This window comes from Galleria mellonella, unplaced genomic scaffold (genome assembly GCF_026898425.1).
Source record: "Galleria mellonella isolate WM207_F2 unplaced genomic scaffold, CSIRO_AGI_GalMel_v1 utg173, whole genome shotgun sequence".
NCBI classification, from domain to species: Eukaryota; Metazoa; Arthropoda; class Insecta; order Lepidoptera; family Pyralidae; genus Galleria; species Galleria mellonella.
This window is the reverse complement of record NW_026442016.1, coordinates 3,044,511-3,157,213: the sequence shown is the minus strand read 5'-3', so window position 1 is coordinate 3,157,213 and position 112,703 is coordinate 3,044,511. Positions and strand designations below refer to the sequence as shown.

At 30.5% G+C, this 112,703-nt stretch overlaps 1 protein-coding gene across 1 annotated transcript; it reads left to right on the top strand.

Annotated features, from left to right (window-relative positions):
- The first annotated feature begins 14,655 nt into the window (after positions 1 to 14,655).
- LOC113515633 (RYamide receptor-like) lies at positions 14,656 to 105,075 on the top strand. The gene is made up of 7 exons (XM_026899892.3): positions 14,656 to 15,373; positions 80,575 to 81,276; positions 82,010 to 82,208; positions 83,202 to 83,270; positions 84,570 to 84,728; positions 98,132 to 98,219; positions 101,024 to 105,075. The coding sequence occupies exons 2-7, from the start codon at positions 80,630 to 80,632 to the stop codon at positions 101,236 to 101,238; spliced, it is 1,377 nt and encodes a 458-aa protein (XP_026755693.1). The 5' UTR covers positions 14,656 to 15,373; positions 80,575 to 80,629; the 3' UTR covers positions 101,239 to 105,075.
- The last annotated feature ends 7,628 nt before the right edge of the window (positions 105,076 to 112,703 follow it).

Below are 112,703 nucleotides of genomic sequence, written 5' to 3'. Positions count from 1 at the left end.
TTTCATTTTTTGAGTCCGACGAGATGTAATGAAATGTTTATGACTATAGAGTTTTAATAGAGTTTAATGAAAATGTAACTAAAGAAATAATTTGCTATGACCATTAATTTTATTTGTAAATTATCTGTGATAATTTCAACAACATTTACCGCTGGCAAAATGTTCATTGTCCGTTACTCTTCCTCTGCATAGAAAGATAAAATATTGTAAATAATACTATTTTAATAATACTTTAGCTAATAGTATATAAGTTAAAGCAGTAGGCTGGTCATATCTACCGAATGGGAGACGGCAGATGAGGGAGAAAATTGTTGGGATTGAGGCCGTCAGTTCAAGTGACAATATCAGAAAGAGAGCGGGTATAAAAGGTTTCAAAAAGCAAAGAATCTCATATCGGTATTGGAAAGCATTAAAGAAGTATTATATCCAGCTTTGGAGCGGAATATACTGATAATAATAAAAATAAAACAATACGTTAATAAACATATATTTATATAACTAGTTTTACCCGCATCTTTAATATAATAGAGGCATTTAGAAGATCGAGCGTAATGAGGTAAATTTTCGTCAAATTTTGAGAGTTGAGAGAAAATTGAATTCAAATTGGTGTAGTGGTTTTGACGTGATTGTGAAACAAACATACCTACAGACAGAGACAAAAATTCTGAAACTAATTGTTTCGGTGTCTAATACTAAATAAAGACCCCTTATGTATTTTTTTTATAATTGTACTAGCGACCCGTCCCGGCTTCACACGGGTGCACATTACATCACATCACATTAGAAACCTCTAAAATTATCAGTGTTTCTCTACTGTATTATACATATAAATCCTCCTCTTGAATCACTCTATCTATTAAAAAAACCGCTTCAAAATCCGTTGCGTAGTTTTAAAGATTTAAGCATACATAGGGACGGACAGACAGTTTTATACTATGTAGTGATATGTATATATTTTATTTTTACTTTATATGATAAAAATGGCCTAGATTAGGCCACTCTTTCCTTTTCCGTGGGCGTCGTAAGAGACGATTAAGGGAACCTAATGGTTGAAGGATGGGCAGTAGCATCCCTCTTAAAACATTATCAAAGCCTTACTGCGGTTGCCGCCGCCTGTCAAAAGTGGCAACTACTGGCAAACCCCTACTTATGGTTTATGTTCAGCAGTCGACAGTTAACAGCTGGTATAATAATAATGATGATGATAAAAAGACAAAAAACAAGAAATCAACCAATGATAACCAAACCTATAAATATATAAAATAGATAGACAAAATATCTTGGCGCAAAAATGTGAGGAGAAATTACTTCAGATGATGGGATAAAGGGTGGAAAAAGGAGAGGAAAATGGTGATAAAAAACTAACAATCATAAACATATTATACGTTGTAACTATGACTCACGATTGATTAATTGCTATGGTGATATCAATATCAATGTCAGACGGATTAATCTATCTTCTATTAAGTGCTTCAAATATTGGAGCAAGAGCTGTTTAATTTAACAATATCAAATCTCAATAAATCAAATTATACCTTTGATGACATCTAATCTACATTAAATTTTCGTCGTTAGGTTATAATCTTATCTTGTCGTATATTGCATGTATATTGCGGAGAAAGGGAGCTTAAACGGGTAATTAAATTCTTTATATTAATAAATGTTACGTAATTTTAGGATTATATATTTATTTAATACTAGCTTTTGCCCGCAACTTTGTATGCGCGAATTTAAAAAGTTGGTAACTGTTTTTAGACAGAATATAACATATATTAGATTTTAAGTTAGACCTTCAGAAATACAACTATAAAAACCAAATCTAATTTCGTATATTTTTGCGTAAGTGGAAACCGACGAATAAACAAAATTTCTATAAATTATTGTATTATTTTAGTTCTTACTGAGACTACAAATATCAATTTTTATTAAATATTTTTTTTATCTACAGACTTTAATAAAAAAAAAAATATTAGTGAGATATTATTAGTAAGATGATGTAGTAAACGTAAAAGAGAAATGGTCGGATTTTAATAAAATTTAGTAGGTATACAGGTGTAATATATTATTATCTATATTTTAAAATACATGATATACTACATGATACTGTTGTAGATGTCTTTGGCTGCTGAAAGCTTTTCAATTAAATTTGTTTTAAGTTAAAGTTGTAAAATAAACGAAAATGTAACAAAATGCAGCCGGGTTGTTTAATGGGAAATGGCCATCATAACCTTTAATTAAGTAATTAAGTATAATCATGAATAATTGTTGTTGATGTATTGCATAATTATATACGAGACAAAGATGAAAGGAAATTTTGTTCTTAGATAAAATTTGCAAGTTTCCTTTGAGCTATTATTGAATTTTATATTTGAATTATCCTATTAATATTATTTATGACAAAGTTTGTAAAGATGTTTCAGTGTTTGTCAATTACGATTAAATGTTTGGACTGGAATGAAATTTATTACAGAGATGGACTATGAAAAGGAAGGGATGGTCCATTAGATGCCGGGTCCGCACGCAGTATTTTAAATAGAATCGAGCAATACAAATTTTGAGGGTAAACACCAAAAATTTGATACTGCGCATTTATATTCTTAAATATATAATATATTATAATAAAGTAGAATTCAACGCAAAAATGTTTTATTAAACCTATAATTGGGCTCTATTATGTATTTTTTATATAATACTTAAAATGATATGATTTTTTTTCCAAAATGTTTATATTTAACTTTTACTCTTTGTCAAGTTAATTACATTTACTTAACAAATTAAGGTGTCTGCCGTTCGTCAAGTCGTCACATGTCGTATTATAATATATATATATATACTAGCAGTATAGCGGCTTCACTCATGAACCAGTATATAAAGTATTCTATATGCTTTTTATAGCACTTTATATGTGATTCTTTAGATTGATATAACTTTTTTTATGATTGATTGATTGATATGTTTAACATTTTATATCTCTTACTAATTTTTACCCGCAACTTCGCCCTCAAGTCTGAAATAATGTTGATTAACTATGATAAAAAGAATGAATTCCACCAAATGGCTCGCACCGCATCGGATCGGAAAGGAAATGAACGGATGCGGTGGCAGCCGATTGTGTCCGGCAAGATGGCGTGATTAGCTCCGTGGCGTCGATAGTGATTTCGTTTCTGCGACTTTTCAAACAGTTTCATTATGTATACATATTCTAATTTTTGGAAATAGTTGATGTTGGCACAGTATTTCTGGCTATTGCATTAGAAGAAGAAGAAAATAATCATAAAATATAGAAGAGCAAAAAAGAGTGGTGCCGTTCGACCACGGCTTTGAGCGCGACGACAGCCGAGAGGCCGATAAATGACTTAATATCGTTTATAGATTGAAAACTCTGATTCGATCCGATTCGATGTTTGGTGGAAACATCCTTATGCCCTTCTTTACCTTAAATATTACGTTACCAAATTTTAATGAAAATTTCTTACGCTGTTAAGGCGTCCAAAAGTAACATACAAACACACATTTATATATAATATTTAGTAGGGAAGTAAGAATCTTCATCAATCATCATACTTAATTATGAAGCATACACGAAAGAAATTATCAGTGTAATCAATGTAACATGTTTCAATGTCACTATTTTGATGCATTGATCAAATGACTTCGGTCATACGTCATTCAGCTTTTCGTTGTTTGGGCTAACGCGGTGGACCCTTTTTTAACGTCAGGATATCCGTTATGTGAACCCACTCGTCCCAGGGAGATGTATGGCTATTACGGGTTTTCTATTGGTTAAACTTTTCGCCCTAGTATCAGAGCTACAAGTTTGTTTTTGTATTTTACCGCAACCCCGATTTAGCAAATACGTTTATATGTTTTTATTTTATGCAATTTCAAAAGGTAAATGTTGATAGCTCACCTAATGAAAACTAATGACTGTTAACCTAGTCTGCACCATGGAGATCACAAAAATTCTGAATATACTGTGAGCTCATGGGAGGGTCCCATGGCTATCATAATGTATTCTTATGAGAGATCAAGCGTTGCCATTTTGGAGGACTAAAATTTTATGTTTTTCAATTGTGAAATTTTACTGCCACATCCCATAATAAGAAAGTATACCTGTTTTGCTTAATAATTTTAAAGGCATATCTTTTTAAATATTCTTTGGTAGAGTAAAGACGCTCTGCCCTGAACTGAATAATAATTGTATGTAAAAGATGAGTATAAGAAAATTTACATTTGTCAGAACCACGAGAGAAAGGTAAGTCGTAACTAGTGCAATAATCCCATATTTTACTACGTTATATGTAGTATTAAATGTATTGCATACATTGAGTATGCAAAAACAGTCTACAATAATATGTAAATTACACAACTGTACTTTTAAGAAATTCGTGAATTCATGAGGATGATAACTTCATACTCATCTAAAGATAAGATCTTGCATAGTATAGTGGGTATATGTAGTGATACTTAACTATACGTATATAAATTATATGAGATAAAAGTAGTTAATATTTGAATTTCGGAACCATTTAGACGTTAATATTTCTGGATATTACTTGTTTTGCAGAAATGTAACTCGCATCATCATCATCTCAGCCATTATCCGTCCACTGTTGAATGTCCCCCATAGACTGTTATAAAGAACGGTCTTAAGCCACCTGCATCCACTGGCTACCGGCAGTGTATTTGAGGGCGTCACTTCATCTAGTGGAGGGTCGTCCTACATTGCGTTTGCCCATACGGGGTCGCCACTCAAGAATCTTTGTTCCCGTCGATTGCCGGTTCTTCGAGCTATAACTGAAGATTTAAGCGAGTTCTTAAATCGCTTTTAATAATAAAGTAGTTTTCATCTGCCTTCTAAAGGATAGGTGTTATGTATGTTTAAGAACATATTTTATTTGGGTAGGTCATTGTAAAAACAGTTTGGTATTGTAACTTTCTTACAACTGCGTTTATGCAAACCACTTTCAAACCCTAATGATGCTGACGGCTTCTCTTTCAACAAGATACTTTGCAGTTGTAATTTACAATGAAATTTATTTTGATGCTTCAAATCATAATGAGCAATAAAAGGAAAGTAATATTATTTGAATACTCAGAATGGTTCCTGTGTCAAGTTAAAGGTAACAAAAGGTTACTTTGTGGGCTCCGTCATTATTTTATATTGGGAACCTTTTTGACAACAGACTTTGGTCCCTTTGGGCGCACGTTTACAGGCCTTTTATATGATAAGCAAAATATTTGGATACTAATCATGACGACGACTTTGTCCCTTGGAAATAAGAAATTTGCATGAAATAAATAGTTTCGTTGACCAAAATTATAAACTACTGATATTTGAATATAGTTTGTTTTATTTAAGTTTTCAAACTGTACTCGTATGTTATATTATCTTTTAAGTTAATTTTAAATATTAAATTGTTGCTCACATAATCACTCAAATACCTAATATATTTAACTATAGGACTAGATAACAAATATATAGGTAGTAATTGTGTGCTAGTAGACGACAAGAGCAGCAGCAATAAGAAAATATAAAGCAAGATAGTTTTATTTCACATTTACAGCTTTACATTTATAATGCATGTATGCCAACAATCGTGTAAAAACAAAAAAGTAATAGAAAAAAATAAACATTCGAAACATATAACCAAATAAAGTAAATCCTTAAAAAAGAGATTTGCGCTAACAGTAGAGTTAAAATGTTCTGGACATTTAGATTAGTGTTCATTGAGTAGATACAGAAAGTTTCTAATATTTCTACAAAATTTCTAGATTGAGCTAACTACGAATTGAGTCCACATTTATGTGAATCAATGTATTACTCTCTCACAGAAAAGTGGTGAAACAAGTTTGTATTTTAGTATTTACTGAGGGCTTGCGGATGAATCTTGCTTTAATTAAATTTTTATATATTTATATAGGTAAGTCAAATAAAGAAGGGTGAGAGATGGGAAGCAGCGTCCCTCTTAAAACATCCCTAAAAGCCTAACTGCGGTTGCCATTTCGCCTACCAAGTGTGGCAACTACTGGCAAAACTCCCCTTATGGAGAATCTTATGCCCAGCAGTGAACAGTTAACGGTTGAAGTAATAATAATATAAGTCAAATAAACAACGAGCAAGAGTACAAAGGAATGTACTCGAATATAACAAAATTGCACACTGCTTTAACAGCCTGGTCAACGTTGGACAGGCTGTCTGACCTACCTAACATGGATAATGCGTATATATGGACTTTCAAGGAAAGAAATCCGAAACGAACTCGTTTCACCGATATCATATACACCATAAAAACTGTATATAGCCATTTCGTAATATCCGTCCGTACCCACGTAATCCCACGTAACACGTAAGCATCTAACTAATAGCTTCACACTATAAGTGTTGCAACTACTTGTATTTAATCATTATATCCTTCGTCGCAGTTCACCAACTTGTGTTTTGGAAAAATATATGTTTTCGTTCTGATTATTTTTATATATCGGTAGTCTTTTTTTGTTATTCTTATTTTATAGTATAGGAATGCTTTTATAGGATTAAACATAATGGATATAATAAACCTAATCCAATAATATTCATAGTTTCAAGAAAGCATCTATGAAGTTGTCATGGCATGGCAGTCAATAATTGAATTTTTCATACATAAGTAAAAGAAATTTAAATATAATTTTTGACCAAGATTGTTTGGAAAATTTATTCAGATTTTTTGATATAATCAATGAATTTCCCCTTGGTATAATATAAATATTTATTTTATATTTGTTAAAATAAAATCATATTAAAATAAATAAGTATGTATACGAGATTAATAAAGATTAGTGGTTCGTAGGTTAGACGCAATGAATTTGCTACCAGTAACAACGCTTTTGATTAGCTTAGTAAATTATACAGGCTTTCGAGACGAGTTGAATATCCTAAACTTTGTTTCTCAAGAACCCAGATATTTTGCAAGTTTATTAATAAACACAGGGGGTAAGGATACCGTAAATAATCGCTAAATTTATAATCTAAATACTAGTGGTATAATTTGCACAAAGTTAGCTATGATTGAGTAAACAAATACAGTGAACGTCCGATATTTCCATTTTATAGAGGGAACGAACGAGCATACTCCCCGAGTTGCTACGCGTATCGTCGTAAAGATTTTTTCTATGCTATCTAACAAAATATTTCGTCCAATTGTCCCGGCGAAAACAACGTACTTGGCAATATAGTGTTGAGATACAACACTCCCCAAGCTGTCCAGAAAATTTTAGTTTTAGTAAGTGCGAAGCAGTGTTACTCCAATTTAGTCCACAAAAGTGCTAGAAAGGTATCACTTGTAATATTTTATCGCTAAAGGGAAAATACATTGGAAACTACATTTCAGTAACACTATGTATCTTTAGCAAGCAGTGCGCCATACAGATATCTATATATACATAAACAAATATGGTTGGTATAGGTATTCGCGGTATTGATCTCTACAATTTCCTGTAAATGTCATAAAAATCAAAAGGCTCAAGTTAAAATTTAAATTGTAAGAGACAAATTCTGATTGACACATGATTAGACTGATAATGACAAGGCTATAATGGTTTTTGCTATTAAATTCGGAACCCGAATACAAATTTATCGATCTCAAATAAGGCTTAGGAAAGGATACAGGCTCGATTTGCATTTTAATTACATCTGTGAGTGAAGTTGTCCTGTTATTTGTTAACAAGGCAAATTGCGGATAATTTAGGTATACAGTTTTATGTTAAAAAACTTTTTTGAATATCCTGGAGAGGGTTGTGAGGCAGCGAGTATACGCTATGGATTTATACTGTTTAGAATTCAAATTTGTCAATATAAATCTGCCCGACATGAAAAACTTGTTTGTCAAATTAGATTTTCTATTAACACACAATAACGGAAAGACGGTGCTCGTTAACATTCTCGGCTTACCACATTGGATTTTAATATACACAGTGAAGTTACATTCACCATAACATAGTCAACACAATCGCATAGGCATATTTATTATTTTATTTATTTGTCTTTATCATTAAGTACCCACCCACCGTTTGGATTACGAAGTAGGATTAATTAGAATTGAATAGAAATACTCCTATTTTATTTCAACTTTATATTTAGGAGATTGTTCAGTAATCTAGACTTTTCGCATACTTGTTCCAGAAGTATATTTAAGAGAACAAAGTTAAGATTAGCTTAGTAATTCAGAATTATTAGCTGTTAACCAGTTTAACCTACATTAGTGAGGATATAAAATATAACTAGAGTGCCTTGGTTCTTTGATCTAAAATTCAATTGTGAATAATATAAAAGTAAACACATAAATAAATATAAAAAGCAAACAGCAAAATACAGCAAAACTATACCATTTTAAAGTTACTTTATAATCACAAATATTAAAAGAAGAAAAACTATAATATAAAGTTTACAACTTTATTTCAGTAAAGCAGTCAAAAGATTAAACTAATTTATAAGATAAAACCTTTTGTTGTGAAAAAACAAGACTTTTTCGTAACAAAGAGTATTCTGGTTTAAACTCTACATATTAGTGTAGTGTAAATATTTAATGAATTTTATTCTGTGAATATCATCAACTTTGATTTTTTACGATTGTATTCAACTAAAGAGATACGCTCTTAAAATGCAAGTATTTTCCTTATAAAAATAACCTCAATCTTATAAAAACTTTTATAAAACCAATACGGGAGTGAACCGCATCGAATGTAAAAATAACTATCCACATCTTTAGAATCGTTGAAGGTATTTCGTAAAAATGTATAAAACTTTTCCAGAAGGAGACCGTACAAAAGTTGTTTGGTTTGGTACCTGTATTCTATTTGTGTTTTTACCGCTAAGCAGCTGTGCTTGTATGGTCTTCGTTTTGAAGGGTTGTGACATGTTTGTGTAACTACGGGATATCACGGAACGTTTTAATACGTAGGATGTAATGGCCGTGGTGCTGTTTTTGTCGGTTATCAACTTCCATCAAGTGGGCTGTTATCTTTTATGTCAATCCATGTTGCAAAAAAAAATATAGATTAATTTAAAATTTCTTTTTTTTAAAAACATATATGAATTTTTTAAAAATATTGAAAATCTTTTTAATTTTAAACGTCACGTTATTTTTAACTGATATAAGCATATTGTATAATAATTATAATACGCCATTTACATAACAGTGAGTAACCGTCTTATTTCCATTACAAAGAAATAGGGCTGTAAAAATTTTGTTGAATGAAAAGAAAAACTTGAAAAGGTATTATTGGCTGCTGTTTATTCTAGATAAAATACATGATAGGTAAGCTTCAAAAAAGAGCACTACAATAAAAGTGCCAATTATGTACCTGAATTAATTCGAGCAGTTTATCCTAATATTAGAAATTACTCGCAGCTTTTCTCGTGTTATTTTATTATTTTATGGATTTTTTTTCAGCCGTTATCTGTTCACTGCTGAACATAAGTCTCTCCCATTAGAAGAGTTTTGCCAGTAGTTGCCACGCTTGGCAGGTGCACCCACGCGAAAGAAAGGGGTGGCTCATTTTATGCCGAGACATTTTTTTTTATACAACTTAGAATGGCAAACAAGCTGACGCTCCACCTGATGGAAAGTGATAACTGTTTTAGACGAGCAGTACCATGGACATAACAGAAAGTTTTGCCCATAATACCCCCCATGTGTTGCCATTCCTGAGGACTTAGGTGTTATTATGCATAAATGGCATTTTATATTTTATTTTATCTATAAGTATCCTTGATTGAAAAAAATAAAGAGAGCCGCAAATTACTGTTAGTAGTTTTTTTAATGAATGATAATGGTATGGTAACCCCGTCTACGCTATCGGTATATACTAGCGGGGCACCAGAGATAGATGACTGATGAGGATGAAAGCAAGTCAGTTAGCTCATCCTAACGAATTCAACTAGAATTAATCACGATGGTTTCCAGGGGGAACCACGTCGGGGAACCACAACCTGACAGGGTATATTGCTAATAATGAGGCTATTTGACCCTATTACTAACAATCCCTATCCCCCCTATTGTTAGTGGTTGATAAAAAGCTAATTACCTTATTCGTGTGAAAAAGGCAATTAGCTTTTCGTTTATTATACAAGAAAACTTTTTTTTTGGATAGAACTAGGCGGTGTGCTCATAAAAAATGGCTATTCAAAAATGCTTATAATTAAGTTTACTTGAATAAGCAATATTTTTATTAATTTATATAATATTATATTATTATTACAAGTGCTTAGTAAGTAACCCTGCGGAGTGAGGCCCTTACAGGTATTCTTATATTCTAAGGCACCAGTCTCTCACAATTATATTTATAATTTGTTTAATATAAGTACTGTATTTCACTGTATATTTTAAATCTGTTTATTATATTATATATATATATATATATATATATATATATATATATATATATATATATATATATATATATATATATATATATATATATATATATATATATATATATATATATATATATACTTGGCACCGATAGTCAAATGCGATCTTTTGTACATGTAATACGAACAAAGTTTAATAACCAATTAGGTAGCTCAATAAAAGAAATTTTCAAGTAAATATATTGGTCTAGAGGGAAATCTGCGTTTTACCTACATTACCAACTTTGCTATTCAAATATTTACCTAGACGGAATAGAAGTTACACCGAAAAATGAGGAAAACAAAATTTTATAATATAAATTTGATCAAGTGCCAGTTGGGGACACACACTGAGGCTAGGGTTCCGTATCGACTTATTTCACAAATTTATAGACCGCAAAGTTCGTGAGTTCGAATTTGGCGGGCAACAAAAATTTTGTCAATTTAAATTTCCAATTCTTCGGCAACACAAACGCTGATAACAAACGAAATTATTTAGAGTGATGTCGGTAGACTTGCTTCTTGTCACGTTAAATTATTGTATGGTTGGCAAAATGATAGCGAGTATGTTTGGCGTTACGTTCTCCACGGCAATAGTAGACAAATGGCATTGATTAAGAACGTTGTTAGTTTCGGATACTAGTAGCCCTATTGATATCCGTATTCTATCAGGTTGACTACCATACGGTTTTTCTTGGAAACCATGGGTTAATTTCTGATTGGCTATCAATATATAGGTCATCTGTTTATTACCAGAATAGAGACTGTCGTTGTTAGCATAATTATTATTCAGTTACGCTGCTAATAAAAGTAATAGGGTTTATTTACTTTATTTTTATATTATCCCATACCGTATTCATCACAATTTTTTGTAGTACTAAATTTTGAATTATTTAAATTCATGTTTGGGTTCATTAAAATGCATTGTTACTATATGTTTATATATAAGGTTAAATATAAAGTAAGCCATTGACCTCTATATTCGTATACTGAAGGCATCCTAGAAACTCTTTACTTGACACCAGATGGGGTTTTCAATTAAACTACAAGCGGCTCCTAAAAGTTTGTGTTTAATTTTTTTTCTGTTTAACTTTCCAGCCAAGCCAAAAAATGTAAAAAAAGTATTATTTATTTACAAAAAAATATTTATGTTTAATATTCTTATTATATTCTTAGTAATTATTATAATGTTAATTGTATGCACTTATAAATAGTGTTAATTTTTTTAAAATATAAAAATAATCTTTCAATAAGTATTTTTCTGTAATGTAAATAAAAATATATTTAGAGTCAAAAGTTGAAGTAAAAAGAAATACTAAGATTTATGTATTTCAATTATTTTCAATATGTTGAAAAAAAATACAAATTCCTTTTTATTAAACTTTCGAACTTTAAAAAAAAGTCTTTATTAGTAAGTTTTGAAAATAGTTACATCAATATTAGCTAACAATTTGCAAAAAATCCTACAGCTGAATACTATCCGTTTGTTATTTATAGAAGAACAAATGGATCTATGATGAACCTGAAATTTGTGCTTTCCAAGCACGTACTCAATAACAATAATTCATGAATATTAGCGGGATCGTTGTTTTATCTTCTCATGTCTGACCTATCACCCACTGTTAGAACCACACAGATATTTTTTCTTTGATTCATAATCCTAAGGGCAGAGATCCTTTGGGGAGCCATTGAAATATGTGTGCTACTCTAACATATTCGTACAGAGTTTCAAAATTGATCAAATCAACAGTATTTTTATCATACATTTATTTTTATTATATTTTTTATCTGTTTATTATATATGGATTAAGGAATGTATGCATTATAAGTTCGAATTTATTATATTCTTTGTTATCATAATTATATACTTATCTAACATTATCCAGAATAAATTACTAATATATAAATAGTTTAAAATAAAAATACTGCCTTTGTCTGTCTCTTTCTTTGCTAAGTTATGTTAAAACATGCAACAGATTTTGATGTGGGTTTTTACGGAAGGTTTATATTTATTAATTTACACCCGTTACCCATATAAAGCCGAAGCGGTTTGCTAGTTTATTATACATGAAATTATTAGGGTGAAAATAATAAATTTATAAATATGTCCAATTTCTAGCATATGCTAGAAGTATGTGATATCGAATGCTAGAAATTCAACACCCTGTTTCCCAATGGCAGTTCAAAGTGTCAAAATGACAAACAAAGTATTGAATTTGAAAATAATAAATATTATTATTACTATATGTATATTATATTAACTTATAACTTTATAAAAAATAAAGTAGGTATAAAAAAGAGAACCCTGTAAAGTGTAGAAATGGTTCAGATTTTTAGTCGTAAGTGTATAGTAATAAATATATAATACTAGCGGCCCGGTACGTGCTTCGCTACATATAAAGTGAAATAATAAAAAAATAATTTTAACATCAAATTCATTTATTCAAACAAAAATCGCTAAAAATTGAGAAAAGTATACATCGTATACATTTGAACAATTCAAGACTCGCCGTGTGTATGAATGCATTCAACAATATGTTATGTTTAAAAATATAAACACAAAGCAATAATTACTAATCGCTGACAATTATATATATATATATATATATATATATATATATATATATATATATATATATATATATATATATATATATATATATATTGCTTATATTATGCATTTTAATTCTTCGATATTTCTCTGCCAAATACCGTTTTGTTAATTTTTCTTTCTGTAATTAATCTCTGGGGAGCAGCCCAAGGAGGAATAATTAAGTTCTAACAAATAAAGTAAATATAAGATTGAATGTAATAAAATAAAACACTACTTGTATTAGACTATCATGGGGTATTAAGTGTACTAATAACGACGTTAAATAGTAAATATTTTTCGAAAATATTGTAATAACTAATGACCTGCTTATTTTAATATTTTGACAATACAATAATCGATTATAAAGGTATAAAAAAACTTTCTAAAATATAAAAATTAATAAAAGATGCCTCAACAACAAATTGTATTTGAGTACACAAATTATATAGCGTACATACGTAGTAACTAAGAACTGGCAGTAACATAGTTACATAAAATAAATGGAACTTGTATTTTTATTTATAATTGATTTAAAGGGTAATGTCTTTAGATATACATAAAAATAATGTATTTAAATATGTCTGAAACGTGTAGGCTATACGTTACATTAGAGATCCTGAAGAGTTTGATGGATTTTGATAAGCAGAATGTCAGTAAATTCGTCTCAATTGTACTTGAACTATGAATTTATATTATTATGTATTATGACTACGTTCTTGTTCTATATTAACGAGTTCAGACTCCATTTGACGATTAAGAACAGAGTGGTGCACACTTCTTTATTCAGTGAAAGCACATTTTAAAGTTACATAAATCCCGACTGATTTTCTTTGATTAAACTTGGGTACAAACATTGAAAATTCTTGTAGAAAATTTTATTAACAAAATAGTATAATATAAGTAAAATAGCTATGCTCGCACTTAGTGGCCTAATGTGCGCAGTCAAGCTCACGCTCGAACGATGAGCATTCTCGGCTAAAATAGAAGTAAATCAATTCGGTAATTTTACGTTAGTGTCCAAGAAGTGTTATAAATTAAGAAAAACGTTGTTCTTCAATTTATGAAATATTCTTACAATTTGATATAGAAGAATTCCCTAATTTAAGTCTTGAATCTATATGGACCAACACTAGTGGACTAACACTAATTAAACCATATCCAACGCTAAAAAATACATCAAAATTGGTCCAGAATTGACAAAAGTTTTCTGGAACATACAAAATGAATTGAGAATCTGCTTTTTTTGTAGAAACAACTCTGGCGTACGTTAAATTCAATTAATTATGAAACCTGAGATGAGGCTCGACGCTTGTGGTTGATTCATTCCACTTGGTTAGCTAGCTCTTTGAGTGCCTATACAGCAGATTTGCTGTAATACCTGCCCACTCAGCTATCCCAAATACCTATTTGTATTGAAAATATTTTATTTTATTAGTCGATAATTTATTTTTGTCTTTTAATCTTTATATTTATTTACAGAAAAAACTAAACACATAACTTAGAAATTACGTTTTATAAATCTCGGAGATATGTATTATATATTATGAATGACTTGTATTTCAGCCTCTCTATATACAACATAATTTACAATTGACTTCATTTGCAGAAGTTTTTCAAAATTTTTGTGTCTATGTTGCGCAATATCGTCGCCTATTATTCTGCATTAATTCTGATGATTCCTTTTTCGATCGATAGGGTTTACGCCCAAGTTGGCGTTGTACTATTTTTCGTCCGATAGAATTCGATTGTCGTTGTAAAACAAAGCTTATGTTTATTTTTAATGCATAACTTGATACTATCTAAAATGATTTTTTTTTATACCTTGTGCTAATTTAGAATCACTATTTACTTGTATTACACCAAAACTTTCAAGAACTTTTCTTGTTAATCTGTAATGTGGATTGGAAAAAAGAAATGATGAGTACTTAGACGGGCATGCGCCGCCATCGGACGCGGCACAGAGATCTACTCGAGCTCGCTGCAAACGTCGGAAGTTCTGCCACATGAAATAACGTCGAAGTCGTATTTCGCTACTGAAGTCAACTACTTTATTTCCCTTTAAAAACTTAAACATTCAACTAGGATTTACCTTCATGACACGGTTATTAAATTTCTGATTGCGATAAATTTACCCTTATAAAATTGGTGTTGTTGAAAGACTTTTAAAAACTTTATTACTACGGATTTCGTGTATTCGAAAATAAGTTAAACTCTCAAAATTCATAAGTTATATTATCAATTATTGTGATTATTAGAGCAACTATTATTTTAGATGTTTTAGACGTGTCGTAACAATACGTATTATCGTAGTAATTTATTAAGTTTTTATTTCGTATCTATAAAGTTCGTATAAAGTGAAACTAAATGGATTGCAGTTACAAAATATTCCGGTATGTATAACTTTGTGTTTAAATAATATACAAACTTTTATATTATTTTATTTAGTCAGTGGAATTGATAACTTTGTTGCTTTTAAAAATTTAACAAGTAAAAAATAAATCCTGCTGAATTTATTCTATAAAGAACTGAAACTACAATTGATTTTAGTTAACATTAGTATTAGTCTATTTTATGTAATAATAAGTCAGTTTAGTTTATAATAATTTGCCTGCAAATGCAAATTGAACAAATCTTTTGTTTATAATAAATTGTTTATAAAATACCATTTATATATTTCAAAAATAATCATAACATTTGCAGATTTCTTATTTGAAGGTACAAACTATTAAATTTACTAATAAAGACAGTTATATATATATATATATATATATATATATATATATATATATATAATATTATATTTATATATAATATTATATATATATAGCAACTTAATTTTATTATATACGAGTTATCTATTTGACACACTAGATTATATATAAGGATAACGGTATACGAGGCAATCTTTGGCGATGGTTTAAATCATATATCACAAACAGAACCCAGAAAGTTATTATTAATGGATATGAATCTAATAATATACCTATAAGTTCAGATGACTAATAATTTATAAATGATATTTACACATGTTTTAATTTTTGTAAAATTTTAATATGCAAATAAAATTTATATATAATCGACACTTATTTTGATAAACCGTTTCAGTAAAATTAATAAATTAACTCTCAGTTTGCATAAATGCAAAACTATAACCTTCACAAGAAAATATGAAAATATATATTGTGTCCTTGATAATGTACAAACAATTAAAGATTTAGGTCTTACATTAAAACTAATCATATTGATAATATTGTTGCTAAGGCATACAGAATGTATGGTTTTGTAATGAGATGTACATTTTAAGATACTTATTTATATTTATATAAAAACATTCGATCTCAATTGGAATATGCTGTAACTATATGGAATCCTATTTATAAGTTTTAAGATAAAATTGAAATGGTACAGAAAAAATTTTTGCGACGTTTACAATATAAATTTTCTCATAACCGTCGTTCATATGACCAATTATTGTATAAATATAATTTGCAAGACTTAAAATCAAGGCGCATACAACTAGAGATTATGATTCATGATATTATTCAGGGTAAATATGACTGTATATATACACGCGAATTGTTTGCAATTAACAGATACCCCAATTCCGGTTTCGTTCACCCATAAATAGCAAATTTTATAATATGATATATTTGACTAAACCATTAACTTTCAAAAAAATGGTAGAAACAATTAGAATTTCTCTCAGGAATTTAGTAATGCGAAAATTAATAAATTATAAAATACATGTGTATTGTTAAATAACTTTTTTTTTTTTTTTTTTGTTGGTTGTTTTGCAATAAAATGTTATTTATAATTTAACTTAATTAATAGATATAATGTTTTCTCGGCAATATTTGCATGTTTATATACATATAGCAATCTGTAGTTAACGTTGTTGGTATACGTAATCTTATTATAATTATATATTGTATTACTGTTTGTTAACTTTAATAAAATAAAAAAAAAATATATATATATATTTTATAGCATTTTATATATGATTTTTTAGATTGATATAACTTTTGTATTTATAAACCGATTGAAATAAAACAAACACTAAATGTTAAGTGGAACAAACCGCAACGCATTAGTGTAAAACCGCATTCAAAACGGTTAAGCCGGGTTTGAGATTAGCGTGCAGAAACGTACAGACAACCAGATATACAGACAAACAGACAAAATTTCTAAAAACCATTGTTTTGGGTTCTATTGCGTTCATAAAGCCCCTAAATACTATAGTTTTTCTTTTATATCTTCCATGTACAGAAAGCGACCAGGTTCCGATTTTATTATATGTATTGATTAATTAATATAAATATTTAAATACTGAGGTTATTTTATATGAAAATAAAAAAAATCTGATTCGAGGCTAGCGTATGAAGTACTTAGAGAAGATAATATTTGGAATCACTGATCGATTCTAAAAATGTTTTCAATATACTTTTCAGCAAAAATTTCTACAATAAATACTTGGCAAGATTGATATAAATTTAAATTTGATATTTTTAGCTGTTTCTAAACAAAATCTCCTTGACTGACAGACATGATAATCCAAAGAATATACAGCTGTAATTTATTTTAAGACATTTCATATTATATTATATATTGAACCAAGCTAACTGTACCAAAGTTACAAGTTGATAGTCATAGCATTTATGTTAGTTTAATGGATACTGAAAACAACAATAGTAGCATACTTATATACCTATATACTGTCGGATACCAAACACAAAGTTCTAAATGGGTTTCTTTGTACCGTTCTGGTACAGTACCCTATTCAAAGGGGGATCTAAATATATACTAAGTAGGTGTAAAAAGAGAGTATTCCTTTTTGTTCTACGATGTTTCGTCTGACTTATCTATGTTCCATACGCACCCTAATAAATCGACAATACTTTAGGGTGTTCCACATTGAATCGTAAAAGTATTTATGTGATAACTTTTAGGTTTTATAAGCTGATAAATCCTTAGTGACACTTTTTTTATGCTCAATGTGAGATAAAGCAGAATTCAACGAGCAGATATTTATAGATTTCAGATATTTCCATGTTAGGGAACGTTATTGTATTTTTTTCGTATAAGATTTTGTTTTATATTCAGCATTTATATGTTACAGTAACCGTTTACTATCAGACAGGCTGTATGCTTGTTTGCTACCAACCCCGGCTTTTCAATTGCAATAATCCACTTATACACGAGTTTAATTAGAGTGTATTATATGTATGTATTATATGTATCTACTTTACATACAATTAAAAAAAAAACTAAATGAATTCTGTATCAAAATCTGTTTGTTGCCTGGTTCGAAGAAAACAAAGAAAAAAACAGACGCGGACAGTGACTTTGTTTTATGTTATTTAAAAATTTGCTAAATATGCGTGACTCAAGATGACTAAAAAATTTATTTTAAAATAATGTACATTTTCAATGCCAATTATCTAATAAATCGAATCACGATGCTTGCCAAGCTTAGATAATACCGATCATAAATCAAATGTTGTTTGTCCTGGAAATTAAACCACAAGTCAGAGCGGTATTCAATCTATAATAATGTAATGAAACGTTTAATATTTCGTGTCAAGAATTGATTTCCAAGCTAAACGTACTTACTTGCTTGTAACATATTGGATTGTCGTACGGTAACTTATCACTAAAAATATTAGTATGTTACTTAATTATCACTTTGTTGTAATTTTCGTGTACCTATATGTTTTATTGCAGATATGCTCATCTGGAAAAATAAAGTTGTAGCTAAAGTCAAAAGTATATGAATCTTCATGGAATACTTTCCTCGCGATTTAAATAAATAATATAAATGACTGTAAAAATTACTAATAGTAATAAGCGAATTAGAAAAGTTTCGTGTAGTTTTCTTCAAATTAAATTTTTCTGTTCAAATGAAAAGTAGGCAATAACTTAAAAAAAAAAACGAAAAAATTACCTTTCATTTACGAATAATACAGCAACTTTTTCTATTTTAAAAATAAAAGTAATCGTGAAGATTGGAGAGCCAATATTTGAGAAATTACATTGTAATGGATTTATTATATAATGTAGTCTCTCTAATATTGCGATAAAACTTACAAATATATAGATAGTGTAGGTATAATCCCTGTATTTGACAAGTAGAAAAGATAATAGCGTGTATATAATATTGCGTATTATAGTCCGCGACTTGAAGTGGTCACTTTGTTTCAACATCTCCTTGGTAAACTACGTCTTTTTTTAGTTCGTTCATTCGCAGTTCAAAAAACGGATAAGGCAGAATTAGATCATATTGACTTTTATTGTATGGCTTAACCCTTAAATACCTGAAGTTTAAAATTTGATACCGGGGTTTGCATTGTTTCATTCTTAGATAAATTTAAATATTTTGATTACCGTAATGCCTAAAGTATCAAAATATAAAGTATAAAAAAATACCATTGTTTTTTCAAATAAATAAATAAAAATATAGATTTGATTTTTTTTACTATTTTTCCCCATTAGTAAACACAGTAAAGGGTACATTTATATATTTTTTAATTTAAAAAATCAGGCTTTTAAGGGTTGATTGCACTCATTTGTCGTTGTTTTGATATGTACTCGTATGTAGCGAAGCATTCATTAACTCACTCCCATTAACGAAATCATACATCACTTACATCATTGTTTTCTAAACAATAAACATTTATTATTGGAAACAATTTGTAATTATTTGTTTTCATATACCAGAATTAATAATGCCCAATAATATTTACGTTTTGATTTATTTTATTATTTTCTTCAGTGAAATGTCCATAGGGAACTATGTTCTCGCTTTAATGACATTGTGAGTTATGATACAGATATCAATCAGAAACAAATGGCGTAAACTAATACAATATCTTATAATACAATACATATATTTACAATAAACAAATGAAACTTATTATCATATGGACTTAAAACTCTACTGCGCCATCTAATTCAAAACTTAGTCCTTGTAATTTTAAACTAGGTCGTCAGTTTATTTGTCATTATTATCCATTAATATAATATGTATATTATAATAATATTAATAATAATTTTATTAGCCCAAATAACAAGATAAAGATTACACCACATGAAAACCAAACTTTACACTGTAATTACTTCATATTAGGCGGTTGGTAAATATAAGCGGAGTCATAATAACCGGATTTCACCACATATCGAATTTCTATTCCGAGTTCGTTGGAAATGAATACCCTTTTTTAATTAGATATATAGGCAACCTATTTATCTAATGAAAAAAAGGTATTTATTTGAAGAAAAGGCCTTTTTAATGCAGTAGGAAATATCAAAGAGGCATTTTTAGATTAAATGGGTTCTTTTTTGTGAGACACGAGCCCTTGATATGTCGAAAACTTAAGGTCTGACGAGAACATTAAAATCTCTTTAATCCCATTAATATATTTTTTACAATAACAACAATTATGTTTGTTGATGATCTTCACTAAAACGTCTGGTTTTGAAGTTTTCCAGTCTTGTTATGAGATTGCAAACATTTATTTTCTCTATTTTATTGTATTTGTGTACATTTTCTTAATCTTTTCAACGCTCAATATTTTCTACAACATTATCCGTTGTCGTACATAAAAGAAAATGAAAGAAATATATATTAAATTGCAGATACAATCAGCTTTAAACGATATTGTGTTTAGAGCTTTATGTGAACAATATTTTTTAATTGCGTCATAAGCGCACAACGATTGATGACTTTATTAATTTTGTTCAATCGATTTTAAATAAAGTAAATAAATGTCACTAATTTATATAATATAAAAGTTTTTATTTTTATTTTTATTTTTAATCGACTTTAAGTGAAGAAATAGGTTCTCAATTGGATTGTAATTTGGAAAGTAATATTTTTTGTTTGTTATCTCAAAACTATAATTTATAAACCAATTTTGATTATTTTTTTATTACAAAGCTATGATTTCAGATTGGTTCAACAGAGATTTCATTAAAATCTATTCAGTTGTTTGGTTTTTAAATCAAAATAACTGGATGGTTTTGAACATGGTTGTGATTATGCCTATTTCAGTTTTGCCACGATTAAAGTCGGTGTTTGGTGTTTTTTTTTTGTGGAACAAAATCTATTTATACTTCTTGATGGCTTGTTGGCTCAACCAACTATCAAGAAATTTACATTACATACATTAAATATTTAGCATGAAAAAGGAGACCTTTAGATGGTTAATCAATATATTCTGGTTAAGTCGATAAAGTCTCGTACACAATTAGTTATATAAAACCAATTATTTTAAAAAGTTTACTATTAAATCAATTTTGAGAAAATTTCTAGGGAACCAATTTGTAAGTATATTCCTTCTGATAAAAAAAGACCAAATCGGTTTATAACTGACGGAATTATGAGGTAAGATACATAAAAAAATATAACCGAATTGAGAACCCTTTTCTTTTAAAAGTCGGTTGAAAAAAAAGGAAATCGATATTTCCCAATATTTACGTTACATGTACGCTATACATATTTATGTATTACGTTGAGAATATTATCTACAAAATGTATAGCAGTATCCTGTTCCATGAAATTGGACGAGTTTATGTTGACAGGATATTAAAGCGTATATATCTGTATGAACAGATAAATACACTATATATGCTATCTAAAATCTAAACATATATATATATATATATATATATATATAACAACATTATTTCTCTCTTTCTCTCTCTCTCTCTCTCTCTTCAGTCGTATACTCTTAATAGAACGGTTGGGATTTTATTTACCTATTTATTTATTCTTTTTTGCATAATAAATCTTTGTACAAGTGGCAAACTTCCACCAGCTAACCATAATATATACATAAGTAATTAGAGCTAGTTTTGTTAACTCGACAAATAATTAAAAAGTCTTCTTTTCATGATGTCTAGTGGATTGTCGATGAGACGTTCTTTAGAGCAAATTCTAGGTATTCATTCATAAATAAGCGTTGTGCTCATTTATCCTATTACTTACTTAGCATAGTAATAAATACAGGCAAGTACTTTGAGGTACCTATTTGAGTTTCATTCCTCAAGATTTGTTACTGAATTTTTATTTCTCAATTCATATAGGTATAGTTTATATTTATTTATATAAATATTAGTTTTTACTTGCGACACCGCCCCAGGATATATTGTTTGAGAAATATAAGTAGTAACCTATATTTTTTATCATTCCAAATATTACTTATGAGTTAAATTTCGTTACGATTTCTTGAGCCATTAAAATATTAAGAGGTAGCAAACAAATAACACTCTCATTTTTAGGCTTAAAATGTTATATGTTATAATGTTATAAAGATTAAGTAAGGAAGGATTTATGTACCTCTTTCATACTCAGTTTATGCTGGATACTGACTTTAGCTCATAGATAAGAATTTCAATTTACTGTTATGATGCTAACAAGGAGGTTTTATTTCGAGACAAAATTCAATTACAATACTACTACTGTAATCTTATAGAGGTCACAATGAAGAGTATCTGTCTATCTACAATAATTCATTATGATTTTTTGTGCATAATGTATGGTATTGTAAAAGCCTGTAAATTTATAAATCTTACGTTATAGCAGTAAATTTTAACATTTATCAACATAAATTAGTAAATGTAAGGATTTTATAAAAAAAAATGGTTGTCTCCAACCCTAACTTAAGCTACCTTTTTGAGCATGATTACGTATAACACGCACTTAACATGTAAATAATAAATGTTATGTTATTACTAAAAAAAACATATAAAATTAAATTGTACTAAGTGCGTGGTGTTCGTACTCGTGGTAAGAAAGATAAGTTAGGTAGTTTGGCGAAAGCCTTAAAAACGATTTTTTTTTATAAAATGCTTACATTCATCAACTCATGTTGGTAAACTATTAGATTTATTGATAAAACCTAATATTAATTAATATGAGTTTTTACAGTAACATATATACCGCATTCATAATTAAATAAGAAGTTTTAAGTAGCAGATACTTAACAAGAAGCAAGTATTTAACTTAAGTGGTTTCAAACTCTGAATGCATACTTGTAAGAAATGTAAAAGAATACGGCCATAGATAAAATAATATTTATATGGTATTATTTTTAAAAGTATATGCTTATTAGTTCTGTATCTAGTAGTATGAAATATAAAAAAAATACGTTTTGGTTATCTTTAATCTATGGTGATGTAAATTTTTTTTTAATGAATAATAACAGAGTGGTATCCCTGCCTGCGCTAAAGGTATATGCTGGCGGGTCACCAGTGAGAGACGATAGGTGGATAATGAAAAAGCAGGTCAGTTAGCTCATCAAGAAAAATATATCTGGAATTAAGCACGATGGTTTCCAGGGAGATCCGAGTGAGGATCTACCTGATAGGGTATAATGCTTGCAATGGGACTGGTAGCCAGTATTACTAACAATCCCTTCCTCTCGGCGTTTTGTATTGTGACCACTATTCTTTAATTTAACGACTGACCACCACTGTTAAAGTATTAAATAAAATTGACTGACAGTCTAGAAAAAGATTTGTAGGCAAGTATCGCCATTATATCTACGTACATCAATGGTGCTCAAACTTGAACTACTGGCGATTTACCTCAATATTGTTAGACTACAATCGATCGAGTCTGACAGGCTGCAAGTATGTGTAATGCAGGATTGTCGTCTAGGTGGGGTGTATCGAGGCATAAATATTAGTTTTAAATTTTTATTTTATACAAATATAATGTGTTGTAATACACTTTTAATATGCATTTTTTTGTCGAGGTCAGATGGTTAATCGCGATCAATTTGTCGATAAATATCGACCGTTTTAGCACTCCTGCCGTATATTACTCTATAATATAAATATATCTACTATTATATACTCAGTGTTTTCCAAGATATATTGCAATTACTGTTTTTCAGTTTTGTTTTTATTCTAACCTACTAAATGATATTTTAAATGTGTACATTTGTAAAAACGTTTATACTCGTATTTGTAACTAAATCACGCTTGAATAGCTGAACAAATTTAAATGTCCGATACAAAGATTATGTCTATTATTAAAATTAATTTAATGTAATTTGTGGCTTTATTTGCGTAAAATACTGTAAAAAGAATAATTACGTTCTGTCTGTGTATTAAGTGACATTTAAAATTGCTCAGCCGTTTAAGCATGATTAACAGATATATTTATCTTGATAATATTTGATTTCATAACAGTTAATAATACGATTGTCATTTGTCGTTTTGGAAAATACCCATGTCTTTTCTAGGATTCGTGTTATGTATAGAAATTCTCACAAGATGAGAGGTGAATTTACGCAAACGAAGCGACGGAAAACTGCCAGTTACATATTAAATCAATTCTTTGTTAATTTATTAGTTTCAAGGTTTAGATTCTTTAGAATAAGGTAAGATTGAGGCTTATACACACTATTAAGTATTGTTAAAAGTTTTATAACCACACATTGTATTTCAATGCAATAATTATCGGTTTAACTTATGTGTAATTAGATCGAGAAAGCTCAAGCTAACTAGTTTCAGAACCAATTCGGGACCATTAATCATGTGCGGCTGTGACGCGAGCATGAGCTATTAAGCGCGGCTGTCCCGAAACTTGTCGAGTTTTCCCGATCAAATTACAAGTAAGTTAAATCGGTAGTTATTATATTAAAACTATTAAGTATCATAGTATCCTACCAGATCAATCTGTTTGTTTATCTATCAACTGTGATTTCATTAAACCCCGTTTCTATAGGAATTTACGAAAACGCTTTCTAAGTGTTTACCTACTTTACATAAAGGTAAATACAAAGCGAGTATTGTTATTTATTCTTACTCCTTTGCCTATTGTTTAGTGTGTTTTATTCCATATTTAAATAACAACAATAGAAAAATATTATCTTACCAGGGGGTTATATTATCTTAGAGGGTTAGTTATACAGTATTATTTTAAGTTTCTTTCTCTATTTTTTTTGCTTTTTTAAGGTTATAAAATGCCATACAATTATACTGGTATTCGCCTGGACATCAAAACAAAGTAAACATATGTTATGAGGAATTAGGCAACGAGCATCTGAGCTAATTCGGAAAAAAATATTCCCTAAACTGGCCCAACCGGGAATAGAGACCGGATCCTTATATACGTAAAATAACGTTTTAATATTGGTGTATTGTATAAAGTTATAATTAAGTAATTGCATTCTAATTGGCTGCTCTGGTGGGCAATTAGGGTAATAAATATTTAAACTATTAAGTTTGTAATATTAGTCAGTTCGGTGATTTCAGAATACTCAGTAAAAGGCCTCTACAACATATATAATGCTACTACATAATAGCTATGTTAACATTTATTTGTTCTTTTATTTACTATTTATAAATACAATGAAACCTTTAACTTTAATTATATTGCCAATATTAGCTTCCATTAGCTATTAGAAACCTTATTTATATCTAATAAAGAAAGTGAAATGGAATAAACTGAAATAAAAGAAAAATCATTCGCAATACCTTTTTGTTATATTAATGGTAGGCCATTAATAATTCTTTCATAGTTTATTCGAAATAAATAGGGTTTCAAATGAAAAATAGATGTTAATAATTGTATTATTATAGAAATTAAAGTGATAGATTGATGAATATGATTGATGAATAATTTCATTTTACAAATGAAAACAACGACTATAAGCATGATTAAATACACCGATAAGTTTTCGTAGACATATTAGATTAAAAATCTTAGATACCATACTCTTAGTTCCCAGAATTCAATAAGCGAATTTAGTATAACAACAAGATTTTATTAGTTCACAAAGAAAAATGTCAAATCAATTGGTATAAAATTAATATGGAAGATTGCAAAAATAATTGTAAAAAACGATTGTGGGTGTTTCAATACAAATTGTAAACGCTTAATTGAATCCAGGAGGTCTCTTTTAAAAATGGTGCATTTTTTGTTTAACATTCAGAAGTTTTAAAATTGTATTAATTTGCTAACTGCAGACTTGCCAAATAAACCGTATTTTATTATTAACGAGCGAATGAATTGATTTTCGATTTTCATGGATATTTGAATATTCATCATGAAAAGTACTAAATAAGGCTGATAGTTTTTTGAAACATTTTTTTGAAAATATGCATTCCATATAGATGTAAAAATTTTCAAAAATCGTATAATCGTGCTATTTATATGTAAAATTTAATTTTTTCTTCACATTATAAATTAAGCGAACATGTTAGAGCTATTCTTGGTGTCGTAAAAAATATATTAAACATTTAATGTAAACTTTTCCATGAGAGACTCATTTGCGTTTACAACAAACATAATTTTAATTTATGGACGTAGATTCAAAGAGATTCGGTGTAGAATCCTAAAGTAACGTAAAGGTAAACCTAACAAAAGATCTGTTCCACATGTTTAGGATAAAATGTTAAATGTAAGTCGAGAAAAAAGGTTTATATTTACAAAGTAAAGAACATTCTTAAAATTACTGATAATAATAAAAACAGAATAAAAAATCTGTACATAATATATAAAACTATTATCAAAATATTAATGTTCTCATAATAAAAAATAGTCAATTACAGAAGCGGAAGTTGAATGATAGATGAATGTATGTTAATATGAATTGACCAAAGATATCCTATATCGAACAAAGTTGTATGGTTCAATTAGATAGTATTCGCTCCCTATTTGTAGTTAAGGCTTATTAAGGGTGCTCTCTAATCCTTAATCTGATACGTAGGCATAAATTATGGCAGCACATGTTGTACGCTAACATTATTTATACTAAAATCCTATGTAATATGAGTAGTATGTTTTATATAAAATACATTTCATTATTCAGAGCCTCAAGTGTATTATCGTTAAGAGCGTTACGTGGAAAAGTGCTTCGTCGGTTTTCCGACATAAATTTAAAATAAATGGTTGGCAGGTGTGAAAATCTTTGTAGGGACGTGAACGGCTGTCTTAGCAAAATATGATGTTTATATTATAGGTAATAAATAATAAGTAAATTAAATTTATGCACAAATGTATATGCATATATGGTATGTAAAATTGTATATATATGTATATGTTCATATAAATACGAGTCATTACTTGTTGGCTTAAATTATTTAAAATACGTTTGAAATATAAATTATTATGTTCAACGTTTTATCAGCAATGACTTACAATACCAACTTTCTATATGCTGGCTATATGAGAAAGCTTCAAATCATAAACGTAACTTTGAAAGACGACTTGCTAAGGACAACTTGGATTTTCCTTCTAAGAGGTTATGGCTATAGTTCGGAATTTCGTTATGTGATAGAATCTGAAATGGTAACTTCATTTCAGATTCTATCACATAACGAAGTGGAATTATGGAAAAACTAAAATTACCGATGTCACCATAAGGAATAGACTAAATCTTAGCAGATCAACTAGTGCAATCTCTGACATGAGAATATATTTTTTTATTTTGAAGTAGCAACGTTAGCAAATATTTTTATAAAAAATATATCTAAATAATAGAGGAAACGAAGCTTCATTTAAATCGCGCGTAAGAAACAATAAAAAACTGATTTTATAAATTTTTGAAAACTATTTAATACCATCTACGTCAGAAGAAGTTACATAAATTTTAATTATTAAATACATTTCAATAGTACATATAATTTAGATTTCATAGTAATAACCTTTTAACATTGCAAAGCTTTCACATTTAATTAAGAAACTCCATCTACAAAATGTATAAGGTTTTTTACGTACATGTTAATTTTACATTTCTTCGTATAGGACAAAGAAATGTGAAAAATAAAAAGAAATGAATAATATTAAATTAATTTATGAATAACTTTGTAATTGTAACAGGCTTTGTACGGGCAAAGTTATTATTATATACAAGAAAATTTGGAAATTGGTACAAACGAAGTTTTGTATGAATTTCGAGATACAGTGGGGTGACTTATAACAAATTATGATCAATTCAGCATCACATAAAAAAAGTCAAATATAATATGAGGTAATGTCCCATTATTGTCTATTTATTGTAATTTTTTTCTTATTATGAAAAAAATCAACGTATTGACAGTAATTGGATATTATTTGACTTTCGATTAGATTCAAATTTGATTATGTTAAAGTCAAATCGCTAATTGTTATTAGGGAAATGCTCTGGTTTTCGTAAGTCATTAAGGATAACGTAAGTCATAAACATACATAAGGTATATCTTTATTATTTAACATACAAGCCTATGCATTTTATTTCTTTTTGAATTTTCTATTGTTACTCTCAAGCAAATACAAATTTCGCCCTTGGATACTTACCTCAGGATTAAGGTTTAAAAAAGTTTACACAAGGGTGTTATAAATAAATATTACCAATTACTATTTCGGCCATTTTTTATCAAAATTGATTTCAAATTCACACGTAAACATGTTTTATGATTGCACTGATACCTTGATGATTGATGTTTTACCTGCTGTTGATTTCACCACCGTACAATCCGCCACAAACTAAAGTTTCATCCCAATCATCTGGACGAGTGGCGGTCTTCCACCGTGCGTTTTTTAAGGCACTTTCTTCACGCACAACCACTCTTTGGAATCAACTTCCAGCAGCAGTATTTCCGAACCGATACGACGAAATAACCTTCAAGAAAAGAGTATATTCCTTTTTAAAAGGCCGGCAGCACACCTGCAATGCCGCTGGTGTTATGGGTGATCATGGGCGGCGGTAGTCACTTACCATCAGGTAAGCCGCATGCTCGTTTGCCCCCTGTGTTGTAAAAAAAAACCAATACGTTTAAATGACTTTTATAATTATGTCTTAATATGAATTTTGCACAACCTGTTTCTCGCGGCTTTACTTGTATAAATCAGGATATAAAGTATTCTACATGCTAAGTTAGGATATAAACTGTCCGTGTACCAAATTTTATTTAAATCTATTGAATAGTTTTTACGTGATAAACTAATAAATATCCACCAATCCTTTCATTCATCCATTATTACAAACTTTCACATAATATTATTAGGATTTAAAAATTGAATGACTAAATTAAACAGAAACGAAATTTTGTTTAATGAACTTAAAATACATATGCAATCACTCAATGCTACTGATATTCATTTATATTATTGATGATGTATCTAAAGAGAATTATATAAGTTTCGGTTATTAGCAAAAAGGCTGTAGTATCAAATAGTTGATTTTATTTAAACGTATCGGATTCAGGAAACAGAGATTAAATTAAATCTATTTTTATTCATAATTTAAACCTAATTTTAGTAATTAAACTTGTTCACAGTAATTATTCTTATGCTGATGATAAAATTAGGGAACAATTAAAATACTATTATCATCTCACGTATGCCTTAGTACTCAACATTAATATTAATAAATGACAAAAAAAAGTTATCAATTACAATTTGCGTGATCCTATTCATCCTTATTTTTTTTACCAATATTATAAACGAGAAAGTGAGTTTGTTTCTTACCTTATAGCACCTTAATAGCTCAATCAATCACTATTTGGTATACGTACTATATGGGATGGAGTAGGATGTAAGCTACATTTTATCTCAGTTAGTACGCATATCCCGGACATGGACGAAGTCGCAGGTAAAAACTAGTATTATATAGATGCGAAAATTTGTAGGGATATATGTTTGTCCTAACTGATGTTATAACTTATCACATAGAATACTTTATATACCAATTTACGCGAGTGAATCCGCAGGATTGAGCTAGTAATAAATAATGAGTATAAATTTATTGCCAGGTCTTACGTTGTAGCAGGAATATACGAGTACATATGAATGAATGAATGAATGAATGAATGAATGAATGAATGAATGAATGAATTATTTGCAAGAAATATGGTAAATACATAGGTATATTAAGGGAAGAGGATGATTGGTAATAAGGTCTAGCGGGCTTATTGCCTGTAATATAAATAAATAAAGAGGGCAAGGTTCCCATTATATTTACCCTTCATAAAAATAATCTAAGCATATTTGCTTTTTGATGAAACTTAAATGTTAAAAAATAGATGTTTAAAAAATCTTAAAAACATTATAATATATAAAGTTTATATAGTTTAGTTTCTAATCAAATCTTCCGTTAGGGAATTTTAAGAGAACAAAATTTAAAAAGCGTTTAAATGTAACATTTTCAAAAGTGTGTCACTTATAAAACTATAAACGATTTTGCCAGTTCCTTCAGTAAAGTTCCTAAAAGTATGTACTTTAAGTTTGAATTTAGTTTAATATAATTATATAATTGTCATGTTCTTTTATATACTCGTATTTATGACCTTTCGACATCGAAATAAGTAAAAATTAAAGTAAAACATCTACTTAATGATTATCATATATGAAAGAATATATCATAAATTAAAGAAAATATTATCAAAGTTTATTATATTGTGTCTAAATAAATTCATACAATGACTCGGTAATTAAATTTGTGCCCTTTGTCCTTCATATAATTATTTTGATATCAAATTAGAATTAAATACATAGATACGTAGGTACAAAAATATAAATCAATACATATACATACATACATACATTATATCTGTCACGCCTGTCTCCCATCAATACATATAATAAAATTGTAACTGGTCGCTGTGTGTACATGGAAGATATGTAAGAAAAACTATTTTATTATAGTTTGTATGTATGTCTGTACGTATGTGCATGCCAATATCAGAAAAGGCTTGATCGATTTGGATGCGGTTTTCACTAATACGTTGCTGTTTACTTCACTTAACATTTAGTATTTGTTTTATATCAATCGGTTCATAAATAAAAAAGTTATATCAATCTAAAGAATCACATATAAAATGCTATAAAATAACCGATCAGTTGAATTGAATGAAACTTTATAAAGGTATTAGGTACGTAATTATTATTTAAGTATATAATATAAGACCAGTTTCATGAAGAGCTCCAATGGGAATGATATACGGGAATTACATCGAAGCGAGCAACGCCACGAGAAACAGCTAGTAAAAAATATATCTACATATGTAGATATATAGCTTTAATTTTTATTGAATTGCAAATGACAAATTTTCCACCTGCCTGTGGACCGGACATGTACATTCATAGCTTTTATCATAATTCAGATTAACACCGAGAAATTTTAAAACTCAATTTAAAGTTCAACATTTATTCTCTTTCATTTCACAGAATACAATTCTCTGGGCAAAAATAATCAAATATACGTAGAAAATTGTTCTTGTTGAATATTTTTTCACAACTTCAGTAAAAAAGATCATTATTTTGGCTGTTAATTTTTCTTATTAGGAAATATTAAATTTGTCTAATAATTTATAATTTTCAATTGATAATTTGTAAGAAAACACACGTGACAAAGTATATTTTCGATGCGACTCTATATTTTTTTTAAAGTAACAAAATAGAATGGCATGAAAACAGTTTGATCAATTAACATTATAAAATAACAATCCTGCCATTGACTGTCTTTTTAAACGAGAATCAAATAACAATATATCTCATGCACATATATATATATATATATATATATATATATATATATATATATATATATAACAAATATAAAAGGTCGTATTGCGTATATAAATTTTTATAAAATATTAACAACTACATACAAGTTCTTAGAAAATCAGTTTCAATGTCCACAGGTTTTAACAAGTATCAATATAAAAACACTGTTACCAGTTTTTATGTAAACTCTAGTAAAAAATCATCTCCAGTGTTTTTCGAAACTCGTCATTCAATTTCATACCAGTAGTTTTTTTAATAAGAACTATTTGTCAGAACAAATCTAAAGACTTTGGTCTTTGTTGACAGACAAAATTTTTCTGCCAAAAAAATCTCTATTTTTTGTGTTGTTGTCAAATGTTACTAACTTTAACATGCTGTAAATCTTATTAATGACAATAGTCATCTAATTGTTTTTAAATGTCATCTCTACAAAAATATTGTTTTTTCACAGAATATTAAAATTCAAGTATTGGTTAATTTTTTTTAAATGGTATCTTCCATGTATTGACATTCTCTAGTTACAATTTTATTATATTAGTAAGATAAGATGTTTATTTATTTCGCCCTTTATTTGGGACTTATTTCTGGGATATAAAAATGCAATCAATGAATGCCTCTGACGTCATATCTCCAACTTCTATGAATGATAAGAATTGGTGAGATTTTATAAGCTTTAGACCCTTCTCCTCCATTTTAAATTCAATTAATTAATTAATGGTTGTGCCTATTCTGTAGCTAAGTACGTAGTAAATTAAGTAAGTACTTAATAAGATTAAAAAAAAATTCTACAGGGCAATTTCCAAGCATAATGGCTATGGCTAGCACAGATGATTTATAATCTGAAAATAATGAAGCAGTACTAGCAGTTGCTGTCTCTTTATATTTTAATCAGATTGCCCTTCATTTTATTGATCTTCTTTTCTAATGCTTCTATTTCATCTTCAAAAATAATGTAAAATACGTAACTGCTTGATTATCTCAATAGTGTTTAGTTAAACTATAAATAATTAAATATTGTTTAATTGAAATAGTAAATTTTTTTTTATAATATTGTGTGCAAAAGTCTATAAACTATAAACACATATATCCTACTTTTCTTATTTCTTTTTTTCTCTTTTAAATGTAAATAGTTTATGTACTCATAGATACATGGCCTAGTTCACATATATTAGGGCAGTAAATTTATTATTTCAAACTAATATTATTGTTATTTATACCTAATATTATTGTTATCTATATTTTTAAATAATATATATCATTTGTAGTTTAACCTTAATTTGTATATTTTCTGTAATTACATAAATTTATACAAGAAATTTAATTATGCGGTAGTCTGACCTTCATAACACAGGGTTTTTATTATTTTTTATTATTATTATTAAATTTATCGCTTTTTAAATTTAAATTTACTTCTTTTCCAATTTACGGCTATATACTATCGATATTGAGGTCATAATGCGCTGATGACACTGTTTTTTTTTTGAATTCAATTTTTGTCTGATCGAGATTTTGACCTTAGAACAGATAATAAAATACTACCTGTATACTAGACTTTAGTATTAGAAGCCCTAACGTACTTACTGCTGATTATAGTTTCACATAGCTACTCGTATTTATATAAATTAACTTCAGTCTCTCTATTAGTAATTTCATTGTTTTATTTTTCTTTTTGGCTATAAAATTTCCATTTCAAAGTAATTTTATACTTCAGCTTTAGTGAAATAAAGTTGCTCTCATATTAGTCTACTGTATGTATTAAAAATAACGATATGGCACGTTCGGCGTCTTATTGTCTTTATAACTCTAATAATATTTTCATATTTTTGATTCTCTTTTTTGTACGCCAATACAAATGTGGTTGTTTGTTGATCTTTTTACTATGACAATTTTATAATGTTATCGTAACTGGATTCCTAACTGTAATTTTACCTATACAACATAGTATTACCAAGCTGTTAGAGATTTTGTACGATCAATTTGATTTCCTTGCAAGAAAAATAAAAGTAAAAAATTTCACGACTGTTTTTTCTGTGAGGTAATTTGTAATATTTTACATTATTGTTATGGTGAAGATCGACATTTCTGGTATTATTTCACAAATGTATAAAAAAGTAATTTTGTGAACTGTCTTGCTTTTTGAGAGAACAATACTTTAACGATAAATGAAATATTAAATTCTAGAAATCACTAAGAAAATGTAGTTTTTATTTTTAGTTTAAAGCATATTTATTATAAAAAAAACAATAACTGATTATATTTATTTACTCTGTAATACAGATATAACTGTTTGGTCTATAATATATGCAATTTTGCATAGTATGTTCCTAGATTGAATATCCTTATATTTAAACTGTAATGTAATTTGAGCCCGAGGTGTCCGGTTTCTTCTGTAAAAAAGAGAATTTTGTAAATTCATACGGAATCATCATAATGGGTACTGTCCTGGTAAACTGGTAAAAATATCTAGTAGGTATATATTTTCAAACGAAATTCAAACTGAATACAAGTTTTATTTGGAGTTGTCACGTGGTAAATGATCTTTCTCGTAATAACGAGTGAATTTAACTAATTGTAATGTACTATTATGAAGAATTTCTTCTCATATATTTAAATTTTCTTTAAATAACATTGTTTATGTGACTCTGATTCCTGTTACTTTGTTAAACAGAATATATAATATTTAATACTCTTGTATGTATGTGTAAGTACAAAATGCTTTAATCGTTTTATATAATCTTGTTAATTAGACGTTTTAAAAGAGGACTATAATCGTTTGCCTTTGTACCTATTTTTTTCCGTAAATTGTATATGTTTTAATAAATTCATTTATACTAATTACAATGACTAACAATTTTAATTAAACAATTTGACCCGTTAAACTATGGTGCCTATGAGATTATAAATAACAAGCGACCCACACGGATTTTTTATAATATGGCCAATGTTATTTGCATATAATACATATTAATAATTTTTTTTATGAGTTTATTCAAATTAAAATTCTTCATGTAATTTTATTGTAACCGCACCTATATATAATATATACAATGATATATATATATATATATATACATATATATATATATATATATATATATATATATATATATATATATATATATATATATATATATATATATATATATATATATATATATATATATATATATATATATATATATATATATATATATATATATATATATATATATATATATATATATATATATATATATATATATATATATATATAATATATGAATTTTTTTACTAAAATGGATATATTTTCAACATTATTTTAACATTGTTGCTTTTAAACCTACGACGAGACATTAGTAATAGAATGGCATGAAGTTAACCAGTGTTTGTTTCTATTGTTGACATTATAAGTAAATTACGTTAACAAGTATAATAATTTATAATTTTCAATTGATCATTTGTATGACAAAGTATCGATCCGACTCTATATTTTTGAAAAGTAATAAAGATAGGGGAACAGTATAATAAATTAACCATAATAAGAATCCTGATATTACTGTCTTATCTAAAGTTTTAAATATTTTATATTCAACTAACTTTTTGTTCACTACTTCGTATTCGTGGATTTTTCAACTTAGAAAATCATTCAAGTAGACCACTTTTAGATAACGTATCAATATAAAAGATGCACAAGTTTTTATGTTAGTCCTTAAAAAATACAACTGTGAAACCGCATTCAATTTCATACAGTAGTTTTCGCGTGATGTCAGAACAAATCTAAAGATATACAGACAAAATTTTTAAAACAATATTCTATCGTTTTAGAAATTTTGTCAAATCTACAGATCGACTTCTGTCGGTCTTATTAAGACCCGTCATCTAATTGTTTTTAAATATCTCTACAAAAATATTGTTTTAGAATATTAAAATTCCTTATACTTTTTTTTAACATATCTTCCATGTATTGACATTCTCTAGTTACAATTTTATTATATTAATAAGATAAGATGTTTATTTATTTCGCTTTATTTACTTATTTCTGGGAAATAAAAAGGGAATCACTGAAATCCCCGGCTTCGCTATTGATAAGAATTGGTGAGATTTTGCCAGACCCTTCTTCTCCATTTTAAATTCAATTAATTAATTAATGGTTGTGCCTATTCTGTAGCTAAGTAAGTACGTAGTAAATTAAGTAAGTACTTAATAAGATTAAAAAAAAATAAAATTCTACACGGCAATTTCCAAGCATAATGGCAATTAAGGGCTAGCACAGATGACTTATAATCTGAAAATAATGAAGCAGTACTAGCAGTTGCTGCCTCTTTATATTTTAATCAGCGCCCTATGCACTAGGATCTTACGGCCTTACCTAGAAAATAATGTAAAACACTGCTTGATTATCTCAATAGTGTTTAGTTAAACTATAAATAATTAAATATTGTTTAATTGAAATAGTAATTTTTTTTTTATAATATTGTGTGCAAAAGTCTATAAACTATAAACACATATATCCTACTTTTCTTATTTCTTTTTTTTTCTTTTAAATGTAAATAGTTTATGTACTCATAGATACATGGCCTAGTTCACATATATAAGGGCAGTAAATTTATTATTTCAAACTAATATTATAGTTATTTATACCTAATATTATCGTTATCTATATTTTTAAATAATATATATCATTTGTACTTTAACCTTAATTTGTATATTATCTGTAATTACATAAATTTATACAAGAAATTTAATTATGCGGTAGTCTGACCTTCATAACACAGGGTTTTTATTATTTTTTATTATTATTATTAAAATTATCGCTTTTTAAATTTAAATTTATTTGTTTTAAATTTACGGCTATATACTAGTAGCGGTCATAATGCGCTGATGACACTGTTTTTTTTTTAATTCAATTTTTGTCTGATCGAGATTTTGACCTTAGAACAGATAATAAAATACTACCTGTATACTAGACCTTAGTATTAGAAGCCCTAACGTACTTACTGCTGATTATAGTTTCACATAGCTATTTATATAAATTAACTTCAGTCTCTCTATTAGTAATTTCATTGTTTTATTTTTTTTGGCTATAAAATTTCCATTTCGAAGTAATTTTATACTTCAGCTTTAGTGAAATAAAGTTGCTCTCATATTAGTCTACTGTATGTATTAAAAATAACGATATGGCACGTTCGGCGTCTTATTGTCTTTATAACTCTAATAATATTTTGAGGGGAATGATTCTCTTTTTTACGCTAATACAAATATGGATCTTTTTACTATGACAATTCTATAATGTTATCGTACATACCTAACTGTAATTTTACCTATACAACATAGTATTACCTAAGCTGTTAGAGATTATGCACGATCAATTTGATCCTTGCAAGAAAAATAAAAGTAAAAAATTTCACGACTGTTCTTTCTGTGAGGTAATTTGTAGTACTTACTTATGCTGTTATGGTGAACGACATTTCTGGTATTATTTCACAAAGTGTATAAAAAAATTTGTGAACTGTCTTGCTTTTTGCAAAGAACAATACTTTAATGATAAATGAAATATTAAATTCTAGAAATCACTAAGAAAATGTAGTTTTTATTTTTAGTTTAAAACATATTTATTATAAAAAAAACACTAACTGATTATATTTATTTATTCTGTAATACAGATATAACTGTTTGGTCTATAATATATGCAATTTTGCATAGTATGTTCCTAGATTGAATATCCTTATATTTAAATGTAAGTAAGGGCTAAAAAAGAATTTTGTAAATTCCTACGGAATCATCATAATGGGTACTGCGCGAGTGAAACTGGTAAAAATATCTAGTAGGTATATATTTTTCAAACGAAATTCAAACTGAATACAGTTAGTTAAATTCCTCGTAATAACGAGGAATTTAACTAATTGTAATTCTATTATGAGTAATCTTCTCATATATTTAAAATTTAAATAACATAGCTGATTCCTGTTACTTTGTTAAACAGAATACATAATATTTAATACTCTTGTATGTATGTGTAAGTACAAAGCTAATCGTTTTATATAATCTTGTTAATTAGACGTATGCCTTACGGACTATAATCGTGGTGCCTTTGTACCTATTTTTACCCTAAATATAGAAAGGGTCCGTAAGGACATTTATACTAATTACAATCACTAACAAGTTTAATTAAACAATTTGACCCGTTAAACTATGGTGCCTATGAGATTATAAATAACAAGCGACCCACACGGATTTTTTATAATATCAATTATGGCCAATGTTACTATATATATAATATATATATATTTATATATATATATATATATATATATATATATATAATAATATATATATATATATATATATATACATATGTATAATATATTATATATATATCTATATATATATATATATATATATATATATATATATATATATATATATGAAATGTAAAGTGAAGTTAAAATATAAAATTAGGATAAGTATATTTTATGTATCATAAGGTTTTACTGAGATTTACATTTTATTAAGCAAGGTAATTATTGTATTTGTAATAGAATAATGTGAATATGTACACAGGTACCGCTAAAAATCAAGATAAAGCGTCTATGAAACTATATAGTATAAAGTAATTTATTAGCTTACCCATAAAGTAATTTATTACCCATACCATATTTAGCCCTTTGGTGTCAAAATTCAGAAACAATGGGATGAATCTCCCTGTAGGTTTGCCAGAATACAGGTTTCTAGAGTAATAAATAATAGATTTATTTTGCATTGTTATATAAGGTGTAATGGGTATACAAAGTATTTTTTGTTCAGGTAAACAAAATTTTAAGCGTTTTCAACCGACTTCAATTTTCGACTCCAACTTTCAATTTGGTAGTATTTTTATATTTAATTACTATCATTATATCAGCTTTTAACTGTTCACTGCTAACCATAGGTCACCTCCATAAGAGGGAATTTTGTCAGTAGTTGCCACGTTTGGCAGGCTGTTTGGGAACCGCAGTTAGGTTTTTGCTGATGTTTTGGTAGGAACGCTGCTGCTATGCCTTGATCATTAAGTTCCCTAGTCGCCTTTTACGACATCCACGGGAAAGAAAGTGGAGGCCCATTTTATGCCGGGACTACACAGCGTTTTTATGTTTGTTACCTCATAACTCTGTCAGTTATAAACTGATTTGGAAAATTCTTTTTTTATCTGAAAGGATTAATTATAAATATACATAATTCCAGATTATTTCCACAGAAATTTTATTAAAATCGGTTCAGTTGTTTACTTTTGAAATCAAAAATATCTAATTTGGCTACAATTGAGGTTGACTTTTTTTAAAGCACACAATCTTATTAAAAATCATTTTTATGATTTTACTCTGCATTTATAACTAGAAACAATGAGATAGAAACTCAATCATTGCTTATTTTTTAAATAAATATTGAATTCGTCAATTTATGCATTAGTGTGAACGCAAACTTATAACGAGAATTGAGTATAAAAAATATAAGTTATAACGGCTAGAGCAAACTAGTCTTCATTAACATCAGCAACCGTTACCAAGTACGAAGGATAAATTAGCCATTATTGCGTTCAATTACATTTTGAGAAGCCCAAATACCTGGTTCACAACGACATCAGCTGTATGACATTTCAGTAAGCATAGCTTACTTAAAACGTCTGTTTATGTCACGGGTCTGTTGTATTTAAAGTATTAAATTGCCAAATATACTGCATCATAATCAAAAACATTTAATCCAGAGTAAATACTTTGACGTAGATACAAATAATATCCATGAATACTCTTCCTGCGTGACTTTTCAACACTTCGAATAACTGTAATCTAAAAGGACATTAATTCGTCTACAATGCCAATATTAATGTATACGACTTTATAATGAATATTCTAACAAAATATATTATATACTAACTTATTTCAGGAGTAGAAAATAAATACAATTGGGGGGGGGGGGGAGGAAAGGAATTGTTAGTAATGCAGACTAAAAATCCTATTGCTAGCAATATACCCAACCAGATCAACCTCCTCGTGGTTTCCTCTGGAAACTATCATGGTTAATTCTTGATGAATTCATCACCCTTCACTGGTGCTCCGCCAGTGTATCCCGTTAGCGCAGGCGAGGCTACGATTTCATTTTCACCCATAAAAAAATACAATTTTTAGACAGCGTATTGATAAAATATACATCAAACTGTAATTTACACCACAACCGCATGCAAATTGGTGCAGTAGTCTTTGCGTGACGCTGAAATAAACATACATCATCATACATACAGAATATAATCTCTAAGAAAATGTTTTTTTTTTTTTAATTTATTAATGCTATTAAAATTTTTCATATTTTTTCCTAAATATCTTCTATCTTCCATCATCATCGTCATCTATCATCAATCAATCTTAGTAATATAATAAATTTGTAACTAGTCATCTAGTTACAATTTTATTATATTATTAAGATTTGGTACTATAAAGAATACTTATACACCTGCCTCTCTCCTATATAAGTACTCGAACATATTTTTTAAAGTATGTTATACTTTTACAAGCATATTTCTTTCTTTATCTCGTTTCCATAGTTAAAGTTGAATATAGACGTGAGTTTTAAATATAGAAGTGCCCAGTTATTAGGTATTAAATTAAAATCTTTTTTTGAAATATTACTTCAAATTTTGAATTATCGTGCTTTTCGACAAATTTAATATCTCATTTTATCTTTAAAAGTGTAGACGAGAAAAATATAACAAATGTATATAACATATATAAAAAAGTATTATTAAAGAAAAAAATATATCATGTAAGTCATAAGTACAAGAACATTACTTTCGAGTTCAAATAATATTTGCCAAATAGTTTTATGATTAGGCAAATATTAATCCATACTCATCACTGATCGCTAACATCACTGATCGTTTACCTTATACGCATTCTTTCACCGGATTCAAATGTCTTTCCAATATAATATGTAATAAAAATGGATATTGCAGTGGTTTGGGTTTATCGAAATAATAAATGAGAATCGAATATGGTAACGATATAAAAAGGTAAAGAGATAGCCGAAGCCAATAGATACAAAGTTCAAACGTACCCTTGATAGAGAAAGTATATCAACTTGAGAATATTTTGAAGATATAAATAAGGTTAGTATAACAAGATATACTTTTTAAATAGAATTAGTAACAAATCGAGATAAGCAATCAATTGTTACTGTGAATGATTTTTAATGTGTACCAATTACTACTAAACATCAACAGAGAGTTTGAATCGATTATTCCTTTGCTTACATGTTCATTAACTTCTGTTAGTTATCATCGTTGTCGATACTATTATCGCCCTATTTTTTTTTAATGCAAATTAAAATGACAAACAAGCTGACGGCCCACCTGATGGAAAGTGATAACCGTCGCCTATAGACATGAGCAGTACCATGGACATAACACAGTATACTGTTTCGCCTATGATACCCTCATCATGTGTTGCTATTCTTGAGGACTCGGGTGTTATTCCTCTATACCCTATTGTTCATTTTATATTTTCATTTTATATTGTTATTTTATATGTTCATTTTATATTGTTTATTTTATATATTATCATTCTCTGTGTTATTTTGGGCACGATATGAACCGTTTAGTACTTACTGTTTAATTAAATTGGCGGCCTACTTGATAAACTGACGCCTATAGGCATTAATAGCACTACGGACTTCATAGATTATACTGTGATACCTATGATATTATGTTATGTTACTTTTATATTTATTTTTGTTACTTTATTGACTAGAATTTTCTGTACCTACTTTAAAATGTATCTACTCAGATAAAACATTGTGTCTTAGGCTTAATATAATAGAAATGTAATTTTTCATTTGCGTCTCGGGGTTTAAAATAAGCACGCAGAATAAATTCACGAAAAAAGTTTTTATCGAACTTCTCTTTTTGTTCCATAGAAAATAAGTACGAGATTTCCTTAAAAGAACTGCCATTCCTACTTCAAATAATCATTTAGTACATGGTCGCTTCTCTGTGCCTTTTGTTAAGATGGATATAATTCTGTATCTCGTTTTATCCACTAAGCAGCTATATTTGCATTGCTATATTTTAGTATCAAAGAAATGACAGTGAAATTATCGGATATTGAGATATATTATCTTAGTTTTCAGAAATGCAAATCATAAGCATCACATTTTATACTAAAATATCCTATCCGAAATTATAAGCGTTATGTGGGCCGTCAGCCTGTCAGCACAGACAATGTACATTTACATAAAAAACTTCACAATCAAAATCTTATATAAAATCCGAACTCCTTACGAGTATGAAATTATATAAATGTAAATAGAGTTCAGTAGTGTTCTAAATAAAAACAAAATATAATAAAAAAATAGTCTAATAAATATGTTTGTTGGCAACATTGCATTTTGAAAAAGTACCTGATAATTTTGGTATATTTTTTTACTAAATTGATCTACCCACTTGTTTCTATTAATTTAAAATCACCTTTAATTGATTGCCTGGGAAAGACCTTGCGTAAAATTAACATTTGAAAATGCCTCAAACGATGTAACCGGTCAGGTATTTGTCATGCTACCAAACTTTTTTTCTGAAAAAGTTCAAGTATTTTTCTAATGATAACAAATAAAGAAGATTAGTTAGAGACTAGTAGATTAATGACTCTTTTTATATTTGTGTCAACAAATTTCACAAATAATTTGACAAAAATAATAAACAGAGACTAAAAGACATTGAGAACACGACACCGGGACATATATAACGTTAGATACGTTTTATGGATAAATAGAATTTCGGTGGCAAGTCGTAAACAGCTGTCGTTAAATCGTTTGCTAGAATTTAACAACAGTTGTATATGGGTATGCTTGTTTTAGCCTCGTTCATTTTGTCTGCGTAACGTAATTTGTTTTATGGTTGTTGTTAATTACTTAAGGTAACGTGCCGTGTGCATCTAAACAAAGAGAAAAGGGAGGAGAGAGATTATTAATAATAGAGATGTTAGTCCCCATTGCTAGCAATATACTGGGCAGATCGACGTCCATTCGAAAACCATCATGATAAATCCCTAGTGAATTTGCTATAATGGGCCAATTAACCTGAATTCTTCATTCTATCATTCTCTACTAGGCATCGTAACCTTCTAAGTAGATTTCTTTTTAAAAGGTCGATAACACACATGCTTATAAACGCATGCTAATTCTATCCCCCATGTTATAGAAAAGGATTAAGCAGTTGTGCCATTTCATTTAATCTGGTAAAAAAGGAAGAGCTAAGACTTTTAGGATATTACTTGTAATTTATTGTGACGACCTCAATGGTGTAGTGATAGTAGTGAAACTGTAGATTTGTTGTTACATGTAATGTTTGTTTTCCGTACGTAAATTGTTTATATCTATGAGTACCTATTAGATATCGCATGCAGGCTATTAAAATAAATTTGACATAGGATTTTTTTATTTAAAAGGTATGTATGTGAGTGATAAATAGGAAATTTCATAAATTTCTAGGGAAATGGATTATTATAACTAGTGTAACCCGGGAGAAGATGCAAGCAACAGTTAGTTAGTGCTTATTTACTATAAAAGCGAAATGACTATCTATGTATGTGAAAATTTATTAAGAAGCTCGAATGTTTATAATTTAGTTACGCATAAACTGCTAACTGGATTTTAATCAAATTCGACTCAAAGATTGATCTGTCCTAAATTAACGTCGTACGCCCATTGCCTAAATCACAACGTTTTATGTTATTCGCATGTTTTAAACATTATATATTTAATTGTTAGAACTGGTTATTAAAAATTATACTTTTAAACATTTATATCATGATCATCATATCAGCTGTTTCCTGACCACTGCTGAACATAGGCCCTTACCAATGACTGCCATATGGAACGGTCCTGAGTCACCTGCAGCCATTGACCCCTGTTTATATACGTTTATATAAAGAAAAAAAAAGATTTACAGATTCATGAAGATGGCATAATACCGTTGATATTATCACATATCTACAGATATTGATAATAAGCGATACAGTAAAATAAAACTTAAAAATTCAGTCGTTTCCTAATCGTTTTTGTATAGATTCAAATATACTCGTACATTTATATGTAGGGTAAGTTGTCGTAAAACGTCTCAAAAACCTTCAGTCGTTGGAGGACTTGATCTTTTATCATGCTGAGTGTTTAAATGTTTAATCCAGGGTAGACGAAAATAAAAAAAAAAACATAATTATGGTAATACACTGTATACAAATAAAATGTCAGTTCTTAACGATAAAAGTATTTAATTACAATATTAATCCAAATTATAATAACAATTTATTTAAATAAAAAGTTAGGCGGTTTTGGTGTAATAAAGTTACGTTTTATCTTAAAAAAAAAAATATTTCATGTTATTCTTATGCAAGTATTCATTTTTATAAAATGATATTTTGTCCATAAAATATACAGTCTATCAGACAATGACAATAATGTTATTGCAAACATGAATGCATGCAATTACAAGTATCTGACTTATTTTGAAATTTATTTATTTATTTAAATATATAAATATTTATTTAAAAATATAAAAATAGAAATAAAATAAGTTCGAATTTGCATTGCATTACGTCATAATAGTATTGTGTTCAGTTTGCGTAAAGTCTCTTAAATAGGATATAGTCTCCCCGAATTTTCAAGACACGACCCTACGTGTGCATGTATTGAAAATTATTATTCATACATACATAAGTTTATAAGCTTATATTAGAGAAGTCCAGCGAATTTGTAATTAGTTTGACACATTGTAGTACGTCGTATATGGACTTGTATACAAGCCAACTGGGAGTGTCCCATCCGACTTTTAATGAGTTTTTCAGCTGGGATACTGATATCAGCCATTACTGTCTACTGTTGAATATAGGTCTCTCCCTATTGGGAGGATTTTGCCAGTAGATGGCACCGCCATTTGGTAAGTGGGTTAGCAACCACAGTTAGGCTTTAGTGATATTTCAAGAGGTATGGTGTTGCTCATACCTCGATCATTAAATTCCTTCAGTCGCCTCTTACGACACCCACGGAAATGGAAGGTGTAGTCCATTCTATGCTGGGATTTAACGGCGATTTGCAGCTATAATAAATATAAAATTACACCAGTGAATGTATCGAAATACGCAAAGAAAAGGTTACCTACTATTTTTAACTGCAGTTAGAGGAATGAAATATGAATTTCTAAAGGTGTATTAAGAACTCGGAGGTGCACTGGTAATGTAATTTGAGATTTTCTGCTTCACTTTGAAGTTCTATTACTCGGATTACCTAAGGGCATTTTGCACAGTTACTGTCTCTCATGCAGATCAATATGTAAATTTGGATTGAATAGTGCTACACCGACTTGAAAGTAATTTAAACGGTGGTATATAGCTATTTAGTAATAATTTTTTGAATTTTTCTTATTTTACAAAGTCGAACGGGAATAACTATATGTGCCAAGGACTTTTAATTGTATATATGTATATATATATAAGTAAAGTCATAGGTAATCTTGGCATACTTTAGAGAACTGTAAGAACTGAGTATGTTTTTATTATAGATTGCGATCATTATGGTAAGTCATTTGAGACGTACCTTTTGAAGCTCTTAACTAGTTCTCGTTTGCATCAAAGATTTATTGTATACAGTTAATTAAATAACATTATATGTACATATTTTAACGGGGTCAAAAAGGAGTGGTGACACAGTATAATCTCACTCAATCACCGTTCGGAGACTGTGTTGCAATAATTGTCATTTTCATTTTCTTTACATATATGACATTATTTTACCATATATGATGGCTTTACGCTTCATATAACATAGTATAGGTATCAAGAGTGTTCAATATAGTATAGGTATTGATAATGATAGATAGATCAATAAAATAAATAAAATTACGTCAATCATGACGTTATTTTCTATCATAAAATTTAGCTCAGAGGTGTCGTTTCCATCTCTGAAAGCTTTATGTCTGAGCTGGATAATATCTATCGCCCACATCCGAGAAATTTTAAAGTGTAGTGAAATAGTAAGGTAATTTATTTTTAATTGAATCAAATATTCATTTGCGCTCAATGATATTTTAAGGAACTTAATAACCCAGCACGACACCATCTGCCTGGACATCTTAATGAGCATGACTTACTCAAAGCCCCCAACTATGTCATAGCCAAATTATAATATATGTTATTTATATAATATATGTATGTTGCTTAACGGGGACTATACTTCCCATTATTAACAATTTCCTGCGCTTTTTACCTATTCGTTTATTTGCACATTGCACGTCGTAATTTTAAGTAATTAATTGTAGCCATAAAATAAATTAAGTTACGCAGACAAAATGTACGATGTTAAAACAAGCGGGGACTAGCGGCCCTATTATACTAGCCGTGGGGCCGTTAGTCCCCGCTTGTAATCCCAGCTTGTTGTGTCCTCGCTACTAACAATCTGTTCTCTCTACTAATCAACAGTTGACATTATTATTTCATAGCTACTTTGTCGTAATTAGATTTAAATATTCCAGACGCTTCCGTCTTTTACGTCCAACTTTGGACATTAGTACGCAGACGTTCCATTAAATTTAAAGGGTTAGTGGTTTCAGTGGAATTTTTACTACAAAAATAGCTTAGGTACGACTATGTAAATAGTAAAACTGCGGTGATTAGAGACTAAGCCTTTTCACGGTACATTTAACGTTTATTACTAGGCAGATTTCAGGAAGAAAGCATAAATTTTATTATTCCGAGTCGGTAATGGCTATGTACCCATATAAAAATCCAATGTCTTTTTTATTTTAAATTGAATATATGTATTGTACTTATATAGCTTTTTAATCAAATATGATTGAATAGAACTGAATAATAATTAAACATTATAAGTCATTAAGTCAGTTTAAATTGGGTCGGTATTTAAATAATCTTCCAAATTAATTAGAGTGACGTTTGAATGCACAGCGAAATGTGGGCATCTTGAATGTTACGTTTACTCCAACAGCAATAGTCCATAAGTGACTTAGAGTACTCCATTAGGAATTACAGATATTTTTCGACTTTCTCCGGAAGTCTTTTCTGGAATGAGTACGGTGTTTTATACGAGAAACGATAAACATAGTAAGTTTTCATATATATAGATTTCGTATATCGAAAAAAAATATAAAATGCTGATAAAGCTAAGTAACAACGTCATATCGCAATCGACGCGCTCAAATTGACATGTAGGTATTAGTATTATATCGATGTGAGTTCAACAGCAAGAGCATTAACGTGTCAAGGTTGTATATAAGTACTAAGCCATAGAGTCAAATAGATGTGTAAATAGACAGTGATGAATTATCACCAAAATTCTAAGAAATAGCTACAATAACAACGACCGTGATTTGACGACTTCCATGTCGCAGTGGTGCGCAAGTTGTTATGCGTAAATAAGGTCCCGGATTTGATTCTCAGTAGAGAAAATTTAGGGAAATAACTTTCTAAATTAATTCGAGTCTGGATGTTTTGGATTGTGTATAAAGATGTTCGTTGCCTGGTCTATCATAATAGTGGGTGTCTAAAATATAATAATTTTGGTTCATCTAAATCGGTCCGGTCGATTAAGAAAAAGTATTAGTGATTGAGTGAGTTTAATAACGTACATTAAATGATAATTAAACCAAATTACTCATATTATTTATCCTATATTACAATATAATAATATTAATTTTTGAACATAGATTTATAAACGTTATGAGATACTCTTTGTTTTTAAATTAGATATTTCCTGCAGTTTGTTCCACTTGAATCAGTGTATACCTTTTAAATCGTATATGTTAAGTTGGGATATAAACTATCCGTGTACTACATCTTATTCTGTTTAATTCGTTTAAGCATGCATGATTATGTAATAAACATACAATCTTTATCTCTTTACAAATTTTCAAATTCATAATATTACGAGTAGTAGAATACATATGCAAACTTTTATAGATTGTATTATTATTTATTTATTGTATAATTAGAGAAAAATATTTTAAGAATATCACCCATACAATAGTTTCTAATTAAAATAACGAGATAACAACACATTATTCATTAATCTTCTTTAATGTCGTTCAATGACAAGGATACATAAAAAAGAGGGTGTAGCTACAGTGGGGTCGATTCTGAAGTGTCACTAATATTTTTATATCTATTAAAATCTAATTTCCAGACTCAGAATAGCGATATACTAGAAAAAATATAATCATTAGATGATTTAAAGAGAAGCCTTGTAAAAATCATCTAGTCATCAATACTTGGGTATCTATCCGTTCTATTTCTGAATCTATCATCAATGAACAGTATTGTCATGGCTATGTTTTAGTTTAAAGGGTGGGATATGGTAATGAAGTTACAGGCTGTGGAGACTGTTCACCATAATGTTCAGGAATGGCAACGATTGAAACCATAATACTCACCATGACATTACAGTGTACTCTAGGATGCAGACAGTGATATTCATTCCTATAGATGATTGTTATCACTTCATCAGATAGATATTCAGGACCTTTGTTATAAGTTGCATAACAGCATATAACTTGTTCAAAGTACTCCATTATACGTTTCCTATACAATTGTACAGTTGAAAATTTTATGTTAGAAAATTAGATAGGTTTGGGAAATTTAACTTCAGGATTTAAACCAGTTTCACAAAGCATACTTAGAGTTAGGCAAGGAATGTTATTTGCGTTGAGTAAAGTAAAGGTAACGATGGTATGCGGGCGCAATGAGCCGATTACCGCAGACATGCTTCGTTTGCGACATGTACGCTGAGGGTCGATGCGAGTATGATTTAAAACATATTATATTTCTAATACTGCTACCAATTATGTGATAGTGGTTACCATTTGGCGTTAAAAGTTCCTCGGCCACTTACTTTTTTTTATTAAACTTTTTAATAGTTAGCCAATTAATGGATATATTTGTATATAATATTATTGGACAATAAAAACTGTTTTGTGATTGATTTATAAATTTAATTCTACATTGAAAATTAAAGATTTTACATAGGCACATTAATATATTTTATTACATCTGAAAACGTATAAAATTTAAGTTTCATGTAAGTCTAACATATTAAATGTTTATTACATTTATAATCCTACTAAGAAATTATAATAATATTAGTCTTTTTCTTCGTCAATTCGTTTGCATGACTGAGGTATAATAATAGTATAAAAATAGTCTATTCGTATGTCCTTCTTCATCCCAAATAATACGTCAAAGTGTCAAAAGGTAAAAAATAAACCCACATTTATATTTACAATATTAATAAGGGTTCATATGAAAAAGAAAATGGGATGACAACCCTTGCATATCTGCGTATGATAGCATAAATATCAACACAGGCAATTGTATTATTCAACATCTCAAAAAAAAAAACTAGTCACCATAAAGCTGGAAACACACTATTAGATATTGCCATCAGTCGTTATGACTGAACAGTGTGCATGGTTATTTGTCTGTCTTTACCGGATGTGTGTATATATGTAAATTATTCAGCAGACCAGCTCCTCATCGGATGTCATTCTAGAATGTTTGTCACGTCGGCAACTTACCTGACTGCAAGTTTGCGCAGTTTAATGTATTTAAATGTACTAGATAGAAATCAGCCGCCATTGACAGACGCATCGCTAGTATATTTCTAATTATTGTGATACTCCGATATAGCTATACAATTTCTAGATACAGACAACGGTAAGACGTAATACATTACACGGCAATTATTTAAAAACTTATAAAATATAGACACGTGTATTATAACTTTGTTACCAAATCGAGTCTTGACCGAAAGAACACTTCGATGAAACTTGTATTATATGGGTGGTAACTTTGTTCAGAAACCAGACAGTTAGCGGTTCGTTATGACACAAGACTTCCCAGGATCGACAGTCCATAAAGATTATTTGGCCTTATAAACACAGGCATTTCAATAACTGTAAAATGATCTTTATGGCACAGTAGTGTGCACGTTGCTTTATGTAAATGTGGGCGTTGTTGGTTCGATTCACATTCAGGTCAATTTATGAAACGAACTAGTCTAAATTTGCTCAGGTTTGAATATTCTGGAATGTTCCACCCAGAGTGTGTGTTGCGTAACTGTCCTTCTCATTACACAAGGTACTTGTTCTAGTTTGAGAAACTACTTATTTGTATGATATAGGTATTTAATAAAAAGAATAAACCAATATTTTACCTTCGGTTATAAAATAAGTGTTTCCGTACAAATGCTTCATCAAAAACAGGTCTAGATTTTTATCCATGTGTGCAAGAATAGCGATTAGGTTACCATTTCATTCACTCATATCAGCTGTTAATTATCTATTGCTAAATAAAGGCCTCCCCCATAAATGGGTTTTCTCATATAGTTGCTACACTTGGCAGGCGGGTTGGCAACCGCAATTAAAATTTTGGTAGAGACACTGCTGCATTTGTCTCTAGACCATCGTTCTCTTAGTTGCCTCTTAAGACACACACGCGAAAGGAAGGGATAAAACAAGACGATAAAAGGAAATTCTTAAATGAAAAGAAGAAGAATGTACATTTATTACTCAGTATATAATATACATTCTATATGGTAGAAATTATATTGTAATGTTAAATTGAAAAATAACATACTGATGAGCTGATGAGTGAATGAAATCAAACTATAAGGGTTCCTGAAGCATGACTTCATATTAAGATTAAACAAATAAACAAATAATTTTTTTATCAATGAAATTTTCTTAAAAACATTACTGAAATTAATTTGATTTCAATTCAGATTATAACGCCATTTGTAAACGGAAATATTTTATAAGATACAGACGATATAATATTCCGATAGAGAAGTAGGGCATGTCAGCCAACAGATAATTTGTTCCTGTCACTTCCGTGATATAATAAAGGCCGCGAAACCATCCTGGATAAGGTGGGAATCACTGAATCGTATAATTTGTAAAGTGTCTTTACATGACACGATTTGCCACTTTGAGAAACATATTGGTTAGTCGTAATCGCATTATGTAATGATAGATCAGCCCGATCGATCGTCTCTTACATATTAGGCATAGGTAATATTAGTTATATATTATAAAATCTAATACATTGATACTGAGTGATATCAATGTATTGTTACTATGTATATTTTTTTTATATATTCACTGTGGGATTTTTGATAGTAAAAAAGTCGTCATCCATTCGCAATTAAATATTTTATATATAGATAGATTAAATAAACCAAATATATGATATGCATCGCCCAATTCTACTCCATATTATATGGAAAAATAGTAAATATTTTTACTTTATTTAATTTCATGTGAGTACAAATTTTATACAACCAAATGAGATTTATTACCTCCTTTGGTTGTATATAATTTGTTTTTTGTACTGATAATTTTGTTTTGACTAATGTTATTAGTACAGTTATGAGATTAGTAATGTTACGCATCGGAGTCTACTATATTTATATATAAATATACAGTGGGGTTCATTTTCTTTATAGGCCATTCTTTTTTGTAATAAAGATAGTACGGTGACCAAATTGGTAGTTGTAAACTAACCCTACTTTATAACAAATATCTGCTCCTGTGGAGCCAGATATATAGCATCACGAAAATAATAATTTCAAATTGTCTATGCGGTTGAAGGATAAAATTGTGGCTTTGTTTCTAGTTTTGTTTTTGAATTGAGAACATTGTTCCTTTTGAGACCCTTTTGTTTGAGCTTTTTGTAATGGATGCTTAGAAACAATAAACTAATCCACCAAAATTAATGATCTATTTATAATTTATATGATTTATTATTAAAAACTTAGTAATAACAATATAAAATACATTCACAAATCGTTGATTATAATATTTCAATATTTTGTTCTACTTTTATAACATAAATGTTTACGCACGCAAGAATCAGATACAAAAATAACAATAAATTATAATTAAGATGAACTGATACAAAAGGTGGTCTTATTGCTAAGCAATCTCTTTGAGATCGCCGTTGGGTAGAGAATATTCAGAAAAACAGTAAAGCTATATAGAGTCGATTCTAGTTCTTTCCTTTCTTATTGTTAATTAAAATAAATTGTTATTAATACAGCCAATAAAATAAATTCGAGAATTGACCACAATCGGCATATTTTGATGAGACTTTAAAGAAATTCAAGAACACGTGAATGTAAAGGATGAGTAAGTAAAAATATATAATATCATGCTGACAATGTAAATATGTCAGGATAGACGACACTGGCGTTGAATTATCTCGCCAAGGCGAGAATTTAATAATAATTTATACATCAACTTAGTCCATGCTAAATATGTTCTTGTGTTGTTGAACTAATTTTATGATACATAACGTATAATCTAATAACATTTGTGATAAATGTATCTATTAGGTATATTTAAGAGACTTCAAAACGAAGCAAATTTTTTATCCATCTGTATTTTTTCCCCCAATTCTAATGCTATAACATTTATTTTCGCAATCGGCAGGGCTTACTTTCGTATTGGCTTCATTAATTCTGATACAAACGAAATTGCTGTATTTTTGCTGACTGAAGCCTTAAATTGTCTAAAAAAGATTTATTTACAGGAAATTGCCACCTAAGGAATGTACTCATGCTAACCCTTCTGTCACACGGTATTTTTACAACGGTACGCGGCATGTCCCGTTCTCTCGCAATGTAGCATAAGAAAAGATTGCGACAGTTTAAGCCAAGATTCGTACCCAGCCAACCCAAGAGGTGCCTATCGGCCATAGTCATATGTCAGAAGTAAGTTAACCAACTACCAATTCTGTCAGACCTTAATCAGTGTCTAGAGAAGCCTTTAGTACTCACCTCACTCTTGTAGCAAATTCAGCAATTTTCAGCAAATTGTTTAGATCAAGCAGCAATCGAGAAGTAATGATTGATTAATTAGGTTTTAGATTCACAGGTCTTTTAAATAATTGGGATTTTTTAACTCGAGCAATAATAATCTCTAAATGTAATGAGTAAATGATGGTTACATGAATTTTAAGTAATGGATAACTTTAAATTATTTTCATGTATAATTTTCTATTTATTGTAGATGTAATTAACGAACTCGTTATAATTATTACAAACACTTTCTAAGATTGTAGTATAGATGTCTGAAAACTTCTGAACTACATTATTAAAGATATTCTTCATATAAGTAAGGTGACGCGTGTACTTTTAAGTATTATTCTTCAAAATAAATTATAAGACGAATTTTTTTTAATGACTCATTATCTTGTTTCTCAAAGTTATAGATATATTTCTTATAGTTTCTAATAGAGTTTAAAAAATTAGACTATTCTTGTGGTTCTAACACTTACCTACAAATGAAATATTGTTTCTTCCATTTTTTATCTTACTACATGAAAGAAAGTAATAATTTAATACTATTGCTTATTGTCTATATTCTTTGATGTTTACTTAGTTTTTAACAATATAATGGTATACTTTATTAATAGAACACTAATTATTTATTTAACGAAGATTATGGAATTATTATTATAAAGCCATAGATTATTATTTAGCGACTTTCAAAAGAGATCGTCTGTTTATTCTTATTAATTGAATTATCTTTTAGTACCTATATTATATAATTAGATTGCTGTAAATAGATTTTGACAGGGCTCAAGTCTGATGTGGCAATCAATAGCTTTTACTCCTGTATTGTTTCCATACGATTAAGATTGCTATTATCTTTACTGAACATAAAACCACTTGATCGTAACATTACATATTTTGTTAGAAGTATATATACTTATTGCAAAATATATACTTTTATATATGCGACATAGCATTCTAAATTCAGTACACAAAAACATGTGGTTGATCATTAGAATTCAATTGTAACATTTACGATTGAATTAACTTTTTTTTTATTTATTAGTTTACGCTCTACATTCTTATTAAATGGGCAGATTAATCTTGAGTTTAGAACCAGTTCTGGCTAAACTAATAATTATTTTTAAGGATCATGCAATATAATACGTATATGAACTGTCCGATACATTTTTGTGATAAAAAATCTAAGAACGGTTCTTCTAAGTCAGAGTTTAATTTTCGCTGTCTAATCGAGAAAACAATACCTTCTGTGTATTAGACAATGGCGCTTTTCTCCATTAGATAGAATAACAGATACAAATGAAGATCGACGTCATAAAGACCTGAATCTGTATAGGTATTATGAGACTAGAATATATATAATATTCAAGTATAGAGTTTTACTTCACACTTTCAAGCCATACCTGCAACTACATATCAGCAACTACAAGATCCAATTTTTTTATTTGATAGTAAATTTCTCGTAATTTTAATTGTATTATGAAACAAAACGATAGCAAACCGAATACTATTACTCTGAATTTTTGAGATTTAAATTTTATATCAAATTTAGATTTAATATATAACTACGAATCGAAATTTTATTAAAGCCATGATCCTAGAGTAACAAATTGGCACGAAGTTACAGGAAGTTGCAATATCTATCTAAATCCATATGATATAGGTTTATTGAATTTATATTAATGCTATAATAATATATTTCATAACTTTGTCCACGTAAATTAATATTTTGATCTTGGATATTCACTATCTGTGTACTAATCTTTATCCTAACCAGTCACTCGTTTAAGTGTAAACGAATAATAAATTTCTAAAAATTAATATGAACAATGACGCAAAAAGAAAGAAAGATGCTTGAGGTATTCGAAATGTGGACATGGAGGAGAATGGAAAGGATAAGCTGGACAGAAAAACTAACAAACGAGGAAGTCCTAAAAAGAGTAAACGAGAAAAGAACATTGATTGAAATAATAAAGAATAGAAGAGGCAAAATGCTGGGCCACCTTATACGACATGACGATTTTTTTAAGAGCATAATAAAAGGAAAGATAGAGGGCAAAAGAGGAAAAGGAAGATCGAGGATTAACTATATGGGACAGATAAAAGAAACACTAGGCGTCGCCTGGGATAGAGCTGGCTGAAGGAAGATGCATGAATTAGTTGCACCGACAAGAGGAAACTCTTAAATGAAAAGAGAATATTGGTAAAGTATTCATTAAAATATATGTATTTTAATAAATATAGTTAATAAATAAAGATGGAAGTGATAGATTAATATATGTTTGTATATGTTGATAAAAATGAGCTACTAAGCTTTAAAATATTGCGTTTAATTTTATAACAACTTATATTCATTATGTTTTGAAAGGTCTTTGTAAAATAAATAAAGAGCGTCAAGAATAAATTTGCATAATGTGATTTAGGTAAGTATCTAATGATTTCTGTGAAATACTTAATAACAATGTGCTTAAACAGACTTACCACACTAAGATTAGGTATAACGAAATCCAATATTTACCTAAATCAAAGTATCAGGTGTTGTTGTGGTCGATTTGTGTTACGGATTACATTTATATATGAAATCCTTTCAGTACAAACCGATATACATTAACATAAGTTATTGTCTGCAAATGTTAGCAGCTCTAGGCACGTTGTTTTCTCTATTTGGGATAGAAATGGGTTTAGAAAATCTATTTGAAACTACAACAAATTGTCGAATGTATAAGTTTCTTGAGACTTGTTTTCTTATTTTTTCATTCTTTTTTAAAAAGAGTTTTCAAGTACATTTTTCATTTGTTTTTATGCGACTTAGAATGACAAATAAACTGACGGCTTGCCCGTTGAAAAGTGGTAACCGCCGCCTATAGAATATTACCATAGACTTAACAAAATATACTGTGTTGTTCATGATATCCTTCACATGTTGTTTATTAAGGGATATTTTTATTAATAATTATGAATTACTTTTGTCTTGGAAATGGTAATGCACCTATGGTATTAAAGGTGTTGTAGAGTATTCTCTAATGTTCTTAAATCTATTTATGTTAATAGGTGATGGGAATAGTTTTTTCCTCAAGTGGACCGTAAGCGTGTTTGTCGTAAAAAATATGTTACAAAAAATGACATACAAGTGTATAAAAATAAACATATAAACAAATGTTAGGAATCTCAATAGTTTGAAAGATGAGTTGGAGTGAAGAACTACAGTAAATTGGTTATCATTGGTGAGTGTGCAAACTTTATAACTAAATCTTAATAAAGCTAAGTTACACTTAATTTAGTCGTCTTCAGCAAGAAACTATTTTCTAGATTTTGCAACACAAGATGTTTGCAGTTTTCTTTCTAAATGGAATGAAATTTGGCACAACTGTGTATTTAGTGTCCTCAGGGACACTGACTTCAAAAAAAAGTTTTTGCAGTTTAAAATACTGCATTGCTTAAAAATGATATGAAAATACATGAAATTAAAAATTAGAAAATGTAAAGGTGTAAGAGTAGAAAATGTAAATTGTTTTTTTAATTATTAAACAGCTCTGAAAGGTCAAAGTTCAAATACAGAGATAGTCATAAAAAATAATATAAATAACTTACCGCCCAGAAAATATAAACTACAGGTTATACGATATTTTTGTTGTAAGTAATTACGTAACTTCACTCATAAATTAAACTCATAATATGGTAACATTTTAAAAGCCTTTAAAGGTGCTTATATATTATATAAGCCTCTAAGATATACGAGTAAGCAGCAAGCATTGCTGGGAGGCTAAAAGCTTTTTAGTGATCGAGAAGTTCCATAAACAGATGTTACATCGTCGTCAAATCCTCATACAAGTTCGAATTCCGCCAAAATATGAGTCATGTGGTGCAATCAATATTTTTATATGAAATTGATATTATGATCAAACAAAAATTTTATTATAGATTGATAGTAATAGTAATTTTATGTCACAAGCCTCAGTTTTTATTATTTTTTGTGACTTATGAGAATTTCTTTTGGATGTCAATAGAGCGGTAACCCCACTTGGGCTATCGATATATACTGGCGGGTCACCAGTGACTGATGATAGGTGAGACTGACAGTTAGCTTATCGTAACGAATTCATCGGAACTTAACCATGAGGGTCTCAGAGGAACTGCGTAGATGTCGACTTGATAAGATATATTAGTAGCAATGGGTGACCCCATTACTAACAATTCCTTTCCCTTCAACATATGGCGTGGGTATTCTCGATTTCAGATACGATATTCGCGGCTTTTTTTAATAACGCAGAGAAGTAGAAATATTGGCACGTCCTGCTCATTGATTGTCCTCGGTACTATCCTCTGAATAACAATGACGTCGCCTGTGATTAACATAATATCATTTGTAACAAAAATAACTTTGGATCAGCAATAAACCTTCCGGGACGGCAGTATTAATCTTCATGACGTTCCATTGAAGACAGCTCTTGCATAACCCATTTTTAGGGATTCCTATCAAAATGATATAAAGGAACCCTACATAATAGTTATAAATAATGTTGATACAGCTTGAGTACTGAAAAAATATTTTTATATTTTCGCTAGGGTACCCAGAAAGCTTAAATAGTGTATCATATGAAAAGACTTTTTCTCCCAATGCAAAAATTAATTATTATGAGTTATATCTTTAGTCCTGTAGTTTTAGATTTACAATAGAAAGCGCACAAAAATACTAGTCACTTATTTAATCAGAAAATATCATATCATGGACAAAATTTAATGAATCGCCTGATTTGATCGATTTGATAGCGCGATTATATGACATCTCGTTTCAGATTTATTAGTTTATTTATTAAGTTTTTTTTTTTTTTTATTATATAACCTATCATTTGTTGAGTCCAATTTATTAGTCAGCTGTAGCTTAAATTAGATTGTAATTTCACTTTATTGTAATATTATATATAACTTTATTTAATATAATATTTTTTATAGTATTTGATTTTACTTATATAATATTTTTATTGAATTAGATATTGATATTTATATCATCTCGAGTCTCAAGGTCTCGTAGTGAATAACGTCTAATACAAATACTTGTAGCCATTATAATTAAGAAATCTACAATTTTAATAATCTTTTTTTTATTTTTTTTTAGCCCATCGTGACGAATTCAACAAGAATTGTTCACGATTGATTTCTAAAAAATATGTGTTAATACCTATTAAGACAAAATAATTAACCGTATTTTACCACTACTGAGATGATGACAGCTAATAACAAATCTTAACTAACGTGACGTCTTTACTTACAAAACCGATCTGACATAACTACTTACTAAGTAAATTCAAGAGTTGAACAGGTTTGTGGTTATTGACTTAGATAAATAACTATTTATCATAGTTCAGAGAGTTTTGGTATACCTAAGTATATCTCTTAGAGACTTCTGAAAAGTTAAATAGTAGTATAAAGTTGTACATGTTTAGATTATTGATTTATATTTATTGCACTACGACGTTGCAGTGCGGACCAATTTTTAATCTAAGATTACGTGTACTGACATTAAGTAGTGTATTGACATTACTTCGTGGGTAGATATAGTCTATTTCTAATTCTTTTCTAGGTATGATTAGGTAGGTTTCCACTTATATATTATTTATGTAAAATAATAATTTGAACTGTTTTACACGTAGCTACGTTTTTCATGATAATGGCAATTTATAATTGAGATAAAAATAAATATTTACTTGGAATTTAAATAACGAATAGGTAAGGTGAAATTTTAATAAATAAATAATTGGTATTGAAATATCGAATAGGTATCATTCGATTTTCAACATCTTGTAAATTGTTATCCAATATTATTATTTTGCCCGAAGAATATTAAAATGCTGATTGATTTCAGTTGTTAGAAAAGCAAAATACTTAAGGTGCTGACAAAATTAGAACGTTGTCAATTAATTTATCTCGAAGATGTTACTAAGTATTATCTTAACGTAAATAGATTACATTATTATATTATTGTTTATATGACTATACAAAATTAATATGTCCTCGAAGGTTGAATTCAAATAGGTACAGTCTAATTTTCCAAGCTCTAATTTCGACAAGACTAATTTTAATTTGACATTCTTATATTATTCATCGCATATGGGGTCAACTAAACTGTTGCATCTCGATTCGTCTGGATCTTTTATGCTTTTTCCTGTCTTATACTATCGTTTTATAGTTCCTGTGTATTTACGATGTCCTGCGGTTCGAGATATCTATGTTAGTCTCCTTACTCCGCATAAGGCGTTCCTAACAGACTCATATGCATATTTGTCAACGAAACACAGTTGCACATCAGGTGTTTCAGGATTTCAACTTTTTACTACACAATCTGCACGGTATGTCCGAAGGCAGACTCATTTTGTATAGTAGTTTGACGACAATAAAACCCATACGAATATGCTACAGTTATTTGTAAAAACATCTATTCATTTGGTTATGAATAATCATGAAATCTTTCTAATGAGGAGAAGGAATTATTAATAAAGAGGACTAACGACTCCATTACTAGCAGGGTGTATCCCAGTCAGGTCGACCTCTACGCAGTCCTAATTGGAAACCATTGTAATTAATTCCTAGCCCATCGCGATGTGAATTCGTCGGACGACGTCGGAAAACGGACCTAGTTTTATTCACAACTATCATCATTCACGATTCGTATCTAGCGAACGTATACCGATACCCTTGGCAAGGTCATCATCTCATTTTCGCCTTTTAAAAGTAATTCAAATTTCAGAAAATTTCTCCTACGAATACATTTTTCTAGTTTAGTTGATCCTATTTGAGACAGATATGTAGGTATTTTACGATTACCATCTATTTTGGTATCGCCGTAAGTTGTTTGCTCTTGACAAACAACAAAGGAAGCCGCATGAATGGATAACTTTCGCGTGAAATTATACACGAGCCTAACCTTCCCTTATATCGACTTGAACACGTTCTGAGCATTCCAAATAATACATATATAGACATACGACATTTGTTTATCATTCTTTCTCACGTATAATGACGCTATCTACGCAGCGCGAATGCTGTATTTTTTTACCGTAATCAATTTATATATATAAGAAAATTTTATTTCAGAAAAAAAAATAAAACCTTTAGTCGTGGCAAAATTAAAACAATTTTGTTAAAATTTCTATCGGACTCAACTGAAACTATATCTTTTCAAGTAACGAAAGGATTTTTCAAATCGTTTTATAAATGATGAAGTTCTATGGAAGTAAACATAAAAAATATAACCGTATTCGGAACTTTTTTTAAGTCGGTTGAAAATCGGGAATTGCCATGATTTTTCTTATGCAAATCAGTATGTAAAACAGTCTATGTATTAAATTGGGATATAACCTATTTGTGTACCAAATTTCATTCAATTCTGTTTAGCCATTTAATTGTGATTGAGTAATAAACATCTAAATATCTTTATAATTTTATACATTTATAAATACCTATTAGTGAGAAAATAAATAGGAGATTTATTCTTTATTGCACAATAAAACTTTGTACCAATGGCGAGCTTAATGTCATATGGCATTCTCTACCAGCTAACCATTGGGTAAAAGCAGAAAGCGTATGAAGGGCAGATGTGGTGAAAAATATGTGACAATTATAGTAACACATTCAGGCAATACACAATATAAATATAATATACACATAAGAAATGCACATATAATACATAAACATTACTTTTAATATATTGATTCTTATAAAATTTATTCGTATATATGTTTCATTTTATGGGACTTAAAAAGAAGAATTATGTGCTCTTTCCACTTCTCGTGTATGGACACTACATAGAAACCTACTACATAATTTATTAGCAAAAATTAGTATGGGATCAACACGGAGTGAATTTATTACCTACCAGTGAATCGTGGACAAAAATAAGACTAAATAAAAAGTAATAATATCAAAGGAAGAAAGTCTACTTGGATATCATTGCCCCATTGGTATTTCTGTTATAAAGCAGCTTGTGCCTTGTTATAGTTTGAGGCATGACAAGATGGTAAAATTATAGGGTACATAGACACAATACATATAATAATAAGTCCTTAGGAATGTAGTAATGTATAGGTAGCGATATAGGTAAGGGAGGGGGGTTTAAGTACCATAGTTTATTCTGTTATGTTCATAATGGAGTTCATATCTATACCCTGTACATCAAGTGGATCATCAGTTCATTAACCGTTTTAAATTGCATAAAAAATTCAAAAGAATAAATAACTTCAATCATGGAAAAACTATGTGAGATTAAAACGAGAATACGCCCCACAATTGAAATTATAAAATTTAGGTTTAAAGAAACTTGAATTATATTATGACAGGCAGGAGTGAAATGAATTTACAATTTTAAAATTATTTAAGTGGAACAAAGTTACATAAATTAAATTTATACAAATGTGAGAATCTAATTTAATTTAATTATGTAGCCATCCAAAAAATATAAAGAAAATGAATATAAGATTTTAGAATTACATGTAATGGGAACTTATTGTAGTAAACAATTAATTAATTAAAATTAATTAAACGGTTTATTTAACTCTAGTAAATATAATTTCCACATATTGCTCTAAGCAAGCAACGGTTTTGTTTAGTTATGCAAAGAATAAACAGCCCTGAGAACGGTCATAGAGTTGGAAATAACTTCTTAATAACAGTGCAAGTTGCATTGTTATGGAGAATCTGTTTACTACTTGAATATTTTTCAATAGAAACTGTATAATAAAATGTAAGAATTTTAAAAGCTTTTGCACGACGCAAAGCCTGAATGATGAACTTGAAACCTTTGTCTGTACATTAAATTAAACAAAAAATTGATTCTTTTTTATTTAATAATTGAGATTATTGAGCAGCTTTTTACCCATCTATATAATAAAAAATTTGACAAGTAGATCAACTGAGAAGCTTCTATTTAATATTATCCCACATTAAAAAAAACAACTACAGAAATCTTACATTGAAGACAATTTTCAAGTAATATTTATGTTAGTTTCGGGAGTAAAAGGACACACATTTATACATACATACACGTATACACACTTACTTAATCACAGAATACGCAACCTTATATTTGAAGGTTTAAACTTTACATTTATTTATGATATTATAGTTATTTCATAAATAAGCTTTATTTAAATTAATATTAAAGTCCTTGATGTATGTAACCTTCACGTGCAAAATCAAAAGATAGAAAAAATTAAAATGAAATTTAATTTTAACTAAATGAAAATAAAAACAGTTTGTTAGAATATCGTTTACATACTTTTAAATTATTGATATGCATATTAACAAACAAAAAATAAATAAAAACATTATTGCGTTTGTTTTCGAGGGTGACGCGTTCACGTAGGCCTCTGGTGCAATCGGCGGCTATTTCGTGTACGACAAGCACCGATACTGGTTTGCTACTTTGTTTATAAATAGCTACACAATTACATTTACGCGATTCATATAAATTCTGTTATTTCCTATTATTATACTTGTAAATTAATATCGGAATATTATAATCTAATAAAACTACAATCCGCTGCATTGTTTAAGTCCTGCAGGACCCCAACAATATTTTTCCCTTATAATATTTTTTTTAGCCATCTTGTAGTTATAAATCAATTGGCAAAATTTAAAGGAGCTAATATGAAATCCTTTATGAGCCATAAATTATAGCTAAGAGAAAAAGTTTCGGGAAAAATAATTCGTATCCTAACATTTATTCATAACTAGCTATAGGTGGAGGAAACGAGCAGAACATGACGGGAAAGCGCCGTAACTATGGACAATTTCAGATTTTATTTCAAAAAGAAAATATTGCGTTCAACCGTGACAAAATTAATATGAGACTAAAAAGGAAGTTAATATCTCTATCGATTGCAAACAAAATTATTCAATTTGATTTTGAACTGATGAAGAGATCTCGTAACATAAATACACAACAATTCGGAACCTCATTATGTTTGCAGTTATATAATATTCTCTAGATTCGTATATATGTATTATATATTCGTATATATAATATGATAATATAGTATGCGGCTAACTTATATTAATAATATCTACTTAAAATATTTGTCTTCTTCAAACGCTATATCGTTAAGTATATTTTGGTCCCCAAAAAAGCTATTTCAATAGAGAAAAACACGCACGCACGCACACACGCATAGACGCAAGATTGTATTTTGATTGATGTATGAATATGTACACATTCTCAGTCATGAACTCACACGTATGCAGAGAGAGAGGGAGGGAGGGAGGGAGAGAGAGATGGGGCGGGATTGAGAGCGAGAAAGAGGGGCAACGAGGGAGGAGGGAGTGAGAAAGGGAGGGAGGGAGAGAAAGGAAGGGAAGGAGAGATAGGGGGAGAGAGATAGATGTTTTGCACATACTTTATGTTCTTAGTAATATTGTAAAATTAAATGTATCGTTAGTTTTTGCTATTTTCTATTGCTTTAAAAAATAGAAATAAAGAATATAAATGAAAGGCAGACTATATAAATATATAAATTCATACGTATTATCCTAATTCACTCGAAGAAACTCACAGGATACAGCATTTAAGATAATCCTGTAGAAAAAGTCAGTGGTTGTCAAATTCACTGATCTTGAATGTCAATCAATGTCACCATTTTTCAATATTAATGTATTTGGAAACATTCAAGTGTCCATTATGAAATCTCATTGACACTGAAATATTCTCTGAACATGATTTACCTACTTTACCTACTTCTTAATTGTATTAGGTATTTACGTATATAAATTTGTAAAGGATAAGAAGGTCTTATTGAATGGACTTAAATATGCTTTATATGTGAATCACAATATAGTACATTATACAGCATTTATCCGCGACTTTGTTCGTGTGACTGGGATATGTTTATTAATTGGGATAAGAAGCCAATATAGGCGCTATAAAGTGACAAACAAACAATCTCATTTTACGTTTATAATGTTAGTAAGGATTAACAAGTCCTGTGTAGTAGTGTAGCGACAAAGGAAAGACGAGGGATGGGCAGCAGCGTTCCTTTTAAAACATGTCCACAGCCTTCCTACGGTTGCCAATTCGCTTGCCAAGCATGGCAACTACTGGCAAAACTTCCCAAGGGGAAGCTTATGTTCAGCAGTAGATAGTTAATGGCTGATATGATGAACACTTCCTATAGTCACGGACGGCTCCGTTAGAATTTTTTTAATCTTTTCTTAAAAAATAACAACTTCTGTTAAAAAAGCTAAATTTGGATTATCTAAAAGAAATTGTCATATACTTTGTGCTTTGAAGGGCATGTAAAGCCAAAGCCGACATTCGATGAGTCACGTTAGAGGTTAGAACTACTTAAATACTAGAGAGCAAAACCCTCACACGAGAGGTTACTTTATGATCTGTTGATCATCTATTGTTATTTTAATAAACCATATTTTCTTAGGGTTTCTGCAAGAGAAAAAATTGCATTACATCTTCTAAAAAATAAATCACATTCTTCATGTGCCAATCACTTAGTAGCAATTACACTATATTCATTCCTAAGAATAATTCATTCTATCTTTTCTGTTTTATTTTATAAGGTTATATATAAAAAATATAATATAAAAATATAAAAAACAGTTTATACTAGTGACGGCGAGACTGGCGATGCATTTCATTACGAATCTGTCCTGTATAAATTGGAAAATGTCAAATGTGGCGCCAAAAAAATTATAGTCAAAATCATAGATGTAATATAACGTACTTACGTTTAAAACGACAAGTATTTTTATGGAAATGCGGTGCTACATTGTGTTTTTATCGTAAGAATAAAATCGTCTTTTGTAATGTCATGTCACGGAAGGTAAGTAATAAAATTACCCGCCATAAATTTTAGCGTTCGTTATCCTTTTTTTTCAAATTAAGAATTTAGGTTACATTAAAACCATATCTATGGAAACTAATCTCATTAGATGAGCAGGTAATATTCCTGGTAAGAATTAATGATTTTATAAATAAAAGTGACAATGATACCTATCTAATTAATACTAGCACACAAAAATGTTATTCACTATTTATAAAGAAGGTGTTTTCGATACCCATAGGTACGCCTACATATTATGAAATATCTGGAAGGGTATTCATACAGCCTAGACTTATACAAATCTCGGTTTATTCTTGGCTTCATATGTTTTTTTGATGCGAAAACGATTGGAAGCCAATAAACCAAGAAATGCCAGCGAAACGAGGATCTTTTATTGATGAATAGCCCTGTCAGTGAAACAAAAGCCGGAGTACTATAATTTGATAGAAGACAATGTTTGCATTATTATCTTTCGATGTTGTGTAATTATATGAACATTCTTAATTGCGTGAAACTATTATAATTTGAGATTAAAGAAAAACTTTGATAAGAAAAAATTGACAAGTAAAATAAAAAAGGCTATAAAACACATCTGTCTGTCTCTTTTAATCGTACATTACAGAAGATCGTGATTCCATCTGAGAACATCAATGTTGGTTGGATCAAACGTCTTGTGAATAAAAAGCGAGACCGATTTAAAAAAAAATCTAATTATTTTCGATATAGTTTCCAACAGGTTTTAATTATTTTTTCCTCTAACAGATAAGTTCATATACATTAAAAACAACAATTCGCTTACCTACAAACGATATTCTCTAATTGTGAGTGTATCAAGAAATATTTGGAGTTACAGTCTATGTAGAAAGATCTGGATTAAGGTTAATTCAGAAATGTTTGCTCCTTCATTTGGAAAACCATGAATTAGCGCAGCGTGCGCTTTCACTGTGCCGGTAAAATTGTCACCATAAAATAATGTTAAGGTGGAAGTTAATTTTTAATTAAGTATCAAAGAGAAATTTAAATTAAAATTCTTTTTGCTTCTTTTATTTTTGTAAGTACGTGCATTTACGCAAAATGTATACTAAAACCATGATGGATTTTAATAAATGGTATGTCGTTAGTTTCGTGTGAGAGTGCTACATTATGCACGGCGGTTATAAACTGCCATAAATACGTTTTGCTCTTGAGTTTCTTTATGTCATGTTTTTATGATCAATATCGGGGTGGGCGAATTATGTTCTAAGAAAGTGATGAAAAATTTGAATATGTAGGAGTTGGCGTAAGATTGCTATTATTATCGTAAAGTGAATAAATAAAATTGCAAGTGAGATTTGAACCATGATTAGGTTTGGTACTTATAAATAAAAAGTCAATATCACATGTTTAGATAGAACAGTCAGTTAATTATTTAACAACTTGATGATTCATATCGATTTTTTGAAATCCCATATTATCTATCAAGTTTTCAGCAATTTTGGCGTGATTAAGTAACAAATATTTATAAATATGAAAATACACAACCATTTACATTCATAATATTTTTTATTATTAGTATGGGCTAAATTGTCACAAAGTTTCTTATATAATTAAATTTTTGATCCTTTTCAATGTCTAAGGATCAAAATGAAATCGACTGGAACCGATTGACCTGACATGAAGGGTTAATAATTTAAGGACGTCGAATTTTATAGTCGATGCCTACCATCTTTATAAATCATGTTCGGTGTAACTTTCTCGTTAATTTTCACAAAAAAACTATAGACTTTTCGGCCCTTACAATTTTATAAGCGTAAAAACATCAAAGTTTAAAAAGATGTTTGAAAGTTTGAGAAATTCAATCTCGTTAAGGTTGAACTAATTTTGTATAGAGTATAAGTAAGTATTGAATTTAAATATTATTTAGTATAAGGATTTTTGAACTTTTTTTTTAATACAAGGTGGCAAACAAGTATGTGGTTCGCCTGGTGGTAAGCAATTATCGTAGCCTCGGGTGCTTGCAATATAAGAAATCTCCATACTTTTTTAAAAACCTTTTGCTGTAATTTCATGAGAAAAACTCAGTAGAAATTCATCCCTTAACCTGAGCTTCTGTAGGAGGAAATACCTTAAAAATGCATTGTGCACAATCATCTAGACTAACACGCTATAGGTTATACATACTTTTATTTTTGTCATCTCACATTATATAAAGTTGTTTTCTATATTGGAGATATTATAGTATAGCTTAAAGATGAATTACGGTCTAAACTAAGTAGGGTTACAGACGTTTCACAAAAAATAAATAAATAAAAACATAGATAAATCTTAAATTTAAGCGAACAAATTAACTTTTGCTAATTGCGCCGAAATAGTCTAGACTGGCAACATTGGATTATAGCTCTTAAATATATGAGGTTTTAAAAAGAAAACCACCTCCGAAAAGCCATTAATAATAAAACATTTTGTAAAGTCCTAAGTACCTGTAGAAATGTAATTTGTCTACAATTTTGTGTGACTACGCAGAACTACTGATCCGATATTAATGTGATTTCTATTAGTTAAATGTAGGGGTAGGCAATATGTTTCAATGGAATTTAATAAAAAGTTAAACAACCTTTGTTGAAATTATTACTGAAACATTATCTAAATGAAATTAGTAAAAAATTAAAACGTTTAAACAAATAATCTTTTTTTTTATACAAAATATCAATATCAAGTATCCACAAACAAGTTGTAGATATAAAGTACTAGCAATTACCTGCGGCTTCGTTAACGTAACTGGGATATATTCATTGACCGGGATAAAAGTATCTTTATTATAGGTAATCCTTCTTCGTATCTAGTCTATGTCTATACCAAATTTTGTAACGAATCGAGATGTAACAAAAACAAATTTTCACATTTATAATATCAGTAAGGGGATGAACTTATGACTATCTTCCAGCGTTTTTATTTGCGAGAATCTTGAATAAACAAGAAAGAAAGAAGGAAAGAAAATATAGATATAAATAACATAGCAGAATAAATTTATAAATTAAATTAGTTACAGTTCTCAGAGTAGATCAGTTCCTACAGGCAGCACCTGATCACGCTCAACCATATTTTAGGGAGTTCTACAACCCGAACCACCACGCCACCACCTGTCTGAACATTTTACACCCAACCATGTCACAGCTCATTTGAAATAATTTTATGCACACGACATAACATTTAGCAGAATGGCATAAAATTATATTCTCAGCCTACTGAACGATGAATATGTTTATATCCTGTTTACTTCCGTTCCTATTATAGCTCTGCCGTCCGTATATTTTATTTCTATCTATAAAAAGTAATGCCAGTCAGACAAGTGTCCAGAATCGGTTCAGTTGAGACCCACACTCTTGGGACAGGTGTGTGTTATTCGCTTGCGTATCATTCGTTTTCCAATTTAGTTTACATAGTATATTGTGTTTGATTAAAAGAATAAATAAAAATGTTTTTATATTTAACATTTTTTAACGAAAACAATTCATTACGTTTTGACTTTATTATATATATATATAATAAAATCAAAACACAGTACTCGTACAAGTACTGTGTCTAACAATTTTAATTCTTTGTCTAATAATTTTATATTACATATATTACAATTGTTGTTATATTTATTACAACAGTAATAGGATACTGGTATCATTGATAACCTTACTAGATAGACTTTACAGACGAGCAATGATCATATATATGCCTCCTTGTTTTTTAAGTCGATTGACAATAATTCAATCGACTTAAAAAAAGAAGGAGGTCTTCAATTAGGTTGTATTTTTTATGATTGTTGCCTCATAACTCTGTTATTTATTAACTAATTTGGAATTGTATTTATCTGAAAGGATAAAAGGAAGGAGGAAAGATTGGTCCCACAGAAATTTTATTAAAATCAGTTCAGTAATTTAGTTTCAGTTATTTTAATTAAATAAAATCAACTGGTTTTGAATTGATGAAGTCGGTTTTTTTCAATCATAAATTATTCAATTATAGCATATTTTATGTTTATACAATTTGTAGAATTCTTTAAATAAAGTCCTACATGATTAAATGTGTTATCATAATTCTATATAAAAATAAAAATTTCGAAGTTGACTGTACTAAATATAAAAGATTTGTTAATAAAAAAGACTCAAAAGAAATACACGCAATAAAGTCGGTTTGAACATTTATAAAGAGCATCTGAATATTTTGATAAGTCATGCTTCCTAGTAAATTCCATACTTATATGCTGTATAGTATTCATGTTGCGTGAATATATGTGGAGAACAATTTAAAAGTGAAGTATCATGTTTGAGAAAAACGCTAATCACCGATCTTTCGGTACATTTACGAACATTTTCTTATGTTAACAAAAATTCTTTTCATTTCTCTACTCGATCATACAACAATAGTATCTATTACTTCGACGCCGTATTATTCAGTGCTGATCCCAATCGGAACAAGTTTTTTTCTGCTACTAATTCAATTTCCGCCACGAACAATAGTTTCCCACTTTGGAAGAGATTACCTTTCGGAAGGTAGCAATATCAATTCCGATGTTTAGAAATACGCCTGCATAATGCTTTTTGAATTAGTGTGGAAACCGAAACTTGATATGTCGGGAATAAGAAAATAATTGATCTTTAGGGCATCTAAACTAATATTAATAAAATAATTTGATATTTTATCTGTAATAGATAAACTCAAAAAAATACTAAATGGATTTTAAAAATTCTTTCACCTATAGGAGGCTACAATATGAGTATGAGCAAATAACTGTGGCTGAAATTTCTACATGGTGTAACATTAAACAAACGAGTCGAGGCCGAGTTCTTCCCAAAAGATTTCACTCAAGTACTTTTTACTAATCGAGTCTGTTGATTGCTTTTTGGCAGAAATCTATCATCTGCATTTATTCTATTTAAGAGGAAACTTTGAAATAATTTAATAAACATACCTACATATGTTGGTTACACTGTACCTAATTTTATTTAATAATGGCGGTAGGAGAAAAACACGTACACATTGTGCTCTTATTATAAAAGTGTAATTAATTAATTTAAATTATTAAAGTTATATATTTTTTCATTAAAATACATCCAATAAAGTAATTCTATACGCACAAGTGTTATCTGCAAGTTAATGCACTAATATACTTTAGTTTGTTGCAACTCCTGCCATTCACACTATATTTCACAACTGGACACTATGGCAAATCTTGAAGATGTGCTGGAGACTCAACACAACATTGAAGCCAGTTTATTGAAAAGGCTGAACGAGTTCGAGGCCAGGCTCAATACTACAACGCCACAAACGAGCAGTTCACAAACAAGTTTGGCCGATGAATTCAGGAACTTCAAATCTGATGTTCTGTCTATCTTGTTGTTGATGCGTCGGCAGATCTTTATGATTACTAAGTCGATAGATGCTATAGAGACTAGACATCGTAGAAAGAATTTGTTAATGAACGGTGTACCAGAAAATGTAAGTAATCTTCTAGACTTTGTTTCACAGACTTTGAGAGAGAAACTTGGATTGGCTAGTATGGTACCAGAAAAGCTCCTTGCATGTCACCGTATTGGTCAACCTTCAAGGGACAAGGAACGACCGGTTCTTCTTCGTTTCTCTGAAATATCCCTTAAAAATGCTGTGTGGGATAAGAAAACCTCCTTTAAGGGTACACCGTTTAGTGTCTCTGAATTTCTGACGAAGCAACGTCAGACTGTCTTTATACAAGCACGTAAGCGGTTTGGTCAACGACGGTGTTGGACAATGGGTGGAAATATTGTCGTCATGTTGAAGGATGGTACGAAGCGACGCCTGTACTCCGAACAGGATTTGGCCGAGTTGGCTAAATCAGAAGATGATACGCAGGCAATCCCATCTTCTGCCTCTGGAGTAGCATCGTCATCCCCCGCTCAGCACACAAAATCGAAACGGACGGCCAGGGGAAAGAAGTAAACAAACTTTTAATTGTAATAACCATCCCCACTGCTTTGTGTACTCATGTATATTAATATTTATATCTATCCTTAAGTTTACTAATTGGCAGAGAATTCTTTATTACTCTTTTTACTAAATTTTTCTACACTGAAGTATTTTTATTTCATTGTGCGACTATACTGCATTTTAATTTTTATATTACTTGTACTGACGGTATCAATCGTTCACAATATCAAATATCAATAATTTATTAGAGGGTAGTTATTATTCTTATATATTTTTTTTTTAGCTTTGGATTCCTGCCTTTTTGTATTTGCGTTTTGTTTTTTCAAGTTGTTTCTTGTTCTTTTTCTGTCAACCAGCAGGATTAGCAATCGTTTACGTATAAACTAGATATTTATTATAATTTTGTTACAGTATCAAATTAATTAATTTATATTATATTTTATTCTAATTATTATACTTATATTTACGTATATTTATTATTATGTCAGATGATGAATTATATTATTCTGCACGTGAGTTTAATCTTTTCTCTAGTGATAGCAATAGCAATGATAGTTTTCAGGAACCTGAAACATTAGGCAACTCATTAAAGACTATTACTGATGCGTCTATTCACTCCTTCAACTCCTGCCACATAAATGCACAAAGTGTACCAGCGCATTTCTCTGATTTCTTGGATACTTTCACCTCTTCCGCTTTTGATTCTGTCCTTATTTCTGAAAGCTGGTTTAAGCCATCTCTATCCTCTGTGTCTTATGCTCTTCCGGGATACATATTGATACGTAATGATCGCACTGGTAAGGCGGGTGGAGGTGTAGCAATTTATCTGCGTAGTTATATTCCATATAAAGTTGTTGCATTATCACCTTCGCTTTATTCGGGCTCCGCAGAATACATCTTTTTAGAAATCTCAGTTAAAGGTACCAAAGCCATTCTTGGAGTCGTTTATTGTCCTCCTTCCATTGATTTCTACACTCAACTCGAGTCTGTCTTAGAATCTTTCTGTTCGGATTACACACATCACATAATCATGGGTGACTTTAACACTGATCTTATGAAAAATACAAATCAGTCTCAAAAACTCTTTAATATAACTAAGTCAGTAAATTTATCTATTCTGCCTCTTGAGCCTACTCATTGTAACTTGTCGTCACAAGATACTTGGCTTGACTTAATTTTAACATCTTCTACTGATAAGGTCATAAAATTTGGTCAATTACCAGCACCCGGATTTTCACGACATGACCTTATATATATTTTGTATAAGCTAAAACCACCTAGAGCCAAGCCTGCAACAATGTGGATACGCAGCTACATTAGTATAGACCGCGATAAGTTAAAAGAAGATGCTAGCAACATTGACTTTACCCCCATGTTTACGGCAAGTACAGTAGATGTGAAAATCTCAGAATTAAATAAAGCTATTCTGAAATTGTATGATGCCCACGCCCCACTCAAACCAGTAAGAATAAAACGACCACCAGCACCGTGGATCAGTAAGGGAGTCCGCATGGCGATGACTCGCCGTGATAAGGCTTTTCGTACTTTTAAGCGTAATAGATGTGACGTGAATTGGGACACTTACAAAAAAGCGCGTAATCTCTGTAATCGAATGGTAAGAACAGCCAAACAAAATTATTTTCACGACAGTGTTACAAATTCCTCCACGGCTGATATTTGGAAGTTTCTTCGATCTCTTGGCATAGGCAAATGTCCTGTTTCGTCTCACGTGCCCTTATTTACACCTGATGAATTTAATGATCACTTTTCCTCAACCAGTGTCTTTAATCCCTCTGTTAAATCAGCCACAATCACTAAAATTACGTCTTTACCCATTATTAATAAAAATTCTTTTTCCTTTTCATCTGTATCTGAAGATGAGATTCGTAAAATTACCTCATCAATCAAGTCCAAGGCTGTTGGCTGTGATAATGTAAGCTGGCAAATGGTCACTGATATCCTTGACGTAATTCTCCCTGCCATAACCCACATTATCAATTTTTCCTTTTCTTCAGGGAGTTTCCCTCATCTTTGGCGAAAAGCTTTTGTCATACCTCTTCCTAAAGTTTCCACACCACAACAGTTAAGTCAATTTAGACCGATTTCAATTCTACCTTTCCTTTCCAAAGTCCTTGAAGCTGTGGCACATAAGCAAGTATCCTCCTTTATCTTTGCAAATAATATCCTTACTCCTTTTCAATCCGGTTTTCGCCCTGGACATAGTACTACTACTGCCCTACTCAAAGTTACTGAAGATATCCGTTCAGGCATGGAGAATAGGTTGGTCACCATTCTTATTTTAATAGACTTTTCCAATGCTTTTAACATGGTAGATCACAATATCTTACTTGCGATCCTTAATCATCATAATTTTTCGCCTTCTGCCTTGGACTGGTTCACGTCTTATCTTCGTGGACGACAACAAGCTGTCCGTATAGATCGTGAGCTGTCAACAAATTTATTTTTAAGAGAAAAGTCTACGAATATCTTTGGAAAAAACTGTGAAAGCAGTTCACCTTCATCATCATCACTTTGATCTCTATCGTTGTTTATTTGTGTTATCGTATATAATCTATAAGTAGGTATATTTATATATGTATATTTATATTTGTATATATGTATTTTTATTACATATTTGTATATTTATGTAATATTTGTTTAATGTATTCATGTATGTATATTTATATAATCTCTATTGTATGTGTTGTAATTTTTTTTTCACCGCATATTAAAATTTCTGTTTAGCCAAAGGTTGACTGGGAGAGAATGCTATATAGTATTAAGTCCGCCTTTTGTACCAGACATTTTTTTTTTTGTAATGTGGTCAATAAAGCATAAATAAATAAATAAATAAAATACCTAATAGTTGAAAATAGAAATGTAACTGTTATTGTGTTAGCATTTATAGAGACGTTATTAGATTGAACACCGCAAAATGCCGATTGTTTATAATTAAAATTGTTTCATGTTCCGAGAAATCTTATTTTCTATAAACTTATCTATCTTGTATAATTTGTTTGTTCTGTTTGTTTAAATTTTGATAAGTAATAGGTACTGACTCTGGCGGAAACTCTTAATAGTGTAGTAACTCTTAATATTTAAATGGATTCACAATCAATATATGCTAATACTATTTTTTTATTTACTGTTCGTCTTAATTTGATATATGATTTTAATACGAATATGAAATATAATAGATGCAAAAATTGTAATGTTAAAAAATGTTCAAAGCTGCTAAAATTGTGTGTTAATTTTTAGATACTTTATAATTTTTGCAGTTAATTAATACTCGTATTCTGCTTTACCTATTGGTATTAATGAAACATTATCAGCATACAACTGCATACATTTTATTGTACCTCAACATTATTATAATTAAATACAAAGTTATTTCCGTAACAGACAACTCAAATGAATAGCTTGAAGCTTTCACCAAATTACATTCCTTCGTAAATATGTAGAGATTTACTTGAAGTACAGTCATAAAAAAGAGTGAATACTGGATTAGCCATATAGGAACTTAATAAAACTGGCACTTTCATTCCAAATATTAATTTAGCTCGTTAGAACAAGATGAAGTATTTGAATACTACATCGATTAATAGATTTTCTGGTTCTGAATATTAATTCGAAATAAAAAAAAAAAAACAAAGTAAAACGATGATTCATTTATAAAATTTATTTTATACTTTATTGTGCATACTAATAATACATAAAAATATGACAGAGGTAGGGAAATGTACAAAGGGAAGCTTAACTGTAAAAGAGTTCTCTTCCAGCAAACCCAAAGTGATTTGAAGTGATTGAAATAAATATAATGAAATATTAAATTTAATTCTTACTTTTATTAGTAAAATGTTATATGAATATCTTAAATTATGTAGGTATTAACTAGTATCTATTTCTGATGGATTTTCTGTAGATATAAATACAGAGAAACACTTATTTGTTGCTTGAAGTAATGAAATAAAAATACCTAATAGGCGTTCTTTGTGAACTAAGGCTTTTAATGTTTCACTATTGTGAGTAAGTTAATTAAATTTTTTCCATATAAAATGGTTTGAATAATTAAAGTTTCGTACTATTTTCATTATTATTTTTATTTCTTATCTGTTCAGTACTATATTTGTCTTTATAGTGCTGCTGTAAGCCAGACATCGTTACAGAATACCGAATTCACAGTATATTGTCAACACTCTTACACGATGCGAAATATTAGAAAGTAGCATTGCTGAATACATGTATATTGAAAAATCAACCCCAGACGCTTACTGATAAAATCCAATAGCTTCGTGACAGTAATCGATGCACGCCTTTACATGTTGAGCTTCTCTGGGAGTAAAATTGAGTGCCTGGTATTAGATAAGATAGAATGGCAAAACATTGTTCTAGATAATACTCAACGTAATCTTTATTTAGATTAATCATCATCATCATTTCAGCCATTTTTCGTCCACTGATAAATATAGGTCTCCCCCATGGACTGCCATAAGGAACGGTCTCGAGCTACCTGCATCCACTGACTCCCTGTAATGCATTTGAGGTCGTTACTCCATCTAGTGGGGGGTTTACTTATCTTACTGTGTAATAATTCAACATTTAAATAAATGCAGTGAAAACGTAAAAAAAAAAAACAAAGATTGTAAAAGCCAAGTTAACAGAAACCTAGGATTGTCAGGTATAAATAGGTACGGTAATTTTATTAAAATTACTATCACCGTGTTTTTTGTTAAAATTTACACGAAAAAAATATATACATAATACCTAATATTATGTATATATTTTTTTCATACGATGACGAAACAAATAGTCGGAAATAAAGTTCTCAGCATCTAAACTTTTTACTTTTGCTTTAGATAAGCTATAATACTAGAATATATTATATATTTATTTTAAACGAACTTTCGTCGAAAAGCCTGATACTTGTAGATGTTAACAGCGGGATTTTAGACTAACAAGAATAGAATTTAATCATAGGTGCCCCCGGGTACTATTTTTAATTTATGTACTTGACACTTACTTTACCCTTTTCAGCCCTTGTTAGACTGTCCTCTAGATTAAGAAAGAAGTCTAAATCAGGAGTTTAAATATTATTCTTAATCTTCTCGTATATCTAAATATTAGTCTATGAAATATATTTAAGTAATAATAATTTATTTAAGGTTTATATATTGCCTATATTATTATATACAGGTGAGTCGTAAGCTTGTTTACCATCTTAAGCTGCATAAAAAAATGTATTACAATTGTGTAACCTTTACATTTTTTAATCATTAATTAGTGATGTGTAGAAGAATAAAGATATACACATATTAAAGGTTTTCCTTTAACTAAATCGTATTAATTGTAGAAAGGTAAAAATAAATCATAAATTACTTTGTTAAAATTACATATTTTCTCATCTATGCCAATAAATGTTTCTTTAAGGTGGTGTAAGGAATACTTAGAATAATTCTTCGGAGTCAATTTGAAATCATCTTTCTCTTAGAAGCCTAACTCCACCCACGCTAAACATACTAGAGGGGGACTTAGTACCAAAGATGTTTGCATTCATGTTTTTGACATTATGAAACTGTGCATTGTTTCGGTTTGAAGAGTGGGATTATGACAGTGAAATTATATAACGAAGGAATATAACTATAGTCCTCGGAAATGGTAACGCATAAGAAGTACTGTGGGTATTGGTTATGGGCTGTTTATGACTATAGATGACAATTACCATTTTACATCAGAAAAGGCGTCAGTTTATTTGCTATTCCATGTTGTATAAAAATATATATTGTAGAATTGTAAAGATTTATTTACTACAATGGTGGCAAACAATTATACAGCTCGACTGATACTAAATGGATACCGTAGTGTGTGACGCGTGATAAATGAAGACACTCTTTTCTATTAAACATTTCATTTTAAGTTTTGTGTCTAAGTTAACATTATAACAGACGTTATATCAAGCCTCACAAATGGTCCTTTGCTAACCCAATAACCGTGTCGATTGCTAATTAAAATCTAATGTCACATCTATCCATCCTCCGAGATCGTTTCATTTTATATTACGTATGTTCCACGAACTCGAAATGGGCATGATTAGTATGGCTAATCAACGTTATACGAAGCGTAGTTAATGTCCAGAACTAAACAGTTCTATAAATTTGACGTCCCTTTGATACCTTTGACCTTTGATGTTATTTGGAACTAGATTTAATGATATTCCCGTACATAAGTGACAAACGAATTTATCGATAAATAAGTTTCCGCTACCACTTATATGTAACAGAATGAGATAGCAACATCATGAAAAAAAAAACAAGAAAGTAAGTATAGTAAGGAAGGGGAAAGATGAAGGGTTTTAAGGAGGTATTGGGAGAGATGATACTTAGATATATTGTAGTTGACAGTCTTTTTTGAGTCGTAAATGTCGCACTTATATTTTTGGCGTATTTGTTAATTTTAAAACCAAGTTCAAAATAATCTATTTAAAATTCGTCCAAATTGAGGCTAACATATTCTACAAAAAAGAAAACATATGAAATAAAAGAATATTATTTGTAAATTCTATTTTTAAAAGAGTCTAGAATTCAGTTTACTATCAACAACAAAGAATAGTTTTTGTAACGTCACATTTTGTGGAAAAACAAGGTAGTAGTAGCTGCAGTTTTTCTACGAGAAGCACGTATTGTTTTCATATAAATTGAAGTGGTTACATCATCTATCTCTGTCTATCTGTCAATTACGTACGAGTATACTTAATAAATCAGTCCAACAATGTAGCCGTCGAAGTATAATAGACAAACTTGTAGGTAATATTCTCATTTATTATATTAGAATAAATTATAATGCTCTAGACTTCTGAAAGGAGGGTCAATTCAGTTTTTTTTGTAGCTATTATTACGTTATGAATTCTGAATAGCATTTTCATAATGTTTTTGCATGGAATTGAATTGAATTTTGTTGAGTTTACTATTGTGACGAGTGAAGCAGTCGTTTTTCTTTGCGAAGAAATAAAATTGCTCGTTACTATACAAAATCTGCATGCAAATAAACAATTTCGTGTTCTCAATGCAAATGTTTACACGGTAAGGTATCTATCTATAAAACCTTTCGACTTTTATCCGTGCAGGTATGTTTGTTTATAATAGAAGTAATTTTTTGTGAAGATTGTTAAGGAGCAAAATATACTTATTTATTAGTTTTCCTGATTTATAAAAATGGAAAAAGAAGAGATTAATATTGTACCTAGTTCTTTTTCCGCAATAAACAATTTTGAAAGAGAATTTTATCAGAATACTTATTCAACAAGGCTTGCATAATATTCGAATAGCGAATAACTCCCGATCAATTTTAAATGGAAAATGGGTATAAAAAGAGCTTGTCACGAGATTCTACCAAACTGTTATTACTTACTGAAGATTATATAAAGAGAATTATTGTTTATGGTAAATACCTAGCTTTACAATAAAACTTTTTAAGATAAAAATATTATCTTTCTTCGTTTGTATCAGCCTTTAACTGTCTACTGCTGAAAATAAGCTTCTGAACATCGGTGAGGTTGTACGGCACCCATGGCGTGAAATTATCCTCCGCACCCGTAGATGCACGTGTAAAATCTCGCGAAGGCTTCCTGATCCAATCTGCAGTATATGCTGAATCTCTTGGTATGTAACTCGTCTATTGTCTTGAATCAAATTTTTCACTACTAGCACATTTTCTTCCGTAACAGCCGTCAAAGGATGACCACTTCTTTCTTCATCCCCCAAAGTTAGTCGACCGCGCTTAAATTCATTATACCAACGATACGCGGTTGCCTTAAAAGGGCCTTCATCTATGAATGCCATTTGAAGTCTACATATGATATGTCCGGTTACAGGTGACACTTAAAATCGTAAAAAATCAGGGCGAAAATGTTCTCGACGCAAATCAATTTTTAATGAGACACGGTAATTTTAATTAGCTCGCAAAAAATGTGGAGAGAAGTTTTGAATTTAGAACGCACCTATTATTACTTACAAGTAATCATATTTTTAAATAAATTATAACTGACCAGTCTCACATACATAAAAACTTTTTCTCGCAGTACTTTCTGAGTGACCTGGTATTTGAATTATTAGTCAAACAATTTAACTAAAACTTTTTAACTCTATATTAACTTGATTATCAAGTCTATTATTGTAAATATGATATTCCATTATCTGTCAGTGATTTAATATAAGTAATGAAGGGAGCGCAAAATGAATGTTAATATATTTAGTCTTGAAAATTTCAATAGGCGAAAAATATTATATCATGTAAATACTTCATTATAGGTGATCAATCACATGCCAACACCCTGTCAAACCCGCGTTTATAAGTACCTGCTTATTGTTTGCGAGAGTAACTTTTAGAAATATTTGGAACATAATTCATTTACCGTATATTTTCAAGATATCTGATTTATTTATTTATTTAGATAAATCGATCGATATATTGGTTAAAATATATTATATTAGGTATGATTGAAATGTATAGGGAAAAAGTCATTATAAGTTACGACTTAATGTAAGGAATTAATCCTAGCTTATTATTCTTGGTTGTTATATTTAAAACTTATGTTCATTTTTTATACGACATCTATATATGTATATATGGTTCCAACAGATGCTATACCCTATCCTGTCTTGTCTGGACAAACTCTTCTGTCAGGCACTATAAAAATAATAAAACGGCATGATTCATATACACCCACAATCATACAGTAGTCAATATTTACAATGTTTACCTTCTGTTATAAATAATAGTGTCTATATTCCGCTTCAGGTTCGTGATATCGTAGTTAGTTATAAACCATTAAAAATCAAAGAAGCTCCATTTAAAATTAATATCAAAAGATGACATACCTGTAGTTCAGGGTCCACGACGATTGGCTTTGGTCGAAGAAGAATATGTCAAGTGTCAAATCGATGACTAGTTGCATGAGGGCATCATATGTCCCAGCTATTCAGAATATGCAAGCCCTTTGGTTATTGTTAAGAAGAAAGATGGCAATTTAAGGATCTGTGTAGACTACCGCACTTTAAATCAAAAGATGGTTAAAGTTGAGTAACCATTACCTGTTTCTTTGACCGATACCACCACACCACACACATATATATGTGTGTAACGGGAAATTAATTATTTTCTTGTGAGTTTTCGAACACAGTCTGATACGTAAAGCTCACCGTATCTTCTCTCAACAATTCACGTAGTGATCTCTGACATTCCTGGGGCACGTTCTTCATGACTTCGACAAAGTCTATCTTTTGTTCCTATTGAAATGAGGGTAACGAGTAATTTTTATTGCTTTATGAATCTTGCGAGGAATTCTCTAGCTTCTTTCTTGCTAAGACTCAGGCCTTGTCAAAACGTATACAGTGCATCATACCAGAGGACAAAGCGTGCTCTGTCACAGCGGAACTGTCCGTGTCTACATTCTTCATAGAGCGGATGTGTTCGGCTAGCCTTGTGGATACGTTTCTCCTTGTCTTATCTAGGTAATATTTACCACCGTCGCATGGAATCATGTAGACGCTAGGGACTCCTAGTGGGTGGGTCTTTGTCTTTTAGAAACCGCAGCAAATCCCTGATTCGTGTAAGGGGATGGAATATCGTCTTAATACTAAATTTACGACGTAATATATGACGTCACGCGGCCCTACGTGGAATTTACATATCCTTTATTCGTATAAAAGTGTTCTGGAATGCGAGAAAGAGAGAGAGTTACGCAGTAATCTCCTTGACAAATAGAGGCCAGGTAAGCGCAGGACCCCTTCCTTATGTCCCTAACAATGCTTCAGTTCTGGTCTGACCGCCGTGTGGTTTGTCACGCCATCTTAAGTTACGAACGAAACCCCGTCAGCATGGAGCCCGCTTCCGTTGAAGAGCAGCGCGTAAAGAATGGCCGTGAAATTTTTGCCGATATAGAGAGGGCCGAGAAAGAGTTCGATGTTCGGGGGATTGTCCATCAAGAATTCGTCCCTCCAGGCCAGACAGTTGATGGAAAAATTCTACGTCGATATGCCCAATTTTATCTGTAATCTCCTTGACAAATGGCAGGTATGTTACTGCTCTCCCCACTGACGTCACGCGGCCCTACGTGGAGACGTTTGCATATCCTTGCTGGCTTATTAATGTACAACTTAAAACTTATTAAACACATCTATTTAATTAAGACGCGCTCATTCTGGAGAATTCTACATAGGTGTATCATAAATAAAATAAAACTTTTGCAAAAATAAAAATAAAATAACTAGTGCTAGTAAAACTTTAATGACATATTAAAGTGTACAGATGAAAATGTTATGTGAAAATAAAATAAAAATAGTAAAAAATATGAATAAAATTATTCTCTGACTATTACTACTTAATCTGTAGGTACATAAATACCATAAATAGACGTTTAATTTAAAACTAAAGCGTAAATAGATGTACTTATATGCACTTATAATAAAAGGCTGTCGTTTTTTTTCAGGTAAAACGAAGAAGATCGCTCAGATAGTAAAGATGTGACTATAACCTTTTGAAGGATGCTTCACGCTAGCGAACCTACGATTGAAAATGAAGTCCAAAATCCATATTCCTGCACATCAGCACATTGTATTCAGAATGACTCGCAAATATCCAACGAATCATTCTATTATAATTACACTTGGCCTCAAGAAATGGCTTGCGTATTTGAAACGACATCTGAGGACTTTCTCACGTCATCACTGTTTCAAACATGTGTATATTTTATGTACAGCGCTGTATTTCTTGTGGCTCTTTTGGGCAATGGATTAGTATGTTTCGTAGTACATACAACGCCACGAATGAAGACTGTAACTAACTTCTTTATAGTGAACTTGGCAGTAGGTGATATACTAATGACGTTATTCTGTATTCCGTTTTCTTTTGTGTCTATGCTAGTGTTGAGATATTGGCCTTTTGGTGCAGTGATGTGTAAAGTGGTGAACTATTCACAGGCAGTGTCAGTATTTGTGAGTGCTTATACTTTACTTGCAATCTCGATTGATCGATATATGGCCATTATGAGACCGTTAAAACCTCGGTTAGGGAAGGCAGCTGCCAAAATGGTTGTGGCTGTAGTATGGGTTGGCGCTTTAGCTACAGCTGCGCCTATACCTATAGTTTCTCAGTTACAACGACCTTCACCTTGGCATGAGGCTTGTGAATTGTAAGTTTAATTCTGTTTTTGTTTTTTGTCCATTGAATTAACATATTATTGAATGTAACTATAACTAAAGTCATTAGCCTGTTTACATCAAACAGATTGATTGATGTTGTGTTTTGTTTTAAAGAAAGGAGACATTGCTATGAGATTACTGTGTATAAACACAAGATCTGATTCTGTGTATATTTGGTATTTGTTTTTGATATATCCATATAGATTGTATATGTAAATAAATATACATATATTGCTGCTATGAAGCAGCAATGCATTTGATTAAGTTCAATGGAGTTTCAGTAGAACTCAGTGTATTTGATATACAATGTTTGCTAAACATCTTAGTACTTTTGATTATTATTTTAAATACATATAACCTTAGGGAGGCTTTGTACAAAAATCTTGCATGGACACCTTTGCCTCATTCGTGTTTTCACCGTAATGCAAGTGTGCTTACATGGCTCTGTTTCGATTTGAATATCGTGGTGAAATTATAAGATACGTAGGTATAACACCACAGTCCTCAAGAATGACAACATATGTGAGGTATCATGGGTATCATAGAATATTCTGTGATATTTATTTGTGCTGTTCTTGTTAACAGGCGACAGTTACCGCTTTTTATTCTAAGTTTTATAAAAAAAAATACAGTCAGCTGGAAAATTGCTTGTCATTTAAAAGTATTATTAAAATATATTATTTCTCGTCTTTATTATGATTCTAAAAATATTATCAATTTTAGAGATATATGTGGCGAACATTGGGCCAATGCAGAACAAAGTGAGCAATATACATGCGCGCTGCTTGCGCTTCAGTTCGCGCTGCCGCTAAGCGCTCTCGTGTGCACGTACGCGCGCATAGCGCACGTCGTGTGGGGCGGCCGTCCACCTGGAGAGGCGCAGACTGTACGCGACTCGCGCATGCAAAGTTCTAAACGAAAGGTAAATATTAATTAACTGAATAAAATCTATGCATAAAATGAGCACCTACGATTTTTTCGAAGAGAAAGTTTTTTGCGATCTTCTTATAGATAAATTCAGAAGTCTGAAAAACAAATCAACAAGTGCCTATTTTCTAGTGTTCCTAATTATAAAATCTTTATATAGAATATAATTATCAAGACAGGTATCAACCTATTTTATTAAATAGAACTTCTTGTTCTAATTATCTGCTGAACAGTAGGAGTAGGAAATTAAATCTTATGAAATTTGTTACGAGGGCGAGTTTTGTCTTTAAATTAGTTTTCTTTGTGTTATCAGGCCTTCCTATTAATGGAAAATTTACTAAATATATTTCAGTATAGTTTATACTCGCTTAAAAAGTATCTATTGGATTATCTCTACTTAATGGTAACACAATTCTAACAACTTTAATTCAAACGCACAAATTTTGTATGTGTTGTATTTGTTATGTAAGTATACAGTTAAATAATCATATTTTTCCTAATGAAAAGTGAGACTAAAAATAATAATAAATTTACAGTTGAATTTAGTATTCACAACGGGGTACGCCGTATTTTATGTATTTGTAGAAGGTTGAAAATTGTTATTATTACTATTTTATATTCTTAACTGTACTTATAAAAAAGATACTGCGATTAGTTTAACAACTTGTTAGCAAGAATAGGCTTATCTCTGAAAGAAATCTTTTCCAGCCAATCCAATGCGGGACAGGGAAAATGATTAGCAGGTAATCTAGTGCAGGAAAGGTACAAAAAAAGAAATCAGTAAATAGAAAATAGAAACTAATCATATATAATATATATTATTTAGAATACAAAGTAAATAGAATACTGTTAAAATAAACAACATCTTTCTTTAGGAAAAATATTCGGTTATATTAAGTTTTATTAATAGTATATAAAAGTATAGTAATGATTTGGAACTTATTCAATGTTTATAATTATGGCATTATACAAACTTTTTTGTCCACAGATGATTAAAATGATGGTGACGGTAGTTGCAGTATTTACAATCTGTTGGCTACCATTAAATGTTTTTATAGTAAGTCAATAAAAACAATTTATACATACTTAAATAATAGCTTGGAAAACTTATCTTCTAACAACTCGATCCGACGGGATTTGAACACACAAATCTCTTTCAAGTCGATTGTTTTACCAATAATATTGATAGTATTCTTTTCGTTCACGGAAGGTATACTATCAATTGACAATTGAACCACTTTTCATAGATAATTTTCATGAGTATTTTAAGATGGATAATAGTGAAATTTAAGTTTTTAGGTTATATATATTTATTTATATTGATTAGTCCTGTTGCGACCATGTAATACAACCCTGGTCGGAAAATCGGCAAAAAGGATCAAGTTTATAAATAATATCTACTAAGGTAATCGTAGAAAACAAATATTGGCATATTTACTTATTACATAATTATAATAACATTTCATTTCATTTTGCTATTAAAATTATTATTTCAGTTGACGCTAGTTGACGGTTTATAGCGACTAGTGTTTTATGGATTCATCAAAATTACTTACCTGAAAATTTGGTGAACATCTAAAAGAATCATAGATTTTTTAAATTTGCTTTTAAATGCAATCTGTTAGAAGTAGGAGTTTCTAACTCCCATAAGTTATTTACTGTGAAAGGTACAAGTTTAGATGTACTTTATACTTTGAAGGTTTTGTGGCAAATTCCTCAAAGTAATGTTGAGAAGTTTGTGTTATCCAGATATTTTGGATCAATTATTTTTAAACAGTTTGATTAAAAATTTAATTATTCCTACCTGTGTATTCATTAGATATGAATGCAGATGACGTATTTGATAATGATCACAGTATTATATACAAATCATTTTTACGATAATGTTTTGTAAAAAATTATAAATATATAATTTAATTATTTTTACATTATGTCGAATGTATACTTCTATTGCTTGGAAAAGTATATACAAATCTAAATAGATAATTAAGAAATTATTCAATAATTACTAAATTAACGTTATGTTCGTCTAGATTATTTAGATCGTTTGATACATAGAGTATCACGGAGGGAACATTCACCCAACAACGCTCATACTTGATCTTTGCTAACAGTTTCTCGTAACTGTTTTGAACATACCAAACAATTACGAGTACAAATATCACTTCTCCGCTTGAATATGTCTATTGAAACTAAGCAGAGAAGAGATTTGTAAATAGCGTAATCCTATTTCACTGTTATTAGGACTTGTACCTATCCTTTGCACATGTATCATATATTTAAGTCAAAAATTATGAATGAGATAGGAAATAATCATTAATAAACTTATTATAAAGCAAAGGTATATTTTCATTAGGTGCTTTGGACAGTACACGAGAGTGATGATGAATGGACGGCGTGGCCTGGCATGCCGTACGTGTGGTTCGCGAGCCACTGGCTGGCGATGTCGCACTCGTGCTACAACCCCATCATATACTGTTACATGAACGCGCGCTATCGACGTGGGTTTAAACAGGTGGGTAACACTTTAGAGAGGAAAACATTGTACATGTCATTTATGAAAATGGATATTTCTGTTTTATGTACTATCTACTAGGACGATAGGTGATGGTTTGCGTGGCCCGACATACTGTATATATGGTTCGTGAGCTGCCACTGGCTGGCGATGTCACACTTGTGCCATAACCACATTATATACTGATATACGATCGTTTTAAGCGCGTTTATACTTTAGCTTACTAAAGTATATTTTTTTTAACTTAGAATGGCAAACAAGCTGACGGCCCACCTGATGGAAAGTGATAACCGTCGCCTATAGATATGAACAGTACTATGGACATAACAGAGTATACTGTTTCGCCCATGATCCCCCCCCATGCGTAGCCATTCCTGAGGACTCAAGTGTTATTTCTCTGTACCCTGTTAATTCACGCCATATCGCAACCTTCAAACCGAAACACAGCCATGCAAATACAACTGCTTCACGGTTGAAACACGAATGTGGCAATTTGTTGATCATAAATAGTTTTTATGAATATCATGATTTAGAGATTTTTATTAATTAATCTAATAGACGAGATATTGTATTTGATATGATTTTTTTAAATAATCAAATTATATCTTTTTGTCGATTGCCGTATGCAAGCTTACTTTTCTGTCATTTTCAAAGCTTTATTACATAAAAATATTTGATATCAAGTTTACGTATAACAATATTTTCTGAAAAGGTTGTTTAATAAAGGTTTAAAAAACAGATATTATTACTTATTGAGTAATTTTATGATTTTTTCCATAATAATAAACGTTATATAATCCGATGCGGTAAATTTTAGAGTTTCTTTAGATTCTAATTGAGTTTTAGTAGTAAGCTATATTTACCTATGCGCTGTAAAATTTACTATTTTATGATTAAAGTATATATTTGAATATATATATAAATTAGTTGCGGATTCGTGCGGTTTTGGAAGTTATGAGAATAATAATAATAATAATAATAAACAGATTTATTTCTCTTCACAATTCATTACAGTGAAATACAATGCTTATATTAAACAAATTATAAATATAATTGTGAGAATAAATAGGCTATGCGGTCTTTGCACGGAACATATTATGTTTTGTTTCATATCAAAAATAATTATTTTGAATTTTGCGGTGTGAGGTAACGATGGTGCACACGTTTCTACCCTTTAATCAATTAGTATATAATTGCATAATCAATTAGTATATATTATTGGGCATAGCTATTGTTCACTTCATTATAACGCATTTTATTAGAACACCACATATTTGTAATAATTATTTCTGAAAATGGCTAACTTCAGTTGTTTAAGACGTGAACCGGCTGTCGCTTATATTGAAGGTAAAAAATGTTTCGGTCTTAACTATTTTATTACGAGAAAATGATTTCGTTTCGGAAAGTATGTTACTGTTAGTAATTTGTGACATTCAAAAACAACTAATGGGTTAAAATAATTTTACGTTGGACAAAGGCATCACGTAAGAAAAACAATTTTCTTACCAAAAAATTGTGATTGGTGAGAGAAAGAGTATTTCATAACTTTGCCTATAACAAATGAAAATTGCAATGAATCTGCTAGTATATCTGACCAAAAGAGAAGAAGTCTACTGCCAGAAGATTTTTTTATAATGCTATTTGTGTACTCTGCTGAAATTACTAATGACTGAGTACGAATTTTTTAATAGTAAAATATATACCCAACGTATTCTATGATTAACATTTTAATGCACTAGCAGAGAGCTTTTAAAACAATCAATTAGAAACATTTGGTTAGTTAGTTAGGTTAAGTTAAAATATTTTCAAAATTAACAGAAAATTACAAAGTCACCAGAGGGAGACTTTGTATAAAAGTCGATTGCTTGGGTACCTCTGTCCCATTCGTGTTTCAACCGTGAAGCAGTTGTGTTTCCATGGCTGTGTTTAGGTCTGAAGGGATGTGGCGTGAATTTACTGGGTACAGAGGAATAACACCTGAGTCCTTAGGAATGGCAACGCATGTTGCACGGGTATCATGGGCGAAACAGTATCCTCTGTTATGTCCATGGTACTGCTCATGTTTATAGGTGACGGTTACCACTTTCCATCACGTGGGCCGTCAGCTTGTTTGCCATTCTAAGTTGTATAAAAAAAAGCGGCATTGTTGAACTTCGGGTAAGTTAAAATATGAACGCTCTTAAATAGTTATTTTGTTTACTCTCAATTTACATAGAACGCTATAAATGTCAATAGAGAACTACTAGTAATTAATTATTCATTAATTCATTACTTTATTTAAATCTTACATTTATTTGCACATAACATACACAATATAATCTTTTAGAAATTACGAAATGATAACCTACAGTTTGGCGATGTGTTTGAAATCAAATCTGTCGTAGAAAGTTAGTGGCAACTGTGTGTAAGTCCCAATTGAGTAATGGACAATTAAATGCTCAAATGATAATAAGGAAAAGGTGAAGATATTTTAATTAAATTATCGCATTAATACCGCTCTTTTATAAAGCATCGATGTGAAATATTTAAATTAAGTATATTATTAGATAGAATACAGCTCACAATATTGATACATGAACTTAATGATAAATTAAAAATGGAAGGTTTTCAATTTTTGATAGTGGGTTGAAAAGAGTTAACTCTGGCTAAAATCGATTTGAAATTCCTTTTTGAAAAAAGTTTAAATTGATAAAAACAATAAATTAAATTTGTTGCATCGTCATTGTCCATGAAAATACGTAATTTATCCAATCTCTGACATCATTGAGTAAAATATTTTGGGCAGCTTGTATTGTATATTACTTAATATTTCCAAAAGTCACATTGATTTTTTGTGCACGATACACTCACACATTCTCGCATATGTTGATATTATCTATAAAGGATGCGAAATAAAAAAACCAATTTTCTTAGATGTTGCCTAAGCACTGTCAGAGCACGCACTAAATCAAGGAAAAAGGTAATTCTATATTTATAAGTATAGTGCGTACCCTCAGTACTTTTAATTTTTATTTATAATGGACTGTATTAATAATAAAACTATAAGTGGGTACATTTATATAGGTATACAAAAATAGGTGTAAAAAAGTACAAATAATAATAATATAAACTAAATCGTAGTGCGTCGCCTACAATTCTGCCTCCTTAGTGCTAACTAGTTAGCACTATCAATACTAGCCGGTGATAGTAAGGCGACGCGAGTGACTGGTCGACGCATTAGCCCTGCCCGAGTTCGTACGTCCACGACGCGTACGCGGCCGTCTTCCCCTGTATGACTCACGGTGACTATTCCGTGACGCCAGCAACCACGGTCCAATTTGGGATCAACTATTAAAACATAATCACCTACCTGTAGTGATCTGGTTTCCTCCGTCCATTTTTGTCTGGGCAGTAACGTAGGAAGGTACTCCCTCGTCCAGCGATTCCAGAACATATCAGTAATGCGTTGCGCTATACGCCAACGCTTTCGTAAAGAAAGGTCAGAATCGTTAAATTGTCCATACATGGGACCAGTGGATGATGTAAAAAAATGATTATAAAGCTTCTGGATAATTGGGATCCATAGAGACATGTGTTATAGGTCGGCTATTAACTAAAGCTTCAACCTCTGTTAAAATGGTAGCCAGTGTATCAGGATGAGGAGCTCGCTCTTTAAGGGTCACTTTAAGTGCCGTCTTTACAGTACGTACCATCCTTTCCCATGCGCCTCCCATTTCGGGAGCACCAGGTGGAATGAAACGCCATTCGAGCCCCCGTATTGCTCCATCATCACACAGTGCTTTCACATCTATCTCTGCAATACTACGCTTTAACTCTGTATCGGCGCCTCTTAGGTTTGTACCATTATCAGAGTAAATAACTGTAGGCAAACCTCGCCGAGCTCCCATTCGACGTAAGGCCATTATGGCAGAATCAGTGGATAGATCTTCGGTCACTTCTATATGAATTGCACGAATAGTTAAGCATGTGAAAAGCATGCAATACCTCTTCTGCCTCCTGCGACCGATAGTAACGTCCACCGGTCCAAAAAAATCGACGCCTGTGAAACTGAATGGCCGTCTATGAATTTGCAGTCTCGCTGCAGGCAAATCGGCCATCCGTTGAGGCTGCGGAGAGGCACGCCGTGATCGACAGCTGAGGCATTGGGCAGCCACAGTACGGACCGTTGGTCTTAATTTAAGTATCCAGTACTGCTGTCGTAACTGGTTAACGACGAGCTCGTTAGATCCATGCATTGCCTCTTTATGGTGATGGTAAACCAGGAGTCGAGTGATTCTATGTCGACCATCAAGTATTAAAGGTCTCAAAGTAGACGGTTCTACTCCAGCCGCGCGGTCGATGCGGCCACCGACACGCAGCACGCCTGTTTTGTCGAGATATGGGGTAAGTTTAAGCAAACGGCTATTACGCATAATAGGTTTATTTTGTTGTAAACAAGATATTTCAGTTAAAAAAGTATCTTGTTGACACTTTTTTATTAACAATTTTTCAGCTTCTTTCATTAAAGAAACATCAAGCTGAATATTCTTACGCTGACATTTTCTAATAAACAATAATACACGGGCGGTGGCTCATAATGTGATCCAGTTCGAGATATTATCTTCACTAGGCAAAGATAACTCTGAACTACAGGTGACCACATTAATTGATCGTTCCTCACAAATGACATCTTGCGATGTTTTGGAGAACTTGCGATCTTTAGGCCACTCACTCTCAGGTCGGCGTAGAAACGCGGGACCTTGAAACCACGAGTCCGAGTACGTGAGTGGTGGTGCATCATCTCGTGTAGCTACATCGGCTATGTTAATATCAGACGGCACGTAACGCCATTCACAGTTTTTCGTCAACTCATCGATCTCACCAAGGCGGTGAGCGACATACGGTTTGTAATTACGTGGATCACTACGAATCCATTGTAAAACAGTGCTGGAATCAGTCCAGAAATAGCGTGTGGTAGGTTTGAAATCTTTATGATCGCTATCAATGATATTCGCAAGACGAGCGGCTAACAACGCTCCTTGCAGTTCAAGCCTAGGAATTGACACGGGACGAAGCGGACTTACCCGGCTTTTACTACCCACGAAACTAATTTGAACGTAACCATCTAATCGCGTCAGTCGCCAATATGATACTGCAGAGTACGCCTTAGTCGAGGCATCACAAAAAGTATGTAGTTGTATATCTACAAAATTATTATTACAAGATACATAATTCGATATATTGTTATAACAATGAGTCCACTCGCTACAATTACTATAACATCTAGGGATACGTAAAGTATCTAACTTCTTTAATTCATGTAACCAGCTAGTAAACTGTGCAAACTCTTTAGGTTGGATGTGGCATTTCCATTCGACACCACTACGATGCACGCTTTGAAACAATATTTTCCCTTTGATTATACAAGGAGATAGAAATCCATGAATATCATATACGGACATCAAAATACTAAGCATTTGAGCCTTTGTTGGGGGCTCAATACCATTTGATATATTTTGCGGAATACGATTAAATGATATTTTAAAAGAAAATGCATCGTCATTAGGATACCATATCAAACCAAGAGTGCGCTCAGTTGTATTATTAGCTCCATGTTTAAAAGCAACAGCAGACTGCGCGAGCGACTGCTGCGGTATTGTGTTTAAAACCGGTTTGCTATTGCTCGACCAACGGCCTATCTCGAAACCGCCATGACTATGAATTTCGGTAATTTCGCGGACTAATTTAATAGCTTTTTCCTCGCTGTCACACGAATATAAACAATCATCCATATAATGGTTATTAATTATGACGTTTACTGCTTCCGGATATAAATCTTCATATTTGAGCGCATTTTTATTTTTTATGTGTTGCGCAATAAATGGGGAACAAGTTGCTCCGAAAATTAAACTTTGCATGACACATGTTTTTGTTGGTGAATTGTCATCTTCCTGCCATACAAACCTAAGTAAATGTTGGTCTTCAGCTCTGATGCGTATACGTAAAAACATGTCCTTTATATCTCCAACAATAACATATTTATGTTCCCGAAATCTCAACATAATACCTAACAATGAGTTATATAAATCGGGTCCCGTAAGTAAAAAATCATTTAAACATAAACCGTTGACCTTACCAGCACCGTCAAATACTAGCCTTAGCTTATCGGGTTTGTTCGGATTTAGAACGCCAAAATGACAAAGATACCATATGCGGTCAGCCGAAAGTTCATTTTCCTTCAGTTCTCGAGCGTAACCATTATCAAATAACTTGTATCTCTGTTCGATACCTAGCTGCGTACGCGCTGTCCGTTTTGAATTTTCTTAACAACCCCTGTAAGCGCGACAGTGCGTAGTTATAACTATCTGGTATATATAATTCATCCTTAACAAATGGCAATCCTACTTCCCACCTGTTGTTTACATTACGCGCGGTCTGATCTAATATGTTGACCGCTCTCAAGTCGGCCGTATACGACATAAGGTCGAGATTCCAATGCAGTCCAGTTTATATGAGTTTTGAACTAAATCATTTAAAATATTTATTTCACTTACCTCGTCGCTGTGCATAACGTGGAAGCTATGCCCCAGTGTTAATGACGAATTTGAGCGACTATAATTGCCATGTATCGACCAGCCTAAGCGACAACGCGTTGCATAGGGTTCAAATTTATTTCCATGCAATATTTCAAGTGGCGCCAAAAGAAAATAATTATCTTCACCTATTAAGAGACGAGGCACTACGTTTTCAGTACATACAAATTGTTTCACAGATGACAAATGTTTACAATGAATATTATTTATTACGGACAAATTTTGCATAGGTAATTTTAATGCAGACACATTACGTAAAGTTATATTATAGTTACAGTTATCATGACCAGAAATACGTAAACAAACTTTAGGAGCATCAGATTGATAGACTTCTACACCAAAAGCATCAATAAATTTAACAGAACTAGAAGTTAAACTCTCAAGACCGAGCTCATTAACTAAAACAGAATCGATCATTGATATAGAAGCTCCATCATCTAGTAACGCATAAGTACTCACTGTGCCATTGGGTCCACTTAACTTAACTTTCACTATTTTTAGCATCACATCACATGACGTCACCGCGTCCGAGTCTGCGCGGCTCAGGTGACCGGGCGCGCTCACGTTCGTAGCGGAGTCCACGTAGGCTATGGTCGCGTCCGTGCCTGATGATGATTCGTATTGTGGTGGTGATATCTCCACAGAGGCTACTGGTTGCATATCTGTGTGGGCGGACTTCCTATAATGTAATAATCGATGATGCGGCAGCCCACAGTTATCTATGTCACACATAGGTGCAGCGCACATACTACGATCGTGCCGGGCGAGTAAACAACAATAACATAATTTGTTATTTTTTACAAAATACCATCGGTCTCTGCGCATAGCCCTTTTAAATATTCTGCAATCTGGCAATAAGTGTTGACATTTCTTACAAAACTGACATAATTTAGAATTATTCTCATTAACAGCCGTTGTTGTAAATACCACTTGTTTATTATTATAGTTATGGCGATAGCGCTCATCTGTTCGCTTGCTATATGACGTAGGCACGTCGAGTTTCTTTTGTTCTCGCGGTTGTGATAAACCGATTGCCGATATCATTTCTGCCTCACGTTTTAAAAATGATGCATATAACATAAGTTTAGGTGTACCGTCCGATAAGCGATCAAATGCGTAATCAGTGAATTTACCAATTAGTATGCTTGGTAATTTCGATGCTATTGCTGACACCAGTTCAGGACTACGCAAATAATCATGCAATTTCAATGTATTAAGTGTAGCAACGCAATTATTTATTTTAATCGAAAAATTAACAATATCTTGTTGATAGTTTGTAGGTAAAGGTGGTAACTTTTTTATCTGTGTAGTTATATATTGTATAATAATATCGGAACGGCCAAACCTCAGCTCCAGCGCAGACATGATGTCACTAGGCGAAGTGTTTCCGATTAACAGATCGGTGACTGCTTCTTTAGCATCACCTCTTAATGCACGACGTAACCTCCAAAGGTTTTCTGAATCACTGAATTGACACACTCTTGTTGATTCCTGGTATGCACTTTTGAAATGTAACCACTCAATGCAGTCTCCACTATAGGTAGGTAGGTCACGTGGTGTAGCCATGCGGCTTAGAAAACGCTCATCCTGACGTGATGACGAGTTCACCATCATATCTTTGAGGGTGTGTGCTAGTTGCAATATACTGTCTTCAATACCTGTGACAGGGCGGCTGTTTTGTAGACAATCGGTAGCCGGCACTGCCTTCTTCGTCGGTGCCGTGTTTAGATCCAGGTCAGGATAACACGACGGTTGCACATTGCTTTGTTCCAGCCAGTCTTCAACGTGAGAATGAACATGTTGATCACATATAGATGCGGACTTGGATAAGTGGTCCGATTTCCTGCTGCCATCATTGATGATCGCCAGGTTAGCTTCAAGCTCCTTATCAATCAAATCCAACTGAATTTGTGCCTTCGCGCGGGCAGCCTGCAGTTCCAGCTGTTTTCGTTTGACCTCTGACGCCCTTGATAGCTTAGATGACGTAGTAGATTCGTTCTTCATACTCGTAGGATGTTGCCGTGATTGCTGCTTGAAGAGCTCCTTTTCACCACGTAGCGATATATTACTCCGTACCGTGCCACGCGGGGGAACTACAGCGGCGGCGTCCTTAGCGAGCACATGCTCCGATGCACATTCCAATCGATCGGTTAATTTATGACGTTCTTTGTACGATAACAGTTTATCACGCGGCGGTGTATTAAACATTGTACTGGTTCAGATTTGGCGAGAAGGATCAGCTTTATAAAGGATGCGAAATAAAAAAAACCAATTTTCTTAGATGTTGCCTAAGCACTGTCAGAGCACGCACTAAAATCAAGGAAAAAGGTAATTCTATATTTATAAGTATAGTGCGTACCCTCAGTACTTTTAATTTTTATTTATAATGGACTGTATTAATAATAAAACTATAAGTGGGTACATTTATATAGGTATACAAAAATAGGTGTAAAAAAGTACAAATAATAATAATATAAACTAAATCGTAGTGCGTCGCCTACAATTATCATTTATAGTAAGAAACTTTTACTTGCAACTTTGCTTTCGCTTGTCGTCCGGGATATAAAACTAGCCTAGGTTTTTTTCCGTCCCATATAGTAACCTCTGTGTATAACAAATTTTATAATGATTGGTCAGCCGTTAAGGCGCCGAGAGGTAACAAATAAAAAAACAAAATCGCTTTTACATTTACAATCATAATTACCATCACATCAGTCATTAATTGTTCACTCTTGAACGTAGATCTCCCCCGTAAGGTTTTGCCAGTAGTTGCCATTGTTAGCCGCAGTTTGGTAATGTTTTAAAAGGAACGCTGCTGCCCATCCCTCGACCATTAAATTAATTTATAATATTGATAAGTATTTATCTGAGAGTCATCAATTATAGTTATGTGATGATCCACGTAATGTGACATGTCTCTAATTTGATACATGTGTATAATAGTAGTTAAAAAAATCGAAACGCATTTAAACAGAATACGTGCGAGGTTTGTAAAATAAATATTCTACATCTCATCGTCCCCCAACATTTCGAATTTTCTCAAGCACAAAAATATATAGACAGTAAATACGAGTGTATTACAACACAAATACGAGTAAACATTGCAAATATTCACATAAAGCAATGTAGTCTAAATTTAAGCAAAGCTTTTAGTACGAGACAGTATATATACGTACTTTTCTTTTTTATGAATATATACACGTCCTTTAAAATAACCAGGTTAATGTAAGCCAATATATTTACGAATACAAATATTTGTATACTTGGATTGTCATCAATCAATATATAATATCATAGCTATCGAAAGATAAGGTTGTCTGTTAAATTGCTATATCACCAATGTCATCAAAAACTAAATATATTTAATTTTCAAATGTTTAAATTGGAACTTTAGGTCAAAATAGGTTCGTTTATTTAATCGTCGTTTTACTAACTCCCTAGATACAAAAAAGATTAATTTACTAAAACAAAAGCATAAGGGAGGGACATGCGTGAATAGATTGCACATTAAGACTGGTCATTTCGAGGCAACATAAAAAGGCTTTTTGCTAAATGCGTATTTATAGACATAGCAGGTGTTCCTGTCGTTCAAACTACTCCGTCTAATAAAGATACAGATAATAAACCTTAAATGTAATAAAATAATAAAGAAATTGTTTGATTATATTGGTAGTTACGTACATAGGGCTTCATAATTCCATTAATATTATTAATGTAAAAGTTTGTAATGTTGTTTGGATAATTATTTTCAAGCACGCTGAACGAATTTGAATGAAATGGTACAGAGATAGGTTGTATGCTAATTTAATATATAGAGGATAACTTCATATAATTATTTACGCGGGAAAAGCCGCTACAAGATCTAATTCTAACCTAAACATCCGAATTTTTTAATTCATCTTTGAATCATTTAAAAAACAATAATTGCCATTTGCTATAATGGGCACGAAAAGTCTTTGACCGGCGCGTCAGAGGTTTACATAAATAAAGCAAATGAGTTTGAAACTCTCGACACCAGGGAATGACACAATCTCATAAGTCGTTGTAGTTGTAGTAGTATTGTACGGTAACGAATATAATTTTTACATTCACTTCATCTATTTACCACACATATACATTTGCCTACAACTGACGAATATAAATTTTCACGCCACATACACTTATATCCTACTTTTCTTTTTACTTTTTTTCTTCTAAATGAAAAATGGAAATCATGTACTCATAGATATACGGTGTAGTTAAGTAAGGGGAATAAATTTATTAGTTCGCACTAATATTATTGTTACTTATATCTACATATTATTATTGTTATCTATATTTTTAAATAGTATTTATATAGTAATGTATTGGGTTGACTGGGAGAGATCTCTGTCAACGATAAGTCCACCTTTGCTCATAACATTTATAAATACATCATTTTATATGTAACTTACACGTGCAATAAAGAATATGTATTATTATCATTTGCAGTTTAACCTTTATTTCTATTTTTTTGTAATTCCTTAAATTTATATAAGTAATTTAATAATGTAAAGTACGGTAGCCTGACCTTTATAACACAGCATTTTCCTAGCATGGAGGCCAGAGATACTGTGAAACAATATGTAATGATGTACATCTTATAATCATCCAGTAAGCATCTGTATATTTTTGTTGAATACATTATTATAATTATATAAGTAAATAGTTAGTTAATAATAATTTGTAACATGATTATACACAAATTTCCATTAAAGTACTTACTTATTCGAAATTGATCATCAGATATTCTAACTGGAATGCAAATCCGAAAATCCAATGAATATTGCGGTGTAATTGTTAATTATGTTAGTTACCTACTTATGTTTGCGGTATTTGTCTATATTGTGTACGTATATCTCTATATCTTGTTAATATTATAAATACGAAAGTTTGTAAGGATAGATAAATGAATAGAAGATATATGGATGGATATTTGTTACTCTTTTACACAGTAACCATTGAAAGAATTTAAATGTTGTTTAGTACATGAGTAGGTTATAATTAAGATACCATATTATACGTAATGTACAGATTCACGCGGGCAAAGCAGCGAGATATGGCTAGTATAAAGTATCTCTATAATCTAATAGGTTAATCAGACTAATTAATGAGACTAATTACACAAACAAACTTAATAATCGTGCACTTTCTATTTTGGTGAGAAGCGCGACTAAGCGGTACTTTTCAAGAGAGCTTACTGGAAATAAGGCCGGTTAACTTACATAATCCAAGAAGGAAATATTATAAATAGCTCAAGATGTATTCATTGTTCTCTGTTTTGATATTTGAATGTTATTGTAATCGCTTTGAATAAAATTTAACAACTTATAACTTATTAACTGAATAATTTGTGTCATCATTAAATATAATAAATTGTCTAAATTTTGTTAACTTGTAACACTTGAGTCATGTTATGTATTTTGGCACAATAGGCAATCAACCGATTGTTACTTTACTTTCTGTTATAAATATATTTACAAACTAAGATAACAATTCTGCACTTTGCTATAGAACACAAAACGACCTAAACAATATAGATGTTATATTATTGATTGCACTAAAGTAGTAATGATAACAAATTAGTAACAATATATTAAATTTTGCCTACTTTAATTAGTGAATTTTAATTAATCTTACTTAATTAATCATATTCATATTATTCTTATTAATAATATGAATATGATTATAAGTTTGTTTGTTTGTTACCTGTTAGCGTCTTAACTAATCACTGTCAAATTTGGTATGCACGTATTATATGAGATGGAGAAGGACGTGGGCAACTTTTTATCTCAGTCTGTAAACGTATTTCGGTCACGCGGACGAAGTCATCGGTAAACATTAGTCTCGAATAATTACTTGCCAGATCACTAGTAAATATGTTGACATTATCAATAGTAACATCTATTCATAATTAAAACATACCTATACCCATTGAACAAAAATAAACTGTGTAAAAGGAAATAAAAACTGGTTTTAGAATGTGCAAATAAAGCTCTTTTATATGATATTCCATTTGGATTATTAGGTACATTTTTCAGGCCTTTACAAAGAATATAAAAAAAAATCTTTTGCAATACGTGTGGCTCAGTGAGTCAAAGCCGTACTATAAAGAGTTCCTTTTACCATTGTGTCGTTATATGTAGGAATATTTTGATTACTAACACAGGTAAATATTATCTACTATTGTATAGTTTTTAAAGTAAATTTGATAAGTAGTTAGTAATACTTAAGTTTTCTCTTTATTAACGTATAATAAGAGTATTATTTGTAAAATCAAAACAGTACTTTGTTACTGTTAACAGTTGAAGTCCTTGAGAGAACTTCCAAGTATATAAAATTCATGAAACCTTTAATCAATAACGTTATACTTACCTTATATCTTTGATATGCTTACATTACATGCTTACATATTAAAGGTTTGCATTGTGTCTGTTGTTATATCGACAAGTGTAATATTTATTAATTTAAACTTTATTGACCAATGAAATGTGGTACAATAGGCGAACTTAATGCTATAGGCATTTTTGTCAATCTTTTGGATGCGCAAATTTACTCGATGCCGGTTTTAAAAAATATGTAAAATAATATAACTACCTTTCACTCGGGACTTTGTCCGTGTGACCAGAATATGTTTACTGACTGAGATAAAAAGTAGCTTATATTCTTCTCCATACTGTATAGTATATGTACCAAATTTTACCAATACCAAATTTCATAGTGATTAGTTAAGCCGTTAATGCGCTATAAGGCAACAAACAGAAAAATAAATTAACTTTCACATAATATTAAGTAAGGTAATGTTCTCAACAGGTTCTTGGTGGATGGCTGTGCTTAAAACTCAATGACTCAGGTCGATCATATCAGCGATCAAGTGTTTGCGAAGGTGTGCCTCTGTCTGGTAAGATTTCTAATATTCAATTCTTTCAAAAAGTTACGAACCCGTTAATCTGATGCGTTATTTATTTTTAACGACTCTCAAAACTTTTAAAAAGGTTTTCACAATTTGTTTGTTTTTTTCGATTACAAGAATGTTACGCAAAATTTTTGTAAATTCTGAAACGACTTTCATAATTATTAAGTTTGATCTTTATGAATAAAACTGTGAAACCTCCTCCAGTTTAGTAGTGTTTCCGTGATACTGGAAAAAATATACAAATAAACGAAATTTCAATTTTGTCATCTATTGACCTTAGACGACGATTGACTTTACGACCCCTCCTTAGATTATATAGATAGAACATCGAGTCTCATAATCGGGTAAATTTTTTGCCAGCTAATTGCAAATTTGTTGACTCGTTATTTTATAAGTATCCTATATACTTATGCACATAATGTATCTTGATGTATCTATATTTCATTAGTTAATAAATAAAATGAGTTTTTACGCATTAAAAAGATGCAAAAATTATAAAATAAAAATATGAAAGTTATAAAGGAAACACTCAACTATTTATCACGCAAAATTGTATGGAAAACTTGACCCGCTTTTCTCGAAGCATTTGTATGAAGACACTATCTATATAACCTAAGGACCCTTCATATTTCTTAATTATCTCCCATGTACAGACATTGTCTAAATATAATTGTATTATATTAGTAAGATGAAGCTAGCATTTCTTTAAAGTGTCTATTGCAAAGCAAAATATTTGTTGTAAATACGAAATTTCATTTTTTAAAGTAAAATATTTGTAATATAATATGTCTATGAATCCTGCCAACTCAAAATAAACAATTAGGATACAGGTAAGAACATATTCCTACCTTTATAGACACATTATGATGTGAATAATGTCGTTATTCATGGACGTATGTTCACGTTTGCAGTCACTTTTTTGCGAAGCAACAGGTACTTGTTACTTTAGGTACCACAGCATGAACGAAACATTTTTTCTAGTGATACGTTTATGTCCGTATTTGTCCGTAACTTGTCTATCTATTTCCTATACAATTTGCTTGACAACTACGAAGAAAATATATCACCAGGACATAAAAATAATTGATGAATTATTCATTCATTCATCAGCGTTCATAATAAAAATATTTATTTTCTTTTCTACTTTTATTTACCTTTCTTTCTTTATACGTGTTATAGTCAGAGATAACAAAAAATGTATTTATTCAATTGCATATTCTGTGTAGTTATATTGACACAAACCTTACCCAATTCAAGTCATCATTATTCAAATAGATTTGTTTACAAGTACATTTAAATTGAAATATTTTTTTAAATCTACTACAGGGTTCGGAAAATTGTTATCTCTTGAGAAGAGTCTGCAAGAAACTCCACAGTTATTCTTTTAAATCTCTGTTAACATTATGTGTATTTATTTAAATGTACTGTCTAAAATTACACGGTTGTTAAAACCCATGTATGATCGACTAACACCATACATATTTGTAATTTAAGTAATCGTTTAGTATGTAATAATAGGCTTAGCTGTCTATGATCAGCTTAAAGCAAATTAGGCACTGGCCCACTAATTAGAATTTACTAAAATAATAAAAATTTTGCGTTAAAATAATTCTAACTACTTTAAGCTTTAATCGTGATCGCTTGTGCTCTTGTGACAAATTCTAATTGAGATTTAAAAATAAAATGGTAGCTAAAAGGAAAAAATATTTTCAATACTTTAAAATTTTTAATTAACAAACAACTCAAGTATACATATAACCTCTTATACATATAACCTTTGCTTTACCTGTCCATATCTAGTTTATTTTCTCGACCCTGTAAGTGTTATGGAAACTCATGACTGCATCAACCACAGATAAGTCAGTAAAATACTATCCACAAAACGAGTTCAATTAGATAGTTATTTCTCACAATCGGTGCGGTTAAACACAAGATTTCAGCTATAAACTGTAAATGCTTATTTTTAAAAAGGTTTTATATTTTCTTACATTAATAATAACTTCTTATTGACTAAATGAATGGGTATTTTATTTGCATTTGGTATAACAACATCTTACTTAATATAATAAATTTATAAGTAGACGATGTCTGTACGTAGAAAATATTTAAGAAAAACTGATATAAGGGATCTTAATAAGAGCAATAGAAGGCAAAACAAAAGTTTTTGTCGGTCTGACTGTTAGTTTCGTTATCACGCAAAAACTATTGCACCAAACTTCATGCGGTTTTCACGATTGTACTCCTGAAAGCCTAACATAATCTGGTGTTTATTTTATCCTTATACACCAACTCGAAGTAATTACCTGCTTCCAAAATTCACTGTGACCATATCATGCTTCTTCGTGGTCTGAGAAATATATTTAGATGTTAGTAACTCTATTATACTTAAAGGGTTGAATAGAAGGCCTATCCTGAAATGTTTTCCAAAATTTTGGGGTCGAAAGAACACAAATTTAATATTAAAAAGACATGATACATACTGTTTAAATATATTCAAAATGTTAAAATATCCTTCTTTTAGACTATTATGATAAGATTTATGACGAACGAAATGTTATGCTCCATTTATTGGGCCGATTTCGGTATGAACAAAAACAAGAAATCGAGTCGGAAAATTCGGGATCTCATTTCATGGTAGGCCCCCAGATTTCGAATGAAGTTTGATAAAAAAATTGAACTTTATTTTCAGTTAACACACAGTATTTTTCTCTAATTTACGCGGGCAGTCTTATTAAATCTAGTACATGCACGTAATGTAGTTGATTAAACTTATTTCATTAATTCAACAGAAATGATGGGCGTGAATGGAAATACAACAATAACACGACGAACCGTGGTCGGATGCAAGTGCCGGCTTGTTCGAAATGCAAACGGAATCAACAGCACCTCCACTAAGTGTCCAAACTGCGCTTCACTACGGCAAGTAAAGTTGCTTTCGCCCTCAAGTGTCACTGCGCCATCAGCACCAGCCCGGGCCCTCTCTGTACGCTCACATTTCTCCTAATTATCCAGACTGTTTATATTGTAATGTGTGACTTTCGGAATTATACAGGGCAAACGGATGTGGACAAATACGTGTGACATCATTGCATAGTAAGACAAATGAGCGGTAAGCTGTGATAAGCACATTAAAAATATAATCAGTGTTTTATATATTCCATGGCGCGTACCCGGAGCGTCGCATAAATTTCCGTAAAAAATAATGTGTTATTATTATGTACTCCGATCATGAGTACGAATATATTCCCTCTCGTGTAACAGAATCGAAGCCTCATTGCGCTCAGGCAAAATAATGTATTATTGTTCTACGTGACTTGGTAAATTATATGTTAATGAAATATACTTACGGTTAATTTCATATCTTATATTAATTTCTAAACTGTTCTTGTTTTAATCGATATCATAATTTATTGAAAGTTATGATATCGAATATAAGAATAGAAAATATTATTTTAATACTAGTTCTTAAGATTGTTTTATGTAAATCTGTGGCACATGTATTAACAGTCATTTTATTTATTTCTATGACCAAGTCTAATCAAAAAGCTAAATCGATGCAGTCAAGAGAGAGGTAATATAGTAAATAAAGAAAATTATAAACATCCGTTTACGAGAGCGTTCTGTAAATGAAAGTAATCATTTTTCCTAAAGGAACACGAGTCGAAGTCTAAAAAATATTATTTCCTTCCGGATTAATTTGACAACTCAACGGGCCACTTACTATGGCTCTCTCATTTTTTTATTGTTTTCGATTATGTATTTCTTCTGAAAAATGTTTAATTTTACTAATAGCATACTCTGTTAAAATATTAATAATGATGTCAATTTTATGGTTTATTAAAGATGGAAATTAACTCGATCATTTAGGTAAACTGTAATAATTTATTTGGGTTGTCTCAACGTTTCGATCACCGACATGTATGCATAATATAAAGAAATGAAAATCAACAAAACTACCTATATAACCAATGATCATCACATATAGCAGTAAATACTACATTATCGGAATATGGTGTAATTAAAAGACAGCTCGTTAACTTATAAGGGTTAAAGCTACTTACATCTTTACGCTAGTAAATCCATTTTTTTTCTTATTTTACATAACGAACTAACTTGACAGATATGTTTATACTATGTTTATACTCTTTCCTATGACAGTTTTGTCAAAGGAAAGAGTAACAAATTTAAACATTTTTAAATTTGTTACTCTTTCCGGACAAATTTTTTAGTTTTTTTTTTAATAATATTTATTAGATTTCAACGAATATTTGACATAGCCGAATTGCTACAGCCGTTCAAGAGTTTTTTATTTATCGATTAACACAAAAAAATATATGCCAAAAGTGCCAATTCTTATTATAATAAACTCATTTTATTTAGCGTGGATGGAAGCCTTCAGTTACTCTACATATGTTATAAATAAAAAAATATACAAAGATATTTGCATGTTTGTTACTTCATTTATGTTAAAGCGACAGAATGTATTTGATGAAATTTGGTACTCATATAAATGAATCATATTCCTATATTAACACGTAGAATAGAGGACTTCTTTATTATAATTCACGAGGGCAACGTTCGGGTTACACCTTTTTCTTTGTCGCGTTTTCAGAATCGTGATCACATGAGGTCGTTACTTTTTGTACCACTTTCTTCAAGCCATGTGATTTATGGCTATACGAAGACATTTTTAATATAACTTGAAATGTTGAATAAGCTGACAGTCTACCTGATGAAAAATGCTAGCTGCCTGTATACTAGAAAAGCACTGTAGGATTTATAGGATATTCTGTGACTCCCTTTCACTCGTGAGAATACGATGAGACATATATATTAGCCGAAGTGAATTAGAATATTTTTCTGTATTTTATTATTTATATGGCTTCACTATTTTGTAATATTTTCACAATTAAGTTTGTCTCTTTGTATTTATTGTGTTGACTAACTATATATAATTACGAGTAAAAAGTTATTTAACTATTTCTATACCTACACTTGCTCGTTGGTGACGAAATGTTAAATGTAACTGCCGTTGATTTTTGGTGTGATTTTATTATATGGCAAGAGTTCAGTTAGCAGCTAATAGATCAGATAACTGCTTAAATGGACTGATCCATTACCAAATTACTAGATGATTAGCTTGCATCCAAATGCAAAAGACCAATCTTTTGTGTGTTTATTATGCTCACGGTCATCTTTTCTAATCACGCAGGCACTTACCATGAAAATTAATCCGAAATGTAAAAGAATAAATGAATAAATTGGACCATTTATATACCATATTGTATATAAACTTTTCAACACTCAGTTTTCGAACCCGGTTTTAATATAAACGTATTGCATCTTACGCACGTGTTACAATAGAGCCCCAGCTATCATTAGACTGCCCTATTCTGTGGTTTGTTTAAAATCAAATTGTTAAATGGGTTGACAAATCGTGCATTAGGAATATGTTACAATTGGTTATATTTGATAGCACAACCTTTTAGCCTTGGTCCTAGAAATATCCTTTTTAAATACACTCAGCACAAAAAGTCAATGAACACATGTAGATTTCTAAATCTGCTAAATTTCGCTACATACACAAGACTGCCAAAATTTAAATTACAGTCCAATGTATATAGTAAAAAGTTAAAATTAGCTAAATATATACAACGAATTATATACAGTACTGTGTATAAGGATTCTAATTTTTTTTTATGTGTCCATCGACTCAACGATATAATCAAAACTTGGAAAGATAAAAACTTATATACGAGTTGCTTAATATATTTTATCATTTATGTAAAAATGTCATAAGAAATATATAATATTATGTTATTTAATAGTGAAATATCATTTATACAAAATTTTAAAAGTAAAAAAAAAAGTATTCCTATAAGACTATTTCATATCAGAAGAAATATAGGAATATGCTGTTAAATGCATGCTGTACATTTATACATGTAGTTCAATAGTATTTGTAAAAATAAAAATTTGTAACAATGTTCAATGTTACTTTAGTAGTCTTGGGTCAAGTACTGAGATGCATCTTCTATTAACATGATTATTTTATTAAGAACTTAACATTATTTCAAAATCGTAAAGTAATACTTCTGTACTTTATATATTATTTATTAGAATAAATACAGAATTTATTTTCAGTGAAATATTGGCTTGTACCCAATGACAAGCGGAATTTCGACTTTATTGTGCGGGATTAAAATGGGAAATATGAAGATTGATCGACTTCCGATCTATATACGTGAATGTTATTATCCCGAGATATTATTGTGTAAAATACATGTTGTTAGATATCAAAATGTTAAATAAATTACTGTTAATATTACAGAATCACAGGATGCTTTTCTGGGCCCTAATTTTGCTATTGTTATTACAATATCATCATCATCATCATTTATCGTCGTTCAACTGAATATTTATGTTAGTGTTTAAGATCTACAAAGTGACAGTTCATTTTGGTAACTAAATTCTATAAACGTGAAAATGCTTTCAATGCCTTCATGCTTTCAAGTATTTATGTAGTTTTATGGGTTGAAGTTGAATTCACTTTAAGTGCACTAAATATATTAGAAAGCGTCAGTGTTATATCGAAAATTATTTATATTCAATTATTTTTGAAGCAGATAGGTTTACTAACCTAATCTAGTTATAGTATTCAGTTATAGTTTTTTTTTGGAATACTTGTAAAGTATATATCTATGAATGTTTTGTTTTCTTATAGTATTATTGTTAATATTAAAAGTACAATGAAATAACTTGTAATTAACCACAATTAGGGCCCTAGAGATTTGCATGTTTATGTTTAGAATTTCATGCCAGTAAGTATGTACTTATTAAAAGAGTAATAAATGTTCTCAATGGATATTGTTTCTTTTATTTATTTATAATTACAAAAGTGTACCTACTGAAATCTTAACTAATATTATTTTATAGCTATTTGGAATCACATTAATATATTAAATGCGAAAGTTTGTAACAATGGATGGATGGATGGAGGGATAGATGGTCAGACTTTCACGCAAAAAATACTTAAATACTTAAACAGATTTGAGGTACATGGGTAAGTTATATCTTAATATAGCATATAGGTTACTTTATGTACGAAGTCAATCGGGCGGAGCCGCGGGACACAGCTAGTAGTAAATAAATTGAAGTTTATCACAATGTGAAGTGATATCCGAACAAAATAATTGTTTTATGCAAGCATAGTTAACTGAATGTAGAACGCTTATAGACATTCGTTGGTTAGTGCTTAATAAGACATTGTATCCTAATTTGAGAAGCAGGTAATTGGTGTGATTGTGTAGCATTTATTTTTTTTATTCCATAAAGATAGTAAACAAGCATACAGCCTGTCAGATGGTAAACGATCACTGTAGCTTATGTAATTATTATAAAATACTCGTACGCTGTAATGCTCAAGGTTCTCTCAACCGTTGCTATTACTGAGGTCTATGATGTTATGTCTCCTATCCTGTTATTTCGCTTCCAGTGTAATTTTTATAGAAAAGAAAAAAAAAATCTTACGTTTCTTCTTTGTCTTGTAATCTTTTTTAATTTACTTTCCTACTTAATTTGCTGGTCATGACATGAATAATAAGTAGGTATTCCAAAGAATAGGTAGGTTACCAAAGTTTGACGACCTAATTTTAAGGTGAATGTTTCATGAATATTAAATAATAGACTACCGTTTAATTCAATTCATAGCACGTAACAATATTAAATCTTACATCACAATAATTTTGTTTAACACGTATAATTATTGTATTTCCGAAACAATCTCTTGTTAAATATTTTGATTTAATACTTCAACCAAGTTCAACGAAAGAAGATTCACATATGTCATTTAAGCAACTGGGAATGGCAATCGTTAGCCGTTGATCACAGTACACATTACTTATTAGATATCAAGGATGTCACAATGTAATATAGGTGTCATGAATTGCCTTTTCTGAGAATTTAGACGTTATGCTTTCGAACCCAGTAATTGGTCTGCCGAGCTGACCTTTCATAATACAGCTATACATGCACAGCTACTTCACAGTAGAGACATGCGGTATCTATGCAACCGGCTTTTATAACATAACAAAAAGGATATAGATATACACAGACTATTAATACAGAATATGCACTACAAAAAAGCGGCCTTATATAAAATCATTCGCGGGTAAGATTTGCTAACCAATCGTCTTACCAAAAATAAATTGTCCTGTTTTTTTTTTCAAATTTCCAACCATTCGAAATTCTGTAGAAATTGTTGTTATCATCGCCATGTTAGTCTTTACGTTAAAAATCAAGTCTCAATTAAAAAACAAATAATGATAAATTGAATTACATAGTTTGGCGGACTGATATGTAAAGTTGATTCTAAAATTATAGTATAATTAAAAAATAAATAAAGAAATTCTTAATTTACTCACACCTATTAACAACTCAGCCAATTTAGAAATGGTTATAGTATTTATTTTGCAAGCGACAGGGTTCGCTTCTATCTTAGTCCCCCATTAATTTAGTCAAGATTGAAGTCCGCTTTTTTGTGGAGCCAAATCCTAAACACAGAATACGCATCTGGAGGGTTAAATCGCCATTTACAGGAACCGTAATACAATTCATTTCGTAAAACCCGACTTGTTTAATAGGTATCTCGTGCTGCGGATGTAATATAAATGAACTAGCAAATTCAGAGTTAAAGTTTACTGAAGAGAGACATTGAATAAAAGTCGCAGATGAATTTTATACAAAGAGATCACTTACATACTTGAGCTCGCCTGTTGTACATCATCATTTAATATGGACTTTAACTATGTAATTTTTGTGTATAATAAAATATACATAAATAAATAAAGTTTTGCTCTATAAAATCTAGACTTAAATACCTTTATCGTACTCGTGTTTCTGCATTTGCTGCTGCACGTTTGAAGCAGTGTAATTGCATAGTTTGGTTTCTGTCCAAAGGGTAGGACATGCAGAAAATTACAGACCACAGAGGCAACTTAGTCTACAGAAATAGCGACACAAGTTTGCACTTATAGGAAATGAGTCATATTATAATTCCATTATGATAAAATGTCGGTTTCTCTTATTGCATGTTTCTGTGATAAGAAGTGAACATATATGTGTACTTATATGATTATTTCTATAGTATTAATATATCCATAATCATCAATCATTATCGGTAATTGGCGTGGCAGGTTGTTTCGCTTACTTGACTCACGTCAAGCGCCCGTAATCATAACCTAACTAGGTAAATAGGTGATCTCACATTTGTTTTACACTTATAGTTTGTGTATATATATATATATATAGGATCGTAGGAAAAAAAGAACAGCGATATGCTCTTGTTCAAAAAAACACGACATGTTTTATAAAATACTATAGAAGTAACGATCATTTTCCATTAAGTGACTCGTCTTTTGTCATTATAGTTGTATAAAAAATCGAGAGTTTCCTCTATTGAAGCAAATAGCTAGTGCATCTTTTTTCAATTGATTTTATCCCAGGTCATATTCTTGATCTTTCTATATGACATGGTACCTAGCCTTTCCTTTATCTCACCCATAAAGGTGTTATTTTTTATTTTTCTATTCTACTTTCTACCTTTCTTTTCAAGATGGTCTAGCAATCAAACAGTAGTTAAAAAAACTTCCACTGTTGAAGTTTAATACAATTTTAATTTCATACAATTGTAAAAATGTAAAACGAGCCGTGGAAGGTATAAGACGGCTTTGTGACCTCTGTAGATATTATTGCAGCAGAGGTAAGGTGGCTATTATCTTGTGAACTATCCTATTTTGAAAATATACATGAAGAAGCCGGAACGTTGCCCATCGACACGAGTTTAGGTACAGCGGAGTCGCGTTGTTGTAGCGTAGATCGATGTTTTAATATGTCTCAGGTGTACCGTGTGTAAATCCGCGTATATCGGCAATAATGATCAGTAAATACTGACAATTAACACGGACCGACTGACTGTACCGAAAATATATCACTATGTTATCAGCGGTTTCACTGTGTATTCATAGTATATATGTAAATTATGATGTTTATTCATCTGATCTCTTACCCTTAGTACATAATTATAATTTTAATGTAATTAAGAAAAAAAATCTCAAAGAAAACCCTTATCAATTATAAAATAAAGTGGGTTGAATGAAATTTAGAATAAATTAATGCCTATCGAGATAAATGTAATGCCAAGTTAAGAAATATAGATGTGCCAAATGAGATTGTAAAATGTTATGGTAAATAATGTATATTTATAGTATATTTACAAAAGTATTGTAAACATACTATGCCAAATTGCTAGTAATATTTATATAAATAGTAATAATAAAAATATTTGTGATAAAATGGATCATAAACGTACTTTGTCAGGTTGGAATAGGCATGTGTGTAAGGCTCATTTGAGTACCAGACGACATTTTAGTCGATGGTTGTATTTTGGCAAACCTAGCAGACCGTTCGAAGAACTTGTGTCGCTTAAGATATTTAAGGGTAGATTGAAATAGTGTCAGCCACATCAGCAACAAATAACAATGAAGCAAATAGCCACACATCACTCTATGGGTGACTTTTAGAGACTCTTAACAATAACCAATAAGCTAATTGTTAAGTCTAGCATTCCAGTGAGTATTTATTGTGCTTTCAGGTCTTTACATATGGGTAGGATATTTAAGGAGCATTTTACAATGCATTCCGTTTGCAACCGTCGGGTTGAGAGGTCAATGTTAGTAGTCAATATACAGTGTGAACGAAAATTGTAACCAAAGACATTGAACGTGCAATTAATAAAATAAAGAAGGTTAAATCATCAAGGTACGATGACCTCAGCATTAAGCATCTGAGACATGCTGGCTCTCATCTTACACGGCTGCTCGCAATGCTATTCAATGTACTTTACGTGCAATGTAAAGTCACTCGTATTTACCTTTAGATTTGATGTCAACTCTAGTGGTACCTCTTGTCAAGAGCAAGACGGGGGATATATCAGATAAATCAAATTATAGATCCATTTCCTTGGCAACTAATATAGTTAGCCAAGGTATTTGATAGGGTACTGATCTATTATTTATGTAAGCACATAAACTTTAATGACGGACAAATTGCGAGGCTTTGTCGGTCCGCGCTAATAAGTTGGCCTGCAGATTTGCACGATGTATAGATGCAGTGAAAATAACACTATTTAAAGCGTACTATTTACATCGTTATATTCGGCGAGACTGTGGTTCCGGTATACCCGGGGGCTTGCAACGTTTAGCGTATCCAATTTAATAACAATTTCAATTTGCTGTTGTGGCTCCCGCGCTTCTGTAGTGTCTCAGCGATGTTTGACGACGCTCGTACAGATAGTTTCGACACAATCTGGTGTAAAAAGACAATTTCGTTCTTATATAAAATACGTGGAAACAACACTGTCGCTGATTCCTGTTTCCTATCCTATCCTAAACATATTTGGAAATAAATTAGATAGACCTCTCATGAGAATGCTTGCCGAGAGGACTAGATCATTATTAGTAATTAACTATTTCATAGATTTTAAATACACTTACTAACAAAAACATGGTAACATCATTGCCATGAAAGTAATACTCAATATGTTCAAATAAATAATTAATTTCTTATCAAAATTTAAATTGCCATATCATCCCTATAATTTCTTGCCCTCTCGGTGCGAAGTTATGTGTACATTATATAAATAGGAAATAATTTACTGGTCAAAAACATTCAATCATACTCTTAATACCTGAATCTATTTACTTGTTAATAAATGTGTTAAAATAGTTTTAGATTATTCAAATATTGCACAGGTATCTAGTTAAAGTAACGACACTGTTTTACTTTTTATTTAGCACAAAACTACTTGAACACGTAACTATTATTTATCAATATGTAATATTAGTATATAATTGTTGAATTTGTCACGATAGACCAACTTTATTCTTACCTATTATCCTTTACTCTTGCCCCGCCAGTGTATACCAATAGCGTAGGCGGAGTCACTATTTAATTTTCGTCCATTACAAAAATACTCGTAATTTCATGAAGATTGGTCGAGTCCTTAAGAAGTCAAGAGTCAATAAGAAACAAAGAAACTCACTTTTACATTTATAATATTAGTATTTTAGATTTCCTATTCGCTGGTAAAATAAAATGTTAATTTATCCTAGAAAGCATTTTTCCTGTACAAATGTCTGAGTTAAAAGGAGATGTTTTATTTGAGATTAACCATTGTGGAATAGGTATTTCAAGAAATTGAGAAAAGTGTTGTCAAAGACGAGTATTATTGTAGTATAATAAAAATGGTTTATTGCAAAAAAAATATTTTTGCTTACGTTTATACACGCTATATGTGTTTTTTACGCGCTATATGTTCAGGAATAAGAGAAAGTCAACAGTGAAGACAATTTTTCACTGACTAATTTTATTTTATTTCTGTATCATAAGTCGATGTTTAAACTGTAAAGAAATTACCAAATAAAGAAATAATATTTTATATATGTATTTTAATAAATTACCTGAAGTACAAATTAAAATTTCTCGTCAGTTGATTAGAATTATTTTGTTTAATTTAGTTACTACATGAAAAAAATGTGAAAATTTCTAATTGTGTGATGCTGGAAGAAACATATAGACAGAAAAATAGACAGAATTGCTAAAAATATTGTTTGGGCTTTTATTGTTCTTATTAAGATAAGAGACTTCGTATCAATTATTTTCAAATATCTTCCATGTTACATCATGTAGTTACAATTTTATTATATAAGTATTTTTTTATATCGATTATCATTATATATAACACAATATATACAAAGAAATCTCATTCGGAAAGCTTCACTAAATGAGTATGTAAATGATATGCAGTCATTTCTAATAATTAGGTATTATTGAAATTGTGTAATGAAAAGGAAGTAATTGACTCGTATCTATCGCACTAATGTTACTATCAATATATGGACGAAACATGCTAATTAATAATTTCGAATTGTACCTACCTATACAGATTTATTTTTAAGCACTATATTATATGTTTCAAATTGTTTGACTATACAACAAGAGGACTTAATATTAAAACCATTTTGTATTAGTTAATAAAACACAAGTACATTAATCACACACAAACTCAAAACAAGTCACGTTTAAAATTTAATATTAATGGAATATGTGTAAATTAACGCAAATGTAAACCCCTTATGTTTCAATGGAGACCACTGTCTACAGACACTTGTAACTAATTCTGCGTCCTGTAAGTTAATGAAACATTGTCTCTAATAGCAAATGTTTCTAACAATGTCTGTTGGGTAAATTAAACCATCAACAACTTGAACTATCAGTTACACTAGTCCTTATTCGCGACTTCGTACGCAAGACCGGCATGAAAGTAGCCTATGCCCTTTTTCATCCCATAAGGTTTGCGTATACCGCATAAATAAGTTGACCAACATCCTTTAGTCTATCTTGAATTCTATAATTGTTATGTTTGCATATGTTATCATCTCTTTAATGTATTCATACAATGTAATTTCGTTATGAAAGCATATTTTATTTGAGTCCTAAATAATGTGTTACATAATAAATTTTCTTAAAGAATAAGAAATGTATGAAGTTAGAAAAGTCGACTTATATAAATTTCATTTCATGTGTGTAGAAATTTGTTACTACAAAGTTGTCCAGTTTTTTTCTTCAATAACTTTCGCTTGTAGCCAGTACTAAACTTTGGTTTATGAGACGAACGAAATTTAAAGATATCTCAAACATTTCAACAAGTTAGTAAACAGTTACCACTGTTATTACTGGTATTTTTATTTTATTTTAATAGTAAGATTTTATTTCATAACAAACAGCCTTATATCTTAAAAAGTTTGCTGTTTACATTATTTGTAAGAGGTTATAAGGAAGAAAAAATTCAACAATTCTTAAAGACTTATTCAACAATTATCTTAACGAGATTTAATAACAAAAACAAATGAATGTTTCTAAATCGATGAAGATGAAATGGTAATAACGCCTATACTATAATAAATATGTTATGTATGGACGGATAGACAAGCATTACGAAATTATAAGGGCTTCCGCTTTTGCCATTTGACTAGGGAAAGCTTAAAATTGAGTTAGCTCGTCAACACTGTCCCTTGTGCCTCGAGGCTATTGCTATTACTATGCAATCATAATAACAGAAGTAACGTAGATTTCGTACAAAAGATGGAGCACAAAAGTAAGAATTTATTAATTTTATTATATTATACATATATTTTTATCTGCCTATTAAAATTCATTATAATAATATTTTGTATAGATAGATAGATACTCTTTATTGTTTCTTCCAAAAGATTACAATAGTAAACTCATTATAAATATAAATAATTACAAGAAATAATCACAATGTATATATATGTTTGTATCTTAATTTATTGCTAATGTTTTTGAAACAGTTATATATTATGTAGATACAAGGATATAATCACATAA

Bases quoted from the DNA above. Each gene is read 5' to 3' on its own strand.
- LOC113515633 (XM_026899892.3), top strand. From the start codon at position 80,630: ATGCTTCACGCTAGCGAACCTACGATTGAAAATGAAGTCCAAAATCCA. The intron at 83,271-84,569 runs GTAAGTCAATAA...TATTTTCATTAG, and splicing joins TACCATTAAATGTTTTTATA to GTGCTTTGGACAGTACACGA. The intron at 84,729-98,131 runs GTGGGTAACACT...TGTTCTCAACAG, and splicing joins ATCGACGTGGGTTTAAACAG to GTTCTTGGTGGATGGCTGTG.